Genomic DNA, 144179 nt, shown 5'->3' on the forward strand with positions numbered 1-144179 from the left:
AACTTGCTTTTAATGGTTTAACCTGTATTAGAACACCAGTTGTGTTAAAGTACTTTTGCTGAAAATTTCTTTTCAGTCTTTACTCTACAAAAATCATATGGCACAGATTGATTTTTCTGTTTCCTGAGCTTTGGCTGTTATCAGAGGACATCAACAGAAACAAATGTGGATGCTGCCTATTATAATTGTACCACTGTTAGAAAACAGTCCTACATTCAACCTGACATTAACAGCAACTTAAATACCAAATATTACATACTATTCTTTGTGACTTCTAAAATCTTTCTTCCAATTGCAACTTTAAAACATTCAGAAGCTAAAATATTATAAAGACAAGCAGGTCCTAAAAGTCAGATTATATTCAAGATGTGTGCAAATCCACAGAATATTCAACTTCATCAACACAAAATGAGAAAAAATGATGCTTGTGGGTCCAATAATCTGCTGCTTTATTGTGCAACTTTTTCTTGGTATGTGAAAAGATTTGAAGAAAAAGTTCCTACAAAACTTTTCAGTCTGTCATGACTACTGTTTAAACCAAAACTTCATTACTTTGTTTATTTATTCTTGGTTTATCGCTGCATCAAAATCAATAAAAAAGAGAAAGTAGTATTTCTGCAATTTCCTGAAGATCCTTTTATGCTCAAGAAAAGTGAGCATGGGGCTGAATGGGCTCTGACTGAAAATGAATTATTTGCACATGTATACATTCATTTATTTAGTGAGGAGCAGAAAGAGAAACAAAAATTACTACCACTTGGAAATAAACTTGTCACAGTCATCTTCCGAAGAAAAATATAACTTGGAACCATGACCCACATTATCAAAAATGGCACTGATGGGAGAGTTCATCCAGGTAAGGGGTGACACGCCCCTGGTGATTTGTTAATCTGTACAAGAAAGGCCAGCACAAGAGGTTGCAAGGGGAGTAAATAAAGCTAATTTTTTTCATTCCTTGTCTATAGGGCCTAGCTAGGGCAGACAGATGCTGCACTCAGTCACCCGTATTTTGTGATTTTTTACAAACTCTTGGCAGTGAAAAAGGACAGGTTTTGAAGGATGCAAACACACGAGCTCTCTGCTTCACAGCTGTGTGTCACACTCAGAAGGCTTATCTGCATCATCAGCTTCTTCAGTTCTTGCTCCCACTTCTATTCCAAAGGCTGGACCAGCAGTTTCCAGTGTGTAGTCACTAATTCTCAAATCTATGGCAGGAAAACAAATTCAATAATGCAGCCAAGTGAATGTTTGAAAAGCACAAACATCTCAAGCAATGTTCAACCCAGTAACTCATGGCAGTTTATTTGATGTTTCCAGGAGGAAGAAAATCTGGAGCAAGTCAAATAAGAAGCAGGGGGTTGAGAGCCTGGGGAACTCAGTGGAGTGAGCCCATATGAATGAACCTTCCCTGACTGTATTCACTCAGCTGATTTTCCCCTCTATTATCTCCAGCTGCCACAGACAAAAATAATCAAACCAATAATACTGCAGTTTCTGTTTCAGAATCAAACGGCAATTATTACTCCATGTAGGCAATGAAGGGAAGGAGCTTCCTCTACAGAAAAAAAAATCGGTGTCTGAAAAGTCATACAGAAAGCAATTTATTTTGGTTTTCAGTCCTTAAAACCTGCCACACATCACACAGAGCACATTCTACCAAATGTAATGTGAACAACAGGCAATCCAACTAAACCTAAGTAGGGGCTGCAGCAGGGCCAGAAAACCTCCAGGTTTTCCTCAGCTAATGCATTGCAAATTTTCTATTGTTACTCTTTCTTACTGCAAAAATTATTGCAGATGTTAGCTGTAGTGATGATCCTGGAAAAATGGGCTCCCATTTAGCCAAGAAAGGGAAAAAATTCAATGAGAAGAAGCTTTCATGCTGAATGCCAGCATCAGCTCGATGAGCTCCCACTCTTACAGGGATGTTAGGCAGAAGAGAAGTATTCTAATATCTGCCTTTGCACAGGAAGACTATGACTACCAGAGTCTTTCAGCTCAACAGAATTTCAATTCTTGTCTTTATAGCACAATGAGGCCTTTACTTTGTTGCACTTGTAAAGTTATACATAGATTAAAAATTAATCTTTACTTTGCATACCGGGAAGTTTCAGCTTTCTGCAGCAAGAATTACAACGATGCTTTGCAACGAAGTTTCTAATTGCATCTTCTCCTAGGTTTGCTGGTCCAAATACCATCTTTCCACACCTAAAAGAAATATTCTTAAAAAATCAGTGAATCTAAAATGAAGCATTTATAGGGGAGGGAGATGATGCCATTTTTAATTTTTTTAATCAGTTAGCCCTTTTTAGCAAGACAATCAAAGGTTATTACACATTAAAAGTTTCTTAGATATGAGACAAGAAAACTGTCAGTTCCAGTAAAATATTAGCCTACATATATGCCACACTACTTTTTTTTTTCTCTAAAGGCAGACAGAACAGACCCATCAGTCCCTGCTAAGAGGCTCAAAGGAAATCTGGGCACAGTGACATTTTGATGATGTTTGCCATAATTGGTATGATTCTGCTGCAGCCACCACTCGTTCCCAAGCAAGTAGTGTGGTTCCAGTTTTGATGCTGCGCATGTGAGAACAAAACAGAGCTAACAAGGACTTATTTTCTCTTCAATTATAACCAGAAATGCAAAGTTTAGCAGCACCCTAGCCACAAAAATCTGCAGCATAGAAAAATGAAAAAAATATTAAAACCTCAAAAGCCACAGTATGCTGCTGACAAGCAAGGTTTTAAAATTCATTGCCTTCATCCTGCGCCATGTGTCATTTCTCTGACCAATTCATCAATGCTACTAGGGGAACTATTTGTGGAATTATATTGCATATTCTGAAAGAAACCGCCACAATTACAAACAGAAACCACCTATATCCACACACACATTGGAAGCACCTCACAGTTACCAAAGATTCTGAAGGTAGTCTGAAAGCTACAGTGTATTTTAGTATAACTGCACCTTTACTCTCAAGAATTTGACAGTCTAGACACTATGGAACACAGCACAAAAGAAATACTTCCGAAGAAACTTTACAAATGCTAGTATTTTATTTTAATGATATGCAGAGTGGAAACAGCACATTTCCAAATCTGAAGTCAATTACAGCTCTGAGAAGCTATAGAAAAATATTTTAATTCTATCAAATCTATCTGTTATTCACACTAACAAAACTATATTCTCTCTATGGAAAGCAGTGTTCAAACATGAAACTTTTCCTTTTCACATAAGACAACAGTAATGATTAACTGAAACTACTATACAAAATTTAGTATCTTTCTGATTTCTTGCAGACCCTGGAGAATCTGTGTCTCCTGGATCCTATGAAGCATTCACCTAATCATCTTATAATGCAAATTAATACATCAAACAAGGGAAGAAGTGAATTATCAATCAAGGGCCATATTTAAATAACTTTAAATAACATGATGCAGTATAGCCATTTCTATGCTTTTCTGGAATCTGATGAAATGCCATAGAAATAGAATGTGCCTAAGTATTTGCTTGAGCAGATATAGGAAATTAGGAAGACTTTGGTAATTTCAAGGCCACACAACCACTCTGATACTTGCTCTAATCTAACGATTACTCCAAACAAGGTAAAGCAAGTCAGACAGAATGATATCTTCTCATACTGTTTTGAGATAAAAAAGTACACTCTCTGTAATATATATCAAGTAACCTTTCCTGTCTACTCATTATAGACAATGGTTCATGAGGAATACTGCACTTAAATTTGGAAAATTATTTCAAGGAATCTGGGGATAAATGGGAAATGATCATCAGCCTAGAAACCATAACATGTAAAGATTGGGGAGTAGTTTAACATGAAAAAAAAATTGGAGGAGAAGACTGTTGAATTTTTTTCTCTCTGTGCTGTCAGTAGGTAGCACCAGAAAGAAATATTTCAATTAAAAAACCAAACAAAAATAAACAAACAAATACAAAACCAAACAAAAACAGGAAAGATCTATCAGGCAGTGATAATATCAGACAATTGGAAACAGATGCTCTGTGAAATTTATCAGTTCTTTTAAGTCTGAAACTCAGAACACTTTTCCTCATCTCTGAATGTGATGTAATATCTCTGAAAACTTTACCCTCATTAACTTTGTTTTGGCCTTGCAAAGTAGTACACGTCACAAAAAGCACCCAAAGTATTGCTTTTGAGGCAATTCTTCTCAACATTTGGCCAGGGCAGAAGTCTGCAAGGACTGTGATAAACCCTGCTGCTGTGCCTCAATTACATCTGTTTTAAAGGAAATCTTCTTGTGAATGTCATACCTGTACCATTTCATCACTCCACACATTCTATGCAGTGCCTGTGGCCAGATCTTACACTGATTTGCACCAGCTCAGGTTCTGTCTGAGCTGTCACAACATTAGGTATACTTTCCAAACAGATCTATTATATTTGTCTTGACCTGGATATAAAACCAAGACATAAAGCACTGTCACAGACCTGGAGGTCACACTTTGCCATTGCAAAGACCTTTCCAAAACACAATATGGGATGCAAGAAATAAAAGACTTACATGACACATGACAGGACAATGACATGAGCCAATAAATTGATGGAGTTAAAAGAGCAAAACATAAATAATTTAACTACAAGTAAAGCAAAAATTTCAATCAGCCCCGTAAGTCAGGAGCCATCTATTTTATCCTAGGTTTTCAAGAGAACATGAACTCAAAGTATCTTTTGAGGCAGGTTTTGATCTTATCTAAGTATCTTACTTACAAAAGAAAACTTAAAACACATCTTGCCTCTGTCAGAAATGTTTCTCCTGTGAGCAAACGCAGGTCAGAGCAAAGACAGTGCTTTTACATTAATAATTCTTACTACCCAATTCTAAGAAATGCTTTCTAAAAGAGTATCTACTTACAGAAAACACCACAGTTTCACTGCCTTATTCCTTTATAGCCCTAAATCAAACAATATAGTTTCACTAGTTGCTGTTCTGAAAATTTCACTGAATATAAGAAAATCAAGTTGGGTTTGATTAATTAATCAACACTTGCTCTCTAACTAGGACTAACTATTTTGCAGATGATAAACAACAAAAAGTCCTAAAAATAAGATCTGTAAACAAAATTATTTAATAGCAAAAACAGTACAGAAGAACACTAATAAAAATAAACTTCATGGTAATTAATGTAGTTAAATATTACCCTTATTTTAAAGAGGATAAGCTGACTTGTCTTGTGAACTACTTTGATCAGTGCCTCTCTACTGTTTACAGCAATAATTGCTACTGTTTATGTGACCGCTGACATAAAAAATCTACTTGAACAGTAGCAAATCAGAATTTCATACATCTGTACCTTAAAAGTATTTGCTAAAAAGTCTTGAGAACAACTGCATGATTGACCTCTCTGCATCTCTAACTTGAGTATCTGTGTACCTCTGTCATGAACATATGGTCTACTTAGGGCAAAGACTTTGCCACTGAGAAGCACTCAGCATATCTTTGCTCTCATATATTTGTTGTTTTCAAAACAAATTTTATATGTACAATACACCTAAAGTCATAATTAAAAATTAAGGCAGTCATTTATTACTTATCTTTTTGAAATACTGATTATGGTCAGTATTGAAATACTGATTACAAAACTAAGAATTTGCTTACAAGATTAACTTGGATTTCCAAGTTGTAGGCAAGTAATCTGACATTTCTATAGTTAGTTGACCTTTTTATTAAATTAGACTATTTACATTTGCATCTCCCTATCTTCCTACCTTCCAAACATGAGACTTCCCTTCAATCAAATGGCATGAGCTGACCAAGGGGCAGTCAAGATGAGCACCAGAAAGGGGAGGGGCAGGGTTGTCAGGGCAGATCTGGAGAGGTGTGGGGTTTAGGAAGAGTAGGAGAGCTGTAGGAGAGCCGCCATCAACAGCACTGCTTCTGCTCTCACTGCAGAAAATACCACTGAAGAGCAAGGTCACACAATGGGAGAACAGCCATGGCTCTGATTCTGAAATTTGATTCCCAAAAGCAGACTGCTATTTCTGTGTGTCTAGTCTCTCCAATTTTTGTAAATTCCCACTCATGATTTACTATCTTCATATCACATTTCTGAAATCATTCTGCATGCTTAAGTACAGAACTAAAACCTATTGGAGAGGGGCCAGGGGCCCTCTCTTCATCCTCTTAAGCCATTGTGGCCCCATATACTCCTAGAAAAAGTCAGGGGAAACAGGACTGCCACATTCATATCCTTTGTACAGCTCTGTGAAGAGATTGCTCCCAGCACAGCAGTACAGACCCTCTCACCTTTCATGCACCTCTTACCCCATGGTGGGAGCTGGGACACTCAGAGTCCTTCAAAGCATGGGAGAAGATGCAGTCTCTCCATTGGCATCATACTATCATTTAACCCAAACACCATGGGAGAAAAGAAATTAAAACCTCCCCCACAAAATATAGAAAATCATCCTAAATATACAGACTGCTGGCTGAATGTCTGAAATGAATGATAATTTCAACAGAAAGAAACCTACTTTTTATCTTCAGGTTTAATCACAGATGGATCTGTAAGGTTTTCCCCAACACCTGCAACAAATAAATATTGTGTGTATTACAAATGAAGGTAGTAATGATTTCATCATCTAGCACTTGACAAAAGATGCAATTAACCATTTAATTGGTACATCATAAAGTGTCATAGTTAAAGTCATCATGAGCTAGAATGAAAATGCTATTAGTATAAAAATTTGTAAAGTACTGGCAATACGGTTACAGTTACAGCTCTTACTTACAGTTACAGTTCTGTCTCCAGCTGCTTTGAGGTTAATTTATATGTAGATAGAGAGTGTATGAAAATACAATAAATATTATATTGAAGCTCAACTAACTAAAATATGACCAACCAAAACATTGTTATTTTACTTGGAGTAAAGGTACTAATCAGATATGGATTTTACAAATATCAATAGAGCTACTTTCAGACACACATTCTCTTCAAGGTAACAAACACAAGAAGCCACAACTTCATGATGTGCAACTATATGCATCTGTTATCCCTTTCTCCATTTGGGTGGACAAGGAAGCATATTAAAGAAATAATTACATTATGATATCTGAATGCTGACACCTATGTTGCAGTTCTCACCAAACTGATTAAAGTATACCACCTTTATGAAAACCATCTTTTCATGAATCTGACAAAATCACTGTGCTTTTACACGAATGAAAAATCTATGGTCACATGACCATGTGATATGCAATTATTTTTATTTCAACATGGTAAATTTAAGGTTTGCAACAAAAATAAAGATTCTGGAAACAGGATAATGCGGCTGAAATACCCCCAGATTGCAATATAGGCCATTTCAGTTGATGTAAATTAGGTAAAATGTGTACATACATATATGTGTATGTGGAGATGGCCATGGTATTAAATAGTAAATTGTTATCTAGATTCATCCTAGTAGAATTCCGAGGAGAGCAGCCCTTGCACTTTTCCTGAGTTTCAGATTTAGAGAATTAAACATGAGGCAAAAACTAGAGCTGATCTCTAAGATGAAAACTGAGATTTACATAGATGTTTATATTCTCCATTTTTGAGCCAACACAGTTGCTCTGGAACTGTGAGAGTTATGTAATAAATCTGAGCAAATTTCATTCATATTCTCATAGGCTATGGCAGAGACATTCTTTCTGTATAATTTCTTTTTTTATATATACAGCTAAAGCAAATCAAGGCAAGGATGGAATTATAAACTTATTTTGCATAATAAGTATATATTTTCTGTAACTTACAGCTTCTGGATGCCGTAAAATATAAATATGTTAAGTCTCTGGCTACCCATGGACTTTTCCCTTGACAGAAATGAAAAGTGATAGTGTTTATACTGTTTGATGGGTGATGTTCATCTGAACATTGTCAACTGTCTTATGTCCTCAAAATATGCGATCTTCCCACTTACATATGTACAGTAAAATGATCACATGCTCTTTGAAGGAGTCACTAGACTTTGTGAATAGCATTCAGGTTTATAGCTTATTTAAACTGCATACAGATCTATTAATATGAACAATAAAAAATGCAGATAGTTCACACATTTTTGACAGATTTACATACACATTGTGTGCATATGTACATAAGTACATTTGAATCTCTGTATTATTTATACATTTATGAAAATATTTACTTATGAAAAATAAAACTACCTTAACTGTGGAGTGGCTTTTTTGGAGCAGGATGAAATGTTCCTGCAGTTTATCTAACTGCTCTTTCGGTCTTCAGCCTGGAGGCATTTGAAGCAATAGTATTTTCCCATTACACCTACATTAACCTAGACTATTTCTGTGGATTCTCATTTATTGGCATCACACAACAGATATCCAGAGGTTTTTTGAGCTTTGCATTTTCTCATCTAAGTGAGAATTTGGCCCGCAGTACTAAAGTCTCTTTTGAGATTATTACTTTTCATCTGGTTTCAGATAGCAGTCCTATGCTAGAAGTCACCTTGCATATCCAGGACCAGGAGCTCCCCACGGGTGTAGACGTAGGTCCAGTGAGAGAAGGCCAGCATCAGCTCTTCCAGCAGGCTGATGGGAGTAATCTCATCTCCGTTGTTGTTGTTGTATTTCCGAAATTCACCGGTCATGTACTTCTCAATGGTTAACCACTGCTTTGCTGAATGGCAGTAGATGAGGAAAACTTCCAGGAACCTGTAAATATAAATACTGAAATACTGTCTGTCAGCAGCTGGTGAGGTAATGAGCATCCTCACAGTCAGCAGCCATCAAGATGCAGAGCAAGCATACCAAAAAAAAGGAGGACATGTCTTCTTTGACTGGAGCATTTTCGACAACAGTAGTTAGGTAAAAAACAATAGAGAGAACAAAGGCTTTTTTGGTCTGACAACTCTCAAAAAAAAGCACCTGATCAGAAAGTATAGTTTATGAACAAACAACATAATATGATTTACCCTAGTGCACGAGGGTACCCTAGTAAATGACCTATATCAAATTATTTTAGTTAATTATCTAAAAGGCAGTTCTTGATTAAGTCTATGGAACAGAATATTTATTTTTCCACTACATGTAACTATAAAGACAAACTTCAAAGCTGCCTACCTTTCCTCTTAAAAGTTCATTAGCTATCCTTAGACATTATCATTAGCACTGCATTATCATTGCAACCCATGAAGGAAAAGGAGGCTGAAAAGAGAAACTTCAGGTACTTTCACCTAGTAGCTAAAGACCTTGACTTTACCTTGGAGTATAGGGAATAGTATGAGGCTTCACTTGATTGAAGGTATAGATTAACTTCTGGGCAACCCTTTGCTGTTGAATCTCCTAAAAAAAAAAAAAAAAGATAATATTATAAACATCACCTCGTTTTCATGAAGAAAGGTGTCATTAATTTTTCAAAAAAACTGAACAATCACATACACACATACCCTGATTATCTATTTTTTACAAATGGGAAATACAACTTCCTCAAAACCTTTCTTCATTCCAAAAGATAACATCAAAACACACGTCAATCTTGTTGAAGACATTAACAAGTCCAACATCAGGCTAGGCCTGATGTGTTGTTCCTTCAGGTCTAAACTCACCCTCAGACAGAGATGTAATACTGTTCCATGGTGAAAGATCTTTTGCCAAGCTTGAACCACCTCTGGCAGGAAAGACTTCACAATAAAAACCTGTCCCAGCTTTAATACATCACTCTCAGACCAAGTACAAATGACCTTCATGGCCCTCCGCAGACCCCCATCCATCTCCTCCCGTGACAGGACTTGGATCATTGCAGTTGTGCCACACTGGGACCAGGAAGACATGCTTTTATCAAGATTCATAGGTGAACTCTCTTGTAGCTGATAGACTGTCACTTCCTCTCCAGCTTAAATAAAAAGAAGTTTTGTTAGCAAAAGTCACTGGCACAAACAGGAGAGAACGGCACTTTCATATGGTATCTTTAAATAACATACCTCTTTGCACACCTTTCTGAGCCACACTTCTTTAAAAAGAGAGCTTTCTATCATAACTGTTCATCTGTCTGAAAACTACCCCAGCCTAAACTTACACTATTTATTCTTCTACACATTCATTCTTCTACTATGATAATAGGTGGTCCAAACAGCTTGTCTTAAGCCTCTAACCAAAGATAAATTCAAGACCTCCTGGATTCTTCCACACAAACGCAGTTCACCGATACTCTAGTCCATAGCAGTCATTTGAAAGAATATATTTTTAAAGGGTCATCATTTTTATCTCCCGTGTGTGAACTCTAAATACCCCATGTGTAATTCCCTCTCTTTATGCAGTTATATGGAAGGAGAATTTTAGTAACACTTTTAAGCTAATCATAATCTGTGGAACACTCCCTCAATTATTCTTTTAACTTTGTGTTTCACAAAGTAAACTCCAGAAAGCAACAAACACCAAAACAAAACTGCAGAAGCAGAACATCTGAATTCAAATCTTAGTCTAAAAACAGTTTAAATAATGGTTTAAAATAATAGTTTAAAATAAATCGAGGGGGGAAATCATAATAACAAGGCAAACAGTTTGTAATAGTTATTGAATATTAAAGATTAAAGGGATTTAATTTTGTAGTTGATACAATATTGGCTGTAGTCAAGAGTGCCACCTTTTGCTGCAGAGAGCTGAGTTTGTTTCAAAAATTGTGGCTTGGCCATGATGTGATGAGCCAGGAAAATTAAATTGAAAAAGACATTTCCAGGAGAGCGAGCTAAAGTTCATTCAGGAAGCTCGTTCAGAAATTATCAGGAAGCTTACTGTTTTGGTATTTTAAACTAATATTTTGATTTTTTTCTAGAAATTCCAATGTTATATGCAATGATGAAATGTTTGAGGTGTTCTACTCCTGCTAGTAACATTTTTTCTGCAAGCAGAACCTAGAGACCTTTAACTCAGTGGCACTCTCTTTGCCCCTGGAGAGTTGTAGTGGCATTCCTCTCTTGCAGCAGAATCAACAACACTTTTCTGTTGCCATTTGTAAACTAACAGCAAAGTGGACTGATTTTTTAAAAATCTGACTTTCCTTCCTACAACTCACATAATTTGTAACATTAATTAATAAGAAATAGGTTTTCACGGGCAAGTGCAATGAGGTAACTAAATTGCCAAAACAGCAAAGACCGCCACAAGCAATTACAAATTGAGTTCAGACTTGTAGATTTCCTTCCCACTTTTGAGCTTGCCTTTCACCAATTAGCACAAATGCAGATGCTGTTGAATCCAGTAATTTAGGCACATTTTAATTTAAAATAAAGCAACTGGAAAAGTCAGTACCTTACATAAAAGACAGACACTTGAACAAAGATAGTATAACTAGACACATTTTTTAATCTTACATTAAGTCATTATTTTATTATCTTTTGACACTTTAATACCTAGAAAGTTCTCCTGGAAGCTTCAAAGATTAGGATGTTCAGTATCGACATGGCTATATTAATTACCTACAGCAATCAGGTCCCAAGAAATCCTATGATGCTGCAAGTATCAGCAATTAGTTGCTGTGAGACAATTGAGAAGGTAGAACCTAGATATCAAGAGTCTAGAGGCAGACCTTCTGCTGCTGTAAGCCAATATGGCGCACTATTTTCAGAACTCTTCCCAAAAATTTATGGATTATGCTCTACCACTCTTCAGTTACAGCAAAGATTTTTTTTTCCTTGATACTAAAGACACTAAAAGTTTTCTGTGCCAGATAAAAGGATAATTTTCTTTAAATCACTGCCTGGTTTTCTTCTTGACGGCATATCCTATACATAGATTTACATATGTATCTGTGTTTGTGTCAGTGTGTGTGAGAGAGAAACAGAAAGAATTAAGTTATCAAGGTTAGGGAGAAACTTCTGGCTGTCTTCAGGTATCCTAAGGATGGAAACATAGAAGATGGAGTTAGACTTATCTCAGAGATTGACAGTAGCCACATGAATATTAACAGATACAAGATACAGCAAGGGACACCCCAACAAATACAAACAGAAACCCTGGATTCATTATTAGGTCAATAAAACAATGGAAGAGGTTGCCCAATAAAAATGAGGTGTCTCCATTTATAGACATAATCAAAATGCAATTCAAAAGTGCCTTAGCAATCTGATCTGAATTGACCATGGAAGGAGTTGGAAAAGGTGACCATCAAAAGTCCCTAAACTACAGCACAGCTACAATTCTATCTTGTTTTGTCTCTTTCAGAAAATAAGAACTGTTGAAATAAATCCAAGACAATTTCTCAAACATGGTTTTTAAAAGATAATGCACCAACTATTTATAAAGCAAACATAAACTAGAAGTTGATACTCACCAAAGAGCTGGACTGGTGTAAATGGTATGGTCTGAGCAAGTCTCATCAAGTTGTTTCTTTCAACAGCTGCAAAGAACAAAGATTTCACTGCTAGATTGAATAAACAAGCTGGCTAAGTTTCAAAAACACTTGGCTGCGCTTTACTGTAGTGTAAAAAGCCAAGGAGGAGGCAGCAGTGTGACACTGTGTCATATCTGACCACCATTTGCTTTACCCTTACACAGCTCCCCTTTGCACACTGGTGTGTTTCAGGAATGATATTCCCCAGTTTGGTGTTCCTACTGAAACCTGTCAAACCATGCACCGTTTTCTCGCTCCTCCTCCCCCTGCCCTTCCCTCTGCTGGGGCTGCAGAGGAAAGCTGGAGGCACAAAAGGTAAAGATCATGGGTTGAGATAAGAACAGTTGCATGGAAACAGCAGCGAAATAAGGCAATGACCAGTGGCAACAAACTGATGACAAGGGGCACAAAAAATGAACAATTCACATGGAAAACCCCAGACAAGACTGTACTACCTTGATCCAGAAGGGACCCCTGCTCCCCAGAAGAGATTCCCTTCCCCCCAAGCCTTGGCAATGACCTGACATGGTAGAGAACAACCTCTGGGCCCTAGCCAGGCCCCTGGCTGGCTTCTGCAAGTAATTAACCCTGTCCTAGTCAGAAACAGGACAGAAAGATACCAGGAACTCAGCTAGCATTAAAGCTTTGCATCTGGAATCATAACCCAGATTCCAAATTCAGTCATTACTCTCACACAGGCTTCAACAGGCTTCAGTCTCTTCTACAGGATTAACTTCAGTGTAATTTATAGAGACAGCTGACAGTCCAGGTCTCCTTTCGACATTTCAGAAGTTAATATACCCGAGGAAATGGAGAGAAATTCTTCACTTTTCCTCTTTTAAGAAACCAAACATCCTTCAACAACCCAGATGCAACTGCCTCAGGCCTCAGCTGTACTACTTCTCCATTTAGGGGCAGGTTAGGTGTAAACATCTGCAAGACTCTGGAGATGTGCATTCTAAAAGAGAGAGTTTTCAGTGGAGATGAGTGAGAACTAACTGGTGACAAAGAAGCAGATTTTTAAAACCAAACAACGACCAAACCAACCAAAACCAAACCCCAAAACAACTGGAAGGAAATGCAGGAGGTGAGTTGCTTTAGTAAGATATTTCCTGATACCCAGAAGCCATGAGATTAGGTCTGCACCCCACTTTTTTAACCCAGGCAAATTAGGTTTGGTGGAAGTCTCGTACACTCTTGGGGAACAAATAATGAAACTATCTTAGTCAGTGGAGAATTAAAGAGTTGTGGCAGACTGGCACTGTAGAAAGACTTCAGTTCTATTCTCCCATGCATGATGATGGTTAGCTAAAAGTCAGAAAGAGCTCAGGATAATCAAAAGTGCCCAAATTTTTGTCAAGATAATTCAACACAGATTAGCTTATCTGTATCACCTACACCTTTTCCCTAGCTGAGACAAATAGTAGGATTCCACAGAACTCCAGGCACTTCCCAAAAAGAAGTCAGATACACCCTTCTTCTGTACCACGTCCTTCATGACTGAGTCATACATCTTCCAACTCTATATACAGAGAGACATGTATATGTACATAAGCACTGGTACGTCCATAATCAATGGCCAAGATATCTGTTGAGCTCGTTGAGCCCATGGCTGTGGGTTCTCTGGCCTAGATGCCTTCCAGAGCAGGAGGGCTGGTGTGCTGTCAGGTGGTTGCAAGCTGCAGCATGAGCTCATGACCAGTGTATCTGGAGCAGTCCATACTTACTATCCATGCTAGTTATGGCACACAGTGCCAGTGTCATTCAGCAACCAAAAATACACACACAGTTTGACATTACAGACTGTTCTCACTCAAAAATAAAATTCCCTTCAGGTACACGTTGTGTTTCCCCATCCATCGGCATTTCTCCACAAGACCAATCAGGTCATTGAGCAAAATCAATCCCATGGGTGGGTTTGCCTTTGCTTGAGACAGGCAGGGACTCTCCTGACTGGTGGCTGAAAATTTTTCACATACCTTACAGCTCACCTAGGGGATGATTTTCTCCATTTCTGCTTCCCATTCTGAGGACCCTGCTTCCTCTTCAGTAAGCAAACTTGTTTGCGCTTGAATTTCTTCTTCTGTGTAGGAACAACTGGTACCAGCATGGGTTGTTCCTGTGGTTCAGCTGCAGTTTGAGTGGCCACATTGCCTGTTCTGCTTCCCTCTTCTTCCCCGAGGGTGCAGTCTAGTGTTGAGAGCAGTGTCTGATAAAGAGTAACCAGGGCCCTGCACATTGCAGAACTTTGTGTTTTTCTGGAACTGCCACAGCATTTTTCTTTCAAATATTCTGCCACTTTAACAAGGTCCCGCAGTTGTTCAGGGGTGAACTTCCAAGCCATTGGAGCAGAATAATCGTTCAAAAGCTGGCCCATTTTCTCCCACATCACAGGCCAATCATGACTATCCACCCTCAGGGTAGATGTCTGAAAGACCCTCCTAAGAATCCCTTTTTCTAATCAGAGTGTAAGACTGCACTGAAGAGACCTGGCAGACTTAGCAACAAAAGCATGATTTCCTTAATATCCAAAGGGAACTTAAAATCCTCCAAAGCTGTTGTAACAGGCCTCAAGAAGGAAAAAGGAGTGAAAAGCTGGGGAAAATAATCCTTCCCTGTTCTGCTTACAGGCTGGGTACAATTATTACAGAAACAGAGACTCATAGAATATGCTGAGGGACCCATCAGGAAGCAGATCCATTAGGATCATCAAGTCCAACTCCTGGCTCTGTGCCTGAGAGTCACACTGTGTGTCTCCAAGTGCTTCGTGAGCTCTGTCATGCTTGGTGCTGTGACTGCTTCCCTGGGGAGGCTGTTCCAGTGCCCAAACACTCCCCAGGTGAAAAACCTTTCCCTGAGATCCAGCCCAAACCTGACTAACTAACCTCTGACTCAACTTCATGCCATTTCATTGAGTCCTGCCACTGGTCACAAGAGTGAAGAGATCAGTACCTGCCCTCTGCTTCCCTCCATGAGGATGGTGAAGACAGCAGTGAGGTCTCCCCTCATTCTCCTCTTCTCCAGGCTGAGCAGACAGCTGCTGACCTTAGCAGCTCCTGACAGGGCTTCTGCTCCAGACCTCATGGCCCTGTCCTGGATGCTCTATAACAGCTTAATGTCTGTTTTATGTAGTGGTGCCCAAACTGCATACGGTACTCAAGGTGAGACTTCACACCAGTGCAGAGCAGAGCAGGACAATCCTGTCCTGCTCTGGACAATTGACCAGCTGGAAATGCTGTGCCTTGGACGTGGTTATTGGTTTCCTAAAGGCGGTGCCTGAGGTAAGGGTAGAAGACCAACACTGAATATACACCACAAATGACCCTCACTGCTCTTGAAGTTATCATTTCATAAGCTGATACCACGCAGTTCAGCAACAAAGCAATCCTGATCCCTCTCCCTGCTCTGAAAAGGAGCTCCTCAATGGGCACACAGTGTCTATACTGAAACATACAGGGTTAGTTACAGCATTGTGACATACCTAATACAACAAGTACTTGTTTCCCTCCCACTCTTACCAGATCTGTCATTGTCTCAGCTCTTCATGTTTCACACAAAACACCAAATAAGGTTGTTGTGGTTTAGGAGTGGTGCTCTCCACATCAGTGCTCCCGCTGAAACATTCCAGACCAAACACTGCTTGTTCATTTCCTCCCTCTCCTCCCAGTTGTGGAATGGAGAGGATTGGAGACACAACATTTAAAGACCATGGGTTTATATAAGGTCAATTTACTGGAATTGACCAATGGAAACAGCAATGAAACAGGAAAATGTAAGTAACAGCAGCAGTATTAATAACAGAGGATACAAGAGAGGCAAACAATTCACACGTGAATACTCACTACACAGAAACCAGCAACAAGTGAACCTCCATTCCTCCAACGTGAAGGGACTCCCTTCTCCATCACCAGAAAATTATGTGAATTGGTACTAAATAACCTCCAGGACCTAGCCATGACCCCATCTGGCTGGATACCGACCCACCATATCTCACCCTGTTTGTGAATTCCTTCCTTGCAAAGAAGCAGGCTCTCTGGGAAAGCCCCTTGCAGTCTGCCTAGAAGGACTGCTGCTATCTCCTCATCCTCCCCCCTTTACAAAGGGCTGCTTCTGCATCCTGCTCCTGCCAACTCCAGTACAGCAACACACACTCACACTGTGTTGATGAGATGCCTTGACCCCAGTTGCCCTCATTGTCTGTCTGGTCAGGGTTAGAAGCACCTGAAGATTTAGCAAGGCATGACAGGAAAATCCAGACTTCCCTGCACAGAGTACTGTTTCTTCATTCAGGCTTCTTGCCAAAAAACATCAGTAACATTATTATATCTCCCTAACTTGCTGCATATTTCTCAGGCAAACACCTTCAAAACCTCAGACAGCCAACCAAATACTTAAGGATTTGTTTTCACCATGACTGGGTTATCAGGAAGGGGAAGAGAATGTAAAACAAGGCACTGTTAGCATTCGGAAACATATAATCACATAGGCAATTATATGTAGGTGCATTATTAGGAGCTCTGGAAATTAGGGGTGTTTTCACCTCAAATCTGACTTCGCCATACATTCGAGAGGAACGGGTTTTTATATTTTATCGTTATATAACTTCTATGTTAATTATTAAACTTATATTGTTCTGTTGTATACATAGATTTCAGCTAAACATAGCTCTCGTAAGTTTTCAACATAGTTGCTCATGATTCTTCCTATGATTATATAATAATTATATTTAATTACTAAACAATCATCACATCTAACAATTATATAATTTATCATACCGCTTACTCAAATGCAGTGGTTTGAGAAAACACAAAGCCTAACAGTTTCAGAATCTATCTTTAGCATTTTCCAGGGTCCCATTATCAGCACTACTAGAACTAGGAAGCAACCTGGATGCTACTGTTCTGACTGCCAATGGATGAAGACAAAAGCATCATCCAAAGCAGAGGGTGAACCAAAGCAGAAAGTCAATCACGGCAGAGCTGTGTTTCTTTGCAGAGTAAGAAAAAAGCCATGGTAACAAACTCTGGAGCTTATGGAACTTAAGGAGTTTGGACAGCAGTTATCCTTCTTTGAAGATCACCTCTTTAAGCAAAATGTAATTGGAAGTTATTGAGTCCAGAAGGGCAGAGCAAAGGGCACCCATGACACATCCACCCCATGAACTGAGGTTCCCATTTGAGAAGATCTGCGCTTCATACTCCAGCTCAAGGTTGTTTAAACATACCAAATTCGACAGGAGTTGGTTACTATGTCTGAACAGTGTGGGAGAATGCACTGAAAAACAAAATCTTCCTTTGGTGCTGCACTAAGAGCACACTGATCATGAAATCAGTGCATAGCAGGAAGAAAGATGTGAATAGAGGAGCTGCTAAAATCCATGCCATCTGTCAGAGCCTGCCAGCAGTCTCTCTGCAACTTTGAGAAGCAATGTGACATGGACTTGCAGCAGCTGCCAAACTTGGGACAAAGATCTAGTTTTTTTGGGTATGCAGAGAGGTTGGTTTATGTTTGCTTTCTCAAATTGATAGCAAGAATAACACAAAAGCAGTATTTGGTACAGAATTCTAGTGCAGGATTTTTGGGCCTAGTTGGCTAAATTCTGTCCTAATCTTCCTGCAGAAAGAAAATCTACACTGAAAACCTCTGAAGACATTTGTCAGTTTATAAGGGAAACCACTTCCATCTGTGCTAAAAAGTCCAACATCACCTCAAATAGCATGCCTGACAAGCAACAAATCAAGACCTGCAACAAGGCCTCCATGTCAGAGAAACTATGTCTGCATAGCTGATTGCAAGCCAGGAGGTGTTATTCCCAGTGAAAACTCCAGATTTTGAATTTAAGAAGGCTGCTAGCCGTTTTGGTTTATTCCAGCCCTGCCTGTCCCGGAGGCCAAGTCCTGCGGGCAATGGTGACATCTACTGGCAATTTCTGCTCTCTTCTCCTCCTGGAAAAACTGACATCCAGGCCTTGTGGGAAAATCCGTGCAGACTCAGCCTGGGGAAAGGCAGGACTGCAGGAAATTAACATTCAAAGGGTTTATTCCCTGCCAGATTTTCGGGAGTTCATAGATATACAAACAGAGATTAAGTAGTACAGGACCAATTAACTTAAGAAAATAACTCCAGAAAGTACCAAGGAGGGTATGGGAAGTGTGAGGAGACTGACAGCTATAAACCAACTAGTGCCTCTTCTGCCTGCTCGGGAAGCTGATCTGTATTCCTGATTTACACTTATATCTTGAAAGTTATTATCTACATTAGGCTCTGGATTTTCCATAAATACCCAGAATGAAGCAGTTATCAACAGAAATTTTTAAAAAATCAAAAATCCTTTCACTGGAGTGTTAGACATGGATTAACACAGAACCTTCTTAGCAATTGTGGGCAATTGTGCAAGTCCTCAAAATGAAAATCATAGTGGATGACAAAGGGACAACTAATGTTTGTTTTAATTTCTTAAATTCCTCAGCTGTTATTCTTGTTCCTCCTGCTTACCTGAGTAGTGAAGATGCAAATCTTGAGATGTTTTCAAGCAGGAGAAGATATCTGAAATAATGTTTAAAGGATTGTTATATTAATTATTTTAGCAGACACAAATGCATGATTTTTTAATTCCTTCCATCCCAGAGTTTGTCACAAAACAGATTAATCAGAATTGCTGGCTCAGCATTCTAAAGAAGAGAATTACTTATGGACTTTAACTACATTATCATATACTGTATACTAGCAAATTTCAGTTGTCAGTGTAATGTAGGCAGATGACTTATTTTTTCAAGGAAATTGTGGGGAAAATTATATATTGACCTCAAGGACATGTTAAACCAGCTAGACCCCATGGATATCAAAAGCACTTTACTATCCACTGTGCTTGATGGCCTCCCAAAGACATGTTTTCCAACTCCATACTCCATTAAGTATTCCATTAACCATACTATTGCACCAAAATTATAATAATACTGTCCCATTAACCCACAGCATCCAAAGTGCTGGTAAAATATAAGCAGACAAACATTTTTGGTGGTTTGATATGCTCAGACAGATCAATTTTGGTCCAAAAATGTTTGCTTTATAAAAAAGCCTTTTTAATGCAACCAAGAAAAATGAACACATTTTCGTTAATTAGATGAAATAATTTTGTTGTCCTGGAAAGCCATCCTTCAAAATGCCAGATTTCAGTATCTATATATACTATACTACTATTAATTTTCAAAAAATTACATAATCAATACAATGTTCACCAAAATTTTTTGAACTTTACACTTTTCTTCTTGGTGTATTCCATTTGCTTTTAGTTCCTTATCTAGTGAAAGAGATCTTACATGAGAACATCTATGGATATTGGGGGAAGGGTCAGCATTTTTCACTGCTCTTAGTGATTCAAAGTCCCTTGCGATTTTTTCTTGCTGGACCCATCTACTTTTGCAGCACTTTGCATGTTGCAAAAAACCAAAACATGAAAAGGGGCCTTTTGAGAATGGGAAAACTGGATTTTAATCAAAACAATGGTGTGTTCTAGAGAGCAGCCTTACAACTCAGGGTACTTGCAGCAGAATGCTTCAGCACTGCAGTGTTTTATGTACAAATGGACATGAAATGAGCATCACTTGCAGTGGAGATAAGACTAGGAGCAATTGATTCCTGCACCTCAGCTAATCTCAAAAAGAGATAGGTGCCCAGCTGCTTAGCCTCGTACGGCTAAGTGTCATGCCAGGAAAACTAGGAGATGGACTAAAACACAACAAATACCACATAGGCACTCTGCTTTTGAGGAACAAACTGATTCCTCACTAAAACCTTGAATTTCTTCATTGGACATTTCATAATAAATTCAGTCCTTCACAGATTTCAGAATTCCAGGTAGACAACCCAAATAGAAGTATTACAAATAATTGCAATTTGAAAAATCAAGCATACATTAAAAAATATAATTTCAGACATACACCCTGGTTTAACCCAGGAGATCAGGGACTTGGACTGTCAGGGATCAAAGCAGCAGCACCTTAAAGACTTTCTTCCTACTGAAAGGACAATTTTACTGGTCAGACTAGAGTGAAAATAAATCCTTTCTTTTAAGATTATGCAGTTGTTATGAAAAAAAAATGTTTCTCATAAAGAATCATTCACTTTAGAGTAAAAAAATAGTTATTAACACGTGAAACAATATCTGCGCTATAGTCTTCAACTACAGTAAATTAACTTCTTTCTGGATTTTGTGCTTCAGAATTGCCTGGATGAGAATTGCAGATGGGAATTAAAATGAGTGACAAGCAATGAAAAACTTACTGTCAGTTTTCTCTGGAGATCTCAATCTGTTTAAAAGCAAATATTTGATATTTTAATCCAACATTTATTTCTGTCATTAAGCTGAAACTAGTACACATGGATCATATGTGACTCAGCAATCTTAAGGCAAAATAAACCTCAGTGTAATTTTGTTCAACAAAGCCATGAGCAAACAATCTTCAGGCACTGAAGGACTGACACATTTTTCTACATGTTTCTTTCTCTGCTTTATGTTGAACAGCTCTTGAATCTGCACTGCTATTCACATCTTTTACACTGCAATAACAGCATCAGTTACAGAGCTTTCAATCACATACACAACTGTTCATTTTTTAGTCAATGCTGAGATGCATTAACAGTTGCTTTTGTCATTACCATTCCTCGTACAAGAACATACTTTTAAAATTGATTAGAATTGATGATTCTTTGGATTAACAAGTCTGATTGCAAAAGCACTGCTACATTGAAGCAGTCTTTGTTCCAGAACACAGAAGATGTGATTCACCTCATAGACCAGAGATATCCCACTGAAGACAACAGACTAAGCAACAGATTCAGGCCACTCAACAGCCCCTACATACTGCTGGTAAGTGTGCAGTTTGTCTATATCTATAAATGGTGGGGTGTAAAAAAAGAAAAAAGACCCTAAAAACCCCAAACCCACAGCAGCAGCAGAACATCCAACCCTGCTCCTCTGGCCCCCCACACACACAGAGTATGCATAAAACCCCCAGTAAATTTTTTCCTTCCTTCGCCACGGTGAGATCATATGGGATGTGACAGCTTTCTAGTATCTTCTACTTATTACCTGCTCAGTGCTGAAAAGAAAAAAGAAAAAAAAAAAAAAAAAAACCAAAACAGAACAGAAATCTAGAAGAAATTTATGAAAATAGGAAGGAAAAGGAAAAAGAACATAAAGACAGCTCTGCATGTATCAAAAATACTACTAATATTATGATAATGGTTAATCAATCTGGGAAAAAAAATTAAAAACTTCACAGGAAAATGGAAACCACTTGTGAAACTGGTATACTTTCACTAAATGTAATCAAAGCTTAATAACTTCTGAAAATGCATGAAGAAAACTGAGCTAAATATTTAGTAAATGTACTAAAGTGATGAATCAGTCAGTGAGAGAAGTTTTCAGGAGATGTTAGCATTGCAATTATTAAAAAATAAAACATGCAATTGCACAGTAAAAGCAAATGCAATTTTTCATGCTAACTAGATTGGAAAAAGGGCTAGTTAAAGATTCTATGGTCATAGAACCATGGAATCACCAGAGAATCATAGAATCATTAAGGCTGGAAAATACTTTGTAAATCATCAGGTCCAGCTGTCATCTTAGTGACTGAATTAGAAAATTCAATTATTGTTAGAATTAGAAAGGGTGTCTATTCCACCTAAAATCATACACTTTGTTTAAATGGATCTCTTTGATCTCCATTAGTGAGATTTCCTTTAAATAAACTTAAATACATTGAATGGCCTTAACTCTCCATGTCTCAGGAATTTGTCATCCTGAGTATATTGCAGAAATGAAATGGAAACCTGCAGACCCTACAGACATCTCATTCTGAAAACCTGTGATGAATATCTTAACATACTAAAGATACATACGAGGAGTTCCTGTTCAGATTACTTTTCTTGATATTTCCAAATACGCTATTACTGAAATCCTAAAAAAAAAAAGACACTTTTACTGGTAAAATATGGACATCTTTATCATATTCATATTGCACAGCTCAAGAAGCTCCAATGCTGAGAACAGTTGCTGGTATAATTTTTGTTAACATGAGTAATGACCCTGACAGGCAGGTGAATCACAGCACTGCCATACCTACACTAAAATAGAAATAACTTGCTCACGTCACCATTTTCCATGGTGTCTCCAGACATTTGAATTAAATACTCAGGTCACCACCTATATCTCCATACACTCACAAAGCTGGTTAAAGGTCTTCTAACAAGCACAGTATTAGAGAACTTTCTTTATGTTGGAAAATTCCAGCATAGGATAACTTTTACTGTTGTTGAAAATAAGCTCTGGAACAGAACATAACACACCGAGCAGCTTTCCAGGGATATTTAGATCACATATTTTCCAGATCTTATATTTAAATAAATACTCAAATATCTTTTAAACTTCAATCCATATTAGGAAAAAATGGGCCAGCCAGGTTCTCCTAATGTGGTAGTAAGAAATGGAATTTTTCTTCTCAATAGTATTCAGACCAATTTCAATCCTCAAAACACACACACACAAAAGTTTAAGGACAGCTGAGTTTCAAGATGAATCAACTAAAATTCAGCTTTTAATTTAAACTGAAACTTAAATAATTTTTTTTTAAATTTCCCTCATATTTTGAATGTCTACCTTGCTTTGAAGATGAGAAAGTCTTTACCAAAAGCTCCCTACACACCCCTTCCTTTGCTCTCTGCTTCCTATCAAGAGTGATTTCTGAGCCCCTGGTATGCCATGAGTGAGAAGCTTCACTCTCTGAAACATATGTATCTTTAAAATATATCATTCTTCAAGTGGAACAGTTGGATTCAGCAACTTTGTTACATCTCAGTGATAAATACAAGCTTTCATAGTCCAGAGAGAGGCACTACAATTCAGTGGATACTGGAAGCTGTACCTTGGAAGAATAAATAATTTGAATTTGATGTTTCAGAAATAACTGGTTTCAACATAACTCCAATACTACTATTAATCAGCAGAATGGGTTCTTTTACAATTAAAAAAAAATATCACATTTGTGTCTTATCCGAATATATCTTAATATGAGCTATGAAACACCAGATTACTTGGTTACATCACACAGTTTTCCTGACTTTATTTTGCCTGGCTGCTCCTGTGTTTCACAATTAAAAGATGTATTGATTTTGAGTCCAAGTTTCAGTTTTACAGAATACAAAATCAGTAAATTTATTTCTATTTCTCTCTCTCATCACTTTTTCATACAAAACTCCACCATTTTTTAAAATTAAAACACTAAAGCTCTCATCCATGGTATATGGGATTCAAGTTCTACTACACTCAAAACAGCTTAACTGAAATTACCTGTTTCATTTTTATTCCTAAAAAAAAAAGAAAAATTATAATATTTTCAGTGAAAAAGAAGCTAGTCTTTGAAAGAACTCCATTTTAATTACCAAAAGTCCTATAAGTGAAATCAACAAGGAAGGGTGCTTTGGTGATCTTGAAAAGAAAGAGGAAAGGATTCGCTCACATTTCCTTTTCTTAATTTATTCTTTGGTAATTTCCTTTCATTTCTCTGAGATCTCCCTATAAAATTTAATGAATGGTACATTTTCTTTATTAGCTATTTCATTTCTTCTATTAGCTACATAATTTTAAAACAGGTAGTAGTTTCCACAGCCCAGATTCCTGCTCAAGTCTTCAGGAAATATAAATTGGTCTAGCTCCATCAAACTCAAGGAGCCTTAATCAGTTTTCACACAGGAAGAGAACCTTTAGATTACAGAGCTGCAGATTAATTCTGGTAAATAATAAAATACAATGTTTATAAGACAACGGTTAAAACATCCATGCTTTTCAATTATTATCAATATTTATCCACCCTTTTGCGAGAAATTACTATGTGAAAAAGTGAGTGCTATGTAGCTAACTCTCCAAAATATTCTTCCAATCCATTCTGTCCACAAGTTCAAGACTAAGTTGTGTGTTCACTCATTGCCTGATGAAACACCAACACATGTTATTTGTGACTATCATATTCAGAATCACTGGAAGATTCAATAATTTAATATTCTATTTCAATTATCTTAGAAGAGTGTTAGTAGAGCAGCTGGTTAATTATTCATTTACTTCCACATGTACACTGCTCCAGAAGACAACAAAGATTCTCGTCTCTCAAAGAGGTATGTCATGACAAAGAACATCTATTGGCAAATCCAGGGATGACTGTAGAGCTACTCTGGGCTCATCTCAGTCAAAATTATGGACTAGGATGTGTAATCCTAGGTCTTACCTCTTGAGAATGCCTCAGGTAATCACAGAATGGTATGGTATGCCCACCAAAGTCTGGATTTTTAATTTTCTGGTGCTTGTAATGGAGACGTTCCAAACCTAGTCAAAAGAGAAGTTGTCAGCTATTTCTAGAGGGTAAATGAACAACTCTACTGCTATAAGCTAAGTAGCTACACAGTGTTATAAAATAAACACCTATACACCATATTGTCCCAGTAAATGTGTAACGGGTTAAAAAACATTGATAGACTTTCATAGGGTTAAACAGATTATTTCCACTTTTTTCAGCAGACTTTGGAGTACAGCCCTCCTCTGAGGGCTGAGTGCTGAGTGGTAGTGAGCCACAGCTCTGTCTAGTACTTCTTCCAGCAGTTTGCAGGATGAAACCAGTGAGCCACATCATGGCAAAGCTGGAAGATGAGACGAATGATGCACAGAATTTCTGAGAATGAAAGAGATGGAGAATTACTAAATGAAGGGTCAGAATGCCATTCCTTTTCACTCCAAAAGAGACAATACAGAATTAATTTCTTCCCTTTGGAGGATGTGTTTCTGAGCAATGAGAAATAAATAATGCAGGCAGGGGATCTGCCAACAAATACAGTATCGTGGCACTGCCTGTGAGGGTAAATGTCCTGAAAAATAATGAGTTTATTTTTTTGCAATTAGCCAGGTTGCCACTTTAGAAGACGTTATTTTAGAAGACGTTACTTTAGAAGACACTTCAGGAGAGGAGACAAAGACATAATTCTTCCTACTTATTCCTGAGGACTAGCACTCAGCTATCTCCCATGGAGGACAGGCAGTAGCCCCAAAAAGATTCACCTGATCTTCCATCCATCCTATGACTCTTTTGCCTCTTCAGTGTTGAATAAATTACCAAGACAAACTAAGTCTAATTCTATTAAAATCATGCCATAAGATGAAAATGGTGGATGACACTTGTATTTTCTGAATTACATTTACTGCTTCTTTTTGAAAGCTGTTCTGAAATTCACTTTGTGTAACATGTAACATACTTAGCTGACTGAAATTAGACACGGTGAGCCAATTCTTGCTGTGTTTCTCTTGCTCATCCCAGACATTGATTTCTGCAGGCTCTGAGTTCACTTGAGTGTTCTGGGGACAATTATCCACTCTAATCACCTGCCAAGACACAGACAAAACAATACTGAATTTACAGGATGACTAGCATCTCTACAGTTCCTCTGACAGCATTATGATGTGGCCTTTCAGAGCACCTCTGGAATGCCAATGAATGAATGAATGCATTCCCAGCTGAGAAACAGATTTTCCCAGTTTTGTTACAAACTGCAGAAGACATGTTGCTTTTTGTCTACTCTGTCTGAAGGTATTTGAACTTTGAGACCTAATACCTTGAGAGATACTAGATTTCAAAGTTCAAGTCCAAAGTTCAAGGCTGGTTTATTTACCTTATGTAAATAAACCAGCCTTCAGTAATTATCTCATTAAACAGTGATAGTTCTTTCCAGATAATGAAGACCCTGGAAATTTCTTTATAGGCTCTAGAAATAGACTTTTATCTATGAACACACAGACTCAGTTGCAAAAGTTGCCCCACACCTATACAAAATCAATATACTTTCTGCAATGTGCAAAATGTTTGATGGATTCAGAGAAAAGTCTATGGGACTCTTGCAGGCAGGAGAAAATGTTATGAGGCCTATCCTGCCTGAGTACAGTTGTAACCCCCCCGCATATGGTCGCTGCTTCAGTCTTGTCTAGATCACATGAAGCCTCCACAAGTTCTCCTGAATGCTGAAATGCAACAGCTGATTTACATTTGTGAATCACCACAAAATCAGTATCAGCATAGTATAACAAAGTCCCTGGATGGCAGCAATTCAAAACAGAAATCCCACACATCCAAAAAAAAGTAAAATTGAACCAAAACTAGACACACACAGGAGATGCTGCAGTTTGTGTGGAGTATTTTTAATGTTTGCATTTTCAATTAAACAACAGTGCAGAACTGCTCTTAAGGAATGAAAAAGACAATTTTGAGATACACAATTCTCTTGCATCTGCCCATACCGGCACCTGAAGAGGTTTTTGATTCCTCTTTCCGCTCCCAGACTTTCTGTCTCTGTTTTGCTGTTTTGCTTTTGTTGCCTCACTGTGGTGTAGCTCACAGGATCCTAAAGATTCTGCAGGAAAGAGTCAAAAAACACCTTTAAGCTACAGAATTTCTGTTTATTAAGGGAAAATATCATAGGACTGACAACTGGCAGATGTCTAAAGCAACCTGAGAAAGAGTTGTGATAACCAAACTCAGTACTCAAGCAGTTCCGTGCAAAGATGTGCACCATCACAAGATATAAAACAACTAATGTCATCCATCACGTCATCCTCTTCATAATTAAAACTTGAATCTGGTGTATTTTAACACTTGTAAAGCAAACCTGGTGGTGGACAGAGAGGTATTTAAACTGACTACAGAAAAGTATGCCTTTTCATTCTCCATGCACCTATCTCTGATACTGCTAATGTATCTCTACGGGATCATGAAATGTATTTTGATTCCTGCAACTCTGTCTTTGCATCCCCAGGGCAAGAGACTTCCCCAGAGTGAGCACAATGCTTCTGCCACCTGGCTGTGTAGCCACAGACACAGAGATTCCATGAGATGGTGCAGATCAGGGTGGCTGGCACATAGGTGTGATGCAGCTTGGATACCAGGCACACTTTGGATATTCCCAACAACCAGACCCACACAAGCAAAGTGAAAAAGTAACTCTGGACTCTCAGCTCCCATCCTCCACTGCATCTAATACCCCCTGGGTGCAAATGAAACATTTTTGTGATGTCTGGGACTCTCCAGTAGAAGATACTGTACACATTTAAGGTTTTGTAATTACCGCCTAGGGCCTTGCAGATTTTCCCTGATCTCTCTTTCTTAGGGGATGGTAAGCTGTTGCTTCTGCAGAAACTCCAGTCCCTCCAGAGAGGGCTGATCCAGAAGGAGATGCTTCTCTTCAGCCTGTTCTGAGAGATGCTGCTGCTGTGACATGACTTGACAGAGTTGTAGGAGAAGGACTTCGAATGACTTAACTGGACATGCCTGGTGGGATTGTTCTGGCAATTGTTATCCCTGTCATAGGAGGAATGGAGGCACAGGGCTTTCTTCTTTGAATCTGAGGTGAAAACTCCTTTTTCATCACCTTCAGAGAATCCCCAGTTCACATAACCACCTTCAGTTTCTTCCCTGTCATCACAGGGGGATGCTGCACTTTCTTCAATATCCAGTGGTAGCTGGAGATCAAGAGGATGATCAGTTTCTGCAGCATCAATCTTTTCTGATGGCAAATGAATAACAAAGTCTCTCTGGCTCCATTGGCAACCTTCTGTCTCTTTGTCAAGGAAGCTGATACCCGGCAAGTTTTGAGGAACGACAATGCTACTTTGCAGGTCATCTCTGAATGCTTCATCCTTGTACTTGACAGCAGTGTTCAAAAAGGACAAATTTAAGGTGACATCCTCAGGAAAAGACCCTCCCTGATGGTCAGGGGGCACCAGCAAAAACTGCCCATACCTAGGAGTTGACTTAGTCTCAGAGGATACTCCTGAAGTGAGTGTGTCTGTTTCTATTTCTACCTTCTGAGAGCTGTCTTCTCCCACCTTGTTACCCTCAGACTTCAAGAGTTTGCACTCTGATGGAGACTGAGTCCTTACCAAGCTCCTTAAGAGGGAAGGTGGCATGCTGTAATAGTGGTATTTCTTGTCACACAAGCCCTCCAGGCTGCTCAAGGTCTTGGAATAGTATGCATTGCTCCAGCTATGGGGCAGCTTCCTACAGGTTTGATGTTTTGTGTCAGCCAGCAAGGCTTCTTCCACCTTCAAGGTGTCTACAGCAGAAAGCACTTTCAGGATGTCCACTGTCAGGGCAGACAGGTCTTGCAAATGTCCTAGCTGGCTGTCCAGGGAGAGTAAAGACTCCTTGATATAAAATACCTTCTCATGCACTTCTTTAAGTTGTTGAAACATCTCTTCCACTCTAGGTAGAAAAAGAAAACATAACTAAAATACCAAAACATAGATCTTTACATCTGTTGGAGAGATGATGAGAGAAACCATTAATAAATTTCAAAAAGTCAGCATTTCAAATGGGATTTTTTTTAAATTGTGACTTTCATTGCCATTAATACCTGTATTTGACAAAACCCAGCCAAACTGCCACTGGGTTTCTTAAGGAAATAGATATTCTCAAGGAATATCTATTTTTAAAATTGCTGTTTATCTAGTAATACCCATTCATTGCCATAGAACCACTAAAACATTGACGGCAGGTTATATTGGGTATGGCTGCAGATGAGGTATACTCCCTGTCAGCTGGACATGCTGATTTTACATTTCTTGTGTAAGCATGAGAAGGATTTAAACTCTTTAATTTAATCTTGCATTTTTCAAATACTAGAGACTGCTGAGAAACAGGTCTTCCCAAGAACATATTTGGCCTCCAGAAGCAGATTCTATGCATCTTATGGCATTGGTTATCTTCAGGTAAAATTCAACAGCCCAAAAAACCAAAGCCTTATTTATTATCCTCAAATCCCCAGTGAAAAGTGCAGGAACTTCTGGCCTGGAATTAAATAATTTAACCAAGTCAGTATCTTCATATTTCCTGAAGATATTCTCTGTTACTTTATCACTAAGATAATGATTAGTTATCTGCAGGCAATATGCAGTAGTAATTTCTTTCCTTCGTCACAGAGTAACTAAAATATGTAGTATTAAGGCATTGCCATATCAAATCAAGGACCAGTGTTCCAGAACATTTTATTCATCTAAATTAATGTCTTGCGTTAATGAAGAGTGTTTCACTTGTACTCAGAAAAAAAATTCCTTTCCAGATATGTATTTATCCAATAAATGAGATCTTCTTGAAGTAATCAATTCTGCAGTTTCTGAACAAAACTACTTATTTAGTTTCTTTTAGAGAGGATGTTTCTTGGCTTCTGTGTTGAAGAAGCCAAGAAAATTATTTGCATTCAACTTCTGTGCTGAAGAAGCCAAGAAAATTATTTTTGCAGAAAATAATGTTATGTTTTCTCTGGCAAAACAAATTTGTTAGATGAAATTACTGTTGGCACTCAGTAAGACTTTTTATAGTGTTCATTTTTTTAACTGTTCCCATTAAACTTAATGGTAGATTTACCATTGATTTCAATAAAAAGCTTAATTAGGCCATACTGACTGTTTTGAAACCCAACTGGTAGCTGTGTATTGACATTGTGTAAACCAAGACACTATACTGTAAATAATGCTACAATGGCTGTTTGCAGGCTGTTTCTGTAAACAGCAATTATACTCAATCACAAGCAATACTCTCTGTGCCTGTACACTACTAAGCTTTTAAATACAATTACATATTGTATGCTGTTCTCTGGCTTGCTTCTGTAGTGCTACCTGATCTGCACAAGTGAAACTGAGCAGCACCTCTCTGTACCCCTTTAACCATATACACTGCACGGGTCTGGGGATGCAATTCTGTCAGCAAGGCTGGCCAGAGAGATCTGACATACATCTCAAAGAGATGCAGATACAGAAACAGACACAGATCCATCAAATTAACAAGGCCTATGCATGTTCAGAGTGGCCATAACCAGCTTCAAAAGCATGAACTTATCAAAGTCTTTTGATATGACAAATTTATACAAAGAACATAAATATGTATCAAAACACACCTTTCTGTGGTCAAACGGATCCTTTCACTGCCACTGGAACTCAGGTTTTCATTCTTTTCAAGAAAATATTCTTCTACACACTGTTCCTCAAAGTCATGGAGTTTCTTTAACTCCTCATCACTCAGGTAGAGCTCTGAATAAAGGAGGTAGGAATCAGTATGAAGAATGCTAATAATTGCAATCACTTATAAGCACTCATGAGGAAAAAAAAAGAAAAAAATTCAGTTGAAAACTTGTTTACACTCCCTCCTTTGATAAGAATGAATCAAGCTTAAGTGCATGAATTTGGGCTTCAGTATAAAGACTCAAATACATGAAAATGTGTGATTTTGTCTTTCCTTACATAGGAAACAAAACCACACAGACAAAAATTCCAGTACACTCCTCTTTAAAGCTTCAAAAATACACATCTGAATGGCTGCTCACAAAGACTAATTTTCTCACAAATTTTTTCCTGTACTTTGCTATACATGTGTCATTCACAAGACTTAGATATGAACATGCAAACCTTACAAAACTTTCACTCCATTTTGGCCCAGGCATTCATTTAGTGCTAGTCACCTACAACAATTACAGTCCAGTCAGGTGCTCAAAGCTGCAAAGCTTTTTTTTTTTCACCTGATTAGTTAATATGCTCATATCCATAAAACATTAAGATATCCTTAATAGAAGTTCATATGTACAAAACATTAAGACCTTCCACTCCAAGATTATTGGGGGGGAAAAAGCATCCAGAAGTTTAAAATTCCATAACTTGGGCTGCTCATGGTGCTATTCTTCTAGCACACCAAGACTTCTGAGAGAATGGCTCCATTACAAGGCAGTACAAAGAAATGTATATGGTGGAAAGCTGCTCTGGCTCAAACTCCACATTTTCCAAGCTGCTCTTTTCTGTCCTTTTCTATGTACCAAAGTCCTCACTGTACTTGCTAGAGAGGTGCCTGTTCCAAGCAACAAGGCAGTGTTTGCTACAAGGATGTAGTACTCAGTGAAGACCCCTCTCACTCCAAATGAGACTTCATCACCTTCCAGACACTTTTCTCCCCTATTTGACCTGTGTGATTTCCTCCAAAATTTTACTTTGTGTCTTGGTATTGATTTTCCACAGGGTGGCCCTGGGTACTCGTTGTGAAAACCAGTTAATTATAACAATACCAAAAATAAAGTAAGAGAAAGCTATCAAACAAAAGTGTATAGAAAAGGTGCCCAGAGCTGCCTAAACAGAAAAAAAATTCTCCTTCTGAGAGAAAGGTAAAGAAAGCATGAGCTCTCTTCTGTGCAAGGATTTTAAGATGTGCTAAGCAGTTTTTCTTCAGCTCCTTACAAGACATACCCTATGCTATGCCATGTCATATGCTAAGCTAGCATACGACTTATGCTGTGCTTGCACATAGAACAAGCAATGGCACTTCAAAGGCAGGCTGGTGTATACAATCATGATGGGGGAGCTGAACCAAGGTGCAGCAGTACAGTAGTTCAGCATTGATTAGGTAAGCCTGTTTTTGAGCTCTGTAACCACCTGTGAGCATGCCAGGTATCTTCAGGGATTCACGTTCAGCAGAGAAAATTCCAAGTGAGGCATAACCCACACAAGATCTGCCCGCCTCTATTATAAGGCATGAAGGGTGTACGATGTATCAAAAAGGATGAGACTGTATAATACTAGATACCAGTGCTTCCCAATTTTTTTAGATGTAGTTACAGCCACCTTTTTCCCTGCCTCACACCCACCACCAAGCCCCACTATTTTCCATCTCACTATCTTGAGGTCCTTTTTGCACAACAGCCCAGGCTACTCCTGGCAGAGCTGGTGACAGTGGAACAGGGGACTGGCATCACCTTAAGGAGGCATTAGGAAAGATCTGGCATGAAGAAGTCCAGGCTGGGAAAAGTGAGGAAGGTAAGTGCACTCATAAGCCAGTGCAGAAAGGGACAAAAGCAGCAGAGAGGTAGGAAGCCTCTCTGCATCTGCAATCACTGGATCTCCTCTACCCCTGGGCTCTGCCGCTACTTTCCCCAAGCAATGATAAAGGAGTTATTGGTCTTTTCATAACAAACATACAGAAATTTATATCTATTTATACCTTTGGCACTGCTTAATTTCTTTTAAAATAAGAATTTACTTAGTTCCTACAGACTAAGTTGCTGTCCCTTTATTTCAGCTCAGAGTTGTGAGGTATCTTGACTGATGCCACAGTATGCAGCACAGCAACAGCCAAATACAAAGCAAAGCATTACCCCCTTTTTTTTTTTTTTTTTTTTTTTTTTTTATCTCAACTCCACAGTGATGGGAGTGATGATGAACTATTTCTTTTGGCTCCCAGCTTACTTAGTCCAACATCTCCTTCCTCTTGGTCCGACTCATTTGGGGGCTGGTGGTGGAAGATGCACTTTACCAGAAGCCCAATGTGACTGAGGAGGATGAAGGGTGGCGGCAGCCACGGCTTCTCACGGTAGGTCATGATGTAGCGGTAACGGTTGTACTTCCAGAGCTTGTTCGAGATGGATTTCAAATCAAAATAAACATTACTGAGGAGAGAGCCACAGAGGACAGGGGAAGGAGGGTAAAACACTCATGTGAGGAATATTCCCAATATAGCACAAGACACTTCTCTACAGATCTAATCTAACACTGGTCTCATTCCTCCAGTGAGGTAAATCAGCTTAGCAACTCATGTGCCTGCAGCTAGTGCACTTAGAATGAGATCTTCAAAGCTGCCTAACAGATTTGGAGATCCAACTCCCATGCACATTAATGGGAGCTGCGCAAAAGATGCCACTGAGGTGGCTTTGAAATCCCAGTCATACTATTTAAATTTTAATATATACCCTAACTATAGAATTCAGCATTGTTTGCCTCTTTGGACTGGATTAAAAGTAGGTGTCAGGCTAAGGGTAGACTGTGACAAAATAGTTTGCAGCTACATGAGCCATTCTTCTGCAGAATATTCCTTGGAGCTACAAAATTAATAAACATGATTGTACTGAATAATTTTCTGTATCTACTATGATATACTCAAGCACGGGAAATGTTGTGGTTTCTAGCATTCCATTTCTAGTAATTTCAGATTCACTGTCATTCTACACAGCCAGCACTTAATCACAAAAACATCAACTTTCCTTCTGAGAACATAATTAAATGTGCTTCTCATACCTCCCATTTCTGGTTCCACCTCTGGAACAATCAAATCACGACGCAGAAGATTTACCATGTCATCATTACTAAAGGTTTAGTTCCAGAAATAATTCAGATAACAATTTCACACATGTAAAATAATACATAATGTATAAAATAATCGCTTAATTCCTTGACACAATTTCAGGAAAGGGATTTCTTTTATTGGAAGTGGAAATAGAATGAGTTTTGATAGTTCAGGTTTTTTTGCTTATGAATGAGTTCTTTTATTAATTTGAATTTTTTTAACCTGCAGCTGACTTTTTCTTCCCCAGAAATGCTAGAACTATAAGAAAAAATAAACAACTGCTTGGGTTAGGCTGCTCTTTACTAATATTTTACAGAACGTGCTCCACTACAAGGGGTTTCTGTTAAAATATAAAGGGTTAGAATTACTATTCAGACACTGATAAAGTACTATGAATTTCTATAGAATTACTATAAAAACCCTTTCTACTGTGGCAGCACACATTAAAAGGCAAATTGCTGGAAACACTACTGGTATATTTCAGTCTAGAACATATGGTATTGCTTAAAGTAAATAAGAATTTCCAAATTATTTCCTAAAGGAAAAGCATACTTTACCCTCTTCACTTGAACACCTTCCACTTATCTGCCAGTTTGGCCTGCCCTGTGATGAATGTTTTATAGGCTCTTAGCACAACAAATACAACTTTTAGAAAGAGAAAATTACTTCAGAGATGAATTAATGCTGGGTTTTTTGCCAACTGCTATTGTCCGCTCTCAGAGAGTCACATTCTTTTTAAGTGGCAAAAGAGTTTAGCTGTCTTCTCACTATCCCTTTCCTTGCACCATCTGGCTACCACCATTCTTTCCTTCATTTGACTTACCCCCATGGCTGATGGGGTACAACCACCACCATCAACATGCCCTTGCTGAGGCATTTTTGGTGAAAACCTTTCCAGAAGTGCAGGCACAACATACCTTAGTTGCTTTTGCAGCAATATACCAAGGTACCTACTTAAAGAATGCAATGAGCAAGTTGACCATGATGATGTACTGCACAAAGAGGTAGACAGCTTGCAGAAAGGGTGTGAGAAAGGAGCCGGGAGGACAGTCTTCATTGGCTTCACAAACTGGAAATGAGAGACATACAGAACATGGGTAACACAGGAGCCAGAGCAGAGCACAGCAATGGCCTGTGCTTCTCATTTGTCTCAGCAAGAAACAGAATAGTCCTCACTAATTTCACAGAGATTTCACATCACTAAATTTCCAACTTAAAGATCAACCTCTACCAAAAAGAGAACTGAGACCTCTTTATGCTACTACCACCTTAGTTACCACTGTTCAGGAGATGCAGACACCACTTCATACAAATCAGCTTTTATGCCAGTCATTCCACTTTTTGTTAAGTTAGAATACACAGCTGAAATATATTTTGGGGATGGCTTTTACCCAAGTAAGCTGAAATCCAAATCTTTGATCCTTAAGACAGGAGCACGTCAGACGTAAAGCAACAAACAGTAGAAATTAGGAGATCCTTTCTGATATTTTTAAATCGTAAAAATAAATACTTCCCAACCTTTTTAATTTCTAATCAAATTTAACTCTTTTGAGGAAACTTTGAAACATACTTATAAAGAAGCAGCCGTAAATTCGGGACATATTCTGCAGGATAAAGAGTCACTAGAGAAATCATAGCATTATTTGGGAATTGTCAAATTTCTAAAGGTTTAGAATTATTAAGTGATTAAATGGATTAAACTTGAAAACTTAACAGTGTGCTTTCATTAAAAGAATTTTGATTTATATAACCAAAATTCATGTGATTGTTTCAGCAGTAATAATGGAGGCAACATGGTCGATTATTTTAATTAATTAGGTCTATGCTGAACTGTGTACCTCAAATACATATTTCTCTTTGGATTACTACTTTTCTATTTTAGGGACTGTTTTACTTAGACCTTCAGTCAGTAGCATGAGAGTGCCTTACATCTGTAATGCTTAAATATCTCTGGAGTGCCTGGTTCCTCTCTCTTACTGAAACAAGGTCAAAGCCATAATCAAGATACACAATTTTTCCTATTTACATTGATTGGTTCTAGTTCTCCTATGTGCACATGGTTTATCTGTTTAAGAATGGTGTCAGGTAACTTATTTCTCCCTTTCTTTTCCTCCTTTATTCTTTCTTCCTTAAAGGCAGCTTTTTTCTTTTCTCCAAGAGATCAGCAGCTTTGGATTCACTTAAGTGGAAATTTATTCCACTGGCAGATGCCCTGACCAGGAAGCAGCTTAGTATTAGTTCCTATGTGCTATGCCCTGATATTTGCATTGAAACACTAAATTTGAAGGGTTTCGAGTTTAAACTAGTTTATTTTTCACGAAGAAGCTCATATGTTCAACTTCATTCATGCAGTATTACCCATTATGGACATACATATATTGAAATCAGAACTGTTGAGGGAAGAACAGACTCAGTAGGTAGTCAAAACTCAGAAGACCAAAGTAGACATTCTTCTGCACATATTAAATTTAAGCTATTGAGCTATAGTCTCAAAATTACCTACCATCTATTTCTCCAGCATAGACCTCACCAAACATCATCCAGTAGGGCTGAAATACAATATCCCGTGCCAGGGTCCATGAAGGAGGCTCCTCTGGTGAAAGAATTGCCTTTCGTGACACCCCAAAACTAAGCAGGACTATGGCCATCATGATCACAATATAGAACATGTTTCCCGTCTGGAAGACATGTTTGTGTAAAAGAATTATTTGTGTTAATTATATGTAAAAGAGACATTCATTTTAGGGAACAGTATCAATCACTGTTTTTACAACTCAGAATATAAAACCAGGGGTAATAATCTAATATGCTGGAGGAAATAAAAATATTTTGTTTCTATGACCTAGACTACATGAGCATTTTATAGATGTTAAAATCATCCAGACCAAAAATGCCACAAGTCCTACTTGCTTCACATGTCCCTCTTATATCTCAAGCAAGATCTAAAAAATGCAGAGATCTTACAATGGTGATTTTGCTCAGCGGTGCTCCTTTCAAACTGAGAGCAAGGAACAGCAGTGAAAATTATTTAGCCTCCTAAACAATCACCATGAAAGACAGAATAGAAAAGTACTAAGAAGAGAGCTCTCAGTAAAGGAGGTAAATTACAGTAGGAACCTTCACATGTCCCCCAGGACTAGACAGTTGTTCAGCAGCAGTTCTTACAGCAAAAGAGAAACAAGATTAACTTGGATTTCACAGAAATTTTTTCAGATAAACAAGGATGCAGTTATTTGAATCAACAAGTAAAACAATAATGTTACTGTTTCCAAGAGTTAGGGGAATAACCTGTCACAGTGAGCCCATCTCCAAGAGGCAGTGACTTTTCTTTCTCGTATTACCAGCTAGATTGGCAAACTAACTCAAACACAACTCTTCTCTAAGGAATTAAGTAAAAATGGCTCTTGTGAATAAATTCATGTAATTAATAAATTAAAGAAAAGTGCAATCTGATTATGGTCAACCCACAAACAAAAAAAATCATAGTATTTTCAAGTAAAACATTCATTGCGAACCATTAGACCACTCCTCCTTTTTTGTCACTTCTGAGCTTTACATATTCCTGAAGGTGGATGCCCTAGCTACAGAAATACTGCCCCAAAGCACAGTACTTACCATTTTCCCAATCATTGTCAGGTATGGCCCAGCATGCTGATTCACAGCGAAAAGATCAAGGAGCCGAGTATACCAAAATATGATATCCAAGCAGTAAAGCAGCCTCCCTGCAGTTTGAACAGGGGGGTTGGACCACCGCAAACCAAAACCAATCATAAACAGGATGATAGCTACAGAATCAGTAAAATTCCAGTATTCATAAATCCACACCTTCACCTTTTGGCAGAATTTTCTAGGTTCTGAGATAAACACCTAGGTAGAATTGGGAGAAAAACACCATAAAATGCCATTAAAATTACATATACATTATTTAACCTTTTCTGTCTGCATTATTTAATGATATTTGAGAATGTACAATTTTCCCCCCTTCTTTTTTTTTTTTTTTTTTTGTCTTGGACCTATTTACTGCATATTGCCATCCACCATCAATTGAGGTTTTTACTTAATCTACCATGTCATATTGCTCAAGTATGCCACATCAAATGGGATAGTTCTTCCTGAAAAAAAAAAGGGTCCTGAACCTGAATCTATTCACTAAAGGGCACGTAGCTCAGCAGAAAAGAGCAGCCAGTAAAGAATTGTTATGCACACATATTATTAGAAATTAACAAGTATTTTCTCGAGGGATGGTCATGACCTGCAACGGCCTTTTCATTAACCCCTAAGTCATGGAAAGTACTGGCCTAACCTTGCCACTGGGAAAAGAACTAATGTCCTTTATTTCAGACCAAAAATATAATGAAAGATCCTTGTATTCTGCCAAGGACAGGTTAAAAAAAGAAGTGCTGGCAACTAGCAAGGTAAAGAATGAAATGTTCACTCCTTGAACTGTAAGGTGCCCCAAAGGGATTTTAAGCTTCACTGAGCAAGCATGTGAAGTGGAATCCTAGGGAGGAGGCAAATAAAACGTTTGCACATTGCCACAAGTGAGGCCAATTATGCAGTGCTATGTGAGATTACACTGATAAGTACCAAGCAAAGGAGAGATTTTGAAACATTATGCCCTGATCCTGCAAGAATTTATGCATATGAACACATAAACGTAGACAAGTGATCTAGACTAACTCACATGAGTAACTAGTTGCAGGGCCTAAGGCTTCAGCAATTATTTGATACAATCTAGGGGAACAGAGGTTTGCAGCTATATATAACAAGGCCCTCAGCAGCTAAGCAGCTTCCCAGCTAAAACAGATTGTCCTACAAAGTCTTTGCCAACAGACCAGAACTAGAACATGGATAAAGAAAATCAAGTAAAGACATCAATTTCAAAGTGTCCAACCAATGATACCAGAAAGAAGAGCTGCTCTTTCTGCTGTTCCAGCATCAAGATGGTGCAAGAGCACAACAGTGATTTCAAAAGTGCTTGCTCTTTTACATTTAACATTTTTCTCAGTTAGGAAATCCTAGTGTAGATTTTTTCAGTTCTATCTCATGCTGACACAGAACTTGCAAGTCCATCCAAGCTTTGATATATTCCCAGTATTTTTACTGTCCCTTGGAATCCTTCACCTCTCTCATACTGATTTCACAGCCTTCTGAGTGATCTGTATTTGCAATGTCCTTTGCTCAGAACTATGGCTGGCTTTTTGTGGTTAGCTTTGTTCCTCTGAAAGCACAGCATTTCAAAAGTCGTACAAAGGACTATTCACATTACTGTTTGCTGATTTGTTACGTGCTGATTCTGCAGTGAAGGCATGTCACAGCAGATACAGTAACTGAGGAAATACATAGCTGCATTTGTCCCTAGACTCAGGTTTGGAGCTCAAGTTGCATTCAGAAGCTTGGGTCTAATCAACTGCAAATAATTGCAATAATTTTGATTGGAATATCTTTTTTTTTTTTTTTTTGTGCTCAATAAATCCAGCATTAAAAGTTGATTGTAGTTTTTTTCAAGTGCATTTATGGAAGGCTGACTAGACTTGAGGGAGAGCCATAGATTTTTCTATGTAAAACATCTATTAATTCATAACAAGTTCTCACTCAGATTAAATATCTAAAGACAAATTTTATTACTAGAAATCTAATGGTCAGCTCAAGAAAATTATGGACCAGGTGCCTACATCAGTGTTCTAAATCTTGATTCAGCAGTCACCTACACATTACCAACCAGCTCCACATAGAAAGGTAGAGAATTTAAGATGCATTTTGATAGCCCAAGAACTGGTCTTCGAATAAAAGAATTCCAAAAAATAAATTCTCCATAATATATATAATTCTCCATAAAATAAAGCAGGATTTAGCATTCTTCAGAGAGATATTCCCTGGTTTATAAGAAAGATGAGAAGTGTGAATGGAAAAACTTACCTCCCTGACTTTTTCAATAGCAGTAGTGAAAATATAAATGATAACAAGCCACTCCTGCACACTTGGTCTTGGTTCCATCTTCACCAACACAGTGTAAGTAAAGAGCATGAGGAATGCCAAGTATGACATCTGCAAAACACACGGTGTATAATCCATACACACAAAAACCTCAAACAAATTTCTGCAAATAAAACAGCTGATTGGCTTCACTATAGATACTCAAACTACTGGGACACTGCCACATTTTTGTGTCCAGAATCTTTATTCCAGTTCTTAAAAATTTTGTTTTGTTTTGCTTTGGTCTTATGGGAATGTCCCTAAACATCATTGGAAACTGGTACTTTAATGCTGAAAAAATAGGTAGGAGCAGAAGGTAAACAGTTGCAGCATATGCTCATCCCCATAAAAGAGACAGATTTTTTATCTTGGATATTGGACTAGATGGTCTCCAGAGGTCCCTTCCAACAATAACTATTCCGCGATTTTATTCTATGATCTGCGCACCATTCCTTGAATGCAAGGGCAGTCTTATGCCTTTATCCTAGCCTTCCCTAGGGATGAGCAACAATTCTCAAAGTTAAATAAGTCACTGCTGGTTAATCTGTGCCTTCCAAAACCCAGGAACAATATTAGGTGGAAAATACACATGATGATAGCATCCTGAGCTCTACTGACCCAGTGTTACTAAAACTGATTTAATAAATGCACATTTCCTATAGCAAATGATCCCCTATAGATAAATATTTGCTTTTCCAGAGGCGATTCTTAAAGAAAGGAACATGAATATCAGTGAAGTATTAAAGGTACAGAAGGTCACCTTCAAATCTATGTCAGCCTTTGCAACTGACTACTGTAAAAGGCTGTGCTTGAGTTTTTCTTTTGTTCCTTATAATTGTTTTCCTGGGTTTTTGGGTTTGGGTTTTTTTTTTTTTGAGTACAGTTGCATGATTTTAGCAGACAATCTTTACACTTAACTCTCAAAGAAACATTCAAATGGCTTCCCATTTTCACCCACCACTAAGTGACTGCAAATCCGTGCTAGAAAAAGTAAAAGCAGGATTAAGTGGCATTTGAAGGACCAAAGGAGAGGTTTATCAATCCAAGTTCTAGAATGATGACTAACCGTGTGAAACCAGAACTTGACAATTGGTGCATTGTAGAACTCATAGATTTTTCTAGTTCCAGTCAGGTTTCCTTGTCCACCATCTCCTTGGCTTTCATCAGACTTCTGAACAGCCTTTTCTACATCATAACCCCTCTTTAAAAGAAAACAGCATTTTTAAAGTAAAAAACAATGGTCTGTAATGTCAAAGGTAGTGTTGTTTCAGAGAGAAGACAGACACAAACGTCTAAACTTAGTTCTGAATACAGCAACCATTACTGTAGCTTGGTTTTGTCTGGTTACAAATCTCTCATTTGCAATAATCAACATGCACTCTGTGAAAGATGCCCTATATGGCACAGCTACACTGTCAGTATATTTTGTATAGTATTTTGTATAAGAGGAAAATATAAGGAAATAAGAGGAAAATATATAAGGAAAATCAGTAGCCTAGACTTCTGCTAGAGACTGATTGTCACCCTGTTTTTTTAAGATTTTCTAGGCCTTCTGATATGGACATTCTTGTAGTGGACTTTCTCAGACACTTTCTGTAAAAAACTGATTGTTTTGTCTTCTTTATGGAGGAGGAGAAAGTTGATGGACTGATGGTTTAACCAGTGTCATTGGAGAGGTGTTACTGTCACCCTCCAATCCACTGTCACTTTTGGAAAACTATACATTTTGGAGTCAGAGAATAAACTTCCTCTTTCTTCCTTCACCTGGAGAACAGTGGTGTGCTTGCATTCTTGCGTGTCCGATAGTGACAACTGATAGATAAAATCACAAGCTAACATTAAGCAGAATGTGTGTGAGCACTTTTCCTAGTGCCTCAGGCAGGGCTGCTCCCTTCCTGCACTAGCAATACACGTGAGGTTGGGAAGGACTTTCTCATTATGGTCAGCACAGAAATGACTTCCAGGACTGATGAAGTAACTTGTACCACATTCACTTAAGTGCATATCCAAACTAGGGACCTCATCCATACTTCTGGAGAGAACTGGCCTCCAGCCATTTCATTCCACCTGACGAGCATCTTCTCAGTCCTCAGAACTGCATTGTGGTAAACAGACAGACTCTGGCACACAAATTACTGATCCTCACAGACTAACCAAAGTATCTTTAGAGCTGACTGGGCTCTGTTCCTCGTGATACCATAATGGGTGGAAGTCTTGAGACTGAGGCACATGGGACATTTCTGCCTTGCTTTTAAACTCCAGCATCAGGATGGTGGGAGGCAGGAGAATACTCATAATGACCTAGAAGAGAGACACAAGATTAATTAAGCAGCGATAGCATAAACCTAAGGCCACAGTCAGCCATGCCTGGTGCCAGCACAAAGCCAATGCAATTCCACTGGCTGCAGAAGGAGTCCCTGGTGCTGGGAGTCTGACAGCCTCTGAAGATTTGTGCTGCTCTTGTCTGGTTTCTGGCTTTGAAGAGTGTCATTGTATCTGGGATGCTTTCAATACAGCTCCCTGTGTCTGAAAAGCATCCTTCCCACCAGCAGCTCTGCCAGGGAACAGGCAATGTGGGGAAGCAAGAGCAGGTGCGGAACGACTGAAAAGTGTTGAGAAACTGGGAAGAGCAACAAAAAATCTTTCATCCTAATGTCATTCCGCACATGCTTTTGCAAAGAAATAAAACAGAAGCAAGTACTGTTTTCCCGCCCTCCCTCGTTTTTTTTTGTCCCAGATGTTCACATTCCAACATACGCTTAAGCAGAGCCGTCTGAAGTTGCATTAGCCGTGTCCATAACCAAAAAACCCATATATTAAGCATCTAAATAGCACCTAAATTGTCAGAAAAAAACAGAGCAATGCTACCTTAAACCAGGAGTTCTTCCGCATCTTCAGGCGTCCCATCCACATGTCGGTCAGCAGCATCTGCGTGCACGTGTGGGACACAAAAGGCCGCAGCCCCACGGACACAGCCAGCTTTAAGCACGTGGAGTTGCTCCAATTTTTCAGTTCATAGGTCAGCAACTTCATGGCCATCTGCTCATTTTGTTTGAATGCTTTGTCCAGCACATCTAAGGCAAGCTGCCCAAATTCCCTAAAGCAGAAAGGAATTAACAGTCAATATCACAGGGTTCAGTCCAAACTCAGAGTTACTGCTGAAAAGAGGTTGCTGTGAATATTCTGGTAACTCAAGTTCAGCTATCACAGTAAGCACACCTTCTCCCATTTTTCTCATTGCTTTATCAATATACCTAGTGAAAAACAATTTGGGATGTAAACCTAAGTGTTTAGTCCTAATCACAATGTTTAGGGCCATCCTGTTTTGTCATTTTTCATTTGTTTTGTTCTTAATCTCACCCAGTGATCAAAATGGACTCTACAAAGTTCTTTGTATTTGCTTCAACCAACAGAATCATCACCACTGTGGGCAAACATTGCAGCCAGTTGCAAAAGTCTCTTCTTTTTGGACTGACTTTAAAACACCTCTGAGAGAAGACTCTTAATGGAAAGCACATACCCTCCTTCAAATTAAGATTTGGAGCTGCGTACGAAAGAACAAAGTACATTTTATTGCACTTTAAGTTTTTATTGAATCTTAAGCATGAAATCTATGAAGCAGAAAATACATTTCTAACCGAAAAAACTACCAGAAAACACTAAATGGAAATTACAAACTCAAAGAAAAATTTTGGTCTATTTCCCTTTTAATTCAGTCAAGTATTTAACTTTCCATTTAGTCTTACACAGAGCGGGATTTAAGTACTGATTTTGGTTTGCTCATTACCACTTGCTATAAATTTGAACAGTCCAGACCTATGCGCCATACGGCTTTTTAACAAATTGAACTGGAAGAAAAGCTGCAAAGGAAATTTCAGCCTTTCACCTGACCATTTAGCAGATAATGAGCTATATTTTCAAATATGTATTCAGGTAATATGCAAATAGTTTCCCTTTAACTCTCAACACTACACACCTGTACGTAGATCCATTATATAGTATCAATATTGAGTACCTGAAAGTACTTTTTTTATACTCCATAATCCACAGCATCACTAACTTTACTAACTCTTAGCAGATTAGGGCAGTCTCTAACAATTCTCAGCACCAGAGAACTTTAACTGAAATGAAGGGAGAAGTCATACTTTGAATACTTCTTGAGTTCTTCTGAAGTGTCATCCACCATGTTGCTCTGTTTAGCTTCATGTGCCATTGCTCTGTAGAGTTTACAAGCAACAACAGCTTTGACCATGGCTTCCTCTCCATGCTGCCAGAAGAACATAGCCATCTTCTGTCTTTTCATTAATACTGCCCAAACCAGGAGGTCATTATACGGGTAGGTGAAGCCAGTTGACTCATAATTCTCTGTGTAGTTTACATCCTCTTTTGATTTCTTCTTATACTTTGGGAAAGGGCTGGATCTTTCCTATAAATTTGTAAAAAAACAAAAGAAGGAAAAAAAAAACCACAAAGAAAATCCCAGTGAATGGTTGAGGTTCAGATTCATGAAAATAAAACTGCACGCAAATCTGAATTGCAAGTAGCAAATTATTTGATAGCTATATACATTTAAGTCATAAACCACAGCTAGGATTATGTTCAGATTACCAATGCTAAGAAGCTGATAACATTAATGAAGGAAAAATACACCTTGCTCTGCATCCATGTCTTTCATAACTTCCCTTTCCATAGTGTTGGGCACTCTCCAAACACCATGATTCCCCATGATTTTACTCTCTTTTTTTATGTGCCATGATAGAAGAAGAAGTACACAGTAGACTGAATCAAACACCTTAGATCCTTAAAGATTATTTTCTCTGTCTATCACACTTGCTATACTTTCACATCTGGGTATTTCTTGGTGAATGGTACAGGAAAAAGAGTCTTACTGATGTAAGTGAGGAAGTGTCAGTACTATCATGGGTTCTTTTTGGCTCTGACTAATTCCAACACAGCCATTTAAATCCATTTCACTTTAATGTTTTGTCAGATAGATAGATAGACAGATAGACAGACAGATAGATATTAAAGCTAATATTAAAGCAAATCTTTGCTCTTCTATCATTCTTTCTCTGAATGTTCTTCTTAACAGTCTTACTATAGCACTTCAATAACCCAATCATGAGAAAGCATCCTATGTTTCTTCCAAATTCAGAAGAGTTTTCACACGTTTGATACTCAGATATTTGGTGATACTACATGTCAGTGAATTAAAGCCCTTAGCAACTAAAGGATGGAAGTTAAAAATTATCATGGAGTCTGAGCTTGGTTTCACAAATAAAATGGCAAGATTTGTACTTTGTGAGCTGTGAGCAGTAAAGCATTGTTTCCACTGCAATTTAAGTAGAATTATAAAAATTAAGAGCCTGACCAGCATGTGTAAAATTTGTCAATAAAATTATTAACAGCCTGATATGTCCTAAGCAAAGTCTAGAATAAACAATTATATTACCTTGTATTTGTAAGGCTGTGCAGTCCTGAAGAACTGAGAATGCAAAGTACTTTCAGTGGACCCCATTCCACTATCCATCTGATTACTCTGATGAAAGGCATGAGACAGGCTTTGAGGCAAGCTGGAGACCACTCTCTAGATCCAAAAGCAAAGCATAAAACATAAGAAGATAAATACAAATTAGAAATAAAGTTTTCTGGTACTTGCTGACTAAAATAGCGCATGTAGAAATTGATGTTATTCAAAAACCAGTGAGTCAAAAATCACCGTAACTACCACTGAAACTTATACCATCAAGGAAAAAATGGCCTGTTTCATATCTCAATTAACAAAAAAATATTTTTCTGTCTCTGAATTCAAAATAATGATTTTCCACTCATAGCATCCACGAATTGCAACAAGCAGGGTTTCAACAGATGGAATCGCCCAGTCTGGATGCTCTTCTGAGCGCCAACCTTTATAAAATGTGTCATAAGCTGTTTGAAAGACAGAACCCTCCGAACTTTTTGCTGATAATTTCCTTTGAAGGATAGCACATCCAGCATCTCTGTAAATTTTGTTCAGTCTTGGCTAAGAGGGAAGGATGTTAACAGCTGAATCACTAATGCTCTTCCCAACAAATCCTAATTATATGATTATATGGTTTCACCTATCACTGTTAAGGTCATATTTCATTAGGAAAGAGCAAAAAGTGTTAGAACTGCTCACATCTTTTTAAAGCGTTATGCTAAAAACTAGTGACACACAGAAAGCTCTGTTTCTCTGTTTTTAGTCATTCCAAGTTACAGGTTCCATTACTTCTTCTCATTTTTCCTGATAATTATGAGGTTTTTCTCTTAGTCATGGAAACATTTCATGGGGATGGGAGGGGTTTTTGTTTGTTTTTTAACATATGGAAGTACTTAAATGACCAGTTTTACTCCAAAAACTGGGGGTCATTTTTATGCAGAAAATCTATACCTTCTCCAATGTTGAGAATGACTTTCAACTAATTTATTGAGCAGTTTAGCTATTTTTAACCTACTGATTTTGGGAAACCAACAGGGAGAATGCTGACATGCCCTAAGTCTACTTCAAGACATGTGGAATTTAGTATTTCCGTGAGGCGGTTCAAGCTGCAAGAAGTAAATATGTAACTGTTTCAAAAAAGAGAAAATGGTGGTTGGCACAGTCTTGTCATACCTGATTGATAGACAAAATACAACCCAGATACTGGACACAAAGGTAAATTTACTGAACTAATAAATAATTTAACAACCACCGATACTCTTGGGGATTTCTCTCTTTTATTTGCAACCTCTCTACAGTTCTCAAACAGACAAGCATGGCACACATTTACATGATACTCCTCAGACAAACCAGGATGACAACATGAGCTATTTTCAGGTGTCACATTTTGGCTTTTCTTGGTGACCAGTGTTTTGGAAGAAGCTACCTTGTGTTTTCTGTAGAGACCATTGTAGAGAATTCGGAAATGCTTCCTTGTGTAGCTGCTTCGATAAGCTTCACCAAGGAGGTATTCTATCACCAGTCCAATGTCAATCAGTGATATCTTGTAATCCAAAGAAAGGCTATTCTGAAACACCAAACATCACAAACATTTCATGATGCTGTTATATGCAACATTCAACCATGTTACAGCCCTCCTATTGTAAGGAAAAATCTGGAAAAATGTGTCAAGAAAGTGTACACATTCATTACGCATATGGAACTCTTCTAGAAAAGAGGGGAAAATGTGATTCCTGCAGTTCACTGTACCCACATTGCATATTTTGCAATGTTCACAAGATCAGCTGTATCCAACAGTAAGGGTAACAGTTCTTCAGGACAAGGACCAACGGCAGAGATACAGATAAAAATCTTCTCACAAGAGAAAATTAGCATGGCATGATCAAGCACTTTGATTAACTAAAACTGAAGAAGTAGCTGAAGCATGTATTTAAGCTGAAGCAGAGTAATAATTCCTAGAGACTGGAAATATCCTGTTGAGGCTCAAGACTGTCTTGACAACTAGGACAACAGCAGTATGTGCACTAGCTCTACCTTCTGAGTATCTCACCTCTTCTGCTTAAAGCACCAGTGCCCATCTTACCTCCACTGTCCTTCCAAGACCCAAGGTTTATGACAAATTCTCTTAAGAATAAATTTTCTTCCATGCAGATTTTAAAACTTATTGGTAAAACTGAATTGTAACACTTTGAAGTGAAAAATGAGCCTGTATATAAATGGGATCAGAGACGTTACGTATTCCTGGCAGTGTAAGCCTTTCAGACTGTGAAAAGTCTTTTTCTTCATTGGACTGAGAGTGTTTTTTCAATATACTTCAGTAGCAAACCTCAGTACAGTCAGCTAAGGCCACTCAGTCCCAGGTCACTGAGAGTTAGGCAAGTATTTTTTGAATACCTAAGCTTGTAGATACTTCTCTCTGCACTAATCCCCATCTTTTACATCATCAGTGCAGACTGCATGTATCTTCATTCAATTGCAGCAGCATCAAAGCTGTTCACAGTAACAGAAAATATTCTAAAATCCAGGGTCACATCACTCTGTTGACTGTCCCAACTACAGTGTCACCATGTTTAATCAGGCTGCAACTGCACAACCCATTCACAGAACACTTATATGAACTTACAGAAGCTCAGGTAAATAAGGCTTTTCAGCATTTAGACCTGTTTGCAGATCGCAAACTTAGCTTACACAAAGGCAGAGAAAGTTTTGAAATTGTGCAGACATTAATTTTTTACATTAATTCCATTACTGTATGTCAGGTGCCAAAAGCTTCTCTTTACATCATACACTGGGTTTTCCCAAAGTGTCCTGAGATATATAAAGACAAATGTGTATATATATGTATATATATATATATATATATAATCATAATTATATATATATAACCATAATTATATATATATATATAAAATTAACATGATCACATCTCTAAAACCCATATATATATATATATATATATATATATATATATATATATGGGTTTTAGAGATGTGATCATATTAATCACTTCAGTGAAGAAGAGATTTTCTCAGCCTGGAGAAGCCCAATGTTTTTCAAGATTTAGACCTTTCAACATATAACATATAATAGATCTTGAATATGTCCATCAGTATGAAAAAACACAGAAAACAGTTTGTTTGGGAGACCAGGATACCCTACATCTATCTAAAGAATCATTAATGGGATTGACATGAAAGTTATCCGCAGTAGCAAAATGATACCACAAACCCAACAGAACTCTGCAAACAGTCAGACTTGACATTTCATTTTATCTTAGCAATCACACCCTGGAAAGAATTAGCCAATTAGTCTAGATTTGGATCTAGGAATCTCCTGTGTTGAAGTATGAATGCATAAAGAAAGCTCATCCCTTTCTGGCTAAGCAGTGCTGCGAGGAACAACAGAATAACAGAATTGTGAAATAAATTAATGATGTATCTAAATAACAAGACTGCTACTAAATCACTAATGGAACCAGTGCTCCATGCAGTAGTCATCCACTGCCACCTTCTGTTCTCCTAGGCAATGCAGCACATCCAAATATTATCTCTTGTCACAATATCTTTTCATTACTGCTCTAACAAGGAAAGACCTTAACTTTGGGGAAAAAACAGAAAACCTTAAAGCAAGGAGCATAACCACTGCACTAATTCACTAAGTCTTTTGTACCATCACTTCAAAATGTCAATTTAGTAATGTGAGAGAGTCTGATCTGGATGAACTACTGGGCTTTGAAATTAAGGTACAGGACCCTCGGGAGCCTCAGCAGCAGTATATTGGTTAATTGCTTAGGGGGTCAGTGGAATTAAGATGAAACTATTTAGCACTGCAGTAATGAAGCTGTCACTTCTATTACCAAAATTCTCCTGTATTATCTAATAGCAACTTGCCAGTGTTGGTGAAGCATTAATCTAGCATTTTTGTCCTTAGCCTTTCCCATGCCTATTACCTGTTTCACATCTCGAACTAGATGGTGTAAAAGCAGATTTGCTGGTCCTTGTTTCTGTGGTGTGAATAGAAAAGACAGTAAGCAAACATGTCACTCTACACTAGAAAATCAATACATATAATATATATAAGAAATATAACATATCATAACATAATTAATATAACAACTTAAAAAAATCTACAAAATAAACTACTGTGATTCAAACTCTCCCCACTCTACCCACAAATCTTAAAAAAAACTTCAACACCAATCAGCAACCTCCACTATCTTAAATCTTGACTTATTCTAGAAAGAAGCTGATATAGGTTTGGTCTAAACAACAAATCATTTTCAGCAAGGTAAGCATGTATTACATATCAGATTAAAATCTGAACATATTTCTTATCAGCTTCCAATGAGTACCCAAGCTAGTGACAGTGAGTCAAAAATAACAATCAGGTACACCATTCCCAAACCCCCACATTGCAATCAAAAATAACCAAACCCATTAATTTTTCTTTTTTGTTTTTTTTTTCAAAAGCCTTCATAAAAATGTGGCCTAATCATCACACCCCTTAGGCAAAACAGCATTGTTTCCAAGCTTTCACATCTAAAGTGGTACATTGGGATTTCAAATACTCACTGTATTGTAAAGTTCTTCCAAACGAGATATGGTAAGAAAACGGTGCATGTTCACTCCGTGTTCTATTAACAGTTTAACAAAATCCACACGATCCATGACTAAAGCATCCAGCATTGCCTGTTCCAAGGCACCAACCTCCAAATGGACAGAGTTGAAGGAAAATATTAGAAAATTACTTTTGGAAATAAATAAGACATTCCTGGAGCTAATAATCTCTCCACCACAGTGACTTGTCTCTATGTATATTTAAAGTGCAAGTACAAAAGAAAAAAATGCTGGAGGAAACATCTGTGTAAAAAGCCAATAGAGGGGAAGGAAAACAGTTTCCATAAACCCAACATCTCTAGAGAGTTCTACAATCAGACTCTGATAATACATTCTCTACTCTGTAATTCAGTTCAGAAGATAAAGTATGATAATGCAGGGAATGGGAGAAGCCTTTTTCTTTTTTTTTTTTTTTTTGACACATGACAAAAGCTATTTCGAAGTGCCATACAGAAGTCTCTACAGAACTGCAAGTTCTTTAAAGCAAACTCTTTTTTCAAGTATCAGAGAGAATGTGTATTAGAATAAACTGCCACAGAGGAAACATGAAGCACAGATCTACCTACAAGCAGTGTCCAAATGGTGGAAGTACTCTACGCATGGCATTTGAACAGAGCTCAGCAGGGCTTATACATGCAAAGTGGCAAAGGAGTTAGACATATGAGGTTAATATAAATCCACATGAAGTTTTTCTACAGAACACATATGCACAGGAAATGCCATGGGATGAGCAGAATGTGGAGGCTGGAGCACTAATGGGGCAGGTGCTAGTGCTAACTTGAAAATAGTACATTCCATGTCTACATTGAGGTTTAACGGATATTATTTTAAAAGATGACTAACAAATGTTACAGAATTCTTGCACATAACAAGAAAACTTTTCCACTAATCCTGAATTATTGGGGGTTTTTTCCCAGAAATATCTGAGAATGACTGGACATTCTTGCATTAAATTTCTTCTAACAGTCCTTCAGCTGGCAGTGTGTCTGAAGAGGTCAGCAGTCCCTTGAAAACTATTAGAATGGTATTCTTTGGTATTTGAGGTAGAGCTGATTTAAACAGAAATACAGCCACACCTGGTCATAACCTTTACCTTCTAAGCTCCTTTCTAAAAAGAAAGGACACGTGCATAATTGTACATGTTTCCTTGAAACACTTAAGTGAACAGAAATATTATAGGAGTCCACAGACAACCACCTAAAAACTGTCCCTAAATATGTAACTCAAAATTTGAACACACAACCACAATAACTCAGCAGAAACAGGAGAACCCTGACAATTGCAGGTCTAGCAGTACCTGACAGTCAGAGGGTTGCTTCACTTTAATTAAGAAAGCAACTAAGTTAAAGGCAAGCTTTAAAACTGTCCTTATATGCTTTCTTCCTTTTTTTTTTTTTTTTTGTTCAATGCAGGAACACTGGGTTTTTTCCCCTGCCTAAAAAGAAAAGCTTTCAGGTATATATGTCATCCCAATTTTTGCCTGGAGAAGCAGTAAGAGATGTGAGGTTTTTTTATTATGAGATCTTTAAATCTTATGTGAATGGGAGAACACAATTATTATTTGACAATGGCTTTTCATTCAAAATGGTGCTGAACATTGTACTGAAATAGATATGAACAGATACACTGGCTTTTTTCAAACATATCAGAAGCAGAGGAGCGGAAGTAGGGGGACTGCCAGTGGACCTGTAAGGACAGAGGATGACCAGGTATAAAAGAAACACTTAAGGTTATTGCAGACACAGCAAACTAATTTATTGTCCTACTGCTTACCAAACAGGCTGGGAAAGTCACCTATCAAAGTTCTTTATGGCAGAAAAATCTGAGGAACTGTGTCAAACCGAAGCATCAGTAGAAAAGATTATAGAAACCATCCATGAAGTGGTAGTGGCAAATTGTCAGGACCCTGTGGTATTCACCTAAGAGTTTCCAGAGAACTGAAGTACAGTTGAAATCAGCCCCTTTGACATCAGAAACATAGACAGTAGATATGAAATACGCAAATTGTTAAAAACCAAGTTGTCAAAGTATGGCATATCAATAGAGTTAGGACTTTGTAAGGACAAATAGAACAGACGTACAATAATAACAATATGAAAAAACACAGCAGAGTAAGTCGAAGCAAGGTAGTTACTTTGTAGAGAGAAACCAGAATTTTGGCAGTGACAGGCAGAAGAAAGTTCTAGTGGACCTATCTTCTGCAATCAATAATATAAACCAGATATAAGTTAGAAACATTTTTTAAAGGCATACAGCCTATTAGGATTTATCCTTTAGTTAATATAGAACAATATGTAAAATAATAATTTTTCCCTAAATATCTAAATGAAAATATTGAGTGCTGATCTACCGATCCCAAAAGATGACTTTTACATCTGAATATTCAAGTACACAGAAGAGCAGAAAATATTGTTTAAAATATGGTAAAACCAAATTGATATTCACCTTGGAAAAGTCAAGAGTAAAGAGGCTGAACTGCTCAATCAGTCCCTAAACCTTTCTGTGTTGAAGATGTGGGGATCAGAAAAATGTTATTATTTTCCCCACACACAGAATCATAGAATAACTTAGTTGGGAAAAGATCTTTAGATCATCAAGTCAATCAGCAAATCTAACACTGACAAATCCACCACTAACTCTATTCCTAAGTGCCACATCTATGTCTTTTAAGTAGTTCTGTGGTTGATAACACATCCCTGAGGAGCCTGTTCCAACAGTTGATAACACTTCTCATTAATAAATTTTTTCCTATATCCTGTCTTTAATTCATGGATGTTGAATGAACATCCCAGGCATAGTCCTCCATATGTTCAGCCTTATGCACCACAAAAAATATGGTCTGGTGATTAAAAAAATCAGGTCTCTTGTTGTGGCAAACAACCAGCTATGGCCACTCATATATGTACAACTGCCCATTTTTCAAAATTTACATTTTAAAGAAGAAAACACACTGGGGACTGAAAAAAATCAACCTTGTAATTCTTGGCAGGGAATGAAAGAGTACTTCTGGGAAGTACTTCTTGGACCATTTTATGTCTTGAAGAAAATATTAATTCATATAACAAATGGGAAAAATGTGTTGAGGCACACAGAGTTTTATATTTGTCATCTATAAAAATCTTCTTATGTACAAAAAAAACTCATTTATGGAGGGTTATATTTAAGTACTGCGTTACATATGAAAATTTGAAAACCATAATTTAAATTTAATTAAATAATTAATTAATTTAATTGCTACTGTATGTTCTTTCACACACATGCAAGTCTAAATCCTGGCTTGCCTTCTGTAAGGACCTAAAAATGCACTTAGTTGTCCCAAAACACTGTCCTGATAAGATAAGCCACCACAACAGAACCTGCGATAAGCACCGATGGCACAGCAGGAAAGAGTTAATTCCAGGCCTAAGAGAGGTAAAGGTTTGGTTAGCATTCTGGACAAAAATTCCCACTGTGGCAAACTGTGAGAAAGGAAGCAAGTGCTTATCTGCATGCCAACTCAAGTTATGGGAATGGGACTTCCCATATGGGAACAGCACATCTTGTGAGCATCTGGTACCTAGCCTGCGTAAAAGTGGCACCTCCAGAAGGACAGCTCAGGCACCTCACCTCTGAAGACCAGGGTGAAGAATAACCAACAGGACACTGGAGGAATCCCTGCAGTGGTATCTTTTGTTTACCATCTCTCTCTCACCCTCTTTCTCTGTCCCCTTCTCACACCTCACATTCACTGTTAAAAAATCTCTACTATTGGGTATGGTCTCTTCTACACCTTAAATTGAGTAGAGACGTCTCTTATAATCGGATCATAACTCTCTCATTGCAGCTATTCCTAAGAAACTATATCTAAAATAATGACATTACCTTTTTTTTACCTGGTGATTTACTCTGGGATTTCTGTATTTCTGTCTAGAGCTAGGAAAACAGATGCAACACCCCTTTTGGGGTTTATATCTTTGGAGAAAAGAGTATTCTAAGCTACAATGAAATATCCCTAAGCACCACTGATTGCCAACACGGGCTTGAAAAATACATACCCAGAATTAAACTGAAACTACTTGGAAAAGCTCACAGCAAAACCAACCTTAGGATATCATCTCTTCCCTGAAAAAATAAATGCGATCTGACGCACTGTATAGTTGAATATTTCACTATTTTAAGGGCAATGCTCCTCCAATATTGAAGCAGACTACACAAGACTGAGTCCAGTCTTCAAACTATTAATTAAAGCTTGACAAATGCAAATCAGGAAAAATTAGTCGCCATAAAAAAGTGTAAAGACAAGGTGAGAAAGAGCAGGTAATAGTACCTTCCAGTGTTGTCCATAAACAAGTATGTGTTTCTTGGCAATATCTAGCTGGTTCCAGGCCAATGCCAAATCTAGCTGATCTGAAGCAGATATATTCGTACCTAGGAGGCAGCAAGGATTTATCAGTTTCCACATATTTATGTTACTCTCTTACTTTGTAAAGATAAGTCAGTGAGACTGCATGCCAGATAAAAACAGGTCATATTTTTCAATACCTTTCAAGAGTGCCGTCAGAATTGCCAAATCAATGTCCTGCTCATCTTCTGACTCAGCATCAAATACGGTTATCTGTTAGAATTGCAGAAGTACACTGTTTGAGGTGAGGCAGAGAAGTCTGTAGTTATTTCTCCTTTGTATGGGCTGTGGTAGATTAAATCATACACATTTCAACACAAACAATGGCAAGGGTCCAGACACAATTTTCCTTTGCTTCAGACAGAAACTGCACCATTTTGGTTTTTAATGCAATGGCACCCCAGGAAAATTGGAATAAACCTACTGCAAGAGTCTACATGAGTTTGTTTCCTTTTGATTAACCTCTAAACCTGAGAAATGTACAAATGCAACACTGCTGATATTCACTCAGTTCTCAACTAGAAAACAGACACTCAAATAAAGTAATACAAAAAATACTAAAAATGTACTGGCTAGTATCCATTTTAGTGATTATTAGTCCAATTATCATTATTTGTTTAAGTACTGGGAACTCCATCATATTTGAAATGTTGTGACAGAGGCAAAGTAACTGGAAAAGGGTAAACAAAGCTACTGTTTTTTAAAAGGCTAGAAAGAAAGACCTAGGGAACTACAGGCCAATCCATTTCAGCACAAGCATGGAGCAGATGCTCCTGGAAACTATGCTAAGTCACATGGAAAATAAGATGGTGACTGGTGGCAGCCAATATGGTTTACTCAAGTGCATGGCCAGCAGCTGGAGGGAGGGAGGGAAGGGATGTCCAGTTACTAGCCATATTTCAGAGACAAGTTCTAGCACAATTCTCTTGTGAGAAGAAGAATAGAAGGAAACCTTTCTAAATTGTAAATAAGACTCTAATGGAGAAGAAAAATTTAGGAATTACTTGATCTTTCTTGTGAAAACAAAGATATTTGGTCTTTTATTAAAATCAGAAAGGTTCTCATTTTATTAACAATGTTTGAAACTGAAACTTGATAAGCTAACTAAACAAGCTCTGTAGAGCTATTCAATATAGAAATTGGCGCAGACACAATTGTGTTATCTTTATCTTAGATATAACACCTGTGCCCATGCCAACCCACCAGAGAAAGAGCAAAAAGGATAACAGGAAATGAAGACCTCTAACCTCAGCACATGAACCCTACTCACAGACTCTCTGTGTTTCATGCATTCCATCAAAACATGAAATAGGCGACTGCACTGCTTCTGTTCCAACCTAAACATGTTCTGAATCATCATTAAGATCTCCTCCTTCACCTGAGGGCACAGATCCCTGGAAAACAGACATATAATCAATGGCAATTCTATTTTAGATATTTCTTACCCACCCAAATAGCGCTTCAGAAAAGCTGAAACTTAGGAGAAATTTCTTTTTCTTCTACTTCCCTGTTGACTTAATCTGTCATTCAACACGGAGAAAAGTTATCCCATAATATAAACTATTAATCACATACACATTTGTTCTGACATACATATTTACTGTTGAAAATACAACACATGAGTAAATTAACAATTTTCAAAGGATTTTCTGTGAACATAGATCTAAAAATTACTGAAAGTGATTTTTCTTTTTTCCAATAAAGAAATAAAAATAGACATAAAATGAAATTCCTTACCATTTGCTCATTAGACTTCATACCTCTCCCATTTTCCCTTATTTTTGTCTTTCTGTTAACCTTTCCATTCATATTTTCCTTTTTTTTTAATTGAAGGAATTTTTTTAAAATTTCATAAATATAGGGGAAAAAGCAAGTGAAGAAAAAAGTTCTCAAACACACTAGGAGTAAATACCACATATCCAAAAGTATATTCACGAAAGACAATAAGTAAACAATTAGGATATGAAGTTTATTAAATAGTTCATTTTCTTAAATGGGAGTGAACACAGGGCACCTCTTTAAAATTCAATTTTTTATTTAAAAAGCTCTTTGACTTTGAAAAACTTTTACATATAATATTAATTTTCTATGCAAACATATATTTTATGTCCAGTTTGGATGCAAAATTTTCACCAGGGTAGGTTCAATAGGGTCTGCAGTTGAGACTGGACTGGTGGTGACACAGGCACCTCAACAAGGGTGACAAATCTGGGCTACCACTTAGTAACCCAAAACCAAAGATGAAGAAACTTGGTCTTCCTTCTACTCCAGCCTGAGGCTTCTACAGCAGTGAGCCCCAGCTCTAGTCTCAAAAGTTTTGTACAATCCAAATCCAAGCCCACAGACAGAATATTGATAGCTGGAGACATGGATGAGCTGAACAATAGCAAATACTCTGGGGGTAGTCCATGAGTGTGTCTCGCCAAAGGTGAGAAATTTCATAACTCAGAGTAGTTACATGCAGTTTTCTCTCTTCAAAAAAGCCATAGTAAATTTGGCAGAATAATTATCTCAGCACTAGTTTGAGGCAGGGAAGAAAGAAACTCATTCTCTTACCACAGAAGTTAAAGCTGGCAAAAGACCAGAGGGGCATCACTACCAGAAGCATTAGAAATGATCCCAGCAGTTTGAGACAGGGGTTTGCATGTGCCTGCCAGCATGGCAGACCAGGGAGGAGGAGCATGGTGCCACTACTCACCCCGTGTCACCTGTGTGCTTGTGGGCAAAGGCCAGGATATCTGCAGCTCTGCCAGTGCCCTCGTAGACCACCACTGGCACAGCTGGGCTGGCCCTCACGTACTCCCACACCATCAGGATCACACTGGGGCCTCCTTCCAGCACCAGCCCCACCATGGGAACACCTTGGCCCATTCCTGTTTCAAAACACACCTAACCAGTTACAAACAAATCTCAGCCACACATACAAAAGCCAAACCATTGGGGAAAAAATACTTATACATGGTTCAACATGGAGAGGAAATCATTCCTTCACCATCTATCATTTCACTTACATCTTTTAAGACTTTTAGAAAACTTCTTCAACTCAATCAAAAAAGATCATGAAAAACTACTGAAAAAACTGAAACCATCGGGAAGAAAGAACATCCTTCTAAATATCCCTCTTCCCTTTATAATAGTTGTCACATGCAAGGGCATTTGAAACATGTTCAACAGCCACATATTTACCTACAGACATACAAAAGTAATCAGGTATTTCTTCAGAGACTCTTCCCAGTGTTACATCAGCAGGGCAGGTTTTTCGAAAAAACAGAAAAGAATTTCAAGTACAATGCAATAGAAATGAAAGTGAAAGCCTGACTTACAAAAGCTCATACTAAGAAAATAAAAGAGTCCAAGTAAAAAGCTCTATACATGAACATGTTAAAAATTGGGTTGGTTTCTAAGTTTGTCAATTCTATTATGTGAGCAGATAAAGGAAGCAACATCAACATCATAATACTTCTGCCTTTTTTACCTACCTCAAGATTTGAATGACTAGGTAAGAGTGAACTTCCACAAATAATTTGTACAAGAAGTGCATAAAAGGAAATAACTGTCTATGTAATAAACATTTATTTAATTATTTCTTTACTGTAACTTATTTACTCTATAAATAAACAGTGGAAGCAATGCAATCTGTCAAACATTGGCTAAAGGTTTTGCTCCTGCAACCACTCTTCATTGTTGTACTTGAGGAGGTCACAGACTTGCAGTAGAGAGGAGTGATGAGGGCAAAAGTAGTTAACATGGTAAAAAGGATTTGAATTCCATTGAATGTAACAATCTTTCCATCTCACAAAATGCTGGGGAAGTATCTAGTGGTGAAATAGCGACCACATAAAACTGTGAGCAGTTGCTCAGTATTTTCTAAATAATCTGAGTCATTTAGATGTCTCTACAACTGAGAAACCCATTTGTAAGTTCATCCATATGCATAATGCTTTATAAAAATGCTGTCCTTTTCACTTTCCTGAGTTTTAGAGTTCAAGACACATACAGTTAATGACATTTGACCTCAGTGAAAGCTATGGCAAATCAAGATGTACAATACATAACATGAAAGGTAAAGTACCTCCCCATCTTTTAGGGTAGGTTTTTCTGCCATAAAGCAGATATGCCACAGCAATACTCACTTGTGTGTATTTTTTGAAGTGACATGTACTTCTCCAAATTCCTCCTGAGCATCATTTCATTCCCATACTTGCCTACTGTACCATCATCTGCCATTAGAAAATGAGAATGCATGCTGTTGAGCGTACTCAGCTTGCTGAGTGGGTTACCAAGAGTCTGGTACAGGCAAACTACCTGAGAAAACCAAAATAAAAATGTCCTCAAAGAAACCAACAAAATAGCACAATTTATATTTCCTCACTTGTATGTATTTCTTCATCACAGTGTGGCTGTTCAGAATCCTCCATCATGTTTTAGAGCTACTCAAACATTTGATTCTTAGCATTTAATACTTAACAACAACAAACCCGTAATTAATACCTCAGAAAACACTTCTGATTGGGTTTGTAACCCTTAGAGTCACTGCCTGTCATTCTTTGCAACAGCTAGGACACCATGGCATAGTTTCCCTGGGTTATATTCCCATTAAAAATACGTGAGTTAACCTTTATCAGGAATGATTTCACCTTACTACTTAAGTTCCTTTAGACACTTGAGTAGATTATGCCCTCAGATAAAGTCATAGTTTGTGAATATGAAATAGACTGTGAATAAAATAATACACATATTAATAGCTTATTTGTGTATATTGCTAACCTGACTGTTCATTCTGAATCTTAATATAGAAAAACAATTTACACCTACAAGAGAGTTGCCAACATAATTACAAAATTTTAAAAAGGAATGGCACTTTCCTGTAAGAAGAGAGGTATTTTAAAGCTATTCATTTATACATAAAAAGCAAAATGCAGCGCCTCAACATGCCATGCAAAATTCTGTTGCCAAGTAAAATCGGCAATCCTAATCCAAACACTAATCTTCTGTTATAGTGAAAAAAAGATCAAACTAGTGAAGTTATTCTGGAAGAAAATCAGGCATGCAAGAAAACTCTAACATTCTATGAACATGAAGGCTTTTGTTATTAAAATGCATCCAACTCACATCTTTTCCGATCAGATCCTCTGATTCTCAATGATACCCCATGGAGGAATCCCAATAGCACAGATCTTTCTCAGGTGTGGTGAGGCACGGCCTTTGAGTGCATCCCCCACGTGCCTGGACACTCCTAAACAGATAATCAAATCATATTTTTTTTCCATATTCAGAGACTCGTTACAGGACACCAAGAAAGTTTTCACATCACATAATTTGTACTGTAGTTGTGTTTCAACCAAAACCAAAACATTGTACCCAACTTGTGTATTTGATGTACACTTCACAGCTCAGGTGTAATGTACCACTGCTTCAAATTCGGCACATATTTCTAATTAATAATACTCTTACATGTTGCTAATGGTGCTTTTCACATCCATAAAACTTCATTAGTTACATAAATGCCCAGGACAGTTCTCCTGTAAGATCATGAGACTGAATAACAGCTAAAGAAGTAAAACTTTCAGTTCCACAGTTTACTGACCCCTCTGATTTTTTGAGAGTAGTCCAAAGGGATTTTCAGCTACTAATAGGCTAATGATTGGATTATCCTGATAAAACTTTATCAATTATAAAACACAAGTTAAATTGAGCTTTGAAAATTGTTTCAAAAATACTAATCATAGTCCACAAAACCCAAATATTTTAAAGAAGCAGATAAATTTACTGCAAATAAGTTCTGGCTATATGCAGTGTTTCTTAATACTTGCAGAATACTCTGCTCTAATTAAAATATGCAGAATGTTTGCCAACAGCAAACTAACATGATCCCACTCTTTGAATTATGCACTGTTCTTTATATAAAAACGGCTTCATTTTGTATTAACATATCACCAATTTTCAGATAATCTCACTCTATTTTGACCCTACATGCTATTATGCAGGAAAAAAACCAAAAGGAAAAGTGAAACAAAGAAAAATAATTACACTACCGCTGTTGATGCCTTCTGTAATTATCCATGCTCCTGTAGACTCAGCTGCTTTCAGCAGCCCTTTGCTGAAAACCTGTTTGACCTTTGAGGGAAGCTTGAAATTTTGAATGCCTCCATGAACAGAGATCACTAGCTTTGGCAATTCCATCTGCCATTCTTTAACCATCAGGTGCAACAGTTGATCCAAATTGCTGTCATAAGAAAGTCTAATATACTGAAAAGGAAAATAATGGGTAAAATAAACATCTTTTAAATACTTCAGGAGAAGAAACTGCAACACATTACAAAGTTCTAAGGATAAATGTCCTGCAGATTTGTGAAGGATTAGAACTGTCATACTACCATAACATGATAGCACCAAAATGCATGTGAGCAATACGGACAGTGTATCCCTAACCACAGTGAAGTTCAACATAAAAATATACACTCATTTAAACCAGTTTACTCGTAGATTCCCTTGCCCTCTTAAGACAATCAATCTGATATGCACCCAATCAAATTTTTGCCTTTGTTTGCCTTTCTTTTCTTATGCTGAAATTGCAAAAACAAGTCAGACAAATAAACACAGCACCTATTACCTTGGCATGGTACGTGTGGTCTCCATCTTGAAAATTTATTGTACCAAACGCATCTGTTGGACTCATCTTTGTGTGTTTTTGCACAGACCATTCTCCACCATCACTCTGTGAGCCAGCCTGATAAACAGGCCAGCTGCATTCTGTTCCTAGGTGCTCTCCAATCAGCCGTCCACAGTAGCACCTCACATTAAAAATACAGAAATTATTTTATATCAGACTCACTTGCACACACCTTTAGGATCTACACGTGAATAGCCCAAATAACTTCCTGCAAAGAAAAATACTGCAGTTTTCTCACATGGAATGCAGTAAAAATTAGCTGTATTGAAAAAAATTGCTACAATAGCAAAGTGACATTGAATTATATCATAAATACGTTTAGTTGGGTATAGAATTTGTTCTTTATCTGAGGAACACTAATAACAGTTGGGAGGATTGAACTAGACAGTCTTCAATAGTCCCTTCCAATCCAAACCATGCTGTGATTCTGTGTGGTTCTGTAACTGTTTGAGAGTCCCATATAGAAATTCTGACCTGAGCAATGCAGGTTCTGACTGGTTCCAGTTCAGAGGAATGTTGTAGGACACTAAGGTTTGCTATGAGTTTTACCACTGGTTATTCTAAGTACTAAAGGAAGACCTAGGAGTTATCCTCAACAATCAGGAGGAGAATTTCAGGGTGACCTTTATGTTAACCCTTGGAAGCCAGCAGAGTGCATATACAAAAAACATGGATTGAAGTGCAGTATTGAGGGAGATTGTCATGGTTTGGGTATGGTACTCCTCACTTTAGTGCTCCCACTGAGAGTCTCCAAACCACACACTGGTCACTCACTCACTCCGTTCCCTTCCCTTCCCTTCTCCCTGCAGTGCACTGGAGAGAAGAACTGGAGACACATAAGGTGAAGATTGCAGAATTAGATAAGAACAATTTACTGCAAACATCAACAAGACAAGAGATCAAACAGTAACAGCAACAATACTAATAACAGAGAGCAAAAGAAATTAATATTTCACAGAAATACCTCAACAATACACAACACATAACCATTCCGTCTGTCACTCTATGCCAGCCCATACATTTCAGCACACGGTATGACTCTTGGGAATAGCCCTGTCAGGGCTCAATGCTCACCGTGGATCCTTTCCAACTCAGCCTATTCTATGATACTCCCTGGAAGAGAGAGAATCCCTCTCTCCCAGCAGTGATATCAGGTGGTGGAGAGCAACCCCTAAATCCTAGCCATGTCCCCCTTGGCTCCTGCAGAAAATAACCCTGTCCTGGCAGGAATGGGGACATTTTTCACCCTTTGTTCTATACCATCTATGTCATGACCAAAATATATGCCTTACAGTTATATACATACATACATACATACATACATATACACACACATATACATGTGTATCTATACATATATATACATATAAACATATAGACACACAAGCTTAAGTATCATTTTAGGTATCATAGTCAATGGCCATCCCTCCAAGATATCTGTAGAGTTCATTGAGCCCATGGCTGTGGATTCTGTCTGGCCTAGATGCTTTTCAGAGCAGGAGGGCTGGTGTGGTGTCAGGTGGTTGCAAGCTGCATCACGAGCTCATGACCAGTGTATCTGGAGCAGCCCATACTCACGGTCCATGGCAGTTATGGCACACAGTGCCAGTGTCATTCAGCAACCAAAAATACACACACAGTTTGGCATTACAGACTGTTCTCACTCAAAAATAAAATCCCCTTCAGGTACACATCCTGTTTCATAGTCCCTCTGCGTTATCCACCAAGCATAACCAGGTCATTGAAAAAAAACATTCCCATGGGTGGGTTTGCCTTTGCTTGAGACAGGCTAATGCAAACTGACTTCCCAAACATATTCCTCATATGTACCATGGAGACATTATCCTTTTCTCCCCTTCTACAGTACATGGACGTTTTGATTGGGCAAGGCAAGTTCAATTGGCAGAGTCTCTGGTATTAGCCAGCCAGATGGTTTTCCTAAATGCAGATCCCAATGTTTGAAGGTACTACAACCCATTGCTTTCAATGTGGTTTTAACAGTCCATTGTATCATTCAACTTTCCCAGAGGCTGGTGCATGATGGGGAACTTGATATCCCCTCAATACGGCACTCTCTGGACCAGGGATCTCTGGAATGAACCTGCCAGGCCTCTCCATATTTATATTTTACCCATCATCCCCCTTACCACAGAGGCTTTACCCACTTCGCCTGCTTGATTGCAGTGCATGTTTCACAGTTATGGATCACCTGAAATAGTGACATCATTAAACCCACCCCTCACTCAAGAGCCCATCTGTATTGCTGCATCTCTTCCCTGATGACCTGAGGTGTCATGGGCCCAATGAGCCAGAAATAATTCACCCTTATGCTGCCAGTCCAGGTCCACCCAAGACACTTTAATCTTGGCAGCCCAACCCACCTGTCTGTTGTTGTGATGTTCTTCAGCACTCCAGCTCCTGGGGGTGTGTGCACCTACATGATGTGCTTTTACAGCAGCTTCTCTGCATAGGCACTGGTGTCTTTCCAGAGCTCAGCAGCCCACATGGGTTTACCTCTGCACTGCCTATTTATTTTTCCACTGCTCAAGCCACACCTACAGAGCATTTGCTACCATTCATGAGTCAATATAGGGGTAGAGCACTGGCCATTTCTCTCATTCAGTGGTGTCTAAAGCCAGCTGGATGGCTTTCAGCTCTGCAACCTGACTTGATGCATCTTGTCCCTCAATAGCTTCTGCAACTTGCCACAGAGGACTCCAGTACAGCAGCTTCCCATTTTTGATGTGTCCCTCCAATACAACAGGAAGCATCAGTGAAGAGAGTGTATCACTTTTCATTTTCTGGTAGCTGACTATATGGTGGGATCTCCTTAGGATGTCTCACCTCCTCTTCGTCCTCTTCTGAGAAAAATCTGACATTTTTGTCTTTGGGCCAGTTCCTGATTCCTGGGTAATTGGAGTTTCCTGTTCAAGCTTGCTGTGTCATCAGCACACTCCACTTATTCTGTAAAGCATCAGTGTCATGATGTGTGGCAGGGAATTTCTCTTTGCACATCCAGCCCAGCAGTGGCAGTCAGGGTGCCAGGAGGAGCTGTGCTTTGGTGCCAAACACTTCTGAAGTAGCTCAAACACCTTCATAAACTGCCAGGGTCTCTTTCAGTTGGAGTGTAGCAGGGCTCAGATCCTTTGTATCCCTGCCCTGCTTTTGTCTGGGACAGGGTTAATTCCTTGCAGTAGCTGCAATGGGGCATGGCTATGGCCCAGATGTTACTCTTTAGCACCTCACATCTTTGCTGGAGGCAGAGTTGAGCCTGTCTCTCTCTCTTGTGGGGAGAAGAGATTACTTCTGGTTGAATTTGTGTAGTGGAGGGAGCTGGTTTCAAGCCATAGACAGGTTCAGGTGGTGCCAGTCCCGAGAGGGACAGAGCAGTGAGGCTTGCCCTGCTGGGGTCACAAGCTCCACAGTGAGCAGTTTTGCACGATCGCTCCTCCTTTTTTTTGTACACTTTTTAAATTAACATTGTTGCTGTTACTGTTTGCTTTTTTCTTATCAAATTGCTGTTTCCAGTAAATTGTTCTTATCTCAAACCATGATCTTTTGCCTTTTGTGTCTCCAGTTCTCAGCTTCACCTCACTGCAGTGGAAAGTGGGAGGGGAAGATGGAGTGGGAGAGAGAGGCAGGTGGTTTTGGAGAGTCTTGGTGGGGGCACTGAACTGGGGAGTACCATTCCGCAACCAAGAACATCCCTGACTCCAGAACCCAAGGGGTTCCTTAAGCCTCCCCAGATACACTTTTCCAGAGGCTCCAGAAAGGACCATTCTCCCCACCTGCAATGTAGAGCACATCTTTCACATCTTGTCCTGTCATGACAGCGCAAGAGCTGTTGCATGATCAGCCTCCAGTTTGATTTGTTCAAAAACTTATTGTTCAGGACCACATTTAAAATCATTCCTCTTTCAGGTCACTTGATTGAGAGGACTTTCAATCTGACTGTAATCCTAAACACAGATCCTTAAAAAACCAACAACACCTCGAAAAGCCTGTGCTTCTTTCTTGCTGGTTGGCTGGGATCACAGGTGTTAATGTGTTGACCACATCCATTGGAATTTGATGACATCCATCCTGTCATTTTACTCCTAAATTGAATTTTATTCCTAACTGACTTTCCTGGGCAGTAAGTTGACCTTACCTCGCTTTATGGCAAAAGCAGTCTTCAGGAGAATTTTCCATCCCACTTCCACACATTGTCTCCATGGTCATGCAACAAAAATCACAGGTTTGCTCATCATCAGTACCTTCTCTCTTGAAGGGGTCCACTTGCTCCCAATAGCAGAGACACAAGTCCATACTGGTGGGGAATGGGACATTTCCTCTCTACCTTACTTGAGCCTTTTGAATCTGTCTCCAGTCTTGGGCAGTCTTGGGCAGTCTTTCCACAGCCAAGGTTCAAGTCAGTCAGGAAACAAAAAAAAATCACCTTCATATTGCTGGAATCCTGTAGTTACCTGAAGCACTGTTTGTTCTCCTCCTGCCATGGACATGGATGCCAGTGAGTTGGTGTATGATGATCATGTGCTCCGTACAAACTTCTGCAACGTAGATTGTGCACTCTGGACCTCATCCAGATCTACAGGGCCTGCACCTTATTTGAATCCCTAGAGACTACCTCCAGAACACTCATTCTCCCAGGTACTGGATACCTTTCTCCATGGTGCCATGCTGCCTGGGTGCACTACTAGATCATCCCTGAGAGAGAACCTTTCTCTCACACTTGCCTGGAGTTACCTCCAAAGGCTGAGAGCTTCTGTCCTCTTCCCAATGCCCTTGTCAATGCCAGATCCTGGGACAGGGATCCCAGCTCCTCAGCCTCATTACCATCTAGTGTCATATCATGGGCCACAACACCTGAGCATCAGAGCAACCAGGTCAGACCAGCAGCTGAAATCTTTCACATATCTCACAGCTCACCCAGGGATAGGGATCAGGGGATCTGGCTCTCCCTCTTCCTCCTGTCACGAAGACCCTGCTTCCTCTTCAGCCGACTAAGTGAACTGATTTGGTCTTGGATTTCTTCATTTGTAGGAGCAACCACTACTGGCACTGGCTGCTCCTCTGGTACAGGTGCAGTTGAGCGGTCACAGTGCTTCTTGCTTTGCTTTCCTTGTCCTCCTCCTGAGGGCACATTCTAGTATTGAGAACGTTCAATAAAGAGCAGTCAGAGCCCAGCATGTTGCATAACTTTGCACCTCTCTGGAACTGGCACAGCGTTTTTCCATGATATATTTTACCATTTAAACAGGGTCCCCTAGGACTAGGGGTGAACTTCCAATTCACTGGAGAAGTCTTCCAAATACTGGCCCATGTCCTTCCACATTGAATGCCACTCATGATTGTCCATCCTTGGGGCAGAACTCTGAAGAACCCTCCCAGAAATCCCTTTCTTGACTCTAACCATGGTGTGGACCATGTTGGGGGACCTGGCAGACTTAGCAACGACAACATGGTTTCCTCAACATCCAAAAAAAAATTAAATTCTCCAAAGTTGTCATAACAGGCCTGAAGGAAGAAAAGGGGATGAAAAGCTGGAGAAAATCATCCTCTGCTGTCTTCCCCATGGGCTTGATACAATTACTAACGGACTCATAAAGGTAGCATCCAAGATCAGGTTAGGAGAGTGGCACTGAACACACATCACAAATGACCTTCATTGCCCTTGATGCTATGGTGCCATAAGTGATATCACACAGCAGAGCAACAAAGCAATCTTGATTCTTGAAAGATCATTGGAAGGAGCTCATGTGGCAACATATACAGCCTTGGGTACCACAACCACATGAACAGACCTAGTAACATTGTGACCCATGGCTCCATGCCTACTGGGACAAATACGGAGGTCAAATTTATTTCCAAGTGGCTCTGTTATCTCAGCTCTTCAGCCTGTACATTAGGTGCCAAATAAGGCTGCTATGTTTTAGGAATGGTATTCCATGGTTTAGGAAGACATTGAAAAACTTGAATGCATCCAGAGGAGAGCCACAAGGCTGGTGAGGGGTCTGGAACACAAGCCCCAGGAGGAATAACTGAGGGAGCTGGGGCTGTTTAGCCTGGAGAAAAGGAGACTCAGAGGTGACCTTATCACTCTCTTCACCTTCCTGAAAGGTGGTTGCAGTCAGGTGGGGTTGGTCTTTTTCTCCAGGCAGCAACTGACAGAACCAGAGAACACACTCTTAAGCTGCACCAAGGGAAAAATAGATTGGATGTTAGGAAAAGGTGTTTTACTGATAGAGTGATAAAGTACTGGGATCGTCTGCATGGGGAGGTGGTGGAGTCACCATCCCCGGATGTGTTTGTAAAAAGACTGGATGTGGCAGTTGATGCCATGGTTTTGTTAAGGTAGTGTTAGGGCATGGGTTGGACTCAATGATCTTAAAGGTTTCTTCCAACCTAGTGATTCTGTAATTCCCCAGTTTGGTGTTCCCACTGAAACCTGTCAAACCGTGCACCGTTCTCTCACTCCTCCTCCTCCCCCTGCCCTTCCCTCTGCTGGGGCTGCAGAGGAAAGCTGGAGGCACAAAAGGTAAAGATCATTGGTTGAGATAAGAACAGTTGCATGGAAACAGCAGCGAAATAAGGCAACGACCAGCAGCAACAAACTGATGACAAGGGGCACAAAAAATGAACAATTCACATGGAAAACCCCTGACAAGACTGCACTACCTTGATCCAGAAGGGACCCCTGCTCCCCAGAAGAGATTCCCTTCCCCCCAAGCCTTGGCAATGACCTGACATGGTAGAGAACAACCTCTGGGCCCTAGCCAGGCCCCTGGCTGGCTTCTGCAAGTAATTAACCCTGTCCTAGTCAGAAACAGGACAGAAAGATACCAGGAACTCAGCTAGCATTAAAGCTTTGCATCTGGAATCATAACCCAGATTCCAAATTCAGTCATTACTCTCACACAGGCTTCAACAGGCTTCAGTCTCTTCTACAGGATTAACTTCAGTGTAATTTATAGAGACAGCTGACAGTCCAGGTCTCCTTTCGACATTTCAGAAGTTAATATACCCGAGGAAATGGAGAGAAATTCCTCACTTTCGGTTTCTTTTAAGAAACCAAACATCCTTCAACAACCCAGATGCAACTGCCTCAGGCCTCAGCTGTACTACTTCTCCATTTAGGGGCAGGTTAGGTGTAAACATCTGCAAGACTCCGGAGATGTGCATTCTAAAAGAGAGAGTTTTCAATGGAGATGAGTGAGAACTAACTGGTGACAAAGAAGCAGATTTTTAAAACCAAACAACTAACAAACCAACCAAAACCAGACCCCAAAACAACTGGAAGGAAATGCAGGAGGTGAGCTGCTTTAGTAAAGTATTTCTTGATACCCAGAAGCCATGAGATTAGGTCTGCACCCCACTTTTTCAACCCAGGCAAATTAGGTTTGGTTGATCCAATGCTCTGCCAAAGCAAACTGGAGAAGGAAGTCTCCTGCACTCAGGGACACAGGGCTCAAGGCGGAGTGGCACTAGCAGGCTGAGATGATGTTTAACACAGGAGCACTTTTTTCACGCACATGTCAGGCTGCACCCCAGGGTGCTGAGGGAGGTGGCTGATGCCCGTGTACTGCCAGATTCCAAGGTTGTGTAGATCAGGGTGTCCCAGGAACTGGAGAAAGGCAAATGTCATGCCTGCCTTCAAAAACAGGCAAAAGCCACCCTGCAGAACTGCAGGCCAGCCATTTGGCCATAAGTCTGGAGTAAAATCAGGGAGTGAGGCCTCCTGGAGCCCACATCTGGCCATGTGAAGGAGGAGACAGTGACAGGACCAAGGGTCAGTCACGTCTCCCCCACCTCACCACCTTCTGCAACATAATTGTGGGGATGAGAGGAGAGCACCTACCTTTGCTATAGCCAGGCTTCTGTATCTGGGCTGTGACATTACAGTGTGAGAGGGACGCCAGGCTGGCAGGTGAGGACCTGGCTGGGTGTGGGCCAGTATCAAGAAGGGTTCCTCGGGGTCTGTTCAGCCTGTCCACCTGCCACCTGGAAAAGGGGATGGAGGGAATATGCAGCCCTAGGGGCATGGCAGCTGTTGGACATGGTCATGGGTTTCATTGGGCTGAGCAAGGGTCATCCATGTGCCTGAGCAGCAATGAGGGCCACAGGTGCTTGGGGTGGTGTGAGCAGGAATGGCCTGGGAGACCGGGGACAGCGGGGTCTGTCCTCTCTGCTCAGCGCTTGTCACCGAGCCCCTGCCAGCTTGGTACCTCCAGCTTCAGTCCACAACACAGGAGAGACACCAGCAAACTGGAGAGGCTTCAGGGGCAGAGTGACCGTGCTGGGCACAGATGGCGGGGCTGGAGTCCTTGGTCTCTGAGAAGGGGGGATGGTTCTGCTGGGATGAGACATGGCTTCAGGGGCTCCAACAACACACCCAGCACTGATGGGACAGGATGCAGAAAGATGTAGATAGGCTCTTCAGTGAGGCATGGCAGAAGAGTGAGAGGCAGCAGCACAGCTGAAACATGGAGTCTGAGGCTGGAAATAAGAAGTAGCCTTTCTTCCAGGAGGACAACCCAGCAGTGAAGTCAGGACCTGGGGAGGGTGGGTCATCTCCATCCTTGGAGGTTTCACACAACTGGGTGAAGCATCCTCATCTGACCCCCCTGGCAGAGCATATTGAAGACCATGTCCCTGACACTCTGAGTTACTCTGTGATCCTATGGATATGTGGAAAGCATCTTTGCAATGACTTTGCCTTTTTTGCCTCAAAAGCTCACCAAGCTACCGGAGAAGGTGGGGACATCATCAGTAACACAAAAGCAGGCTACTAGAAAAGTCATCCTTTAAGCAACAGTGGAAAACCCAAAGGGTTGACACTGAAGTAAAAGTAACTGCAGGAGTCAGACTGCAATACCCAGGCAGCAGTTTAGAAGCTGTGTCTAAAGCTTATGCCTTAAAGGTGAGATAAAGGTGAGACAAGCTGCAAGAACATCTCAGATGTATAAGCATGCAGGAAATTGACAACTCACTTCTGAATAGTCACATAGTGAGTCCATTCTAACTGCTGTCTGGGATGTTTTTGTAAGTACTGCACAGAAGAGTAAATAGAGACCAATTTCAGCTCACCAGGGGAGAATGGACAAAGGTGCTGGTAAGTTACTCAAATTTGACTAGCACCTTCTAAACAGAGTAATTCTACTTAGAATTAAAAAAATTAATTGCATAACCCATTCACAAACTGCTTCCATTCACAAACTGCTTGCAAACCTTGAAAGTTCTCTACAAATGAAAGCATTAGGGGTTTGCCTACAATATTCGGTCAAATTATTGTAGGCATCAAGTATATCCATATGATTTTTTGACTGTTGTGGAAAACTACAGAGCTCAAGAGGCCCAAAACCTGTTTCATTGCTGATCTAATAAATACAGTATAACCAGTCATAACAATTATATGCAAATTATTTCTTTTGGTGGAAATAGAAAAATTCTCCTAGAACAAAGCTCTCCATACACTTTGAGATACTCAAGAAGACAGGAATTGTTAATATTTGGGAAATGTACTTGCTAGATAAGGGCTGACTGAAATGTACATTAGACACCCACACACATTCTGCAAACATAGACAGACCAACAAACTGGATTTATATTAAACTAAACAGCATGATAATGCTCAGCCAAAACTGAAAGAAACAACTACAAGATAAAAGACACACAAAGATACAGGATGTCTTGACAGAGGAAGGTGAAAGAAAAAAACAAATCCATCCAATGGAGTGCACATTTCCTGTTTCTCTTCCTCCTTCTCCTAGTGTTGTATTCACATTTATGCAGCTAAACTATGTTTGACTAGGAGGCTGATATAGTGAAAGCTCATCTTTTGGTTTTCCATTTCTGTAGGTTAATTTTTGTCCTACTGATCTTCCCAGACTGATTAACAATATGGTCTGAGGCGGGAGAGAGGGAGAACAACAGAACTGCTGTAGTCTTGACTGAGATGAAATTAAACAACTGTATTTTGATGGACAATGTAACTTTGGTTGCAATTTGCAGCTGAGTATCTGCAGGTTAGCAGGAAGCATTAAAATACCCCCTACATTTCTTCCCTCAGAAAGACCTGCAAAAATCTTTGAATATCTATTCCTCTGCTCTAAAGCAAGATATACATGAGACCATTCTCTCAGAAGGAGCTCACGCTTTCTGAACAGAAACACAAATCAGTTGCCTTACAATGCCAGCACCACTCTGCATATCAGCCCTCTACAGCGATCTGATTTCACAGGTAATTTATTTACGTTTTGTGAAACATGACTCTTGTAAATCTCAGAAGCAAAATGAAATGTGAAGCTTAATGAAAAGGCAGATAATGATGTTAACACAGATTATGGGACTACTTGACACCAGCTTGCTAGTCACCAGCTGTTGCCTCAGCTATCAGATGCCTTTAACACAAAACAAATGAAAGTTGAACTTTTAGTTCCAATAACTGATAATGTATTATCATAAATACACAGTACCAAAATGTGTTTGGTAATATCATTTGAATAACAAATATTGGATTGAAAACAACTATTTAATACAGGTAGCAAGATACAATTTGCCTGAAAATAACACAATTTAAAAGCACCAAAGTAATGAAATTTTTGTTGTTTGCCTTCTCAAAAGCAGGGACTCAATTCTCACTACAGAGAAGATGAAAAATTTTCAAAAACCTATTATTGGGATATTTCTTTTACCATTTTTCTTCTCCCTTCATTTTCTTTTTTCTTTCCATAATTCTCACTGTTCTCTATTGCTATAGACTCACTCTCCTTCATATAATCTGGAATATAGCTGGAATTGACTCTCATTTAAAGACACATTTCTGTCTTTCATTCCTCAGGGGGAGATTAAAACAAAATCATGCACACAAGGTATTTGGGTAGAATTTTCTATTGCAAATAAATCCAAGGTTATCATACCATTAATTCTACTTATATTTATGCCAAGCATTCTCCAGCACATCCCTAGAAATGCTGCTCTGACCATAAAACAAGAAGGATATTTCTCTTGTCATTGCTTCCTTGACTAGCATTGTCTATTACTAGGTCACTATAAAAATAGTACATATATATTTATGTACTCTTACCTGACTAAATTCTGGCACACCTGGCATCCTGCAGGACATCTGTGATGAAAAGTGGATAATTAATACATACTAGTGTAGAATAAGACAGTTTTAACATTATTCTTAGAATATCAATTCAACAGTGAAAGAATTCTCATCAACAACAAAACAGGCTGTCATCTCCACCACTAACCCCTGGAAAATGCAGTGGATAACTTCAGAGATTTGTTCGGCATTTCACAACTCAGACTGTATGCCAGATCTTCATTTCATAGATGAGTTATATCTATCTTACATCTGCTACACTGTCCATGTGTTCAAAACCACATGATCAAAATTACAAGTTTACATTCTCAGAGCATGATCTCCAATTTATCTAGGCCACACCATCCACTAGATGCATAATACGGAATGCCAAGTTATGTTTCCTTTCTCAGGTCCTAAAGCATAGGTTGAGGACCTTACTCTTTTCACACTCTACACCAGTATGATGAGAAATTTCTGTATCAGAAGACTGTGATCAGCAGCAGTAATTATTTTAAGGAAGGGAAAAAAGGGTGCAGCAGTAACTCCGTGTAACTCAGTCTCCTAATTGGATACCATATATTACCACAACGACAGCAACAAATCTAAGAAGCACAGTAAGGCTAATTGCTGCCGATTTCTAATTCAAATAAACAGTTTCATATAAAACAGACTGGGCATGGGATCCATGAAAACCCACAGACCACAATCATTGTCTGAGACACTAAAAAACACCATCCAAACCAAACACAATGCCCATAAAAAATTATTCTGATTCTTTTTAAATGTAACAGAAAAAAAGAGAATTTCCTTGCTTTACCTGTGTGGTTCTTTTGAGCTGGGGATAATGTGGGCACATTCTCTTTTACTGAAGACCTCTTCGATCCAAGATTTGGGGGGCTAAAAAGACATTTCAAATATAAATACATTCCTGAACTTTGGAACATGATGTCAAAAATTGCACTGTAATGACAATATGTCTGTATATAGATAACTCAGAACTATTCCCATCACGTTGTGTGTAAGACTACATGCTGAAGCTACAGCTCTGAACAGTCCTAGCCCTTCAACTCCAAGCTTTACAGAATTCCCCAAGAAGATCAATATTTAAATTTATTGCCACCATGAGAATTATCTAGATGTCCTGTCAAACACAATAGAGAAAGTGGCAAGGATCAATCAAAAGTATTGCATTCTTCTTCTGCCAGCAGACCAGCAAACTGCAATCTAACTAGAGCTGTGTCAAAAAAGGCAAGATTTTTATTTTACCTGAAAGAGATGGTTGAGTCCTTCTTTTATTATTCTCCACAGAGTCAAGAACAGATGCATTCTGGTTACATTTTGCTGAACTAGGTCTAGAGTGAAATGCAAAAGCAGGGGCCCAGCACTCAGGGTGGATGACAGGTGGGCTTTCTCCCTGCCTCCTGGAGAGCTGTGTCAGTGATGCTTGTTACAGCTCAGCAAACTGAACAGCCACTGTGGCACACAGATTCTTCAAAGAATCTCCCTGTAAATTTTTGAACATTTCTTTTCGGGTTTATCAGGATCAAATTTCCTGAAAGGAGCAGTAACTGCTGGATGCTGAACTTTAAAATCTCTGGGACTTAATTAAGTAATTATTCTTAATTTTTATAGGTAAAATATTAACTTAGTATGTACCATTTACAGCAGAACCTTAACATTAATATCTTAATTTAAGGCTTTACTCAGGCTTTTAGTCTGATTATATCATTTAGGAAAAGGAGTTTGAAACTTCATGCTTTTTTACAGTTATCCATGACTTCGGGCCTGGGCAAATAAAAATGGAAAGAGAAGACTTCTGAACTGCAGACTTTTCTAGTCTAGCTCTTGATTCCTAGTTTTGTAAAAGACTTCTGTAACATGTACATCTCCTTTCACAAAACTCTGAATAATATTCCAAAATGTCATAATTTAATTAAATTTCAACAGCAAATGAAAATATTCCCTGTCACTACAATGACATACATATATCTCAGCCATCATTGACACACGGCCTTTTTGCCACCAAATCCTAAATGAGAAAAAATAGAACTACACACTCCTTCTGACTGGCAAATTTCTGCTCTGCTATACCAAAGACCTGAAGCCAAGTCTACTGTAACTTCCCTCCTACTTTTTCCTCTAAGGAAGTCCTGAGACCTGTGTTTGGGAATTTTGGCTTCTCTTTTCTCACCAGTCTGAGGATTAAGCTTGCTGCTTATAATTCCCTGCCACAGAAGAGGCTTTGGAGATTTCTAGACTGATTTAGTCAATGGAGTGGCAAGAGTTTGGCTCTGAAATTTAAGGCACATGAGTAGTTTTTAGAAAATTGCTTTTAATCACTTTTCCAATATCTTTAATGTCTGAGATCCTTGCATAATATGGTATTAAAGGGACATTGTCAGGTCAAAATATTCAAAAATTAAGGTTTCCAGAAGTAAAGAAAGAGATCAGAGTGTAATATATAAGGAAACATATGCACCACCCATTTCTTTAAAATTCTTTCTGTTGAGCAGTGAGAGCAGACAAAACCTAAAAACCCAGCCTAGCACAGAGATCCTTCAAAAGGCAGGGGTGCTATCAGCAAGGAGAGTGACTGTGCCACCATCCCACTGGCGTGTCTGGGCAGGTGCACAGAGCTTGGCTCACCAGCCTCCAGGGACAGGGCAACGCAGCGCTGTGATGCCCTGCTGTGCTGCTCCCCTCACTGATTTCACCACCACCCATCCAGCAAAAACACATGAAGGCTTCCATTTTTGCTTCTGCTTTCTTCTGCCTCAGGCCACACACCCCTCCACCACCATCCCTGCACAGGCCTGCTGAAGCCAAAGCCAGTAGATGCACTGGGACAAGTAAACACTGCCAAGCAGGGGGTTAATGTATGCTCTCCCTGCTCCAAAATTGGCTTTAATAAACCAAGAGCAGCAGGGAACATTCAGCCCCTTCAAGCCCAGACAATAAACAGTGTTCAGTGGTCAAGTACCAAACTCAGGAAAACTAAGTTACACTGTCAATATGAAACAGCAATCTTTTAGTATCCTTAGCTGTACTTATGCCTGCTTTAGTGTGAAAGGCACAGATACACATATTTTCTAAACGCCATGCTGCTCTGGACACTGTTCAATTCCCTGCAAAAGAAAATTAGAAGGCACACATCTCTGTGCAGAATAATGTCATCCATTATTGAAACACAATCAATTTTTGGACAAAACAGCAGCAACTGCTTTTAATGACACATTGTAGCTCCAGACAGGTGCAGATAATTAGAAATCACACAATGACTAGCCAGTTTACATAACAGGTTAGTTCATTTAGGCAAAGTGCAGTTGTGCTGGAAACTAGGCAGAACAATCAAGTTGTAAGTAGCTTACCGAAACTGCAACAAATTTGTACTGATAACAGGGAAACACAGTGCCTTAGCCAAAATAGTACTTCAAGAGCTGAAAAGTTCTGACAAGCACCATACGTCAGCTCTTCATACACTCTCTGTTTAGTTAAACCAGTACACAATGGCACTTCCAAAGAGCTGGGGTTTTCTAAAAGATCTTAACTACTAGTGCCAGTATTTCTATTTCTGCATTGTTGAACAGATTTTTCAAAACATTAGCAAAAAAAAAAGCTTTAAAAAAATTACATCATATACAACTTTTATACAGCCTTTTCTTGCCCTCAAAATTATTAGATGAAAGCAAACTCTCTTTAAAAAAGCAACTGATTATCATGGGGCTAATAGAATTGCCTCAGTACTCAAGCATACCTGCAAACAACCTTGCTAATGATGTTAATAATCAGAAATACCTGAAAGATCCAAACTAACTTTTAGTACCTGTGAAGGAGGGAGGTACTATTTTCAGGTGTCTGTGAGAAGTCAGCATGGTGCAGTCTGTGACAAACCTTTATTCAAATACATCAGAGGAGGAAAAGAACTTCCCCTTATTAAAGGTAGTGCAAGAATCCACTGCAAGCAAGAGTTTGGCTCTGAAATTTAAGGCACATGAGTAGTTTTTAGAAAATTGCTTTTAATCACTTTTCCAATATCTTTAATGTCTGAGATCCTTGCATAATATGGTATTAAAGGGACATTGTCAGGTCAAAATATTCAAAAATTAAGGTTTCCAGAAGTAAAGAAAGAGATCAGAGTGTAATATATAAGGAAACATATGCACCACCCATTTCTTTAAAATTCTTTCTGTTGAGCAGTGAGAGCAGAAAAAACCTAAAATATTTTAAACACTTTCCAAATTAACTTCACATGTAGCAAGTCGCTTGCAGTTACATTAGATATCTGAAATGCAGCCAGAGTTCCTGTAAGCTAGTACTCAAGACTATTTCACAAGAGCTTGGGTCTTAAGCACACTGGTATATCTTGAACCCTTCCTTACCCCTGAAAACTCTGCATGGCTTCATTACCAACTGGTTAAATTACTGCCAGCATTAAAGAGATTTCCAACTTAACAGGCTGTCTCACATAAGCTTTTCAGAGCAGGAACTTTGTGGTTCAGCACCCACTCCATGCATGCTTATGGTATGAAGTAATGTAACAACTGATTGCTAAACAAAGAGCACCACTCTGGATCCACGTAGGGTAGAAAAACATTGCAAAACTCCAGGGTCACATGCAGTAAAATATGAGCTCATGAGAGGTTTTCAATGGGCTCTCAGGTCTTTAGAGCTTCCTTGTGTCACAGGACAACCACCTGGCTCTGTAACACAGACAGGCTATGGTTCCTCTGATCTCCATCACTTCAACACAGTGGTGCATCTTACTGACAGCTTTTGCTTTTACAGTCTGTCTTACCTACTTCTTTGCCCCAGTATTCAAGATTCTGCACATCTGTGGAAATACACAACTACAAGCAATAGAATTCATCAGAAAATTTTCATCACTAAAATTCACGAAAATTTGAAAGATATTGTGCAAATAATTTACTTTGAATGTTTCCACTGTTCACCTGTCCACCATGGCCAATCATAAAACAACTATCTCAAACTGCCTTTGCAGGCAGACTGCAGATTCAGTAGCACTGAGAAGCTTTTCTATTTTCCCCTTTTAAAGACCGTATGTAATTTCAGATCACAGCAGAATTTCTGTGATTTTTTTCCTCGTAACCAATTCAAACTCATCCACTGGAAACATATTCTTAGGTGTTCACAAATACAGTACAAACACTAACAGAAGTCACCTGTGCTTGCAGGATAAATGCAGACCCAAGTCAGAGAAGGATAACAGAACTTCTTATAACTCGTCAGTCATTCTGAAGAGAGATCTTAGGTTTTTTTATCATCAAAACAAAAGTAGTGTGCTAGCTTTTCAAAAATACACTAATTCAATCTTCACAGAGTGCTGTAGCACTTTCTTTCACAGTTAATCAACCGTGCTTAAAAGCTAAGTAGGTATGCTTAAGTGATTTTCTGGATTAGGGTCTTGCATCAAAGGCTCATGAAACTGTTTCCACTATTTTGAACCCAAGCTTAGCCAAAGAAACAAAAACCCTTTGACTTTATTGGGCTTTCCAATGTGGTGCTTCTGATCCAGAGTAGACCACACAACACAACAAACACCAACGCATATACCAAATGACAACAAAATGTAGGAAATACTAAAACTAAAACCCTCCTTGTGAAAAAAGCTCATCTTGACTCCTGGGACACAGGGAACAAAGAACTGATGGAAATCTTATCTTAGTCTGGAATATTAGACCTTCAATTAGTTTATTACTTTCAACTATTTAAGTTTATTAACTGATCAAGTAAGCCTTTCTGCTATCCCTTAACATGCAATGTCTTAGAAAAACAGATCAAGGAGTGCTGCTCCAAGAGCACAGCCAGGTCAGAATACAGGCACTGGTGGAGGAGCTCCTGCTTTGCAGAGGGAGGGGCTGAGCAGACCTGTCCCTCTGCACAGCCCATGGCACTGGGCTAAGTGGGAAAGGACAAAACCTCACCTCAACACTGCTGCCAACATCCCAGGATTTTGCAAAAGAAGCAAACACAAGAAATCTCAAACCATAGTTTATATTCTTCAGCTTTATCCTTGAAACAGGTCTCAAAAACATTGCTAGAAATCTTGTACTGGCAGGAGATATCTGTGAATTGCTTGAAAACAGGTTTCCCCAACTGTAAATGCAAAAAAGTCTCTGTGACATGACACGCAATTCAATGAAAGCAGGTCACTCCTGCTGTTCTAGAAGCCCAGTGATAGCTGACGGTTTGGATCTGACTGGTTCATAACTGTGGCCCATACACATAATAAAAAACCTGCCTATGGCTGATGGCAGCCACCTCACTAAAAGCTGATATTTGGTTTATTTTGGCACTATGTACAATATAATACTGTATATCATCTCTTATAAAACCAGTTCAATGGGCAGCATAAAATATGAATTATTGAACAAGTTAGTCATACGTAAAGATACAGAAATACATATTCTAAATATTTTTATTGACAAAAACAGTCCAAATTGCAGAATAAATTATAGGAGATGTCTAAAACTTGCAGCAAATAAAAGCAGGCACTGGTAATAGAGGAAGAAATGGCAAATTGATCCAAACTATATTTGAAAATTATTATAAATATTTAAAAATAACCATGCCTCATTCTACTGTGTCTCTTTTGAAGACAAAATTGTTACCATTTTTTAATGGACAGTCCTACCAGTCTTACCAACAACAGTTGGGAAGTCAGTCCCAAAGAAAGTCAGGCATTTGGTGGTTTTATATTAATTAATACAATATAATCAGAAAATTATATATATTCAAAGCAAGTTATGTATCCCAAATTAAATGATCTTGTTGTAAGTAATTTTAAAGTGAAAATCCAAGAACCCATAAGAAAATTATGTTTCAAATGTATTATTCAGAGGGTCAATACAATGCTTCAAGTCTCATTCAGATTTCCACTTTGAAAGCCAGTCACAGAAAGGCAGTTCTTGTTACTTGTTACTTGGAGCTAATCAACTTCCTCTTTTTAAAATTTGGTCTCACCTACCTAGCACTCACCAATCACAGAGGTCAGCTACCCATTGCTGTGACAAATGTGTTCCTTCATCAAAGGATTTAAAATCACGGAGCACAAAGGTCTACCTAGTTTAAACCAGGAGGAGGAAGAGAAAAAAAAATATCTGATAGTAAATATCAGAGCTTTCTTTTGCCTGTTTTAAGTTTTCCCAGAACAGAGTTTAATGTTGACTACAGAGGTGACTCTCTAAAGGTCAGATATATCTGTAGTATCCGATGTGAAAAGCAAATACAAGTTGCAAAATTCAGCTGGAGGAAGCATGAAGGGCCCCAGGAAGTCATACGTTATTAACAACCTGCTCTAGAAGAAGGTGGCCAGTAGGTAAGAACTAGCTGATCTTCATGGTCACTGCCAACCCAGATTATTCTGTGCTTTTATGATTCCATGATGTGAGCAATCCACACAGCTCATCTCTGGAGCCATATGACTGTCCACCGTCATTTCTATCAGAATTCTTATTTTTGCTCCATTGCTTGTCTCTCATAGTAAAAAAATCTTCTTGGGCTTGACAGCTGCACACAGCGGCCCTTGCCCACTCTACAAGACAGGTCACAGAACTGAAATTGCATTTTCCAGAGAAAGAGGAAACACATCTTGGGCACTTTCTAAAAAAGCTGAAGGTATGGTCAGCTCCACTTCTGCATTTCTCACCTGGACATGTTTTATCTCTCTCCTCAGCTCTGCCCTCCACACCACCTTCCAAAAAAAAAGTTTTCCTTTTCCATGCCAACTCAAAGTTAATAATAAATTGTTTTTAATGACAGATAAGTCACATCATCAATCCATCGAACATTGCAGACCAACAAAGTAGCTGGGTGAAGAGTCACCCATGGCCTGAGAGCAGCCTTAGGGGACTGCAGGGCCCCTTTGTCCCAGAGACCACCTAGACACCCCCCTAAGCTCTCCACCAGCTCCTTCTGCACCTTCAGCCTCATGTCCAAGACATATTCCACCTCACTAGGTTTATCCCCTTGTTTATTCACTGGGGGTTGCAACAGTGGCCAAAGTGACTCCCAAAGGCTTAGGTTTCCCCAGGGCCAGGCAGAAAGGAGCAGCTGTGACTGCAGTTTAAGCTAGGCTGCACAGAACAACTTGGCAGCCATCAGCACTGCCCTCCTGGCACAAAGCTGGGCTGTGGCTCCAGGCTCCCAGCAGGCGGTTTATGTTCCAAGGCATGCTGTCCTGTCTGCTCCACCATGATGGCAACTCCTCTCCCTTAAATGGCAGCTCCAAATGCCACCCAGCCTTCTGGCAGCACTCTCTGCTCACCAGGATGCCTGCATGTGTGTTGGGATGGTCCCATGAGCTGTGGTGGCACAAGTGATGAGAGAAGGGCCAGAGCAGGGGCAAGGAGGGAGCTGTAAGGAGAATGGACAGGACGAGATCACTGTGAGGGCTGAGGTTGCACTGCACTGCCACACAGCCTTTCTGAAACACTGGCTGAGCAGCAGGCAGAGAGGTGGATGTATTTCATAAGCACTTGGGATGTACTAGTAGATGTTCTGCTATGTCTCTTTGGGTGTTAAATTGAAAGCCAGTCAATACAAGGTAATCAAATGCACTGGTTTATAGGATTGATAGGACTAGGACTGATCAAACCTGGGATCATCCCACCCTGGCCACGCTGGTAAAAAATTTATTTCCACAGCCTGACCTTGACAATGCAGCCTAAAATAGCAGTAGAGTCAGAACAGGCTGCCAATCTTTAGTTTTGGGGTTCCCCCTCTTGGGGCGTAAACAACCAATTCTCACCATTCTAAATTTGCATAGGTCTGGCACTATGAGCTACTAGAAAGTGGTTCTGTTTTAGTAGCTTGTAGGTGTAGAAAGGCTGCCAACCCGTCAGAGATACAACCAAGTCCTCATCACCCATCTCTGGCAATCTCTAGTGCAATCTCTGGCACTATGAGCTAACTAGGAAAAGTCTCACTAGTGTTTCCATAGTGGAAACACTAATTTTCTTACATCACAGGGCTGACACCAAAGTGCAGCCATGGTGCTTACCAAGTTCCAGACCACTATACCTGAAACCATTGAAGGCTGACAGGCATGCATCTGCCCCAGCACCGTTCCTCTACAGATATTTCCATTACTGATAACACAGAATGACCTCCACTCTCATCTCTAAGACTTAATAATTATGAAAAACCAGAAGCAACAATTTTATTAGCAACAAAAACTTGTGATTTGGAAACTGAGATGACAACATGTCACATCACCAATGAGTTTTAAAAACCCCTTTCACTGACTAGCATTTATCAAAGTACATCATGACAGCACCTGGCTTCTGTCCTGGTAAAAAGAACACCAAGTTCAGAAACTGTTTTTAGATGCCTCATTCTATTCCTATATGATGGACAGAGAGTACTGTACAACTTAGAACAGGATGTAACAGCAACTGAACTATGACAGAGATGCAAAGGAACGACAATCCTACAGAAAGGATGAAGACAAGTGCTTTAATGCTATCTGCCTTTTTTGAGACTTAAACAGCTATGGCCCCTGACCAGGGTCTCTATTCTTTCAGCTGGAAGGTGAAAGTATGATCACCTCAAAAACTGAGGGAAAATGTTAGAGAGCAGAATGTAAAGCAAAAGAACTGGTAATTCAAGTCACACAGAGTCAATCACAAGACTTTACCTAGAATGTATGTTATACAGTATATAAACTTAATACATACAGTAATAAGTTTATATAGTACAAGAATCAAGGAAGGTTCACACAGCATTTGATAGAGCCTGTCTGAAAGGAGTGACACTCCACTATTTCCAGGCCCATGAGGTTCTCCACAAAGCCAATCAACACGTACACAAGGTTTCACTGGCCCCAGAGGGATCTCTGCTCTCAGGTGCCAACATCAATTTTGAAAACTGAAATGGAGGCAGATAAATCATTTACCTACAGCCCAGACTGGAGTACTGTCTCTACTGCATAATCATATGTATGCCTGAACAGATATGTTTATTGAAAATATATTTTCCTTTATGAGCAGTAGACATTTCAAACTTACCTACATTCTGCTTTTTTCAAGCTACTACATGGCGTTTTGCCTTTCACTAGGGGTCACAAAGGGGCAGAGGGGGAGAGTAGTAGCAAGGAACAATTATCTGCTCCCTGTTCCAAAAAAAAAAAAAAAAAAAAAGAGTCACAGTGAAGCTCAAAGAGAAATGTCTTTTACTGGTATAGTTCTGGATTATTATAATGTTTTCTTCCTGATTCTGGTTACTACTAGAAACAACCTACTTCAATACATTCAGTTCTAGGCGGTCCCTCTGCCCTGACTGTGCCTGCCTGCTCTCTATGAAGAGAGCTGTGGCTACACCCTGACCTTGTAACAGTCATGAAATTTACATTTTTTCCTTATCAAGCCACAAAACAATTAAGGAAACTGGTTCAAACACAATAACCTATTTGTTGCTTAACGTGGTTTTAATACTACTATATAAACCTGATACTATTTTAAATAAGGTTGTTATGGTATAAGATAAACTTACCAAAAACCTGTAAATTGATTTCACAGCTTTAAAGCATGCTTCAGAGAGAAAGAAAAGAAAACTGTGATGATATTTCCTTAAACTCATTTTAGGCTCATATCAGTATCCACTGATTCTTATAAGTAACACTGCAATTCCCCTGGCAGGTCCAAAAGACATGAATCTCTAAAACTTGGCTACTGCAGTGTTTTGGTAGCAGAATTTTGTGGTTTGACTGCAGGTGTTCACAACTCAAAACACTAGCTCATATTTTTCCTTAGTTTACAAGCAGATATTGTGTACTTTGAAAAGGGTGTTCATAAAGAGACATATAAAGAATATTCCACTGTATACACATTCCTTTTATCAGCAAACATATCCAAAAAAGATACTTCGCTACAGCAATGTTGCTACAGCATGATCTGTGTGAAATATTATCCAGGTTCGTAATGTTATGTATAGTAGCAGACCTCTCTTTTTAAATCCCAAACACCTGAATCACAAACGTTCAATCTTTAAATTTAAAGAAAAAACAAACAGAAAAAAAAACCTCCAAAACTGCAAAAAAAGAAACAAAAACATTCAGTCAGCATCACAGTAGAAAGAAGTGACAATTTACTAAAGCTGGAGGCATTTTTCTGACATGTTGCACCTAACCTCGTGTTTATTTGGAACAGCGCTACGGCAAAACTGCCTACCCGTAGCGTGTGCAGTCTTTTTAATTTTTTTGCCAAAAGCCTTTCACGGCCACTAGAATACAAGCAGATCTATGTGTTTGTATGAAACCACCCAAGCCCCTGTCTGCAGAAATACACGGAGCTAAGCAGCACCGGCCCCAGAACACCAAATCCCTGGTAAAACAGCCCCCAGAAGCCGTGGGGTTTCTCTTTGCCGTCAGCTAACGCTGATCTGCTCCCCCCAAGCCGCCTGCATTCAGACGGAGCCTGGTGCCCATTGCGGATTGGCTCGGACGCCCCTCACGGCGCGGCGAGCGCTCCGTGCGAGCCGGCCGAGGCCGGGCAGGATCGCTCTGCGCTGCCCGGCGGGACGGGAGGGACACGAGGGACACGGCACCGCTGTGCTGAGGGACAGCGGGGTCCCCGCCGGCCGCGCCGCCCTCACCTGCGGGTCGGCGCGCTCGCGGTGCGGGGGCTGCCAGCCGCGTCCCCAGCAGCGCCACACGGAGCTCGGCGGCGACAGCAGCAGCTCCCGCCACGCCGCCATGGCCCGGGCCGCGATCCTTGTCCCGCTGCGGCAGCGCGGGGCGGGCGGGGCGCCGTCCTTTACCCCAGGCTTCTGGGCGAGCCGGGTGCTATCTGTCCCCAGTGCTGGCAGGCAGTATCTGCCCCCAGTGCTGTCAGGTGCTATCTCCCCCCAATCCTGGCAGGTGCTATCTGCCCCCAGTGCTGGCAGGTGCTATCTGTCCCAATCTTGTCAGGTGTTATCTGCCCCCAATCCTGGCAGGTGCTATCTGCCCCCAGGGCTGGCAGGTGCTATCTGCCCCAATCCTGTCAGGTGCCATCTGCCCCAATCCTATCAGGTGCTATCTGTCCCCAGTCCTGGCAGGTGCTATCTGTCCCCAGTGCTGGCAGGTGCCATCTGTCCCCAGTTCTGGCAGGTGCGCTCTGCCGCCACAGCCACGCTTTCCTGTGCGGGGTGGGCGAGCACCTGCTCTGCCCTGGTCCGCCCGGGGAGCCGGGACGGCCGGGCCGAGCAGATCGCCGCTCACATGCCTCCCAGCCCAGGCCCAGCTGCGCTCTTCTTCCACCCTGCCAAATTCTTTCTCAAACTGGGACACCGGATCACAGGCACCCCGAACCCAGCATATGCTTTTTGACTCTGGTTTGCCTCCATCTCAGCCCCCCCCTTAATGCCTCAGTCATTTTTCAAGGGGCTGTAAAAGTAAATTCATGGTATAAGTGATGATGAAAGTAACAAGAAAGGCCAAGAGGAAAGTAGCAATTCACTTGAATTATGAAACATGAAGACTTGAATCACAGGTAATCAAGACATTATTGAAGGCAATATTGAAGGTAAAAAAGGAACAGTAGCAGTATTACAGCTCATTACAGTGAACACAACCAATGAATAAGAAAGCAGCCTGTGACCAGTGTATTAATTAAAATCTTCATAAAGTGATGAAATTTGGATAAAATTTTGAACACTTAGGTTCTTGATCTTCCTAGTCATCTTCACATACTTTCTGTATCAGTTTTTCTGCACTGACAAAACTTAAAGGAACTTCAACTGCCCCTCAGCAGTTACCACCTTCCCCTACAGGACTGGAGTCCTTGAATGTCCCAAGGACCACAGCCATCAAACCAAACAAAGTCCCTACAATAATTATACTTGGTTGTACCTAGTGTAAACTAATAAAACAGGCATACAGCATTCTTTATCCTGAATTAGTTTCCTGTCTTTGTTTTCTTCAACTTGTTTCTCAAACTTTACTTTTCAGTCAATCTCCATTTCCTCTTATCTCAAACTTACCCTTTTCCTATAATAAATCCCAGGCTCCATTTCTTTCGTATCCCAGCTCTGCTCTCTCATCTGCTTCTTGACTGCTGTTTCTTTTATTTTGTTGGTTTCTGGCCACTGCATTGACTGTGAGCTCAAATGTCCATCCAATTCTGGATGTTATCTATATTTCCTATCCACTTGTACTTTCTAGATCTTCCATTTTCTGTCTCAATTTCTAATTTTCCTGCTCAGCCAATTCTTATCTTTCACTGTTGTGCTCAAGTGTCCCTCCTCCTCCTCCCCCCTACAGGAGAGGCTTTCCTACAGATCATGTTGTTCCATTGCAGGAAACTGAGCAGAGCCTCTGCGAGCACCAGGGAGACAATAACTCATACACACAGTCTGAGCAGCATCCCAAAAAAACATAGTCTGCTTGGTCCTTGGGCTTGCCTCAGGACCTTTGGAAATACTGGCTGTCAAACTTGGCAGCAGTTTCATATGAACTATTATTTCAAAGACAGAGACGATGAAACTGTTTCCAGCCCCCTGCCAAACATGGTTTTCTTCTTCTTGTATTTCTTCTATTTTGTCTTTAGACTTTTATATTGCATTTCCCACGTGGCAGGCCTTAAGAAAGTATTACAGCTTCTAATAACAGGATGGACTTCTAGAAATTTCAGCAGGTGTTGAACATCATGTTAATTCTTTACCTAGCTACATCTTTTTTTTAAAGTATTACGTTACTGTCAATTAAATTTTCTCAATCAAGTCATCCTGAGTCAGCATAGAAGCTTTTGGCTCAATTTGCTAGTATCATCAACTTTTATAAATGAAGAAAATAAATCTTGTAATAGGATGTATCAGTAACTGTTGCTGCGCCCACTCTTCATATGAATCTGAACTCCATAAGGAACTTGAAACGCAAGTATCCCAGCAAATGCCAGTGCATTGGACCTACTGCATCACAGCTACTTGTACACATTCCGCTGATTGCAAGCATTTTCTTAATTCCAAGTTTCTGCTACTTTTTTCTAAGTTGTGAAGAGTCTTTCAGACATAATACATTCTCAGTCTTCCCTGAAATCAGGTCTTGCCATTTCTTACCAAGTACAAAGACCTAAAAATCTGCAAAAAGCCATTTAAGCTCATTTATACTGCAAATTCCCACACCCAATTCCTCAGAACTTCACTGATATGAAAACACATGTGGTATGTTTTATAACAGCCCTTCAGTAGTTCAAAGTCCACATCGCTCTCATGTACTCTCCTGTTTTCTCTAGAAACCAGAACTGCTGAGATGTTTCCTCCTTATCAACCTTATTTCTACAGACTTACCTTAAGACCAGTGCTATCTTGCTTGTCCATCTTTTCAGCTTCTTTTTTGTTAGTCCTTTATTTCCAGTGTCTAAGCTGTTACCTCAACAGCAGCACAGACAGCCCAGTTCTTGGACACTCATTAGGAACAGTGCATCACATCTCTTGCTTTTCATGTCCTAAGTAAGTTAAATGTATACTTGTCAAAGTATGACTGCATTAATTCATTAATCACCTTGCATAGTTTACAAAGTCCAAGTGTACCAAAAAGCAAACTCAAAGAAGGATAATATGCTTAATACAAATACTTACCAAAGAGGAATGGGCTTTTTTCTGCTGTTTCCATGGGTGGTCTGCAAAGGCATGAACATCCAGATACCCACTCTGCTCTCTAAGATCTGCTATATCATACCTCATACCCAGCAAAGTACACTGAAATGTTTTTGGTGTTTTTTCCATTCATCACGTTTAATCAGGCAGAATCTACTAGATGCTCATACAGGGTTCAGAATGAAAAAGCCCAAACAAATTTATATGTCATGCACTAATCTTTTTAGAGGGAACTCCCAGTTTCATTGTTTCATCATGTCCAAGCACACTGAAGATACCGAGTTTCATAAGACTATATACACACCTTTACCTTTGCCTTTGTGCCCTAGCAGACCTTCAAGAACTGATGATGTAGCAAAGAGAGGAGCAAGGAAAAAAAGTGGTAGACTGCTTCTAGATTTCTCCCCATTCATATTATCATCAGCAAATCAACCTGCCTTCAGGCTTATCTTTATCCAACAAAACTAAAGTAGTGTAAGTCAATCCAAGACCAAAGGCTGGCAGCAGATATATTGAACACACTCATCAGATGATGACTTGTTTCAGCCTCTGCTTTAGCATGCTGTGGAAAGGCATTGTGGCAAATGTTGTTCATTATAGCACAAAATATAAATATTCTTCTACCATGCAGATTCTGAACTAAACAGAACAGAATTTTCTGCTTTGGTCTCTGCCTTCAACATACAGTGTATGATGGCAATCTCCAGGGAGTGAATTTAAGTCACGCTTTATTGCTGATTTCACAGTATGTCTATATACAATGATTGTTCCAGGTCTGATCATAGTAAATCTTCTCTCCTGCTGTCCAATGCACACTGATATTAGAAACTGATCTGCCAGCAAAGGAGAACATTACTTCCCTCATCACTAGTAGAATTTTTTTTTATTATTAAAAGATGATAGAACTCAGATAGGCATATAAATGTCAGTCATTTACTTGTTCACATGATAAATGTGCTTCAACAGGAGACAAGAAAGAAGAGAATTTTGAATATTGAATTACACACAGATAGGATGTTTTCTTTTTTAGGCATGTCACCCATGCAACAAGTAGTTACTGATATCTGAGGATGGCTCAAAATCCCTGAACATAGTTCTGAAATGGTATTAATGAAGAATTATTTGAAAGCAATTGGAAAGTCTGCAGAACTTATTCTGTGAGAAAAACTGTTTTTATAACTTTAGAATTTCTAGTTGTGAGGAACGCAGTGGGGTAAGTTTTGTCAACATGATGGTCACAATCAAAAAAAAAAAAAACATAATTCTCCTAGAATGCATTCTGAAATACCCTTGGTATAGACCCAAAGAAGAAAATATGATAGAATGTTTTAATCCTGTTACAATCACAAATAGTTTCTGTGCTTGCAGTGATGGTCCCATGGATACCAATATACTGCTTTCCACAGCAGGACAACACAGTCCAGAATGGAGAAGCAGTATTTCACGTGGTGTCTCTAGTCTCTGTTAGTAGAAAATTAGTAGGAAAATTAGTGGAGGCATTCTAAGAGGACTTGGTGTAGAGGTGTGTTTGGCAGCTTTAAGGCGTAGTAACCTCCACCTCATGTGGATAATGCTTTACAGTTATAGAGAAGCACAATGTACTTTCACAGGACAACAATCATAGATCCACAGAATCATTTAGATTAGAAAAGACCTGTAAGATAAATCAACCATTGACCTAGCACTGCAAAGTCCACCACTAAAAAATAACATTAAGTGCCACATCTACATATCTTTTAAAAACCTCCAGGGATGGTGACTCTATCACTTCTCTGAGCAACCTGTCCTATTACTTGGCAGCCCTTCCAGTGAAGAAGGTTACCCTAATATACAAACTAAGCCTCCCTGGCACAACTTGAGGCTACTGCCTCTTGTCTTCTCTTGTTACTTGGGACAGAACCCCAGCATCTGCCTCATTACAATCTCCTTTTAGGTAGTGAAGACAAATACAAGGAAGATCCAGGATAAAAGGATAACATTGTGGTCTTTACCTCAACATTCAATGACTCCTCAGATTGTATGTGTAGCTAAACAGTATCGCCTTTAAAAATTTCCAAATTTCTGGGGAACATCTACTGACCAATAACACAATTCTTACTTCTAAGAATAAGCAGTCTTGAAGGTTTTGTAAAATACTCCTTGGGGAATATTGCTTCTCTTCTGTAGCTCTCTCTTTCCTGGTATCCCTCAGAGTGGTCAACAGATTTTTCAAAAGTACTTTAAGAGTACTCCTAGAAGGTAAGATTTCTGTCTGACTTAGCTTCCTGGACTGTGTCAAATGACAAGCATATGGATTTTTCAATGACATTTCTTCCAGACATTACCCCAGAGCTCTCAAAACCTCATTTTAAAACAATTTTCAAAATCTGTATTTTCCTTTCCCACCAGTTTTTTCACAGCACAATCTGGGGTTGGTGGTGTGCTGGTACTCTTCAACATCTTATTGGTGACACAGATACTGAGAGCAAGAGCACCCCAGCATGTTTGCCAATTACACCAAGATGAGTTGTGCAGTCAAACACACTGGAGGGAAGGGATGCCATCCAGAGGGACCTTGACAGGCTTGAGAGGCAAGCCAATGCAAACCTCATAAAGTTCAACAAACCTAAGTGCAAGGTCCTACCCCTGGCTCAGGGCAATCCTAGACACACCCACAGGTTGGGCAGAGATGTAATTGAGAGCAGCCCTGTGGACAAAGATTTGGGGGTGACAGTTATGAAAAAACTCAGCATGGGCCAGCAGCGTGCATTTGCGGCCCAGAAAGCCAAATGCATTCCAGGCTACATCCAAAGGAGTGTGGCCAGCAGATTAAAGGAGGTGATTCTGCCCCTCTGCTCTGCTCTTGTGTGACCCACCTGGAGCCACCCACCCTGTGTACAGTTCTGGTGTCCCCAGCATAAGAAGGACATGGAACTGTTGGAGCAAGTCCAGAGGAGGGCCATGAGGTTGGTGAGAGGACTGGAAGATGTCCACTACAAAGACAGGATGAGAAAGTTGGGACTGTGCAGCCTGGAGAGGAGATCTCATAGTAAACTTCCAGTATCTGAAAGGGACCTGCAGGGAAGCTGGAGATGTCCCAAACCTGGCAGTGTTCTAGGCCAGGTTGGATAAGGCCTTAAGCAACCTGGTCTAGTGGGAGGTGTCCCTTTCCATGGCAGCAGGGATTGGAACTAGATTTTAAATCCCTTCAAAATTATTTTAAGGCCCTTCCAAACCCTTAACATTCTATGTTTTTATGGTATTTTTCTCACAGGGACTATACAGAAGTTAGAATTGGGAAAACAGAGGTATTCATATTCAAATATGTGTCAAAGCAAATGCTTTGAGCTTTAGAGGAGACAAACAAAAATCTTTGAGTTTAAGACTGAAAAAAGAGCCCTATCCACATGACTGATCTCTTTAATTTGAACTAACTGAAAATTATTTACCTAAAAATCAACTATTCACCAAAAAAAAAAATTTAAAAAATTACCTACAAATTGAATGCCTGAAAATCAAGGGTTAAACAGTGATGAATGTACATGAAGCAGCACACCTCATGAAGGAAGAAGGAAGTCTGTCCTTTAATGACAGACTAAAATCAAGAAAACCTGAATTTACTAGGGTATCTGTGAAGTACACTGAGCACATCCATTCTCAGAGTGGAACACAAGACTTAAAGCAATGCCAGATTATACAGTGCAAGATGGGCAGTTTCACAGTGAATGATACTGTCTACTGTCCGTGCCAGCCTTCCAAGGGCTGAAGGCACATCCCTGTTCATGTGTGTTAATAACTGCTGGCTGCTCTGCAGGCAAGGAACACTTGACTGTTGGCTTTCACAGGCTACCTTAGCAGCTGTGGGGTCTGGGCAAGGGCTCCCCATCATGTACTACCTGATGGCCAAGCCATGGCAGAAAAGGCAGGGAACCATTTGGATTCACCTGCACGTGGCCTGCAGGCATGGTTTTGAGTACCCCGTATTGAAAGAAGCAGGCAGTTATCAGCAGATGCTGGTGTCAGCTAGGCAGAGTGCTGTTATGACAACTATTCTTTAAATAGTATTTTGAGTAGCTATCCCATACTAAATAATTGAAATATACCATAATATGAACAGTCAAACTCATTAACTTGGCTAATTATTGCTGCTGCTCTAATTTCACCTTTAGGTACCCAGATTTCTAAAAGGAAAGCAAAGTAAATTTAATCTTACTTCTATTCAAGAAATTAAGTTTACTCTTTCCTTGCAACAATCGCCCATTTCTAAAACAATATTCTTCTCTTATAACCCAGTGTCTTAGTTGTTACATAATTTTTATACCAATCTGTTTGCTAATTGCTATAGTGTGTTTTTAAATTGTAGGTTTTTTTTATCACAGGAATTAGCATAGGTGATATTTTAAGTCATATTCTCTTAAATTCCTTCCTCATATGAAAACATCTTAAGTATTTTTCTTTTCTGAGGAAAAACTGACTAGCCTAGGAGACAGAATGAGTTTAGTTCCATCCTTGTGAAAATCACATAAAATTAGTGTGACTGATCTTTATTTTCATACGGTATTGCACAATCTTCAGAATTATTTTCATGAGTTAAATTTATATAATGAAAAGCTGTCTTTGGTGTCTCTGTATTTGCACATTACACATTTAGAAATACAGAGGTTTGTCTGAAGTAGATTTTCCTCTTTTCAGTCACAGGTTTCTGCAACTTCATAAAGGTAAAAGAAGAAAAACTATTTTAGCATTCACAGATGCAACCTTTTGTGATTATTTGATTTTTTTAAAAAATTGTGGTTTCCAATTGATGACCATGAAACCAAAGGATTTTGATAGCTTAATTTATGCCAAAGAAGTTCTTACATAATAATTATGTAATCAGAAACAAAATAAGGTGGTGGGTTTGTTTGTTTGTTTGTTTGTTTGTTTTAATTCCAGGAATTAAAAGAAACTGAAAGCAATTTCCCTACTCTACAAGTAGAAGCATCAAAAGAAAATATCCAGCATGCAGCATCAGGCTTCAGAGAGAGGTATTTGAGACTTTGAGTAGATCCAATAAAATTTACTGTGTTTCAGTTTAGGTAGAAGTGCATCTGTGTACTACTCAAATGAAGGATACAAAATTCACCTGAGGAAGAGAACAATGAATGGCTCATTTCCATTCACAGCTCTGCATGAAAGGCTTTTCTCTAGCTTAAATTTCACTGCAGATAGTACAATGCTATTTTTGTTTCATATTCTCAACCTCATACTTGGTAAATCACTTAATCATATGCCAATCTGAATATGAACCGCAAGCATTCACATAAAGAAAGTGGAAAAAAAATTGAATGCTTAGCTAGTCCATATCCCTTCTTTCAAAAGTTCATTATTGTAACATAAAACAAAACAAAAGCAGGAAAACAATCATCCACCATAATATTTTTTTTAAAAAGTAAACACAGAAACAAAAATTTAGCTTGCCTCCATCCTGCTTTCACATTTTTTCCCCTGGGAATAGTAACATATCACTAATAAAAAAACTACTTCTTTTTTCAGTATGGAAAACATTATTATCTGTATGGTTTTAAGAGAAGAAAGAACAGTATTTTTTAAGTCCTTAGAAGTGACTAAGAAGTCATGAATACATGAATACTTCACCAAGAACATTAAAAACATAAACTACTACTGACTACAACTACTACTTTCAAATGTAACACTAATTAAAACATGCTGTTAAAATATACTTTACATCACCATCAAATTCTCTAATACAAAAAGCATAAAGTAGGAATTTTAATCAGGAAATAGGAAAATAACTATCTCCCTTCTCTTAATTTTCGTCATACCACACAAATAATTACCTATATACAAACATTTAAATACTTCATTAGTTTCTTTTGAATTAGCACTTACTTTTCTCTTCCTCATATTAGACACTTCAAGTAGCCTTCAGACACCAGCTGAAGTTTTCATCCAACACACAATCTGATAAAGCTTGTTCCCCAGTTCTAACTAAAGGAAACAGTGATACAAAGCAGTGACAACAAAATCCCATGTATTAAATTGATAATTGGGTTTGGTTGGCTGCTTTTTGGTTTTTGGGGGGATGAGGAGATTTGAAGAGAATTAAGAGATGAATCAAAACTCCTTGACACAATGTTTTTACTCTAGTTATGCTGAAAACCTTGTGTCACCTTATGATCAGGGACTTGTGAGTTGATCTGCCCTTATTTATGTATCAAGTAAGGAAATGATTAGCATTCATGATGTCACTGCTTGAATTTTCAGTAGCAGTCTGGAATAAAAGCATGCCCAAAACATTTTCCAGATTCATGGTAACTTGCTGTGAATGTGTATTGCCACCTAGTGTGTCAAAGTTATAACTGTAGGCATGGAAGCAATTAAGCCAGCCCAGGCATATTAGTTATAATGAAACGCTCCTTTGAGCACAAGTTTTGCTGCAGAAACAGTGAGTCTGTGCAGTCTAACTCCTCTTCCCACAGTCAAGGTCAGAGGCTTTCACAAAAGAATAATTTCCCCAAATAAATCTACTCTTCTGGTTAAAACATGCTGGCAGATGCCGGACACTAATTATCTTTAATTTCACCTGGTAACATATACGTTTGCACACTTTTATCTTCTTTATGAAGGATCCTATATATTTTCCAAGTTCCTATATACAAGCATGCCAACAGGAAAAAAAATCAACCAGCAACTGTCAAAACAGTGAGAAACCGATTACTTTATCAACTATTTGGTTGATACTATATTCAAATTACTGTAATGTTGCTGTGCTGAAATGGAGCTAATGCTGAAAATATTGACATTGATCTGCTGGCCAACTCACAGGCTGAGTTATTTCATGATCACCCACCTTCCACCCCCCATTTTTTTTCCCTTTCTTTCTACCACAGTCTACTTACCCAACACACGTTCACTTATGTAGCCTGTTTTTCACAGTAGTTCTTCACTTTCCTGATCTGGACTGAGCTTTAATCTCTTCCCAGAGGCTTATCTATTTTAGGAACCATAAACATAATCCAGCCCTTCAATAAACACAAATCAAACAATGTAAATCAGGCCTTTAGTTTAGAATAACGCAAAAGACTTATTAAATGTTGGTCATGCTACTTTGCTGTTTAAATCTGCTTTGAAACATATTTAACTTTCACATCTGACTTGCTATTATTCCTGTACCCTTACTCTGCAACTTGCTGATACTGCACCTGATCAACCTGGGTGGTGTCTAGTTGTTACCCCTTACAAGTTCTTAAGCTTGTGACACTGGTCTTTCCTTTTAGAGAGAAATATTATAGAGAATACAAACTCCCAGTTAACTATAGAAAATATAAATTATTTTTTCATTCTGAAATTTAAAACCATATCAAATTAAAACAGTGTGTCAGTATGCAGCTACTGAATTGTTGCAATGTGTGACGGCATTTCTTTATCCTAAATGAACATTTTCTTTTCACTGGATGTTAATGTATCTGCAAGTTAAAACTTACATATAGTTTATATGCAGCTTTTGAATGAAAGGTCTCTAGAAAAATGGAGCCAGAAGCCAAGACCAGCAATTTGGCAGTTCAGTGTCACATGGCATCTGGAGACACCAGACACTGAGAAATGCAATTTCTTGTAATACCTTTTGTCAGCTTTAGTGCAAAATTTATGTAATCTGTCATCACTCCCCATTACTGCTCCAGCCTTTTGCATAACCGGACTCTCAAGAGTAATTTCAAATAGTTTTCCAAGGCTTTTAAATTTACCTCTATTTGCAAAGAGATGAATGGAAAAAATGAATCAGCTTGAGAAACACTCTAAAAGTAACCATAACATTCCAGCTCGTAACAGAGTCCACAACTGGAAAAAACTATGAGGAAAGTGCTTGCCTACAGCACAATTGCAAATGAAGTAAACATATGGCTTACAGCACACTGCAGGCTTAATTTGTTGGAAAGGACTTATTTATCTGGTTATGGGATAGATCAAACATGTATTTGAAAGACCATAATAAACTACCTTCTGTTCCATGAAAGGAGTGGAATGACAGATTTTAATAAAATGCAGGCTATTGCTAGGATGTACCTACCATGAGTGAAGCATCAAGCAGATTTTAAATGAGCAGTGTGTTGCAAAGATACTAGCTAATAATGCAAAATACTGGATCCTGAGAACAATGGATACTCTGAAATATTATAAAACTCACAAATACAGGAAAGCATGTATAATATAGGGTCAAAACCCCCTAATCATATAACCAATTCAAACACCTCAACAAATTAATAGATTTATTTTTTCACTAATTTATTTTCGTTATAGTAAACATGAAACAGCAGTTTTATAGCCTTCTTGCCAGAAAAGAAGTTTGCTTTTTTAAAAAATTTCAAAGTACCTCCTAAGACAAGTTGTTGTATTTGAACTTAAACAAAATGTTAAAACTGAGAAAAATACATATTGTCCAAATATGTATCCAGCTAATCTGACAGAAGGCAGGATATCCAAAGAGGCACCATGAACTGATTAAATCCCTAAGCCACCTCCTTTCTCCTGAAGGTTAGAGATCTTAACAAGCTAAATGAATAAGCAACAAATACAGATAACCTATGCAGCACAAATTGCAGAAAAAGTTTCCAATTGTTTACCAAGGAAGCTGACAAGCTCACTATTTTAAGCAAAAAGACCTAGTAAAACAAAGATACAGAAGCAGCAATCTTACAAAATAAAGTCAAGAACTCCACATAGTAATAGTGACAAAATTTTCACATACACACAGGCAAAACTTTATTGTCCTTTAACAAACACATTATTAGAAAAAAATAAAATTCAAAAGTTGCCTTTTTCCATAGTGATTACAGAAAAAATACATTTTCTATCCTTAAAGACAAATCATATTCCAAAATGTAAGTCTTCCCATATAACTATTATTATAGTTATTCTATTATTAAAGACATCTTTCAGTCTATTATTAAAGACGTCTTTCTAATTGTACTTCAATATGTAAATAAATTGCAAATCACAAACATCAAGTTCATATTACACAGCAAAAAAACACTATTTGAATGAACTTCTGCAAAAACTTTCTGCAAAATTCACAGTCTCTACAAAAACCACAACTCCTCAGTACAGTTTGACAAAGTGTGTGTGGTCATTTTATATTGCACTAACTTTTCTTGACACATCTGCCCAAACCTGTCATTCAGATGCTATCAACTGGTTCAGAGCAACATCACAAAGACTAAGAATAGCAGTAACTTTAGAATGAACCAAAAACATTAAAAAATGGGTGCCCACTGCTGTCCAGAATGCAAAAAAGAGAAGGTGAAAAAACTTCTTGACAATGAGAATGTGACACTTTTCAGAACAGCAGCAGCTTTCAGCAGAAAGTAGCCCCTTTTCCTTCCCCTTCTCTGACACACTTGGTTTTTGGTTTGCATAGAAAAGGGAATGTTTTGTCCAATTTTGATGGACTCTTATTTTTTGGTTTAGCTATTATACAGAACAAAAAAAAAAGAACACATTAGAAATTAAAAAAAAAAGTTTGTGTGCTTTATGATAAAGTCACATGTTAAATACTCACACTTTCAGGTACCACACGTTTTTTTGTTCAGGACAGAAAAATAATTCTGCATTTCCTTTCAACATGTAACATATCCCCATTTCTTTTAATTGCATCCCAAAGTTCTAATTTTCTATATTCTTCTTTTAGTCTGCCTCCATGTCTTCAAGTATCCTTGTTAGACACTGTTGGCTCCTCCTTACTGCACACCTTCAGACAGCTTCCTGTTAAGTACCCAATATCGTTTATCCCATCCACTAAGGCAACTCAGATTTTGCTTTTAAAGACCGCCACAACAGTTTCTCCAAGACCGCATAAGCATGCTTATTATTCACCCAAGGAACAAAACCCCAATCTCAATGGAAACAAGTTCCTAGGAACAGATGCACAGCTATGAAACAAGTGATCAGGTTTCCATCTCGGTCTCTGCAGTATCAGTCCTTGCAGCAGTTTTAGCACCCGATGGAGTCTCTTCATCTAGGTTCTGAATATCAGACAAATCAATAGCAGGCAGTGGTGCTCTCCAGTACAGGAATGAGTTATATTGACAGAATTCCTCTTCTTGCTTTGAAAAGAGACAAATAAATAAAAAGTTAACAAAACATTAATGTCTATACCAGCAGCAGAAAATAATAAAAAGAAACTTTTTATACAAGAAACTGAAACTAGGAAGAGTTACTCAGCTATTACATATTAACAACTACTTTATGATTCTTAACTAGGTCATTATTTACTTCTGCCTTTTCTAATATTCTTGTAAAGAATTATGTAACAGCTTCCATATTCCATACATTTCTTCAGCTTACGACTTTTACACCGAAAAAAAGTTGTAAAACTTGCGCAATTACTGGACTTTGCATACAAAAATGGCTCACTGCTTTTAATAGTATTCAATTTTCATGCACATTTAGAAACTAGTATTCAAAAGAATATATTTAGCTACTTAACAGCAACTCAGAGGGATGATACACACAGGATAAAGAAAGCATTTTAAACAACATTCTATTTCTTCTTTTCTGTATCTAAATTTTGTATTGAAGAGAGGAAAGCTTAAGAATCACAGAATATTCGGAGCTGGAAGGGACCTTTAAGGATCAGCAAGTGCAGCTCTTAAATGAATACCTCATATGCAGAGCAAACCCACAACCTTGGCATTATGAGCACAATGTTCCAACCTATCTAACTAGATAATATCTCAAAAAACCTTGGAGAAACAAACACATTCTCATCTACTAATTTAATATGGCATCACAATTTTAATTGTTTTTTAAACGTCTATGAGAAAGTGCACTGCCTGTTTATAAAGATGTCACAGTTATCAACAATGGCTAAGCTGTACATGTTCTTATGGACATGATACATCTAGGCAGAGGAATTAATTAAGTCATTCCTTAGGTCATGAGCATGTATTTTCTTCTGGTATATAAAAACAGTGTATGCTGACACAAATATAAAATAATGCATTTTCATATTATATTGGGTTTGCATTTTTCCTAACATACAATTAGAATTTTTTAATATTTTACTTCACTGTCTCAGCTGTAAGAGAAACTGAAAATAAGTATTTTTAACGAATAAACTGGTGTAATTGTTTTGGTATTCCTGAGATACCAAAGTGCAGCTTGTGGGGGGTCAAAGCATCACTTCAATGCACACTGTGACTAAGTCAAATTCAATGGGCCTCTACAGTGTGGCTTTTGAAAATATTAATTACTTGTCTGTTGGTTTTGCAACAGAATTTAAAAAAACAGTAGTGAGTATCATCCCTACACCTTCTCAAATACTGAAAAATTATGCTTTCCCCATTCTTCCCAGAAGAGAGAAGTACACAAAATCACCATACTTCTCATTTAGAGAATACATTTTTCTATTTGTTACCACACAGACCTCTCCTGAACTACAATCTGTTGTACCAAGCAACATCTTCCTGCTACAAAACCCCTGCATGATTTAAAACCTGTAATAATTAAGAGAGGATGAAAAGTGTAGACGTCTCATAACAGTAAGATGGCTGCTTGCCTACAGAGTACTACTAATGTGAATTTCCTCATTGGAAAAGTCTGTCTTCAGAAAACATTAAAGAACAAAAGTTCCCATTAATTGACACCAGAACCAATTAAATGACACCATGACACAGGACAAAAAGACTGATTATACTGAACCTAGAAGAAAGCCAAACTAAAAGTAGTTGCCCATTCTTGTAAACCAGAAGTTTTGTATTGCACAGCATTAACAACAATTGACAAGCGTGGAAAGGACGACTTTCCAATCTGTAGTGCAGCATAGGCAGTACCACTCCCACAGAACTGTGCAGGACAGGTGGCTAACAAATTCTTTTAAAAAATCTCAGGCAGTGCAGTTTCAGAAACTGACAACTAATTTTACAAATTCTCCCTTGCATTATTTGAATTCCCCTGACATTTTATTAATTTATTTTTTTTTTTAACTGAGAGCTAAGTACTTAAAATCAGAACCCTGATGCTTTGTATGCATACAGTGAATGACAGCACCATGGTTTCAAAATGATTAGTCTAAGAGCTCATAAGCAAATACTCAATTTTGGACTAAGACTACAAGCATAATTACTCTCAAAAGCTTTCAGGTTTACAGATCAGCAATACTGCAGTGTGAAAATGAAAAAAAAAGTACAAAAGACAGGCACAAACGCTAAACATTCGTACCTAGAAGGCAAAATGAAACACCAAATATTCACCTTCAACTAAGTAAGTTTCCACATAGATTTTGAGTAGAAATTCTATCAAGGTAGGCAACAAGGTAGGCAAACTCAGAGATGCAAAAGCCCAGCTTCTATAGACCAAGTTGCATAATATTTAAGGAGTCAGTTTTCCAACTCTAGTTGCAGAAGTGTACTTTGAATTAAAATAATCTTTCTTCTCTGGCCAACTGCAATATGATGCTTTAAACTTTAACAAAAATACTGTGAAATTAACAGTATCCTGATCATACTTATTAATGTAATGAAATACACAAGCCATAAACACCAAAGAATAATACCAACCTAGAGACTGTATTTTCAGAAAGGTTTAAGAATCATCATCAGAAATAACATTCTAAAGTATTTAAAATATACAGGTGGGACACACAAAAACCAGAAGAAATATCTCTAGCCTGAAGTGTTAATCAAGCTTTATTTTAAAACTAAAACATTTTTTACACAATACTGTGCTGACAAGAAACAACCTGTTAAAAATACACACCTAGAAAAATGTTTTACATAGAGAACTAATCTTTACTGTGTGGAAATTCAAGGGGCTTGTGGCCTTCTGATCACTGCTAAAGCTTACAAAATCATGCAAAGTAACACCAAGAGCAAGTATATCTGCAATGGGAGTCAGACTGTTCTGCAGAGGTTTGTTCAATTTGTTTAATTACTACACTTGTGAGTGTATGTGTTCAGTCTTCAAAACTAAAAGAAATGCTTGTGTTTACAATGGCTGTAAAATATTCATATGACACACAATTCTTTCTGAATTTCTTCCTGCCTTAATTTTACCATCCATCATCAATAAAACCCACTAACAAATCAATCAACCAAGAAAACACAAAAACGCAGAGCATGAAAAATAAAAGCCACTGTTTTCTTTACAGATCGTATGTGGGTGTTATACTCTGAGAGGCCTCAAATCATCGAAATTAAGAGTCTACAACTGCCAATCAAAGCCCATCTAACCTGATCAGACTTTCTGCCACCTCCATATCACTGAGTCTAATAGTTTGGTCTTTCAAGATCCAGGTGAGACAAAAAGTTAGTTTAATATGTAACAAACTTCTATGTTTGAAATGTGTGAAATATCTAATCACAATCTGCTTTGGTTGTGCGGAGTTTTTGGGTTTCTTTTTTTAATTACAATTTTCTTCGCATGTACCAAATTTTGTTTTCTGAACTATTGTGTAAAATGCAGTCAAGACCAGGAAGAAAAACGTATATTATTCAAAGTTATCCAGAAAAGTCGTTTCAATATACTCTAATCATAACGACACAGATGCCCTTCCTCAGACCACCGCCTCCACTAAATGTTTTGGTTAAAAGACAGCGCTGGCATTGCTATTAAATGTCAAAACAAGAAGTTAAGGAAGCTGACGCTGTAGTGAGCCTAACCCTCACCCTCACACAACAGAGGCGACACCAGAATAACCTCTGCAAGCTTCCACCGCACTGCTGGACGGGGATGAAGCTGAGCATAACCTCAGGTGAGGTGGACAGGCTGTTTCACGGCACGGAGCAGGGAAGGAACCGGTAATGCTGGATGATACTTCTCTTGCCTCGAGGAAGACAAAAGTAAAAGGAGCTTTAAGACGCGGCCAGGAGGCGCACATGAGCCCGGGCGGCACTGAGCGTTCCCGGCGGAAGCTCGCCAGCACCCCCGGCGGACACCCGCGTCCTGCAGACACGCTTCGGCCGCTACCGGCACCGCCCCCCACTTCCCTCCCCGCGGACTGAGCGACGCGGGCCCGTCCCGCACAGCTACCTTGGCGGCGGCGGCGGCCCGCTCTTTGCCCCGGGCGCCCGCGCGTCCCTCCGCCGCCGGCGCGTCCTGGTGCGCCACAGTCCCGCCGCGCCGCCGCCGCCCGCCGCCCGCGTCCCCCCGGCTGCGCACGGGGGGCGCCGGGCCCGAGCCGCTTTCCCGGCGGCGCCTCCGCCTCCTCCAGCGGGCGCTTGAGCGCGGCCGGGCCGGCGCCGTCCGGCTCTGCCCGGGGCCGCCGCTCGCCCGCGCGGGGCAGCGCCGGCTCGCGCAGCAGCCGCTTCACGGGCACGTGGCACATCAGGGGCTCCGCGCGCCGCTTGGCCATGAGGGGCCGCGCGTCGGCGGCTCCGCGGGGCTCCTGTGCCCGCCCCCAGCGCATGCGCGGCGGGCGCTCGCTGCAGGGCGCATGCGCGCCACGCTCGGCGCCGCCGCGGGGCTCGCGGCTGCCCGCCGCACTGCCTGACGGGAGGAGCGGGCGGGAAGCGCCCACAGAGCCCAACCGTCACCCCGCCGGGAAGGGAGGGCCGGGGAGCGCCCTCACAGCCGAGCGCCCTCACCCGGAAGTGAAAGATGGAACCAAATACGCGAGACATCAACCCTTACAGCAAGCTTTAATATCCAAAAAATCCAGTTCATTACACACACTTAAAACTATGGGAAGTGCACACAGAGACATGAAACTTCCCATTCTTACCATCTTTACAACAATTTTAGAATATAACACATTAAAAAAATACAGGACGTCTTACATTTATCAAACTTCATATAAAGAAGTTTTACACTGAAGATTATGCAGCATTTTTACACTTGTTACTATGTATAGTTTAATAGTGACCTAAAATAAACAGTCTTAGCTGACGAACACATTGAGCATATCCCCCGGCATATAAAACTAAATAATACAATGATCAAATTCTATAATACACAATTATCCCTGTGCATTACAGTACAAATGGCGAATTCTAAGAACTCTTAAATGGGACTGAAGACAAAACACTAGTAAGAGCTCATTCACAAGATTATTTTGCTTCCAACTCTTAATGTGACTGTTGCAATTTAAAAGCAGAATGCTCTTGAAAAATCCCCAGCATTTTCTAGATCAGAAATAAAAGCACATCACTGTATTATACCATATGCAAAAATATTTTCGGAAAACATACAAAAATGGCACCTATGACAACATGGAGTGGTATGGAAAAAAACCACCAGAACACAGGATATTGACACTAAACCATAAATTAAGAGTTCCACTGCTTTTTTTTAAAAAACAGAACAGCACATTCCAAGTTACAGAGTGTGTGGGGCAAAAACTGCGTAGTATTACAGATAGGTATCCTATTCAGTATCAGCTTAATTGACATTCAGCTAACCTCTGTCCTATTTCAAGAAGCTTGAAAATCAAGTAAATTACTAGTCATATTCTACCTAAGAGAAGAAAGCATAATGAAAGCAAAGAATCACAAATTTTCTCAAAAATGAAATGGTACAATGTGGAAATTAAAGCATGTGGTTTTTTACTTATAGCCACACAAGGACTTTCATTTTCTAACTATTTGTTGAATAGCAGTGTTTAATCTTTAAACACATCTTCCTTGGAACAGAGTAGAACTTTGACAGTTCATGCACTTTTAGAAATAAGAGAGTTCAAAGAAGAGTAGTTTAAGCCAAACTTAAAAGCTTCTGGAGAGCAGAAGCCTCTGTTCTCAATCAGAATTCTGAGCAGAAAGGAGCATAATACTGAAACATACACAAGCATGTGCTCTCCTATGCAGCGTTGAAAATATTTTTTAAAAAAAGGTTTGTTTTCCCTCCTTGCAGATTTTCAGTTTAGGAATAAAGGCACAAATTTCTGGCCTTGATTAGAAAAATTGAAAAGCCAGTAACAGATCTATTAAAGAGATATGATTAGGACATCACCATGAAAGACAGAACAAAAAAAAAATCAGAAACAAACAACATACTGACCAGTGTCCTTTTAGCCAAAGAAAAAAAATCAGCCCTCATCATAATGGTTTTATAATTTAAACATATTTTTGAAAATGCATCCAAATGGCACTTAAGGTAATCAATATATTACGCAAACAGAATGCCTAACATGACATCTCATCTCAGACTAGTGACTGCTAATTAGGGTTTTTCTCATTTCTTACATAACTTCAAAGTGATATGAGATTGTATGTGACATGACAGCCTCTTGTATAGTATCATGACTTGTAGATTAAATATTCACCTAAGCCACATCTGTTAGGGAAAAAAAACACGTTAGTAGAAAGAACTAAGAAGTCACAAGGGTAAAGTGAAGTTACAAAGAAATTGTCCACCATTTGGCGTGCTGTTGGAAATACTTATTTCAGTTGGAAATAATTATGTTATAGCACATATTTACATGTAACTTCACTGCTTCGGCAGGTATTTTTATGTTGTACTACCTACATGCAGCATGGATAACTCAGCTATGTTTATCAACTTTAAAAGTTCCATCTTAAACAGCAGAAGATGACTCAAAAATCAGTGTTATTTCAAGAAGGCAAAGCATCTAACACATTTCAGTTCCAACATTAAGATCAATCAAGACCAGTGTTTTCCTGAACTGAGGTTAACATACTGCTTCTCTGTGATAGTCTGCTTTTTCTTCACTCAGTATTCTGCTTTCACGCAGCATTTCTAATTTCCTATCAGGTTCTGGTTTTTGATTAAACCTTTAACAGCGGTACAGCCAACGATCAGAATTTGTAGAATATTGTCCTTTACTTCAGTTGCACAGGAAATGCTCTAACAGTTCTGATAACTAATTTATTTGTTCAAGAATAATTTTACCACTTCCCAACCATTTCAGACTTCATAATTTAAGTATACATTTACAAATACTTCCTAAAAGTGATACAGCTAGTACAGTAAGCACCTCCATGCATTCCTAATATCATCAAGTAGGAAAAAAAAGCACTATAAATCTATGAAAAATGAGGCAGCATTTGCAGAGAATTAGCCTAGTTATGGCAAACATTAAGTTTTGTTCTCAAGAAAACACTTTTGCTTTTATATTTAATGCATTCCAAAGCACAAAGACAGTGCATGTGAACATTTAATCTTTCACAAGTGTATTATGAATATCCATGGCGCAGTAAATGTCTGAATAGCAATAGAGATATTAAGAAAATAGACACTATCTATATCCTCTTAGGAACAAGAAGGCACCACTGATTTGAGGTTGTGTCCATACATCACCAGACAACTTTATTCTCATTTCTAGCTTTCAAGCCAACATTATTTTCTCATTAACCTATTCAAACCACTACTCTTCTGGTTTTCTCACCACAAACAACACACATTCATAGTAGTATTTCATCATGGAGAGTTCATTCACAGTGTAAGTTGACAGTACAGATTCCTTCTCCACCTGAAAAGAAAGCAGCAGTTTTCAAGACAGCTTTTGCACAGGAACTATACAAGAAAATGCTATATTGTTATTTGATTATGAGGCCTATCTATGCACTTCTTATAAAAGGAGAAAAGCAGGGAATTTGTAAGATATATAATACTCCTAGAAGTCATTAATATATGCCATTATATTGAATGAAATTCATGGTGGTTTAATCAAAGCAGTTTGTCTGATTCATAACAATACTGCTTACTGCAAACTACACTATCTTCTTACCTCTATATGGAATCCATATTGCAGGATAACATTTTTTATATCCTCGTAGCTTAATTCGATGGAGAGTTCATTTCCCAAGTTTTCAAAATGGTAAAGGAGAGGACCTGAAGTACAAAGATACAACAGAAATGGCTACCAAAAAGACAAAATGTGTGTTAGAAGTCAAAAGTACATACTATTAGTGCAACAAACACTTCTATCCAGATTCACATACTCAAAAATATGGAAGGTTCCCTGCCCAGGAAGAGCTGGAACTAGATCATATTTAAGATCCCCTCCAAGCCAAACCATTCTATGATTCTATAAATACTGATAAAAGACCATATTGCTCTTCCTTGAATATGATTCTTATGATGAATACTAATTACTTTAGCTCTTATTCAACAATTTGCAACATTTCCTACCAGATTTGGTTTTCTGTATCTTAAAATTTCTTCAGTCAAGCATCACTGCTGTCTCCATAGCTGAGAATATTTGAGTCTGCCTAGGAGCTCTGCTAGCACTCTGACTGGCTGGGACTGAGAGAGCAACCAATTGACCAGTGACTGACCAGTTTTTACTATGCATAATGTTTAATGCCTGTATCTTGTCTAACATTCTTTCACCATGGAAGACTCCATTCACATCGCATTCCCAAAACTTCTGCTTCAAGGCAGAGTACCAATCAGAGAGTGGAAAAAAACCCAAAAAAGCAAGGATGTATTTTAAAGTTACATCTTAGAAAAATAGCAAAGATCACCACAGAATACGACATTTGTCAAAAAACAAACGCTTGATGAATGAATGTAAAACATGCCACTGGCAAGATTTACTTGCCTATTTGAAAATCACAGTGTTGAAATGATTGCAACTAGCAAACATCAGACCATATTTTGATAACTTCTGAGATCATTTCCAAGCCATGTATTTTTCTAGCTATACAGTTTGCTGGATAGACACAATTCTTTGCACACACTTCTCCAGTATACGATCAAAAATAAGTCAAGAAGAGCAGCTGGTCACACTTGCCTACATTTATCCATATTCCTCCAGGCTTTAGTATTTTCCATATAGTATCAATATAATCAATAACATTATGTGCGGTATCTATGAAAAAGCAAGTTGCTACGCAGTCCCACGTATCTGCACGAAAAGAGCAAAGTTTACAGAGATTAGTTTCAATGCTTTTAATCCTGCAAAAGTTCATCATTTAACCCTGGTATTTGTTGATACCCTCAGAATCACCTTCAACTAACAGCAGCTGAAGGCTCTTGATTTTGTATGCAAGTTAATAAAGTATTTTGGTTTACATTAAAAACTGTTAATTTGGGTTCATTTGGCCTCTATTCACATGTGTATATGTACACATACATACACTACAATATTACATATAACTACTAATTGTTCACTTAACAAAACCCTTCATACATTATATATATATTATATTCTGTAAAATTATACACAAATGAAGCCCCAAGTGTGCTATTACTCACCTGTCCTATAAATTTAATTATGACAGCTGTTAAAAATACAACTGCAAAAATCCCTAATCATTTCAGGCCTCCCTAGTTAGTATCTAGAACAATACAAGTCTGCACTAAAGTGTACTTTCAGAAGTTACTTAGCTTTAAAACATTTTACTCAGTATTTGAACATCTCCCCAGCTGTTTTTAACTAGTCAATTCAAGAGGCAGGATTTTTGAAGTCTACCTTTTAAAGCATGAATCTCCCTGTTTTTCTCTTAACAGGTATTCTTAAAATAGCAAAAATTTTAAGTTATGTAAATAAAAAGTATTAGAAGTCTTAATTTATGCCAGTCTTGGATGTTCTACTGTTAAAGATAGAATCTTCAGAAAATTAAGCAGCTGTGGGGAAGGCTCCTGCAAGATCTGTTAGACAAGGAGGTGTCTACATTTGCTGTAACTAGGAATGAAAGCTGATTTGGAGTAGGAAATAGACCTATTGATACAGCTGGAGAAATATTCTGAGTATGAGAATCTTGCTACAGCCATTTCTTTATACTTAATACTGGTAGATACACTTTGATTCTCTTCATAATCAGTCCCAAATACTCTGGAAGTCTGTACAGTTACATGGATAGCCTAGAAGTTTGCATTTACTCACTGCACTCAGAATAAATTTCCTGAAAATCCCCTGCTGTCATAGAGAAGTTTGAACCAGAAGGAAGACTGTGAGGATCAACATCTGGGAAATAAATTGGTCGTATCTGATCAGCAGATCTTCTGTTATTGCTAAATTGATGAATCCAGGGATAAAGCTTACATGAATTAATTTGAGAGCATCTGCAAAATATGAAAACCAGCAAAATTTGTTTCAACTAATTGCTTATCTAGAAATAGAAGAGTCAAAGTTCTTGTAACAGCTCCATATTTGCCAGAAAATTTAATCTAGTTCACAACACTTTAGACCACCCATGATAACGAAGTGATCGAAAAACTAATTTTAATCTGACAAAATCACTACTACAAAGGAATTGCCTTTTCCAGCTTTAGAATTTTCTTTTATGACTTCTTGTCATTTTCTCCAACTTATTTCTCTGCTGAGAACAAAACACACATTCTTATTTTGTAAGATTAATGAAGTTTGCAATTTGCTATATTCCATAAAGCTGAGACTTGCTGGATCATCTCTCTTCCTATAAAAAAAAGAAAACAAACAAACAAACAAAAAGCAAACAAACAAAAAAAACCCCAAAACCAGCAAACAAACAAACAAAAAGTAACAATAGTTCCATGGGGTTTTTTTTGGAAATGTTTGTTGTCATTCTGGACTTTTCTGAACCATAATTATAGGAAGTTTTCTAGCACTGCTAAACAAAAGCATTTTTCAGATGCTGACTGAAAAGATACTCTAAGAATTAAAAATATAAATAAGCACCATTTTGCATTAGCACAATAATGGTCATTTTAAGTTTGTAACACCTGGATCTTTGCAATCATACTAACTAAAGATGTCTTTGTAAAACGGAGTTTCTGGATTGACATGACTAACAACTCATATTTTAAAAAGTTATAAAACACAGCATTTAAGTTTAACAAGAAGCTCTTCTGACCATCCTGTAAATTAGTTTGTAACTAAAAAATGAAAAAAACATTTTCTTTCAAGAACAACAGAGGACATATCTGTCCCACAAAATACGCATCAGCAAGCATTTCATAAACTGCAAGCAATCTACTGGGTTATAGAAAGTGTACTCTTTTGGCTGGTGATTAGAATATATTTGTGACAAAATGTTTGAAATAATATTTTAGACCTTCTCCATGTAATATCTCTATTTCATTTTATCAGTTAAAAACTAAAACTTGAGCACCAGTATATAGTGTTCATCGACTTTCTTCATGTATAAATAAATATCAGACATATGCAGTTGGTTAAAAAAGCAAACCCAAAATGAAACAACAAAAAAGCCCCCTAACCACTACAACAGTAATTAAAAGAAAATATTAGAAAGGAGTTCATTGTTCACATAGACTTTGAAATAGTTCCAATTTAATAGAAAATAGCAATCTCTTTCATATACAAGTTTGAAAACTTCCATTTCCAGTTTCTGCAATTTTTACTTCTAAACCAAGTACTCCAGTCCTTGGCAACTCCATTCTTACAACAAAAGATGTGTAATACACATTCTATTATAAGCAACACATTTAAGCGTGACACACTTCGTTATTTTCCATAGGGGTGGGGTATTCACTGTTCAACATTCAGCTTAAAAGGCAGTTTTTGAAAAAATGGGTAGGTCAAATCTCACTACCCACCACTGGTATACACATAAAAATGTCACTTAGCTGTTTTCATCCTAAGGCATTAATGGACAAGCAATAAACACAACTAGTAGTCTCTTCCAAGTGTCAAGATTTGTCTAAAATTATATTCTTTCCAAAAAGTAAAGAAGAAAAACACACCATGTAAGAACCTTAAGCACACAAAGGAAAGCAAAATGTCCCACACAATGACTGAAGCAGCCTTGGAACCACTGTCTAGGGTCACTTTATTCCCAAATTAGAGTCTCCTCAACAGAAAAACAAACTCTAAATAATTTCAGATATTTATAGTGACCACTGTTACACTGTGACACACACTCTACATACCATACCCTGCAGCTTTATCCACTGTAACAAAAGTTTACTATTTCAGAGATATGAAAGGTTTTTTCAAAATGTGCAAAAATCAGCAAACATCACTTTGCACACAGAAGCATTAAGCCAATGCACCACATCTAGGAGCCTACTGTAGCAATGCTTGACATTCAAAGCAGTACTTTGTCTTCCTAAATATAAAGCACTGTCAGAGAAAGGTAAAGCTGTAAAACTGTAAGTACAGACGAGCAAAATCCTCATGCTTTTATCAACTAAAAATAAGTATAAATTAAATCAAGACTACAGTTAAAAACTCACTGGCAAATTCTTTTTTTTCTGACCACTCTTCTTTAGGTATTATCTTCAGCTTATATGGATCACTGCTGTTTCTTCCAGTTTCAGAAAAGCAAATGTGCATTTCAGAAGGCTAACCATGAACAGCTACTTCAGACTAAACTGAAAGAATCTTCAAGTCCCTAAAACCTTTATAACAGAAGATTACATCAAGCCCACAATTACATCTGGCAGAAAGGGATGCTTGGACTTCAACTAAATTGACTGCTGCTCAGTCACGCTAGCAATATTCTCTTCCATGCTAACAATATAACTGATAAGATAAAACTACAGCAGTTGCACAACACTCAATTTTCCTGTCCAAAATCTCATATTGTTAGCAAGTTTAATGCATATACACCTCTGTGCTAAATATCCTGCATAAATACTACATTCCTACATAGGAAACACTATATGAGCATTAGATGCAAAAATTACTACCGTTAGTGAAGCATGAATCTTTAGCATAATTTCACATATAGGCAAAGACTCTTTATTCAAGAAGCATGTCATCAGAGGATAGGGGTGAAGTCAACTAACCTCTGTGACAGCTGACCAGTGCTCCAAAAGATGGGAAATTAAAGCTTTTATACTGCTTTGAAATTCCAAACCATGAGAGGAATAGTGGTTCTCTTTTAGTAGCTAAAAGGCATCAGTCACATCAATTGTAAAATACAATTACACCACCAAATGAGTCACTTGAAAATAATGCAAGGAAAAAAGAACAAATGAACCTCCAGCAAACGTCTATTATCATCACACAAGCACTACTGCTATACGCAGATACTCAGCAGGCACCATGCAGTGTTTTCTCCTTGTTTTTGAACAGTAAGCTGTGTGAGATGCAAGAGCATCACAGTGCGCCGTGGATAATCAGTCTATAAAACAGTCTCCAAAACAATATGGTAATACAGAAAAAAAGCCAATAGTTTAGATATTTTCAGCAAAGGTGTATAATTCCAGACCTGATGAAGTGTCAAATTCTGCCTTCGTGAACTTTGACTAACTGCCCCCCTCCTCCTCCCCCCACAAAACACCCTCCAGACCTCTTTCAATACTTGCCCACTTGTAGCTTTCCCACTCTGTTTCTTAAGAGAACAGTTGCATGTGCTACCTTTTTTCTTCCCTAGCAAAGTCATTTAGAAAACAGTAATTCCAATGCAAGTGGCAGAATACCAAATACAGAAATGTCATTTTAAGTAAAACCTGTAACATGAAATTTACTACATTTAAATTTATTATCTGAGCATAATTGTGGAACTACTAACTCTTAACGTCTTGCTCAGCATGCTTCAATTATTCTTTTTCTTGTCAAAACAGTGCCTAAAATTTTAGTACGGAAGGTGATGCTTTTTTTTTTTTTAACAGGTATCCTCTGTCTATAATCACCACCACTACATAACATGGACATATTTACTAGCCCATATTCAGTAATAGTAGGATAGGTGTCCATTTCACAGAAACAGATGTGAAATAAATCATAAAACCTAATCAAAAATTTTGCAGAAAATCTGTTGTACAATTTACATTTTAAATCTCACAACTCTAAAGCTATGCTTCCTGTAATTTTAATTACTCAGATACAATACTTCCTTCCACACTTATCCCTAAGACTTTTTTCTTTAAAGCATTCTAAAAAGTGAGTATGTGTCCCTTGCAGTACAACTTATAAATCTATTATTTTGAGACGTATATATTCAGATTTCTCTCATTTATAATTTTGCCTCTCTAGGTTTTATTCAGCAAGTAAAACATAAGCTATATACCTGTTGAGTACAAAGTTAGAAGAAAAGAGCATAAAGAGGCTCCATTCATTTCCTTGGCAAGCATAACCGAGCATAGCTATTTCCCACGCCAATCTACCTAGCCCAGCACCAGGTACCAGGATATTAACTTTGGAGAAATCCCTGCAACAGAACAAAAATAATAGTTAAGTCTTTATCTGATACCCTTTAACACAACTTAAAGGTCCAGCCAAACATTTTTCCCACCATATACTTAGATAATGTATTATACTTCCTGTATGACTCACTTTTAAATGAAACTGAGCCTGCTCTGATCAGATTGGTTAATTGTACAAAATAATTTACAGAAATTACTCAAAAGAACATATACAACCCTCATTCAGAATAGAGCATAAATGCTGTACACAATTTGTTTTCCTTAAAAGTTCTACAGTTACCTAGCCAAAAATTTCTCAAGTGAACTGAAGAATATCATCATATAGCACAATGTATTTTTCTTTAAGCCCCACTGATAATCAGAAAGCATTCTAGACATATTTTTGTTACCTTGTAATAAAAAAAAATCCCAAGTATTTTGACATAAGAAATAAAAACATAAAATCTCCACAATCTGATGAACAATTCAGAATGTAAAAACCTTAAAGTAGTGACTGTTCCAGCAATGGTGGGTTCTTCATATGCTGCTCACTGGTTTCCCCAAAGTACTGTAAGTGACATATTTCCTAAATCAAAGTACATTGCAGCTCTCTAACTATTTACCCATAACTAGGCATGAAGCTGAAGACAACCAGAAAACATCCAGCAGTGTTTTCACTGAAATACTTAAAATCTCTCCTAAGCGGAGCAACTAACAAACAGAACTAAAAATCTCAAAAAGGAGTTGCTTCTCTTGGAGGCAGAGAAGGAAATACATACATATTCTGTCACACCTCCACCACAACGCAATCAAACCTTCACTCATAAAACAGAAACTACTCACATGCAAAACTGAAGATACTTAATCTCAAAAGAAATAGTTTTTCAGTCTCCAGTCATAAACACGACTTCAAGAGTTCATGATTTCATATATCGAGGTATGAATATTCATATACCTTCAGACACTATTTTGCATACAACCTTCAGAGACAAAAAATACATCTACCAATATATAAGCAAGTACATGAAGGAGGCCAGAACCAACAGTTCCAAAGGATAAAAGGCACCAAAACACAAAGCCTTTGACTACTTTAAAATTCAGAATGCCAATAAGGGTTCAAAAGAGTAAGGATGCTGCACAAGCACGAAGATGATTAAAGGAGTTACAAAAATCCTAAAAGCTGTACATATCCGACCACTATTACCCAAAACCAAAAGTATTACTCTTTTCTAAAGGCCACACAATCTAACAAAGCAGTTTTAACAGTGCCTTCTGAGTTTTGATTTCATCATCTAATTAGTGAAGTCTCTGAAATGGAAAATCATCCCATTCATTTCCATCCCATTATACATCCAGGCTCTTTTTCTGATTTAACAACAAGCTGGAAATCAAGACTTTGTTATTATTTAAGAGCACTTCTGTGAAGCAAGGGTTCTCATTACCTCTCTTCTAGAGGGGAAACCAGAAGCTAGCACAAAGTCCTACTGGAAAAAAAAATATTTCAGGAGAAAACTACATGCTCAATGTGAAATTTTTCAAAATAGGGAACCACAAGAAGGAAAAAGAAAATGTGCATTCTGGTAGAAGTCAGAAAAGCATCTATCTTACAGCTTTTCTTATTCATAATGGTACAACATTATTCCAAATGGATTTTCTAACGTAATCTATTTCTCCATTTCCTTACAATTTCACTTTATTTATGAAATACTTAGACCACCTCTACACAGATTTTAGCACCCCAATGTGGACACTTCTGTGATAAATGGGATGATAAGCCACAAACTACTTTCAAGATTACAAAACATTGATTAGAAGTCTTTTCTTAAAGCAACCTGGTAGCTGATATTTAGGTATATTCACATTTTGAAATCTGCACCTTTATGAACACTGAAACACAAAAAATTCTCTATTAGTCAAGTGAGTTGATTTTAAATTGCCTGTAGTTGTCTTTATCTTTTCATTCACAATATAAAGTTTTTGTACTTCTAAACAAATGTTCCAAATTCTCTCTTAGAAAATAGTTTTCTATTCTCTTTTTCTAGTGCAGACTTAACTGCACTTTCATTTGCACCTTTATTAAGGGATTAAACTCTGGAAATTTGTTAGCTATTTAATTTCTATCAGTTACTGGAGAATGCTCCTGGCCACCAACAGAGCACATCTAATAAAATACAATATAAGCAAATCTCAGTCCACTAACATTGACACTTTCCGAGAGCACATTTTTGAATTTATAGACTGAGAAATTATGTACGTGGAAAACTTCCTGATGACAGTGTCCCCTTATCAGAAAAAAATTGTCTAACACTTTTTTCAAGACTTGAACTGTTTGTGACAAACTGTTAATGAATTACGTTTAATTTTGAGTCCTTATAAGAGCTAAAAATCTTTAACTGCACAGAAACTGCTTTTTAAATGGCTATAGTCCTTTAAGAGGCTAGAAAAGAGGCTTTTCTCTGGTTGTTATGTGATTACAGCAGTTACAAAGTTAACTAAAAAAACATCCCAACAACTGTGGTAACATGATAACCCAAAGTGATCCACAAGGAAAACTACCCTCCAACCAACCAGCAAGGACAGGATTTCCATGCCACACATCTAGCAGCGATTAGGAACATAAACGAGTATCCAACAAGTACCCACTGAATACCTGCGGGCCAGCAGGGAAGCAGCATCAGCCTATTAATCTGACAGGCGTGGGGAAAGGTGCTGGCCAGGCAGCAGAGAGAGCTGCACAGTACCATTCAGCTCAACCGCTGAAACTGCAGAAGCCTCTTTAAAAAAACAATGGAGAAATATCAGAAACAAATCTTTCATGCCCTTTTCACACTGCATGTTTCAGTGTGATATATTTTCAGCATTTAGAAGACTATTGATATTAATGAAGATTTTAGCTTTTTTAAAGGTGTCCTTTTTAAAAGGGGGAAATCAAACATTATAAAAATGGAGGCTTATTTCATGTCTATTGTGTTGTAAAAAAAAAAGTAATTGTGCTGAAGGGGTGAACGTGCTTAGCAAAAAAAAAAGAGTGTCTGAACAAACACAATCCTCATTTCCATAAACTAAAAAGAGCAGTTCAATTTATCAAATGAAGTAATAAATACATATCTCACACTGAGATGGGCTTCTGATCAGTGGAAATACCAGCATAGGAACATACCGTGGGACTCCTTTCCTAGTGTTTATGAGGTCTGTAAATTTAAATAAACAGATCCAATTCTCAGTAGTACATATTTTGTTATTTTACTTCAACCATATTGTCGGTGATTTTGTTTTTAAAGACAAGTGCTAAACAGCACAATCATTTGAAGAGCAATTCTCTGAACTTGGCAGCTGAGTTTTATATACTTTCATTTAAAGCCCTGCAAAGCACTGAGTAATGCAGTAACACTGACAGTCTATTTGCTCTTAAATCCAATGTGTAAAGCAAAGTTTAGGCTAAGTACAAAGACCTGCAAGGACAAATGTATTTCATATAAAGTCAAATAAAATTCAAATAAAGCAGAAATTTCAACTCCACTACAAATGTGACTGAACACACTCAAGAAGTATAGTCAAGCTCAGGCTCAGGACTAGTAAGTTATTTCTCATAGTAAAAGGAAACTAAGCTCTGAGAATTTTCTTGGGCTGCTCTGTCAGCATCTTGGAAAATACATTTGATAGCTGGACAGCATGACACAGATGAATTTCAAGCTATAGCTCATTCTAGAGGCCTAGTTTATGAGAAAACTGGAAAAAATACCTAAGTACTTTGGTCTTGGTCATGGAATGATAATTAGCAAAAAAGTTAATTATTTATAGATTTCTTTTGGACAAGAAGCAGATGATCTTTACATTGTTTCACCTCAGCAGGAAGAGCAACACCAGAAGTGAAAGGAAATCATGATCAAAAAAAAAAGGGGAAACAAAATTTATGAGTATGCTTATTTAGATTTTCAACTTAATACTTTCCTATAAAAATGCTTCAAAAAATACACAGATAAAGAAATAAAAATGTATCTTTGTTTTACTATTTTCTCCTAAAGCAAGTACGTTCATTCTAATCCAAGAAACTTAAATAGTACAGAGCTCCTGCGAGCTGAAACATAAATTCCAATGTGAAGAATGCAAGAAATCTATCAGTTGTTCAGGAAGACCTAATCTCATGGGATTTACTTAAAACTGCTTTGTTGACTCTGCTTACAGATTCTGTGTTAAGGTGCTAAGCAGAAAGAGGCAGAAACTGCTTTTGCCATTTAATTTACTTCTAGATGACAGCCTAATCAGAAGACTAAACTGAAATACATGATAACACATGATAAGTAGCACCTACTAAATAACTATTCTGCTTTACAGCCACTTTCAACCATTGCTTGCACTACTTCTACGTCCCAAAGAGCCAGCATATACAACACTTCCCTGCTTTCCTGCTATTTACATACCAACTGACCCCATACACGTCAACTTTGCAAAGTGCAATGCTATAAGGTGTGCAAGCATAGAGTGAAACATACTTCAGTAGTTTCAAAAATTTAAACTCCATTTTCACATTATTCCAATGCATGGAATTAATAACATCAAAAAATTACGTTAACTAGAAACTGAATGTACCATTCCATTGAGTATTACAAATTTGATGAGTACTGCAAATTCCTTTTATTAAGTAAAAAGTGACCAGCACTGACAGTTTAAAATTATTTATCATTTTCAACACAAAGTACATTTAGAAAAAAGGTTTTTTTTTCACCCAGTACAGTTTTTCTCTTGCACTTTCATTTCACTCTTTCAGGAGACTTCCGTGCTCTGTGCTACAAAAGGAAACTCTAAAGCAATACAAAGCTGCATTCTGAGGTTCATTTACAGGCTGCTTTCTTTCACACATTAGAGTCCGTGGTGGGTCCTCTCCCACTATAAACAACAGACAGAGTAACTCACTGTGGTCAGTTCAGGCCCCATCAGTCCCTTCAAAATTAAAAAACTTGTCCATTCCAAGGTCACTGAATCACAGAATATGCCAAGCTAGAACAGATCTGTCAGGGTAAGAGAGTCCAGCTCCTGGCCCTATGCAGGACACTCCAAAGAGTCATACCATGTGCCTGAAAATATTGTCCAAACACTTCCAGAACTCAGACAGGATTGGTGCTGTGACCACCTCCCTGAAGAGCCTGTTGCAATGCTCAACCACCCTCTGGGTGAAGAATTTTATCCTGATATTTAACCTAAACCTCCCCGACTCAGTTGCATGCCATTCCCTCTGGTGCTGTCACTGAAGAGTGAAGAGTTTGTATAAAATTTGTATAAAAAATGCAGACTTACCAGCTAACTACTCTGCCAGGGAAGTTATTTCTAGCACAAGGATGAAATGGAACTGCCAGCTAAGCTTGACAGTACATAACTCTGCTTGTTACCTCAAAAAGGAAAGCACATCTAAACAGGAGAGCCTTCCATCACCAGGAAAAATGAGTGAGCTAACAGAGTAGCTAACAATATGTGAACTGAGCAAGAGTTTTACCTAAGTGCTACAACAGCTCCACAATGATTACTTAAGTAACACACATTTTAGAAATTTAAAAAATGCTGTTTGACAAACTCAAACTTGTAGTAGAGATCTTTGATCCGTAGAGCGATATATTGAGATTTCAGCAGAGACAAAATAAAACTCAAATGGTACTTGAGCTACCACAATAGGGAGCAACGCTCTGCCACATTAGTTTTGTCCAACAACCACGAGAATTCCCTGTAAAGAAGCACAAAGCTGTCAACTTCAGATTCACCCCATCTGTTACCACATGTTGCTTCCTAATATCAGTGAAGGTTTTGAAATAGAATTCATTGATGACAATCGTAAAAGTCAAGATTTTCCAGCCTCAGTCATTAATCTCTTAAGATTTGACATAAGGTACCTCTGCCACAACCAAAATTCATTAACAGCCAGCAGACAAGAGAAAAAGTTGAATTGCTACTTTGGAGATTAGAATGACCTCTTGGAAAACTAACCATGAGTTTTCCTACAGATCTATACATCAGAAGTATACCTGCAGTATTTAATTCATTTTTTTCTCTTATGTAAGGCACTGTTAGCACTAGGAAAATTGCAGAAAGTTCACTTGTAGATGAAACATTCTAACAGGTGTGTGTATCTTTAGGTAAGTCAGTTCAAGGTAAAATAAAAACCATCTATGTTCCATGTTCTCCCACCACAAACCGTCTTTACCAATGAAATTAAACGATGGCTAGTGGAAGAGACTTTTTAAATTCACACAAGAGCATTATTAGTAATTGCTGAGAGAGAAAAAATGCAATAATGACCTGTTATTTCAAACTTAAGTAGTGGCCTGTTACACTTATGAATAAAAATTCTCAAATTTTCCTCTGTGAAAGACTACTAAGTTTAAACTAAAATGCACTTTAAGATGACTTGGTTGATAAATGGACAGAACCAAAAAACATGGAATTCTTACAGCACTATAACCTTTTGAGGTTTTACTAGTATGCTTCCACTTAAATGACCTAGAACCCCTGCATCAATGACTATTTTGGCAATGTTAACAAGCCAATACTTACAAAATGACCCTCACACATGCAACTAAGCTTTAAGAATTGTCTTAGAACAGTTGTCTGAAACTAAGGTTAGAATTTACTCTTTTCAGAGTAAATTCTTGCAATAACGTGCAGCTGCCCTAGAGGTTAGATCTTCCTCCTTCTTTCCACAATGAAGAGCAAAAGTCTTACTGCCTGCGGTCAGAGTCCTTCCTTTCATTTGCAGCAGACACACTCTGAGAATCTGCTAACCTGCAAACTTTCCCTCACTAAGCAGAACTGAGCTAACTTACGAAGTCTCTTTATTTGAAAGATTTACATATACTGTTACACCCAGCTGCAGAACAACAACAAAAAATTATTACTGGTTTACCTGGTATTACTTTGTGAAGCTTATGATTATACTCTTTTCCAACATCTTGTATTAGAAATAAAAAACTTCCTTGATTGAAAAATAAATTCCACTGAGTTCATAAAAAATTCTCTACTTTTGAAACAAAGCTTTTCATTACTCCATAAACTCTGTTTTATGTAAGTCCACATAAATATAAGCTTTAATACACTATTACCATCTTTCTTTTGGAAAGTTCTTTATAATTTCACTAATAATTGGCTGGTAGCAAGAATCCCTCTCCGACTTTCCCTCTTCACTCCAGTCTCTCACAAATTGCTTCAATGTGGACTTTAATTTATCCATGTCAAATGTTGAAGCTGGTGTAATCTTCCCACTTCCCTGAATAAAGGGGAGAGAAAAAAAAAGTTAGTGGAAAATATACCAAGTATCTTGAGTCTTGCAGGGGGAAAGCAAATTATGAAGAAAAAGAAGGCCATGCTGCAAGAACTGCTGTAAGTATCAGCTGACAAAGCACTTCCCTGTCACTCCTGGGACCTTAAATACACCTTAATATCTGGCCTCTCTTTGGCATTCAAAAGTTCAGTTTCCATACCAAACAAACAATACACGGCAAAGCACAATTGGTAGTCCCTATTCAAGAAAGGATCAGGGCTTAGCCAGTGCAGAGGCTGAACTGCATACCCTGAAAAAAGGATCCCTTTAGATACTGGTAAGGCAAAACTGAGAAGCTTATGTTAGAGATGCACATTACTGTATCTTGCCTGTATCAAAGGAGGACTTCAGTGTCCATCTCTGTCAGTCCCTTAAGTCTTGGGGTAATTTTTTTTATAGAAAGTAGGTCAAGTGGCAAAAAAGTGTTTACAAATAACAACATTAAAAATACTTACAATCTAGAATTGCAACCAATTTATAATGATGTATTATCTGAAGATATAAAAGAACCTATATGAAGACAGGCAATATTACTTATATTCTATATAGTTAACAGAAAAAATAACTTTAAATTTAACCAGGGTAAAGTTAGAACTCTGGAGTAAAAACAGAGTGATTTGCCAGATTCACAGTCAGTTTTCATAAGTGTAACTAACAGAACTAACAACAAACAGCTTCATTAAGCATCCGCTCTGCAAAATGTGAAACACAGTGAGAAAAGTGTGTGCAAACAAGAATCAATAAAACAAGGAAGGCAAAAGAAAAGAAAGTTGTAAGTTTGAGGTATTAGTAACAAATGTAGAAAATCCCAAAGCATATAAGCAATCCCAAAGCAACTAATTTTGGAGCAAGAAAAAAGTCCATTTTAACATACATCTTCTCCATATTCCTTATTTTCAAACATATGAACACAGTCATTCACAATGGTTTGTAGTATTTCTTGATTATGATCAATGCACTTCCGGATCTTGTCAAGGTGAGGGAGAAATTGAGGAAGAAGACTCTGTTGGTTAGCTGGGAGAGACTTAAACTGCCTCTCTGTCCTGTTCACTCGTTCATGCATATTCGTTCTAAAAAGCAAAAGTTTTAAATATTTAGAAGCAATATACAGACATGTAAACAGTTCACTCTAAACTACTCCAATTGCAATTATTTTTTTTATATATACACAGAAAGTGAAAGTTTTCTAGAATTTTTTATTGTTTTAAGCTCTAGTTGTACCTTACCACTCTATTTAACACACTCCAGTTGTAGAGGACTATGCTCTCCTCCTTACTCTTTCACCCTCAGCGGCTCATTTCCAGAGCAGGTGATCACCTTAACACATGCATCTATAAAATTTAACAACCAACCATCTTCCAAGTGTGTTTCACAAATCCTACTTAAATTGAATGAATTTGAATGCAGTGGTAAGCTTTGGTTACAGAAATAACAAGATGTGGAGTGACAATTGCGATCTTCAAAATCCATTGGTTCCAGGAGAAATGTAAAAGTCTCAGCTGGACAATACCAGAGTTCTGGCAGCCACACTAAGACACTAAGCTACCTTCTTTTAACAGTATATTCTTCCTAAGTACTGTGAACATGATCATGTGACTGATGCAAGCTAAAAATAATTTTCCACTTCCCCAAGATAAAAGTTTGATTAAAATGGTGACTTTTCTGAGATTTTGCTAGATTTGATTTCTGTCTGAACTGACAGAAGTATAGTAGCAAAGCACAGTCATGACGGCTCTAGAGAGATAATTCAATAAGAGATACTGACCCTTTGGACCACCAAGTGATTTTAGCCGGTCAAGTCATACTGAAGTTTCCCAAATCTTGTGTCAGCATACAAAAATCTAGCCATTATGAGAGACAGCTGCAATTGCTGGTGTTTTAGTTACAACCTCATTCTAGAAATTTGACCAGGTAATATCTCATTCACGTGTTACTGAGAAGGGCTTGTTCAGTGCAATAGCTACACTGGTTTAAAATTACATTCAAGGACAAGAAACAGAAAAAAAAAAAAAAAAAAAGAGAAAAATAAACTGATGCTCTACATAAAGCACATCAGCCTAGCTCAAAAACGTCTTCCTGTAATTTTATCAGCAAAAAAGCTTTTGAACTTTATTATCCACCCTTTCATGCTAAATTACAACCATCTAGCAAAACAAGTAACTGAAACCACAAAAATAATAATACAAATAATGAAGTTATCTCATTTTATGTCTAGAAGACAAGAACAAGATCTGGGCTCATCTGAAAGTGTGTTACTGTCTTATTCAAACAGATGTTTCCAAGTTAACCGGAAATATCTGTATGAGAAAAGAAAAAATCCATTTATTAAGTACCAAGATATGTCATTTCACCTAAATTTAGAATTATTTCCTTAAGACAGAGATAATTTCATTGAAATTTTATACTGGAAATCTGAATCTTTTCTTATGTTTCTTATGTTTTTACTGAAACTAGCATTCAAAAGTAACCCAAAGCCAGAGCTCAGCAGAAGGCTAAGAAGGATATTCCCAGCTTCTAAGGTCTGAGGGTGCAATTATACCACTAATATAAATAAATTATAGGTCGGAATTGCACTAGTAACAATCAGTATTAGATATGTTTAACTAACTAGGTCTTCGATATGTCCAAACTGAATTAGAGAATTCACTTTGGAAGAGACATCAAAGCGTCACTCAACCTCCTGCTCAAGCACTTGTCCCGGAAGACAGTGAAACTTACATGGACAAACCTCAAACATAAAAAATTATATAAGTATCACCCACTCCTACCAAGACCCTCACTACCATGTACATATTATGCCTGTGCTACACGGACAAAAGAGGCTCCAGCACATCTCAATTAGCCGCATGATGGGGCTTCCTTAGCTGAAGTACAAACCTGCTTCCCAAACCTAGAAACAGGAAACGGTTTACCAAACACTTTTCCTGGCTGTACTTTTCCAGCCAGGCTCCACTACCTTGGAATGCGAGTAACTTGCTTCCTTGTCTACTAAAAGGGATTCAGTTCTAAAACTAGGTGTCCCCACCACCGCTGGCTCCTTTCTGTGGAGCCAGAAAATTCTGACTCAACAGATGTTATTAAAAACGGCATCCATAATCCCTAATAACAGGTCTTACCTCTTCTGCAAAGTAAAACGTCTTTCAAGAATTCCCACCCATAATCGAAACGCCATTCTGCGTTTCTTTGCCAGCAGGAGATACTATTGTTTTCTAGGCTGTACAGCGTCTCAGAGCATTTTATCTCCTAAGAGAGCTCAAGACACTCTTCTCAGTGTGTCTTTTACGTCTTCAGCTTTCTTTTATGCTTTCTAGCTGACAGGTATCAAGGCCACTGCTCGCCTATCTCGAAAGGGAGCGGCGCAGAAGCCCTTTGCCGACGCGGGCCCCGCACGGCGGGCAGAGCGCAGCGCACGCAGCGCAGACCGGCAGCCGGCCGCGCCAGGAGCTCCGCGCTCCGGGGGCAGCTGCGAGCCCCGCGGCGGCCGCTCGGCGAGCGGAGGGACCGCGCAGGGCCCCGCGCCCAGAGGGCAGGCCTCAATTACCCGTAATAGCGGAAAGCGTTGATGATCCTCCGAAAATGTTCCCGCTCCAAACGTTCCTCCTCCTCCACCGCCCTGGCCGACGCCGCCGGCGGCGCCCTCGGCTCTAGAGGCTGCCGCCTCCGCCGCTCGTCGCTCAGCGGTGCCGCCCGCTCCGCCTCGGCCTCCGCGCCCATGCCGCTTGCGCTCTCTCCCGACCACGGCAACTGCTCCCGCTCCTCCTCGCGGCCTCGCCGCAGCCCCCGGCGCATCACCTTGGCGGGCGGCTCCCTCTCGCCCTGGGGACGCGGCCTTGGCAGCGGCGCTTTCCGGGACACGGCGCACGCGGCCAACATCCCCCGCGCCTCCAGCGCCCCCGGGCACGCCCGGCGCGCACGCGCAACGCCGTCCTTCCGGCGCACGCCGTCGGCCCCACGCAGGAGGGTATCGCGAAAGGGAGGCGGGGCCGGGGCGGGCATGCGCATGCGCATCCAGCAGGCGGGGACCCGCTCTCCCGCGCCGGTGTCGGAGGGATCACGAGGCGCTCCCCAGCCGGTGTCACAGAGCTCGGGAACCGCTCCCGAGCCGGTGTCACAGAGATCTGGAGCCGCTCCCGAGCCGGTGTCACAGAGATCGGGAGCCGCTGCCAGGCAGGGCGTCCACTGGCATCACAGGGGACGCTGTCTGTGGCGCGGTGCCCGGCCCCGCTGTGGGACTGAGTGTAGTGTGGTGCCGGGCCCCGCTGTGGGACTGTCTGTGGCGCGGTGCCCGGCCCCGCTGTGGGACTGTGGTGTGGTGCCCGGCCCCGCTGTGGGAAGCGGCACGGCGGGGTCACCCGCTGGCGGCAGTGGCGCTGAGGCACCTCGGGCGTACCGGGAGGATGCACAGCTCCTCGGGGCTACCCGGGCACAGAAGTACCGGCTCAGCACTCAAACACCGCCCCTCCCCCCGGCTGCCGCTCCAGGCTGGGGTCAGGTGTACACCGGGCCCCGCTGGCATAAGCCGGGCAGCGAGCTCACCGTGCTGACAAGAGGCACTACTTCCCACTCTGCACCAGGCTGAAGACGGATGATGTTTCCTGGGAGGATGAGCAAGGACCAGCTGTGGGGAGGGAAAAGCAAATTGTCCAACCATGCATGATCACTAAATACTAGATTTCCCCACACAACAGACTTTGGCCTGGATGATGGGTACATCCTCCTCCACCTGACAAAACTTGTTTGACCAGGTGCAGACACCATGTCATACAGCAAGTCACACCATACACCTTTGCACCGTGCTTTGAGAAGAGGTGGCAGATACAAGACTGCCTTATTTGTAAAGGCCCATCCCCTCAGCCTTAAAACCTAAAGAGTGCTGCCATACCTTCTGTCTGTCTAAAGATGGGGCAGTCATTTAATAATCCAAGTAAAGCAGCAGGAATAGGAAAGGGTTTTGGCACACTAACTTCCTCTCTGTGGAAGCAGGAGCATCAGCTTCCTAAAATAAACACTTTCACTTTACTCTCACACTGCTCCTGCTCTCTTGTAACAAGAGTAACTGACCAGGCAGTGAATGGACACTGGACACTGTGTTCAGTGGCAATGCCAGAGAGAAACCAAAGACATACCCAGCTTGATGGACAGAAGAGTCATTGTTCCCAAGTGGGTATGTAAATTAGGAAACACCTTGTGTGTGACAAAACCAACATCTGAACAGTTTTGATGTGTGCAGTAATGGAGTGAGGAATAGGATGAGGATTGAGGCGGATAGTTTGCCTCCTAGTTTGTTTAGGATGGATCGGAGGATGGTGTAGGCAAATAGAAAGTATCATTCAGGTTTGATGTGGGGAGGAGTAACTAGAGGGTTGGCTGGTGTAAAGTTTTCTGGGTCTCCTAGGAGGTTGGGGGAGAAGAGGGTCAAGGAGATGAGTAGGGAAAGTACTAGTGCAAATCCTAGAATATCTTTTATAGTATAGTATGGGTGGAAGGGGATTTTGTCGCAGTTTGAGGGGATGCCTAGCGGGTTGTTTGATCCTGTTCCGTGGAGGAAGGTGAGATGGACGAGTGTGAGGCCTACGATGACGAAGGGGAAGAGGAAGTGAAGGGCAAAGAATCGAGTCAGTGTGGGGTTATCAACAGAGAATCCACCTCAGGCTCATTCAACTAGTGTTTGTCCAATGTAGGGGATACATAGTCCAAAACAGAAATTCAGCTTTTAGACTTTCAAAGTTAAGAGTAGGAATCATAAGCTCTGAGAGGTAAAAAGTTTGTTCCTACATCAGTGTTTACAAGTCATCATATTCTGTTATTTTAACATCCGAAAATCACCTTCTAAATATCAAACTAATAATATATTTGTATTTCTGTCCTTATATAAAATCCATTTGCCTTTTATTGAACCCCACCACCTCTACTGCTCCACATTTCTGAATACATGCCAGACACTGAGCAAAGCTTTCTCTCACTTGTGACAGCCTGAAATTGCTGCCAGCAGATGATACCACTTCCAGAAAGTTATCTATTCTTCAATAAAGGACCACAGGCTTCTGTCATGCAGATCTCCCCAACCACTTCACAGCTACCACAGCCCTGGCAATGCAAAAGCATTCACCAAGAGCAAACTTGAATTATTTTTTTTCTGTCAAGGGCTGTACCACCTTCAAAGCAAAAGCATTCTGCCAACATGCCAGGTAAGCTTTTATAATAGCACCTAAAATACTTTATCTACCAAACCGACTCTGAAGAGTTCATTATCTTTTGCGGCTGAGTTGCTGCAGTAACTGGCAAGAGCACATAATTTAGGCACACCAGATGAGCCTGGTCAGTTTCTACGTCCATGCTATAGCACTGCTTGCCTCTTTTACTACTTCTTATGGGTGAAATGTCAATGAATTTTCTGTATCTCCTTTGAACTTGCTGGTATTGTCTACCACCTTTGGCATTACATCTTAGAAGGTCTGTGTCTGCAGCACAAAGTATCATCTCTACTTGTATGAAATATTACCTTAACATAAATTGGTCAATCTGTTTCAAATGAGTATTTGTAAAATTTGGTGAATACTAGCTCTGCATTCACTTGACTCACAGCTTTCAAGATGTTGTAAACCATGGTCCATTTTCCCCTTGGTCTTCTCCACAGTGAGTGGTCCCACAATTTTCAGTCTCTCCTTGCAAAGCAGTTTCTCCATTCCCTTGACATTTAGCTGCCCTTCTTTTAAGTCCACTATGGACTCCCTCCTAATGTAGAAACCAAAACTGCCCAGCTCTGGAAACATGGGTCCACTGGTCTTACACAGGAGCCAAGTAAGACCACCTGTTTTGTTTGCAAAAATAAAAAAAAAAAAAATTAAACCACCCAATTTGATACAGCTCCAAACTATGTCATGATTATAGATGAACTGTGAAAGATCTGTGCCCTCAGCTCTTATTACAAGTTGCTGAAGCACAAGTTCAGTAACATGTATATTCCAATAATGATTTACAGCACAAATGCATAGATCTGTATTGGAGCTCATCTACCATTTTTCCCTATAGGAGGATCTGACAAAACTGAGCTTCTTTCCTTAGCACTTATGTTGGGAATAAAGTCAGGTGATACCATTGTTCTTTCCATTTCCCTCTTCTGAATCACCAGGCAGAGCAGTTGGAAGTAGAAGACTGTCCCTGTGTGAGGGACCCCACTCTCGAGCAGTGGAGGTCTGTGAAGAGGAAGGAGCAACACAATCCCCATCCACTTGTGCTGCTGTGAGACAGGAGGTAGAGAATTTCTGCAAGAAGTCAAGCCCAGGAAGAAGGGAGAGGTGGGGGGGAAGATGTTTTATGATTTGCTCTTAATTCTCATTATTTCTGATTTTATTGGCAGTAAATTCAAGTAATTTCCCAAACCCAGGTCTGTTTTGACTGCATGTGAGTAACTGCTGAGTGATCTTCCTGTCTTAGCTTGATGCAAGATAAGCCAAGATGCAAATCCATTGCATTTTTTCCCCTCTCCTGTTGAGGAGTGGCAAATAATAGAGCAGTTTCGGTGGCTAGCCAAGGTCAGCCCACCACAACCACTCCATGCATTAGCTAATCTCTTGCAATTGTACCCTTTCCAAAGGGAAATAAAAACAAAAATACAGTTTAAAGTCAGACAGTCCATCACAGCATATAAGCAAATGCAAGATAAAGAATTTTTAGTGCAAAATAATAATACAAAATTTTATTTGGAAGCAGTTTGTTTTAAACACAGCTAAACACAGCTGTAATCTGATAACATCTTTTTCTTATACATAGATTTAGGACTTTTACTATAAAGTACTACATTTCAATCACTGACCAGTTCAGCTGTCACATATCAAGTAATAAAATCCATCCTTTCCTTTCCATGTCTGTAGTTCTATTTTTGTTCTGGCTCATAAAAATTTAACGAATTGTCTAGAAAATATAAGAGTTAAGACATTACTTATTCAGCAACAAACTATGATCCAATTTCCTAGTTTGCATAAATATATATATACACACAAATTCTTTAACAAAGCTTTCATATTTGTCTGGCTTTCTTGCTTTCTGAACATTCCATTCATAACATTTCAGTTTCATTTCACTTTCAATGTGAGTTACAAATATTAATAACAATTATTTCTTCCTTCTTTCTCCCTGAAGCATGGATTTATTATCTAGTTGTCTGTGCCATCCTAGTCAATCTCTGCACAATATATGTACTATATCTTGTTAATGATGCATCTCCATTCTCTACATCTTATTTTCCCACCTTTTTCCAACAATCTGAGTCCTCTTCAGGTTTGTTTTCATTTTCTTAACATCTATTCCCAACTGCTCTAAAGAATACATAACACAAAAATTACAGTGCAAACACCAGAGAAGTATTTAGCAAGTCTAAATAAGCTTAGCTGTGAAGTATTCAGTTACTGAATAAGCAGCATAACAACTTACATATCTTACACAGCTAGTTTCTCTGAGCATGTTTATCAGTGATAATAAGCTCCTAAGAATATTAGAGGCAATCACTGTCATTCCTATATGGTCATTTCAAATTGCAATCAAATCATCCATGTTCAGATATGCTTATTAATCCAACAGAAGTGCATCTTTATGGTTTAGTTTTATGCACAAAATCTTCATGTTCTTTAAAACATACACACTGAATCAGATTTAAAGCTCAGCCAAAGCAGGATTGATTAAAAGAAATTTGTCAGGAACGCAGTGTTCATACTCCTAAATGGAGCCTCTGTCTCCATACCTGAGAGAGAGTTAATAATTACTTACAAAATCTCTTGTGTTACATGAAGCAGCATTATGGTCATACACACAGCATTTGCTCAGTTGGTTGGCTTGCCATGTATGACAGTCTTGGTGTTTTCAACTCATATCAAATGGAACCAGGCTTTCTACATTGTCATGATGTAATCTGCTGATCTAAAATAAATACGAAGTACATATCTAATCCGCGGTGTTTGCAAACAACATCACTGTATATTAGTGATAATATAATTCCACTAACACATTTGTTTTCATTCTTATTTTATCCCACATTCCTTCTCTTCCATGTTTTTATTATTATTTTATCATTAAGTAGTTCAACTATGACCTTAGACCATCCCATTTCAAGGAACTCACAGTTTTAACTGAAATTGACCTAGAGTAATGAGCAAACGTGGTATTGTAGCACATAAAGAAACAGAGATCTCTATAATTCTTGTACTTTCAAATAAAAGTATTAGCTTTTTGTTAACATGGAACAGGATATATAGATTCAATTTCCAGTAACATTACTTACTTTCTTCCCTCAGCTTGTTTAATTCCTGTATTATATCACTATACACATAGGATAAAAGCTCCTCTTGGGATTTTGTTCCATCCAAATAATCTGAGGAAGAAAAAAGAAGTGTTCATGAGTTCTATGCCAGCTATCTGTAATGGGAATTGGCAAAGTTTTCAGTATTCCTATGCTATCAGAAGAGAAGAAAAAAAAATCAAAAACAGGACCTCCCATTTTCCTCTTCCCCAAACTTGTTTTACATGTAAAAAAACCCCAACATAATGGAAAATAATTCTAGTTAATAATCCATTTACAAATTTTTGTGGTACAAAAGTCTCCATAAGCGTAATGGTAGTTATGTGAGGACAGTGGAGCAATGGGATAATTTGGCAAAAACGTCTCTGTGCAGTAGATAATTTCAGGTTCCTCAGTTTCAGCCTTTGAGCACATTCCGGAAGAGCACTGCAGTTCTTATTCTTACTGCACAGCAAGAAGCAGTGCTAATGATGAAGAGGCCACCCAACTTCCCTCCCCTTCCCTCTGGCCCCACTCCAGAAGCAGCTAGTCCAAGAGCTGTGCAAGTGTGAACATCACACAAACTTGTGGCACTGCCCCAACAGCTGGCTCAGCTTTGACACTTCTCATGCAAAACTGGTGACTGTAGTCTGGACAGTCAGCACCTAGAAAGTATCTTCAGTTTATTACAAGACTTCACCAGGATTTCAGTTTTGTTCTGAAGAACTCTGCCAGTGCATCAGCTATCATCTCAGAAGCTTCCTATTTAGACATAAGTGTGTTATCTCGACAAGTTGTCCTGTTAAGTGGACTTAATTAGTGATCAGAACATTTCCATTGTTTAACTTCCTAATTTTCATTATTAAATACAAAAACAAAATCCCTATAGGCTTGAAATATAAACTAACAGAAACATCAAAACCTACTAAATGCCACAAAAACACTTGAAGAAAATTTTGTCCCATTTAAAAAAAACCCCACAATTCAACAAAAACTGCACAGGTGCCATATTTAAGCATTTTGTAAGTTTAAAATAAGGATACCATACCAACTTGCATACTTGCATTCTCTTCCAATTCATTTTTATATTTCAAATACATAGGCCACACGTGTCCATCGAAGTACCCTGGTGTATCTGCTGGCTGGTAGACTCTGGTGCTACACAAAAATACATATGTGTTCCCATATAAGTTTTAAATTTTCCCCTAGTGTCAGCTGCTTAAATAACAGCTTTAATCCAAAATAAAAAAAGAAAGGCTGGCTGTATTTCTGTTGGAGCCAAGGTGGCTCCTTTGTTTTAATTCAGTCTGTGACATGAACTTCTGCTGTCTTTTGCTCTCTTACCCATTTCTGCCAATCAAACCACATTTAAGATATGATAAAAGATAAGGTAAAATTTGGTGGTTTTAATTTTGTAAAAGGTATTGCAGGTAAATTAAACTGTATGGACACTACTACCAAAATAAGCTACTTTTTGTCTATTTACTAGGTATGTAGATTTCTCAAGCTGATTAGTTGTTTAGTCTAGACTCTTCCATTCTGGACACTAATGTCTTAGGTGAGTCTAGTGAGAAACCAAGAAAGTGTTATCACCCACAGCCAGCTGAATAGAAGATTTCTTCACTCAGCCAGCAGATTCTGACTTTGTGCACATATATTATTCCAAGCATACAGTATTGTTCCAAACTGAGAGGCAAGTCAGACGCTGGTTCAATAATCTAGTTTAGACCCACAGTAAAACTAATGGATAGTCTAAACAAAACCGTACAGTTAACCCACACATGAACATAATTACTCTAAGAATAATCATCAATTAACTGTATTTAACCAAGAATAAGAGTGCTTAGTATTTTTTTAACCATTTCTCATTTTAAACATAATTTTACTCAACTATGCAATCAGGAATTAAATCATTTATCAGGACAACAAATTCTTTTTAGTGTTTGTAAAGCACTTAATACTTTAATAACCATGTGCTCTAAAATGAAAACCAAACCAAACAAACCTCAAACAAACAAAGAGGATAGATGTTCTTAATAGCCTATATTTTGCAAGCATGGAAGAAAAGCTAGCATAAAAGGACCACTTCAGTTCAGGGGATGTGGTGACTCTTCTTAAACAAGAAGTCAATAATCTTACCTCCTTCTCCTTTTGCACTCTTCATAAGGAAGGGTCAAAAAATATCTTCTATTCCATAGTTCATTAAGGGGCCTAAGATAATAACATATTTAGTTCCCTCTTCAATTTTAGGGTAGCTTTTTATTTACCAGGTTACATATTACTGCTTACTCATAATTGTAAAGGAGAAAGCCTTCAACAATCAAAATATAAACATTTTTCAGATTGTCACATGTATTCTCTGACTCTTCTGTCACAACACCTGAGCTTGCTGGGCTTTTCATCCAATCGCGAATACTTGTCACCATTTCATCCATATAGAGGGCATCAAGTACTAGATGAAAACAAAGTTAAACATCCCTTAAAAACAAAGAGTAAAAAAATATAAAAAACCCCTTAAGTATCCCGACGTTAATCAGTAAGAATCAAAAAATTTACATACAAATTTAAACAAAGGGGAACAGGATTACCCCAAAGATTATTTACGTAGTTCTGTGTTTGCTATTGATGATTTACTGAAACCAAAGCTTGCACCAGGATTGGGGTATTTCTGTTGGGTGTAGTCTCTCTGGACTTCATGGCATCTACTATTGTCTAAACGGAATTCACAGCTTTTCACTTCATGACAGATACTTCAGGGACTGTTCTCCACTTTCACAAAACTCGTAAAAATTTACTAATTCTGAGACCTCCACCATTTTGTCAATTGTCAGAGGGGGGAGTAGACGCTTAGCACTTTTTGCTTTAGGTTTTTATAAGGTTTATCAGGTGGGCATAGAGAGAGTTAAAGGACCATGGTGTACAATGCACAATGTAACATCTGTTTTTTTCTGTAGACACGCAAGAATATATTGAGGAAGTGTCGAAAGGTAGAAATAAGGTAGCTTTTGGATATCATAACAGCAAACACATTTTTAAAGAGCTTTTAAGAGCAGCATTAAACCTGGATATTTGAATAAGAATGTCCATTTTATCCCTCCAGTTTCACATTCCATTTACATGAAGTCTAGAAGTTAAGCCAAAGATTGCATAGCTGGTAATGACCTGTCTTCAGGTACAACTGAAGGGTCTGACCAATTTTCTCAGCAATACATTTTGTGATGACAACGTATCAACAGAGATTAGCTATTAACCAAGCAATTGTTTACAAGTAGGTATGACCTGACACAAAACACTGCACAAAAGTGGATCTGGATCTAGGTGTCTCTAAGAATAAATTGAGCCAGCGTTAATCATGAACTTAAAAATATATGTTCTTTATGTGAGATCTCACATCAAATAACGGTGTCAGGATAAACCCAAGTTTTGACTGACTTGGAAAACCCAATATGATATCCCATGAGCTCACCAGCAAAAGCAGAAAAAGAAGGGCCATTACCAAGTGATGAGATTAAATTTATGCCACTACTGCAAGCCAAGACTTCCAACTGAACAGTACCATTTGCTACTAAACTAGACACAAGTGAAGAAAGAAAGGAAAAGATTCAAAAGAGAAAAAGCAAGACCAAGCCCTAGCTTGAGCTATATACTTGTTAAGCAAGTTTGCTTAAGTATCTCAGTGAGCTGAAGGAAATTAAGAGAAGGATTGGTCAGAAACAACCACTTGTTTACTGCCTTGCTTAGAAGGGAAGAGAGCGAGGGGATGGGGTGGAAGAAGTATTGAAGCTCAGCACAACGATTTCAGTACAATGTTCAAAAGCAGTGCATCAGAGTTACTGACCATCATATAGCTTAAATCCATGTTCATCTGTTTCTACTTCAGACTCTGGCTGAAGGAGGAAAAAAATTTAATTTTTTCAAGGTTGCTTTTATGATCATGCTGAGAGATACATACTCTATTTATAAACGTAAGGGTTTATACACTTTTGTATCCAGTCTTCAACATTAAACTGATGTAAACAAATGTTAAAATACACTACAAAAACTTTACTTAATCTAGACCAACAAACACTCCAAATCATATTACTTAAATTCATTAGAGCTATACTTGAGAAAAGTGTGTGTCAAAACACTAGCTGTTTTTCTGTTTTGACTTGGAAGACAAAGAACTACTCATTGTTGTATGGGTGTAGGCTTAAGATAGTATGATTAAACTCATTAGCAAAACGATCTTGAAAAATTCATCCATGCCTTATTTTAAAAGAATGGCAAAAAAGACAGGAAATTTCTATTGGCTGAGTATATTCAGTAGTTTGGCCACTTAAATTTCAGTTACCCCAGTGCTCATTTTTATGATTCTTATTAAACTAACATTACTTTAAGCAGCACCAATTTTAAAAGGTCACCAACAGGAGAACTGAAAAAACAATTGAAACCTACTCAAGCCTCCTTTTACCTATCAGGTTTTTCCAATAAAACTGTTACCTTAAAGAAGTCATCTTGAGAGATTATATCACAGTTGGGAAGCATATTCTTAAGTTTTTCTGCTAGCGTTGTTTTCCCTCCATTTGTTACACTGTTAAAAAACATTGCAAACAGTTCACCAAGGCAAAAAGTAATATTTTAAACATATGTACAAGCTCACACATACATTTCTGTATAGTTATAAGCAAATAAACAATACAACTTCCCCCAAATTTTAGTCACATTAAATACTCTCTACCTCTAGAAATTTTTTGGTATGTTCCATTAGTTTTCAATAATCAGTACAGTAAATCAAGCAGTGCCAAGAAAGATGCTACAGATATCTGCACCTAAGGTCTCAAACTGACACAGAACAATTTCTTTAGATTTCCATGCTATAAAACTCTACAATTATATGTTGCATTTATAATCCAGTTAAAAAATGTATTCAGAAATAGAAGTTATATCACATCATTCTGAGAAGAAGACTATCTTAAGCTGTAGAGGAAATTTAATTTTGTATAACTTACCCCCCAAGGCCAATAACCAATACTTTCATAGTTTGTTTTCTCCTCAGTTCTTCCTTTTACTGTCAAAAACAACAGCCAGTGAAAAATCTTAATTCAGGAACAAGAAGGAAACTATGGTATTAAGAAATATCAATTATACAGTTAATTTATCTTCTCTCTGTTGTCCATCATTTTTCTTTTTGCAAAGGTACAGTCAGAATCTCAGCTGCTTGTTCTAATGCTAACCAAAAACCTGCAGTATATATGCTCCATCTTAAATTCCAATGTACTTTATTTTTGACAGTATTTTAATAATTTGAAAGGAACTCTGGGAGATTAGATTCTAACAATGTTGGTATTATACAAGATCCTAAAGAAAAGCACAATCACTAGCTCAAGCATTAACAATATAAAAAAGACTAGGTAAACAGAAGCTGTGGTGGCAAAACAAACAAAATCATTAAGAAAGAAGCAAGTGGCATGCTGAGGAGAAAGGCATTTAAAGTTTCATGAAGACTTGTAACAAAAAGTATGTTCAAAAGCTCTTTTATGAACCTGGTCTCAGCAATGTAATATTCACTGTGTTATTCACCACTCCCTTTCTGCGGGTATTAACAGCATAGACCACACAAATCCTCCTCCTCTGCCCCACCACAGATTAATCTGGAAGCATTAAAACTACTGCAAGGGCAGTTTAAGCCATCCTAGCTGACTTAGCCTAGGCAGCACTTGATTTTCCCCTGAAAAGATCGAAGAGTAAACTCTAAAGGTTAATTTGTCCACCATATCCCTGCTGCTTCCACCATATCCCACCAACTCTGAGGCTCTGACTGCCTGAACACCTTCAGTATAGTCAGAGCTGCCAGGAGACACAATTACTGCCTTGCTGCAGCTCTTTCCCCTGAACCTTCTTCTGGACTGGGTGTTTGTAGAGTACATAGTGAACTATCCTGGAAAAATACTGCAGCTGAAAAACAGTTCTGCAAAAGACAGGCGAAACAATGTTTGTTTTCAGTTTAACACATCAATTTATAACTATTTGCTCACATGCAAACACCCCTTTTTTCACCTGATCTATCCTCCTAGGTCACGCTTAGGAAGGTAAGACCTATGACACCGAAGACCTGAAAGGACTGAGCAGGGTAAAACCCTCCCTACCTCCAACAAACAAGTATCTGTACTGTAATTAGGAAAAAGACTGTTACAGGGCATCAGTATGAAAACAAAACCACATTGTTTCTGTGAAAGTAAGCTTTAGACACATGTGGAGCCTGAAATAATATAATCATCTTGCATTTGGTACAACAATTGGAAGTTCCACTGTTTCACATGTCTGTGATATGATCTTCGGATGCTTTTTAATGAATGGTTATGTTAAAAAAATAAGAGCAAAAGACATATTGACTAGTCCAAGCCATCATCTGGATGACAGCCGTTGCTTTGCAATGGTTCTGCTTATCTACAGTAGTTGGCATCTGTGAGTTTTTCAAGTTAGTACACATTGGTTTTCTAAGAATATTAAAATTTTCAAATTCAGCGATGCATTGAATGCTCATAGTACTGGCTAACAATGCAAAGACTGAAGACAGATAATTTTTTCTTAAGAAGTGATGATACTCAGGCTACTTTAAAAATAAGATTTAAAAGCTCTAAATTTCTAAAAGTCATCACTAAGGTTTGTGTTGCAGAAGATTACCCTTTGTCCCACAAAGGGTGTTACGCAACAAACCATACGAACACGTTCACCTTTGGACTTTAATTTATGTCATTGTGTACATGCAAATTAATCCCAGTCTGCGGCAAAAAAATACCATCATAAAAAAACACACCAACTCTTATGCCGTCCTGATTAGTGTGTAAAACAAATTTCAAAAGCAAATTTGTCACAGATGCTGCAACACAGAAATCCTACACTACTCTAGCTTGGGTCAATTTGTCTCTTTAAATAGAGCACAAACCCCATGGCAGCGCCAGCACATCGCTGCAGTCACCCCATTTTTAAGGGCATACCGCGGCAATGCTCCCACGCACGGGGCCACCCCAGGGCGCACCGGACCACACCGGGAAGGTCTCTCACAGCTGCGGGCCCACACCGCGGGGCTGGCAGAGGTTCTCGGCCGCGCCTCCACCAGTTCCAGTTCCAACACCTCAGCGCCTCCGGAGTTCGCACTTAACTTCAACCACGCCGCGAGGGTGTCAGGAGCACATCCTTCCGCCGGCAGGGCTCCACGCAGGCGGAGCACCCGCCTCCTGCGTCCGGTCACGGAGCTGTGCGGGGCGCGCCCGCCTCCCAGCCGGGGCGGTCCGGCGCACTCGACGCCCCAGCCGGCTCGCCGCGAGCAGCCCCCTCGCTGCCGCCAGGACTGGGCGGCTCCTCCGACCTGGGCCGAGCGCAGGGCGGGAAGCGGCGGGGCCTGGTCTGCGGCGCGCGCGCTGATTGGCCGCGTGCCGCCCGGGGCCGAGGCCGCTCCCGCGGCCGGCGGGGGCGGGAGGGACCGGCCGGGAGGGACCCGCCCTTCGTCCCGGCTCCTGCCGCTGCTGCCGCCGCGCTGCGCCCGGGGACTGCCGGGCTTCGCACCGCTGCCTCTCACCGCGGGCCCGCGCCTGGGCAGCAGATCGCCGTCGCGCCGCTCCCCCGTCCGTGCTTAGGCCAGCCATGTCCAAGCCTCCACCTAAACCGGCCAAGCCAGGTGAGGGAAGAACAGAGCGGCCTGGCCCGTCCTCGCCGTGCAGGGCGCGACGCAGCCCGCTGCTGCCCACACGTGAATGGCTTGGGTTTCGGGTTTGCGCTCTCGAACAGCCCGCGCGAGGGTGGGAGCGGGCACAGCCGCCCTTCCGTTCCGGACCGCACCCTGCCGCCATGAAGGCCGGCACCGCACGCCTGCTGTCGGCGGGGCGGGCTGCCCCTCCCGCGGCTGGAAAGCAGCGGGGGCTGCCCTCGGCACCGGGTCTGGGCCCGACCCCGCGCCCGCTCTAGCTCGGGAGAAGGCTGGGGAATGCCCCCAGTTCGGAACCATCGCCCAGGGGCGGGCTCCCTGTGTCACGGGCTGGCAGAGCCCTCTTGCCCGGCCTTGCTCGTCTGCAGCGCGGAGCCGCGCTGGCCGGCGGTGGCACTTGGCGCCGTGGCGTGCCCGGCCCGCCCGGTGGCCGTCCGGGAGCTGCTTGCGTAGCCTGGAATGCACAGGAAGCCTTTTACCCTTTTAACAAACAGCGCTGAAGTGCTCCGAGGTTTGTCTCGTGATTGCACGGATGGGCAATATACTAACTCATAAAATCAGTTTTATAGTATAGTCGCATGCAACATTCTTCATCTTTAAAGATGGAATCCACTGTTTTCCCTTGTAGGACTCCTAACAGCCAAACTCTAAATGTGCTCTTGGAAATTCAGGCGTCAATGTGCACATCACCCTTTCTAGTGCGTTTAGTCTTCAATGTGTGAGGTGTTGCTCCTGTGTTTTTTTCAGAAAAATTTACTACAAAGCCCATTTTCTACAAATATTAGTAGTAACCATAGCTTCTTCAAAAAATAAATTGAAAAACTATTGAAAGTTGCAGTTTTAAATTTTAGCATAGAAGTGGTATTTTTCAAGTAAATATACATTCTTCTGTCACAAATTTAGCCATAAGCTTTAGGGTTTTGGGTTTTTTTAAGTAAGGAATTGATCTGGAAAATTTAATAGCTATTTATCATGTTTTTGTATCATCTGTCACTGTAAAAGCTTAAATTCTTACTTAGAAATTAAAAACCCACTGTAATATCTCCCACACCAAGATTATCTGATCCCTAAGTACATCCAAACTTCAGGTTTTTTTGTGCATGGAATACTGTTGAAATGCCAATGTAAAAAAAAACAATGCTTAGCCTAATTGAATATTTTAACTAGACAGCTTATGAAACAGATTTTTAATTTGAAGTCATGTAAGTGCAGAAACAAGTTTAGACCATTTAAACCATCAGTCTCATCCTGCCTGCAGTAGCAAAAATCTGCTAAAGCTCTCTGGCTGTAATTTCATCCTCAGAAGAAGTTCCTCTCCCTGTAGTTTGCTAAGCTTCTTTGAAAACAGCTTACTTGAAATTGAAAAGACAGTAATAAAAGCATTGCTGTTGTGGACCCTTACCAAAACAATCAGTACTGAGGAAATCTGCAGCCTTCTGAAAGGATGTGGTGTTTCACACCTGAATATGTGTGAAAAATGGGATTTTTCCGATGAAGTTGAAAACTCAGTTTTCTGTTTTTCAAGAAGATGAGTCAAATTTAACATAAGATTCTTAAGGAGTTAGAGGCTGTAGGAGGCTAACTTACAGGAGCTTTCAGACTGACTCAGACGTGTTCTGTCTAATGCTAGGTTTCTCACCCTAGTTTGGTGGGGTGCACTTTGTGGTGTGCTTGATCTGATAAAATGTGGACTGTCATCAAAAGGACAGGTTCCCTACCCCCACCATCCCTTTCTGTTCCATTTAGTTACATGACAAGCTGATGGTGCTCTCAACTTTTTTGTGTCCAGTTATTTGTATGTCTATGTAAGGTTATTTTTATGTCTGATGAACTTGCTGAGCTGGTTTACCAGCATGAGTGCTTGACACAGCAAAAGGAAATTCATAGGAGAAGGAAGAAAGTAAGTAAAAAAGTAAGATTGTATTGCTAGTGACTTTCAGAGCTGATTAAGGGTAATAAGATTCACTTTTCCAAATCCCTGACTTTGGAGGAGAGAAAATTTTGTGGCATCTGTTGTGTCAGATTTTTTCAAAGTCATTTTTCTGAAAGGGATTGCCTTCTCGCATACTTAAATATCTCTGTAGTTGCATGTCTGACTTCCCTATGTTAATACAGAATACAGGTAATACACCTTTGATACTGTAATTGAATTTCTTGAGGTTATAGATAGATGTTATTTAAAGACATAAATATAGGAACTTCATGTGGTGACATAGTTTCTACAGCAGTGGAAGGCTGTCTCTTTCAGTGGCATTTTGACTGCATTTACTAGAATGTTTTGGTGCCTTTGGCCAAGCTATGTTGATTTTTCTTCACTGGTTATTAGGTATCAAGTCTGTAAGCTCTGTCAGGAAACAGCAAGCCTGTTTGCATTGCTTATGAATTGTGAAATTTCAGGACAGACAGGAGAGAAAACCAGACATTAGTTGCTGTCATCCATTCCTCTGTGTTTGGGAAATAAGAAGTGCAGATTGGACAGAGAAGGAGGGAAATATTTTGGTGGTGGGAAAGTGAAAATATATAGTGCAATAAATTTCCTTTTTAAAACACTGAGTCTTCACTGCTCAACTCAAGGATTTTGGATCTGAGTTTAGTGCTTTAAAAACGTGGGGAAAAGAGGTGATATGAAGAGGGAAAACCAACTAGCTGTGACGCTGTCATTTTCTTCAGTACCTGAGAGCATTTTTTCTGACAGATTGCTTTTCTGTAAATCCTGTTGTGTGCACAGCACTGAAGGATTTCAGTTACAGGGATGGTTTTGACATCAACATATGTTGGACAATTGTGTTTCTGAACACTTGAGCTAGTCTTTTGGGTCTGTAGTCAGCCCTTGGGTAAGGGGATAAGATTGTTTATGGAGACTCTAAATGTCTTTTAGCTTATAGTGTTTTCAGGCCTTTTTTTTAAGAAGTGCTTTACTTTTCCTGTGTAACTCTTTATTGTTACTGTTTTCGAGCTGTAGCTTTTGTTTAGACTCACTATCAAAAATAAAACGGAATGGAGTGGATGTTGAAAATAGCAGAAACATACTTTTTTCTGTCAGCATTATGCAAGAGTAATGCCCTCCACCTTTTAAGAAATCTGTTCATGTCTCAAACTACATTATTCTTTGCAGAGGTCACATCATATTAGATATTAGTCCTGTTTACAAACAGGATTGTGAAGTCCTTTGGATTTGACAAGCTTTAATGGCTTCTGCCTAGTTGTCTGTTACTTAAAGAGTGTTTTCTTGAAGAGTACTAACTGTCTGATGATGTCTTTTTGATTAGAGCCTTATATAGTGTGCAGCAAAAGCTTTTGGGGAGATAAAAGGGGTGTACTGATATTTTTAAAAAGTCTTACTTTCACGTTCGCAGTAAGGTTTGTTGATCCTGGCTTAGAGTTGAGACAACATTTATATTCTATGGAGAAAGACCAGCCTTTGTACCAAGGAAATTAGAGTTTTAAATTACTCCAGTTGAGAGGGAGGCAGGAGGAAACATAAGGATTTCACATAAAGCGTTGCTACCTCAATGCAGTTTTGTTGACTTTTCTCCCGCTAGTAGCCATCAGAGTTAAAAGTAGTATCTTGACATAGATACTTAGTTTGAGTCATAAACAAGTTCACCTCAGTTCTAAGGTGAAGTAGGCGCTGTGACAGCATTCACAGGAGCAGAACACTTGTATTGAGTCGCATGCCTAAGGCCTTGGCAATCGGCTTATGACATATTGGGTTTCTTCTGTATGCAAGGAAAGGTTTCTGTTAGCTAGGAAGATGTGAGCATGTGGATGTGGGGAGTTATACTGCAGTCATCAGGTCTGAGGGGAGAAAAAAGTCAGAGAAAAAATTAAACAGTTCCCAGTCTGCTTTCAATATGAATTATAAACTTTCATTTCAGACCTCAAACCCTCTTATTACTGCAAGTTGCTGGGACCTCCAGCAAGCTTCCTGCAAATGAAGGCACGCTGGTATTCATAAAAATGCAATTGATGAAAAACAGAGGATTTCAGATCAGGCTATGACAGTGAGACTGTGTTCTCTTATATTTTCTGTGAGAATATTTTTGTTTCTGATTTTCTCTAATGAAATGGCATTTGTTCTTTCCATTCCAGATACTGATTAGTGCATTCCATGATTGTTCCTGGATACCTCAGTTTGTCATCTAGGCTGGCACCAGTCTATCCTTTGCATTTTTTAGTATGCCCTTCTCCCCCTCCCCCAACATATATTCTCTGTGTTCACTTCCCCTTTCTGGTAAGCATTACTTAGAAGTTGAAGATGGTTCTCTAAACGCTGGGGGCTCCACCTTTTTCTGTCTCCGCTGTGGCAATCCTTAAATGCTGTGTTGAACTCTGCTGTGTCGGTGAGCAAAATGCCAAAATACAAATGGCACTCCTGTAAAAAGTTTTTCCAGTACTTCTGTATCTCTTTGGAGACCTGTGTGCAAAGCATCTTGTTTTCCAATTCCAAATGCTGCAGGCTCAGGGCAGAGTCTAGAAAGCTTCCCGAAGAAAAGGACCTGAGGGTGTTGGTCAACAGCTGGCTGAGTATGTGCCGTCCCAGGTAGCCAAGAAGGCCACTGGCATCCTGGCCTGCATGAAAAGTGATGTGGGAAGCAGACCTGTCCCCCTGTTTTGGCTGGTGAGGCTGCACCTGAAGTCTTGCGTCCATTTCTGGGCCCCACACTACAAAAAAGACATTGAGGTGCTGGAGAGACCCCAGAGAAGGGCAGCAGAGCTGATAGAGGATCTGGAGAGTAGATGGTATGAACTGAGGGAGCTGGGGGTGTTTATCCTGGAGGAAAGGAGTCTCGGGAGACCTCGTTGCTTTCTATGTCTGTCTCAAGAGAGGTTGTACAAAGGTGTGTGCTTTTCTCTTGTCCCAAGTGACAAGATCAGAGAAAATGGCCTCAAGTTGTGCCATGCTAGTTTAGGTTCAACATTAAGGAAAATTTCGTCGCTGAAATTTTTTGTCAGGTATTGGAACAGGCTTTGCATATTTTCACCTTTTGGGACATTTGCTGCAAGTAGGAATTCAGGTTATTGTTTTCAATCAAGTTGGTGCTTGAGTAACTGATTCTGAACTGTTTCTGTCTAGCTTTCTGCCAGCAAGGAGAAAGGTGGCCGAGGAGAGCCTAGGATTAGCTTGAACCATTTAAGAGGTTGACAGACTTGTGGTTTTTTAACTAACTGTAGATTACTATAGTCAATTCTGATTTTCTACAGCACAGAGATTATCCCTCCAGGTACTGTAGGCACTGACAATGCTTTGTGACACTCAGTGACTCAGTTCATCTTGAGTTAGTTATTATGAATTTTTATGTCTTAATATAGCTAATGAAAAGATGCTGCATCAGGATCAATATCTGATTAGTAGCACCTTATTGGAGTCAGTGAGATTTGATTATGGTTGTCTACAGCAGATGCTATCAAAAGACTCATATCTGTCCAGTGGAGGCCAAGCCTTGGTAGCTCCTGTAAACATTGACTTACTGCCATCATTATTTTGTTTAAATATTTGTTTAAAATATGTGTGTTTTGAACCAAGGACTGTGTTGGGGTGGTTTTATGTTTGAGGATGTGATGTTAATTGACAGCTAATGAAATTTCATTATCTCCCCTTTGGTGCTGAAATTTCAGCCTAACACAAATGCCTAAGTAAGTAATGCCATGCAGGTATAGGTCAGGTTTTGGTTTTTTTTCTTTTTTAGCTTTTCATTAGATGGGTTGAAAGCAAATAAGTGAGTGGAGAATGTTTTGGTGGTAGCAGGGATTTTAATGCTAATGCGTGCGGCGGTTTAGAGAAGCTAGAGTAAAAGAACAGAAAGGAAGTGGAGAAAAAAAGTCTCTGTGAGAGAAACAGTAACTCCTTGTTGCTGTGCTCCTTACTTAGCACTTCTTTGGAAGCAGTCTTCTGTTAATGACACTGCAATTGATCAAAAATAGACCTCAGAGTTGTAAGAAGAAAGCAAAAATCTTTCAGTCTTTTTAGAAAATGGTGTTTTGGTTTTGTGAGGTCTTTTTATTACTCAGCATTATGAGGCGGTGCTGGTGTCTCTCTTCAGTACCTATCAGAAGCTGTGTTTTTAAGCTGTCATTACTGTTTAGTTTCTCTGTTTCATTGCTTTTGTGCGCTTAGCCGGGAAAGGATCCTCTTAGAATTATGAGTTGCATGTTTCCCTTCCTCAGAAAGGCTGGAGAAGTTTATAGGTAAGTTATTCAAAATAAATTAAAAGGTGTGGGGTCAGCCCAACCTGACATTAGTTTTATGTTGCTAGCTACAGAGAGTGGATGTTTTGTACGCTAAGACTATTTGTGTCTATTCAGTATGGATAATAAGTTACGCTTTTTGCTTGTCAAGTAATTGTTTTGCAAATGTTTAATGCAAATTCCATAAGAAGGGAGAAGACAGTCTTATGACTAAAGTTTGGGGTTTGTGAGACTAAAATATTACTGGTGACTGTCTCAAATTTGCAAAAGCAGGGTGTGCTTTGCTGATGATGTGGAGGATCAGGTGGAAAAAGTGTGAGCTCCAGAGGATGACCACAAAAAGAAACTGAGGTTTGAGCCAGATAAGGGAAGAGGCCTATAGGTGTTTTATCATATCTTCCCTTACTCATCTGGCTCAGGTGTGAAAACTCCCTTCTGTGGGGAAGGTGTCAGACATTCACACTAAGGCTGAAGGTATTCATCCCTGCTGGTGGGGTATAACCAGCTCAACTACGCTGACTTGAAAGGCAGCTGTCATATCTTAGAAGGTGCCATAAACCATCCAGGCCCCAGACCAATTTCTGAGGCCTCTCACCAGAGAACTGCAGATGATCCACAGTGTTGTATCAGAGAGTGTTAATTTCTGCTCTCCCCTTGGAGATACCTGGTCATTCCCACCTGAACCTGAGTATATGATAATACATTTAACTTTGTGCTTCATGGGATTTTCCCTATGGATCAAGGTTGTGGCCGTCACGTTGATGTGGACATCAAAATTGCTAGTCTTGTCCCCGGGTCTGTGGGTGGTGATTTCTTTCTGTTATCTTATCCTTTCTTTCTGTATTTCTTCTCCTAACTTCTTCTGGAAATATTTTGAAAACCAGATGAAAAAATTCCAATCAAGGCCTTAGTAAAGTTTCTGAAGTGTCTTAGTTTGTGTGGATTTTGCTTTAAAATTTGCTAAGTATCTAATTCTACCTCAGTGTTCTGAAAATTTGCATGTAAAGGTTTGTTATTGAAGATTTTTGTTCTTTGTCCTGTACACTGCTCTGAATGACTCAAACAACCTTCCCCTAAACCCACTGAGCAGACCAGGGCATAACAGGACTGAAAAGAAGACCCCTTTGACTCTGTCCCTATGCTTAGAAAAAGATTGGTTGTGGGACATATCACTGCCCTGTGCTTCCATGTGCTTTGTTTTTAAAAGGGAAACTCCTCTCATTAATCATGCTAAGAATAAAGTAATTAATGTGTGCCTGGTGCCTTGAAATTTTAAAAAAGTACATGTGCTCTGTGTTCTAGTTACTTTGTCCTTTAAAAGTGTGTGGTGGGGAGGTGCAGTCAGTCAACTTTGATAAGTTCAAATTAGTGCTAATTGCTGGTTCACTGTCCTATGGGAGTGTTGAAACATGGTTTGTACTAGAGAGATGGTAGTAAGTGGAAACAGAGGAAGACCTCAGGCGCTTTCTAACTTTTTGTGTCCCCCAAAACAAAAATTACTGTCAATGCAAGCTCTGTCTGCATGCCTAGAGGTAGGTATTGCTAGATAAAAGTACTCCCTGTGATTAGGCACCCATGTGTCTAATAAAATACAATTTCTCTTGTTTGCAGAACTAGGATTCAAGTCTGATGTGCCCTTTGCATGCTAACATTTTGTTATTTTAATCCTCTAGACTGTAAGTTGGATTAGAATTTGGTAACAAAAAAATCAAAATTTACAAATGCTAGTCCCCTTGTTTTAAGCTCTTAAATAAAGCGAAGTGAACAGGCTAAATATCTTTTTATCAATAAATTTTTAAAAGATCAGTGCCAGTAATGAGTAGTGTTTAACTTCAATATAAAGTACCGTGAAATTAATATTAACGAGACCTGTAGTTCTATAGATGCAGAGCTGTACTTTGTATTTCATCACAGAAGAGTGTTTTAGCATGTGTTGGTCTGTCTATGACACTACAGTTGGACATTTGGGGAAGTTACTCCCTGTTTCAGGTTTATAGAATTTAAGAAAACCCCACAAACAAATGAAAAGTGAATTGCCTTTTGTTTACACAATGTGTTAGCCATACTGTAATCTGCATCAGCGTTTCCTGTTTTCTTTGCCTCCACAGGTGTGATAGCTTTAGAAAATCTGTTGGCATATATAAAGTATGTTAGTATAAAAGACACATGAAACACACAAGTGCCTGTTTCTCCTTTTCCCTGTCTTCTGCCATCTTCTCATTTCCCCTTTTAATATTTCTTACTCTTCCCTTTTGTTATCCATTTCCTCCTCTTACTTACATTAAACACTGAAGATCGGTGCATGATGGTTGCAGTCTCCATAGTTGTTAGTGTGAAGTTCTGTCTTTTGTTTTTGTGTCTTCTGTGTGAGAAAGCCAAGGAGGAAGGTCAGTACTCCTGTCTTCCATCCTGTTGTGTCATTTCTTTTCTTTGTTCTTTTCTTTTTTTGCTTTTTTTTTTTTTTTTTGGTCATTGTTGCTTAGCTTCTCCACAGCTGCAGTTCACGTTTCATGCTAAAGCTCCGTGGTCCTGGATGCATTACTGTGTGCTGTCCTTGTTCATCATCTCTGTATAGGTAGTAAACATCACTCAGGTTTCATTCTTTTTAGCAGTTGCCACAGTTGGAAGTATTTTGTTTCTGGGACAAAGGTTTGAGACGTGTTGGACCTTTTATGTCTAGGAAATGGCTGCTATGTGAAAGAGAGAACCAACCAATAAAGCCAAACTGAATTCCTGTTATTAAAAATTAGGAACTGGGAGGAGCAATTACATATTGGGAAAAAATATATGTACAGTATCTACATGCACTTAACAAAATGTTTACACATATTCATCTTATTTTTGTAGTTTTACATACACTTAGTCACAAAAAAGCCTGAGAAATAGAGTACTACAGAAATGTCTTGTTTAGTTATTATGCCTTGGCAAGTGTACCTTGGCATTACTGTTGCTAGGAAATATCCAGAGGCATTTGAAAATATAGTTTAAGAGCCACCCCAAGGGATGCTGCAAAATTGCAGTGGGTACCATCCTCCTTTCTCAAGGTGTTTAGCATATTCATCTCCAGAATCTCATTAAAGCCCTTAAGTTAACATTCTAAAATGATTGCTTTTGTGGGTAGGATTTTAGATACTAAAGGGATAATAAAGACTACATCTAGTAGAAAAAAAAAGGACAAAATTCTAGAGATGATGGTTCTTAATTAGAAATGTAAAGGCTTATTCTTGAGACCTACTCTGTCTTTACTTGCTTACCTCCATTTAATAAACAACATGAAACATTGCATTTGTACACGTTATTTTACTGTATGGCCTTTGCTAGTAAGTTCATCAGTTTCTCTGAGTACACAAAATAGCCTGGACCTAGTGTGACCTAAGGAACACATTCTCCTGATGGATCAAACTCTGCAATTTTATACAAGTTAATCTG

At 39.0% G+C, this 144179-nt stretch overlaps 5 protein-coding genes across 6 annotated transcripts in view; 1 reads left to right on the top strand and 4 right to left on the bottom strand.

Moving 5' to 3' along the window:
• Window positions 1-1057: 1057 nt before the first annotated feature.
• TRPM6 (transient receptor potential cation channel subfamily M member 6) lies at window positions 1058-83465 on the bottom strand. Its single transcript, XM_030968429.1, is given in 41 exon segments — window positions 1058-1205; window positions 2102-2208; window positions 6515-6566; window positions 8485-8690; window positions 9238-9320; window positions 9584-9870; window positions 12307-12372; window positions 16522-16587; window positions 18862-18912; window positions 20650-20675; window positions 22270-22328; window positions 24648-24745; window positions 25666-25792; window positions 26702-26814; window positions 27526-28661; window positions 30352-30484; window positions 32681-32880; window positions 34509-34623; window positions 36058-36232; window positions 37170-37421; window positions 39474-39602; window positions 40597-40731; window positions 41685-41831; window positions 42399-42627; window positions 43676-43956; window positions 44983-45117; window positions 46418-46558; window positions 48941-48994; window positions 49563-49697; window positions 53914-54014; window positions 54129-54201; window positions 55259-55382; window positions 56687-56861; window positions 58122-58293; window positions 59101-59120; window positions 59123-59224; window positions 60024-60237; window positions 60602-60782; window positions 71748-71786; window positions 72571-72650; window positions 83364-83465. Coding segments are annotated over 41 exon segments (6243 nt in total). The 3' UTR covers window positions 1058-1083.
• Window positions 83466-94593: 11128 nt separating this feature from the next.
• On the bottom strand, window positions 94594-100757 carry CZH9orf40 (chromosome Z C9orf40 homolog). Its single transcript, XM_030969418.1, is given in 4 exon segments — window positions 94594-96427; window positions 100353-100469; window positions 100471-100713; window positions 100716-100757. Coding segments are annotated over 4 exon segments (561 nt in total). The 3' UTR covers window positions 94594-96268.
• A 191-nt stretch (window positions 100758-100948) lies between these two features.
• Window positions 100949-121537, bottom strand: CARNMT1 (carnosine N-methyltransferase 1). Of its 2 annotated transcripts, none has more exons than XR_004061477.1 (8): window positions 121142-121537; window positions 118475-118670; window positions 117383-117546; window positions 110180-110320; window positions 106108-106286; window positions 105017-105126; window positions 104005-104108; window positions 100949-103746 (listed from the first exon to the last, which is right to left on the bottom strand). XR_004061477.1 is itself a non-coding variant. In XM_030968052.1 (8 exons), the coding sequence occupies exons 1-8, from the start codon at window positions 121471-121473 to the stop codon at window positions 103642-103644; spliced, it is 1335 nt and encodes a 444-aa protein (XP_030823912.1). In that variant the 5' UTR covers window positions 121474-121537; the 3' UTR covers window positions 103558-103641. The 2 variants fall into 2 exon arrangements, 1 of the variants encoding a protein (XP_030823912.1); XM_030968052.1 differs by having other exon boundaries at window positions 103558-103746; window positions 105013-105126.
• A 3773-nt stretch (window positions 121538-125310) lies between these two features.
• On the bottom strand, window positions 125311-134038 carry NMRK1 (nicotinamide riboside kinase 1). The gene is made up of 9 exons (XM_030968055.1): window positions 133855-134038; window positions 131866-131924; window positions 131357-131447; window positions 130713-130761; window positions 129164-129326; window positions 129014-129085; window positions 127923-128032; window positions 126878-126967; window positions 125311-126516 (listed from the first exon to the last, which is right to left on the bottom strand). Exons 2-9 carry the CDS (start codon window positions 131892-131894, stop codon window positions 126497-126499), a joined length of 624 nt encoding a protein of 207 aa, XP_030823915.1. The 5' UTR covers window positions 131895-131924; window positions 133855-134038; the 3' UTR covers window positions 125311-126496.
• A 266-nt stretch (window positions 134039-134304) lies between these two features.
• Window positions 134305-144179, top strand: part of OSTF1 (osteoclast stimulating factor 1) — a 19458-nt gene continuing 9583 nt past the window's right edge. Inside the window, exon 1 of the mRNA XM_030968054.1 lies at window positions 134305-134534. Within this exon, the coding sequence (XP_030823914.1) occupies window positions 134501-134534 (34 nt within the window). The 5' untranslated portion in view covers window positions 134305-134500. The remainder of the gene's footprint in view (window positions 134535-144179) is intronic.

This window comes from Camarhynchus parvulus, chromosome Z (genome assembly GCF_901933205.1).
Source record: "Camarhynchus parvulus chromosome Z, STF_HiC, whole genome shotgun sequence".
Lineage (NCBI taxonomy): Eukaryota > Metazoa > Chordata > Aves > Passeriformes > Thraupidae > Camarhynchus > Camarhynchus parvulus.

Excerpts from the sequence above, each read along its gene's own strand:
- CARNMT1 (XM_030968052.1), bottom strand. The coding sequence starts at position 121,473 with ATGTTGGCCGCGTGCGCCGTGTCCCGGAAAGCGCCGCTGCCAAGGCCG. Across the intron at positions 117,547-118,474 it reads ATAAGGAATATGGAGAAGAT|GGAAGTGGGAAGATTACACC; the intron begins GTATGTTAAAAT and ends CCCTTTATTCAG. Across the intron at positions 103,747-104,004 it reads AATATGGATTCCATATAGAG|GTGGAGAAGGAATCTGTACT; the intron begins GTAAGAAGATAG and ends CTTTCTTTTCAG.
- NMRK1 (XM_030968055.1), bottom strand. The coding sequence starts at position 131,894 with ATGAAAGTATTGGTTATTGGCCTTGGGGG. Across the intron at positions 130,762-131,356 it reads CTCAAGATGACTTCTTTAAG|CCAGAGTCTGAAGTAGAAAC; the intron begins GTAACAGTTTTA and ends TTCCTCCTTCAG. Across the intron at positions 129,327-130,712 it reads TGGATTTAAGCTATATGATG|TACTTGATGCCCTCTATATG; the intron begins GTCAGTAACTCT and ends GTTTTCATCTAG.